Source organism: Mauremys reevesii, linkage group 1 (assembly GCF_016161935.1).
Source record: "Mauremys reevesii isolate NIE-2019 linkage group 1, ASM1616193v1, whole genome shotgun sequence".
Lineage (NCBI taxonomy): Eukaryota > Metazoa > Chordata > Testudines > Geoemydidae > Mauremys > Mauremys reevesii.
Window position 1 is genome coordinate 202,282,783 of NC_052623.1, and position 144,179 is coordinate 202,426,961.

A 144,179-nucleotide genomic window follows, 5' to 3' on the forward strand; every position below is an offset into this window, starting at 1 on the left:
CAGCCCCGCAGAGGTCCCGGCCTCGCTCTCTAATGTCCATTCTCCTCTTGCTTTCATGGCGCTTCTTGGACCATGGAGTAGCCTCATGAAAACATCCCAGCTGTGGGCACAGGCACCAGCACCGATTCCCCAAGCCAAAGTCCCCTTTGCAATCCAGGGAACCAGCCTGGGTTGTCTGGAGCGCAGGGTGTGGCCCATGGTGACTGCAGACACTGCCCCTGCTGCACGGCGACTCCTGGGACCCCTGTAGCCCATCAGCACTCGGCTCTCCCGCATTCTGCTGAGCGGCTGAGATCTGGGGGAACAGAAACCCTTTGTGAGAGATGGAAAATCTCCTCCCAGGAACACTCTGTCAATGGCTGCCAGACACCGTCCCTGTGAAACCCCAAATGTGCAGCCCCTCGGATTCCCACAGGGGAGATCTCAGCTCATTCATTTGTTACCTGGCTCCTGGGCTCTGGGGCTCTGGAATGCGGTGTGGTCTAGGGGGTGGAGCTGGATTTGTTGACAGTGAATGAGAGGGGCTTGTGCTGAAGGACCCTGGGTCAATCCCCACCAATTCCTGTGATGTCTACATGTGGCCATGATTTTACTTACCTCTCAATGTAGGTTATTTAGCCCATTCCTGGACACACGTGTTACATCTGCTGCTGGCCACCCCTGAGATGTAGGTCCTTCATCCACACAAGGACATGGCACATCAAAGTCAATCCAGCAGCTCCCATCCGGTCTTCACCTCCGCAATGGACGGCGAGCTCTAACCTGACCAGAGAAAGACAGGGTGGTGTTCTTCAGGGGAATCTGCTGGAGCTCCTGCATCCCCTGCTCCACCTCACACCCCGACACGCTAAGGGTTTTCCAAAGATACCACTAATCTCGGATAAACAAAGCAGCTGAGATGAGGTCAGTGTGGGTGGATTTACTGAGCAGACTGGTTCTAATGGAAGAACAGATTTCTTCCCTGCTCTAGGGAGATTCCCATAGGAAAAGTCTCGGATGGTTGGGGTGGAGGCAATGCAAACCCTCAGCAGGAAATCAGGACTCGGGGAGTTAAGGGGTGTCTCTGTCCTGCTGGAGGGAACAGATCTGGAGACCAGGAAGAGCACTAGTGGCATTGTAGGAAAGCCAGTGACTTCTACCTGTGAAGGTGGCTAAAGCTTCTGGCAGACACTAGAGTCCCGGATCCTTACACCTCCTTTGGGGATCCCTTTCCTAGGAATAAAATAAGGACACCACACAGAGAATGACATTTGAATCCCAGGTCTGGGATCCAGGGAAAAGGGATGATCTCAGCCAGGCTATGTACCAGGAACCTGATTTTGGTCCCAAGAGCCACAATTACCCAGAGGAGGTTTTCTTCCCCATTTGCTTTCAGGTTATTTACTCACAGGATTCATTTGTCTGCTTTGCCGGGTCTCCACTCTCTGCAGCTGTTCATTGGTTTTAGTAACAGTCTTTCAGTTTTTGCTTCTGTTTCCATTTCTTACAGTGTAGCATCTGCTCAGCACTTTTTAAAAAAATAAAACAATTCAAAACAAAATCCTGATCCTATATTGAAGAGGAAGGTTCCTGAGAATTTGGCTGCAGAACTTTAGTGTCTGCATATTTCAGTCCCTATTATTTATTCAGGTGCAGGTCTGATGCCATCTGCACCCCCAAGAATGCCCATATGATGCAGGGGGGGTCTTAGAATACCTGTTAAAAGAGAAGAAGAGAGTAGATTAAAAGGTGGGGAAATCAACCAATGCATCAGCACGTCTCTGCATCATTAAAGCACCAGGCATGGGAGCGAAACAGGTTAAAAATCCCCATGGTTCTTTCCCACTAGACAGACGTCCAGAAAGAAAAAGGCCTTCAGCCAATTATTTCCTTACACTCGGAAGGGGTGAAATTCAGCCCTGTGCAGACAGCCAGGGCAAGGTCTGTGCATCACAGCGGGGTTAAGTGGCACTTCACTGCCCAGGTGCTGGGAGACTTCGGTGGCAGTTTTCCTCCTGGATTGGAACAGCCGGTTGGAATCCTGTGAGGTACAGAGCAGAGAGAGGTTTGGGCCACAACGTTCACCTCAGAGGCTGAGCTTCTGCAGACTTTTGGGATGTTCCCATCTGAGGAGGAGGATTTTGGCCAGCCCCAGCTCAGAGCTTTCAGTCACTTCAACCAGTGATTCTCTGGCACAGTTGATCTAAAGCAGCTGAACTTTTCAGGCCTTGCCCCCATCTCGGACCCCCCTCCCACCTCGCATTGCCCCCTAACAGCCCTCTCCCTTCTCTCGATCCCTGCCAAGCCCAAATACAGAGCCTAGCCCACGCTCCTCCTCTCTTAGACCCTTTCCTCACACGACCCTCCCCTACCTTTGAGAGGCTGATCCCTGTGCCCTTTACCCAGCTCCTGGAGAAATCATGGCTCCTCAGGACAACCTGGGAGTGGATGGTTCCAACCTCTGTGTGGGGTGCGTGGTTTTCCGTCTAAGCATCACTGAGAGCCAGCACGTCTCGATTTCACAGGATGAGTGAAGTCTAGGAAGCGCTGCTCTTCTTGAGGAATTCCAACTTCGCCCCATTTATGAATGGCTTCCACTTTATTTGGATCAATGGTAACATCTTCTGGGGAGAGGATGTACCCCGAAAAACTCTGTGGAGAGTTGGCTGGAGGTTCCGCTTTTCCAATTCTGCATTGAGACCATGCTGCCGAAACCTCTCCAGGTTTGGATGTGCTGCGCGTGCTGCTCTGGGTTCTCCAAAAAGAGATGTCTGTCACCCGAATAGATGACACTGTCCCCAAATACATCACTGATTAAGTGTTTCAAGGTCAGGGGACCGTTAGTTAGCTCAACTAGCATATCAGACCGTTAAAATGTCCATCGTGTGTTTTGAAATCTGTCTTCCATTTGTCCCTTGCCCAAACGAGCGTTAGATTGGAAATCCTTGCAGATGAAGGTTGATGAAAACCTTTGCAGATTTCCTGTGAGCCAACAATTGTGGGATTCACAGCAGAGGGTAATGGTTTCAAATGATCACTTTGTTCAGGAGCTGATTGTCTAAAGAGAGGCGTTGCAGAGTCCCACATTTCTTCTTCCCAAAAAGGGCCTGCTCTTAGGACTGGTTTTCATGACTGTACGCAGGGAGATCCACTAATTCTGGTCCCAACAATGCGTAAATACAGGGAAAAGCAACTTTCAGCCAAGGTGGTAGGTCAACAGGGCAGTCATAGTCCCGGTCCAGAGGTAACGAGTCCACATTTCTTTCCACGGTATCCATGTAACCTTGGTATTTATCAGGAACACCACCATTAATCAAACCCTAACCCCTCCCCTTGACCCTCCCAAGCCCTACCCGTTAACCCCTTAGTCCCTCCCACCTGTCACCGGAAGTCCCGCCCCATGGGGGGGTTTAACTCTGGGGTCAAGGTGGCCACATGACTGGAAGCAAGGTGTGTCATGTGACCCCTCTAAGAACTCCTTCCACCACTCTCTACCAATCAGGATGGGTTTCATCCCAGAAGGACCACCCTGAGAGGAGATTTGACCAGTCAGGGTGAGTTCCGAGGTGGGGTGACCCATCCAGAAGTGGGTCGTGTGACCCCTCTAAGAACTCCTCCCACCGCCATCTACCAATTAGGATGGGTTTGACCCGATAGGACTGCCCTAAGAGGAGATTTTGACCAATCAGGGAGAATTCTGGGGCAGGGTGACCCGTCCGGAAGTGGGCCGTATGACCCCACTAAGAACTCCTCCCAAGGCCCTCTGCCAATCAGAGTGCAGCACCATTACCCCATAAGTCCCAGCACCGGACAGATGAGGCCATCTCTTACCAGGGACACATGGTTTAGAAATCGTGGGAAGGCTGCTGAGAGGAAACCTGGACTCCTTCACCACCCCCGTGAGAACTTCAGACTCTGTCTTAGCCCCGAGGGTCTTTGACCATCCGCGGAGAAAGCGCTACATCAGCGACAGTGCCGAGGAGGAGGAGGGAGCGACTGAGGGGAGCCCTTCGGCCCAGCCATTGATGGATAAACCGGAACCAGAACCCCAAACCCAACTGCTTGTGAGACACCCCAATGAGCATGGTGGCCTCTCTTTGTCCACCCCCTTAGAGGTGGAGTGCGATTGAGGCTCAGGGGTGTCACCGGTGGAGAAGGTGAACAGAAAAGACGTCACACAGGTAAATGAATGGTTAAGAAGCAATCGCTTCTTAATGGGTAAGGAACCGAGGGTTGTGTAAATCTAAAAACAAGCAGTGGGCTGCTTACACTGTTTCTGTTATGAAAATCAACAGCTCAATGATGCCTTCCTACATGGCCTGGAAACCCTGGACAGCGTTGCATGAAGCAGGGAAGATAACCGGGCCCACCTTGGTTTTGCTCAACGCCGATACAAATTGTTGAAGAGGACTCTGAGGATGATGGCCATGAGGGGTTTCGGAGGAGGCTTGGCATAGAACTAACTGGGCCAGTGCCACGTCGTGAGCGTAAAAAAGTCACGCGGACTATTGTATGTGTTGCTGTTTATGCTGCCCTTAAGCACTGCCTGAGGGAAAAGCTTTGTGAAGAATGCGAGGGCCGTGTCATAGATTTGCCAGGCCAACGGCCCATGACTGGGTGACTTGGTCTTTAGTGGATATAAACCACAAGTTCTGGGGCCTATGTGCTGAGCTGGGTTTGGAAAGATGATTAAACACCATTATTGCCAGAGGTTCTGCTGTGCAATGTCTGTGCCTAAGCCAAGAACATTCAGCGCAAGGGGGAACCTTGATCAATGCTGTGCAATTGAGTGGAGCCCCTGACTGTGTTTTAAAGAAAATAACCTGCTTACAGCTGGAGTGGAAAAATTGGAGGCACCTTCTGGTTCATTTTCTTTAAAACACAGTCAGGGTCTCCACTCACTTGCACAGCATTTCTCCAGTTATGGCAATCATGTGAACAAGGACGTGTGTATCACGAATTGGTTTTTTGCTATAAAACCTGTTGAAAAATCTCTATTCAGGGGGATGACAGTTCGCTGCGCCCCCCCCCCTCCGCATGCTCGTAATAAAGGGGCCTCGGGCGATTCTGATCCAAACACAACGCGGGGTCGTTTTTCCACGACACGGCGTGATATTGGCCATCTAGTCCGCACAAAAAGTTACAGATCCCTGCTTAAGGAAAAGACTATTTGTAAGAAATCCAAAAGGATTCAGCTAGAGGGGACAAACACATGATAGAAAACTTGGTAGCTGTAAATTTAAAAAACAAACCCTATTGAAAAGGGCTTTGTGACTATCCGTGTTTCTGTTCCAAGGCCTTTGGCCCTTAAATGAGCTAAAAGTTTTAATGAAGCATCTTGGCTTGGTTTCAAGGAGCTGTATGTCTTTTAAATCAAAAATCAATTGTGTGTGAGAACCTAGCGCTTGGGGGTTTTGTGTGTAAAAGTGACCCATTTACAGCAAAAAGCTGAAATGTATGTTGTGGGTGGGTGGGGGGAATCCTAAGAAATGTGCTTACAGTAAAACAAACAGGCTGTTCAGACCTGTGTTTGAGTACAATAGAGTTGACTTATCCTGTTGAACTGAGTGGGTTTAACCCCCCCCCCCCACTGAATAGCCAGGGTGACTGCGATTACTTACCCTTGGTGCCATAGGGTTAAATTTGATGTGGGTGGGTGGGTGGTTGTGGATGGTGAGTTCTGATTAATATGAAATGAAATAAAACTTCAGGAATTCACAGATGCTATTGGACAGTTTCAATATGACCCCAGGAGTTGGTGGAACACTATTGGACAGATTAAATATGGCCCTGGAGTTGGTCGAATGCTCTGGGTTGTTCTTTCTAGAAAACACCCCCACCCCAAACTTTAAGCATGAAAGAAACATGTTTAAAAAAAAAACCTCAAGCCCCAAGACATTCATTGATCTCTGCAAAGGGCCCCCCGCTTGGAAATGGGGACTGCTCAATACTCTAAGATGGCCCCACAGAAACATTTATTTTAACTTACAAGAAAAAAGAAAAAAAAAGCCCTGTTGTGCAGACAGCTTGGTCCCCCCACCCCAGATCACCACAGGGGGTGCTGCGGGAGGGGTGCCTAAAGTCCTTAAGGATCTATTAATTCAGAGCTGTGGGGATTAAATTAAGCTGCTAGCTACTATGCTGAAGTCTGTTTGAAACAATGGGCTAAGATGGTATAAAAACCTCAGGTCTGTTGGAGACTGTTCTTTTCAACAGAAACTTTCTTCAAAAGCTGCTGGACGGCAGACAGAGGTATGGCTGGCTGGCTTCAACTCTGAAACTATATATTGTATAATGCCACTCTTTGCCCAGGCTGTCTTAGGAAAATAATGGTGCCTATCTTCATTGCAGCGTGATCTGCTTAGCATGGACCCAGTAACTTTAAGCTGCAGTTCACCACCAGGCCAAGGTAAAAACCATTTTAACTATAGTAGTGCTTAATATTGTTTTCAAAACCTTTAGTTATTACACAGTTTGTATAGGGATTTGGTGGTAATAGTCACTAACATTTTTGCTTGTTCTTTAACCGGAAGGCCCAAACACACATGGTGGGAACAGGACAAGCATGTGCCTGCAACACTGGATCCCTTAGTGAAAGGGAACTTTTTTGCAACTGGCTTTTAAAAGCATGGCGGGGAGGGGTGTTATTGAAAAGTATATGGAGGCAAACTTGGTTTGGTGTGTTTCTAAAGCTGCTGATTTGTGTGTGCGGGGGTCTGGGCAAGGCATAGGTGTAGGGTGTAAAAGTACTTGGTTTGTTTCAAACCAACAGGAGTTTTTTCCTGTGCAAAATGTGGTTTAAAATGGATTTTAAAAGCAGTTTGGTTTTTATTCTGCAAAATGAGATGTATTTTAAAAAATGTTTTTGAGGTTTTTGTTGTTATTTGTTTGTTTGTTGTTTTTTGGTTTATGTTTTAAGTGGTAGAAATAAACTCAAAACCTGTTTGTTGCACAGCCTGAACTGGATGATTTGCTTTAAAGCTGTGACTTGTTAAAGAGAAAAAAACCCCTAATGAATATTTAGTTTTGAAGTTTACAAGAGGGTTTCCTGTGTTTTATAATAATGCTGTTTGCTCCACAGTACGGTGGAAACATGAGAGATCCCTAGAGCAGAGGGAAAACAAGCTCAGAAGAAAAGGGAACGAGACAGCTGAAAGGGAAAATTCACCAGCATCAGTGACTGATGGATGGATGATGCCCAGTGAATATATTTTGCTTATTGGTTGGGTTGTTCTATGAGGTTTTGTATTTGAAGTGAATAAATACATGGGTGCGGGTGAGAAAGATGGTAAAGTTCAGTTTTGTAAAATGGTTCCCCCCACGCCCCATAGGCCTGGGCAACTTTTCTGACAATGCTTAGTCAGCGCTACAAGGACACCTCCTCCAGAACCGCCAAAGAGCCAGGAATCTGCTTGGAGACCTTTAACAATGCAAAACAGCACAAGAGTGCAGATGAAGCACCCGGGCAGTCCCAACCTCATATCCGTCAAACCCAAGGGCAAAACAAGACTCTGGTAAACAACAACCACAACTCCAGTTCCTCAGCGGCCACTGCCACCGGAAACCCTGAATAAACACCCACATTCACAAACCCGGAGCATGCGCTCGAGGGGCTCTGAACGTGCGCAGAACCACACACATTCACAAACCCGGAGCATGCGCTCGAGGGGCTCTGAACGTGCGCAGAACCACACACATTCACAAACCCGGAGCATGCGCTCGAGGGGCTCTGAACGTGCGCAGAACCACCCACATTCACAAACCCGGAGCATGCGCTCGAGGGGCTCTGAACGTGCGCAGAACCACACACATTCACAAACCCGGAGCATGCGCTCGAGGGGCTCTGAACGTGCGCAGAACCACACACATTCACAAACCCGGAACTCACGCTCAAGGGGCTCTGAACATGCGCAGAACCACATACATTCACAAACCCGGAGCGCGAGCTCGAGGGGCTCTGAACATGCGCAGAACCACATACATTCACAAACCCGGAGCATGCACTCTAGGGGTTGTGAATAAAACACCAAGGACTGACAAACCATTCTCCCAAAACCATAAGCTCGTCACCGCTCCCCTATATTCTAGTATTTGGGAACAGTTTGATGGTTCATTCGGAAAACTGATGGACGCTGTGTCCCCGGGGGGGCGGGGGCTAAAAGAACGGCATTCTAAAGAGAGTTGGGAAAAATCTGACGCTTTGCTCAGAACACTGGTGACCTCTGTATCCTCAGGGAGCCTAACGACCGACCGCAACTCGCTTACTGGATGCTGAAATGAGTCTGTTCTTCAAAGAACCAACTGAGCCGAATACTAAAAGGCTAAACCTTACAGCGCCGAGCTTCAAAGGTGCCTAATGTAGGTGAAGCCGAGCGATGCGGAGAAAGTGAAAATCAGTCTGTTTCTACCAGAACAGGGACTGAATGTAACTGCAACCCCCCAGAAACACCAAAGAGCTCAGAGCCTGTTGCTCAGCAGATGTTGGATAACGCGAAGAAGCGTTCTAAGAAAAATGCATTTGTACTGCTAAAGAAGCTGGGCCAGGCTACAAATCTCTCTTCCTGGAACGATAAAGGGGTTTTGTGTACAAAGGCTCTGTGGTTAATGGTTCTAACATGCTTGACTTAGTCCGGGCCGTGACCCAGACGGGCTCTGTTCCTAGCAGATATGGACTTTAAAGATGGGATGTGTTTATGAATGTCATGGTGGAACGGAACATACCACCTTCCGTCATGGGCACTGCGGCCAAGAGAGCTCTATGGAACGTCTCATGACCTCGACCGTCACTTAATCCAGAGGTAACAGTAAGCCGGTACGGGCCAGTACGGAGTACCAGCCAGAGTCAGTACGCCGTGCCAGACCGCACCGGCTTCCTCGGCGGGGATTGAAAGGGCTCAGAGCTCCGGCAGCTGTAGGGAGCCCAGAGTCCTTTAAATTCCCCCCGCAGCTCCAGGAGCCGGGCTGGGGCTGGGATTTAAAGGGCTCACAGCAGCAGGGCCGCCCAGAGCATTCCGGAGGCCCGGGGTCTTCGGCAGTGGGGTGCAGCCAGGTCTTCGGGGCACTTCAGCCGAATTACCGCCGAAGACCTGGCTGCATTTCGGTGGCGGGTCCCACTTCGGCGGTAATTCGCCAGTGGGGGGTCCTTCTGCCCCGGAGCGGAAGGACCCCCCACCGGCGAAGACCGGGAGCGGAAGAAGCTCCTGGGCCCTGCCCTGCAAGAGTTTTCCGAGCCCCCCCGGAGCGAGTGAAGGACCCTGCTCCAGAGGCCCCGAAAAACTCTCGTGGGGGCCCCTGTGGGGCCCAGGGCAAATTGCCCCTCTTGCCGCCCCCCCCCGGCGGCCCTGCACAGCAGGGGTGAAAGTAACTTCCAGGACTTACCGGTACTGCTGGAGCCCTGAGGGGGCGTGGCCTCAACCGGAAGAGGCAGGGCCTCAAGATTTAAAGGTCCTGGAGCATCGGCTGTTGCTGGGAGCCCCAGGGCCATTAAATCAACCCTGGGCTCAGGGGCAAATTAAAGGGCCCAGGGCTCAGGCTGCCGCGGAGCCCCGAGCCCTTTAAATTCCCCCGCAGCTCTGGCAGCCGGGTTTGGGTGTGGATTTAAAGGGCCCGGAGCTCCCACGGCTGCAGGGAGCCAGAGCATTGGCCGGGCTGGGTCCAGGATTTGAAGGTCCCGGAGCTCCTGCCGCTGCAGGGAGCACCGAGCTTTTTAATTCCGAGCCCCAGCCTGGCTGCCGGAGCTGCGGTGGGAGGGGAGGAGGGATTTAAAGGGCTCTGGGCTTCCCGTAGCTGCGGGAGCTCCGAGCCCTTTAAATCCTGGACCCAGCCCAGCTGCCAGAGCTGCAGGGGAAAATTAAAGGGCTCTGGGCTCCCTGCAGCTGCTGGAGCTCTGAGCCGTTCAAATCCCTGCCGAGGAAGATGGTGCGGTCCGGCACGGCGTATTGGCTCTTCCTGGTACGCCGTACTGGACTGTAATGGCTTATTTTTATCTCTGCTTCAGAGATCCCACGGCTGCAGGGAGCCCAGAGACCTTTAATTTCCCCCCGCAGCTCCGGAAGCCAGGCTGGGGCCAGGATTTAAAGGGCTCAGAGCTCCCACGGCTACAGGGAGCCCAGAGCCTTTTAAATTCCCCCACAGCTCTGGCAGCCGGGTTCGGAAGTGGATTTAAAGGGCCCGGAGCTCCCACGGCTGTAGGGAGCCAGAGCATGTCCAGGCTGGGGCCGGGATTCGAAGGGCCCAGAGCTCCTGCCGCTGCGGGGAGCACCGAGCTTTTTAATTCCCAGCCCCAGCCTGTCTGCCGGAACTGCGGTGGGAGGGGAGGAGGGATTTAAAGGGCTCTGGGCTCCTCGCAGCTGCCGGAGCTCTGAGCCCTTTAAATCCCCACTGAGGAAGCTGGTGCGGTCCGGCACAGTGTACTGGCTCTTGCCGCTACGCCGTACTGGCCCGTACCGGCTTACTTTCACCTCTGGCTCAGAACTCCTACAGCTGCGAGGAGCCCAGAGCTATTTAAATTCCCCCCGCAGCTCCAGGAGCTGGGCTGGGGCGGGAATTAAAGGGCTCAGAGCTCCTGCAGTTGCTGGGAACCCAGAGCCCATTAAATCTCCCCCCCTGCAGCTCCAGCAGCTGGGCTGGGGCCGGGATTTAATGGGCTCACAGCAGGGGTGAAAGTAACTTCCAGGATTTACTGGTACTGCTGGAATCCTAAGGGGGCGTGGCCTAAACCAGAAGAGGCGGGGCCTCAAGATTTAAAGGTCCTGGAGCATTGGCTGCAGCTGGGAGCCCCAGGGCCTTTAAATCAACCCTGGGCTCAGGGGCAAATTAAAGGGCCCAGGGCTCAGGCCACCATAGAGCCCCGAGCCCTTTAAATTCCCCCCACAGCTCCAGCAGCCGGATTCGGGTGTGGATTTAAAGGGCCCAGAGCTCCCATGACTGCGGGGAGCACCGAGCCCTTTAAATCTGGCCCCAGCCCGGCTGCCAGAGCTGCGGGGGAAAATTAAAGGGCTCTCGGCTCCCTGCAGCCGCCAGAGCTCTGAGCCGTTCAAATCCCTGCTGAGGAAGCCGGTGCGGTCCGGCACGGCATATTGGCTCTTCCTGGTATGCTGTACTGGACCATAATGGCTTATTTTCATCTCTGCTTCAGAGATCCCACGGCTGCGGGGAGCCCAGAGCCCTTTAAATACCCCCCACAGCTCCAGAAGCCAGGCTGGGGCTGGGAATTAAAGGGCTCAGAGCTCCCGCGGCTACAGGGAGCCCAGAGCTCTTTAAATTCCCCCACTCTGGCAGCCGGGTTCAGGTGTGGATTTAAAGGGCATGGAGCTCCCACGGCTGCAGGGAGCCAGAGCATTGCCAGGCTGGGGCTGGGAATTAAAGGGCTCAGAGCTCTGGCAGTTGCTGGGAACCCAGAGCCCATTAAATCTCGCCCCCGCGCCCTCCCCGCAGCTCCAGCAGCTGGGCTGGGGCCAGGATTTAATGGGCTCAGCGCTCCCCGTGGCTGCGTAGATCCCAGAGCCCTTTAATTCCCCCCCCCCGCGCAGCTCCAGCACCCAGGCTGGGGCAGGGAATTAAAGGGCTGAGAGCTCTCCGCAGCGGCAGGAGCTCCAAGCCCTTTAAATCCCTGGCTCCAGCCAGGTAAGGCTCAGGCTCCCCACAGCCATGGGAGCTCCAGGCCCATTAAATCCATGCTTGAACCCGGCTGCCAGAGCTGCGGGGGGGAATTTAAAGGCCCTGGGGCTCCCAGCCACAGCCGATACTCCGGGATCTTTAAATCTTGAGAGGCCACACCCCCTCAGGACTCCGGCAGTACTGGTAAGTCCTGGAAGTTACTTTCACCCCTGACTTAATCATTCCTTTACCTGTGTTCACCTTGTGCGCCGGTGACTCCCCCGAGCTGCAATCGCATTCCACCTCTAAGGGGGTGAACAAAGAGAGGCCACCATGCTCGTTGGGGTGTCTCACAAGCAGTTGGGTTTTGGGTTCGGGTTCCGGCATATCCATCAACGGCTGGGCCAAAGGGCTCCCCTCGGTCGCTCCCTCCTCCTCCTCGGCACTGTCGCTGATGTAGCGCTTTCTCCGCGGATGGTCAAAGACCCTCGGGGCGAAGACAGAGTCTGAAGTTCTCACGGGGGTGGTGAAGGAGTCCAGGTTTCCTCTCAGCAGCCTTCCCACGATTTCTAAACCATGTGTCCTTGGCGAGAGATGGCCTCGTCCATCCGGCGCTGGGACTTATGAGGTGATGGTGCTGCACTCTGATTGGTAGAGGGCCCTGGGAGGAGTTCTTAGTGGGATCATATGGCCCTCTCCCAGACAGGTCACCCTGCCCCAGAACTCGCCCTGATTGGTCAGAATCCCCTCTTGGGGTGGTCCTGTCAGGACAAAACCGATCCTAATTGGTTGAGGGCAGTGAGAGGAGTTCTTAGAGGGGTCACAAGACACACGTCGGGATGGGTCACCCTCCCACCCCAGAGCTCGCCCTGATTGGTCAAATCTCCTCTTGGGGTGGTCCTTCCGGGAGGAAACCCATCCTGATTGGCAGAGGGTGGTGGGAGGAGTTCTTAGAGGGGTCACATGACACACCTGGCTTCCAGTCATGTGGCCGCCTTGACCACGAAGTAATACCCCCATGGGGCGGGACTTCCGGAGACAGGTGGGAGGGACTAAGGGGTCATGGGGCGGGGTTAGGGTTTGATTAATGGTGGGGCCTGTCTACTGCTGCCGGGTGTTGAGTATTTGCAGGCAGAACGGGAGCCAGTGTCCATGTCCAGGCCGGAGGTCGAAGCCGGGTGGTCAGAAGTATGAGGCAAAGTCCATATCCACGCAAAGGTCGAATCCGTGTAGTCAAAATCGGAGGGGTTGGGGAAGATCAGGAGGAGGAGGAGGAGGCAGGGCTGGAGCGGGTGGGTGGAGGGCCTGGAGCGAGGCTAGAGAAAGGCAAGGAGAATACTGAGCCGGGGTTCAGAACCCAAATCTGGAGACAAGAAGGGTCACACCAAAGTCATAGCCAGAGACCAGAGCCAAGAGTCCAGCCAGAGTCAACAGCGAGAAACCGGAGGGCAGGGCAGGGCAGGGGGTACATGCGGGCGGGAATGAGGATGACTTACTGGAGCCTGGAGATCCCTCATCGGGGGACTCCCTTCCTAGCAATAACAGAAGGACAGCGGGATGACAAAAGATGTCTCTGAGCCTGGGGACCAAGCCAAGGGGAGCTCCCATCCAGGCTGTGTGCCAGGACCCCGTCACCCTCCCTGTTCATTTCACACTCACAGACGCCCTGGCCGGAGGGGAGAATAAAAGGCAGAAGCAAAGGTGCCCCTGGGGGAAAGGCTCTAGGACGGGACCCAGTCCACTTCCCAGATCTACACCCAGGATTGTGTGACCAGGCCCACAGCCCTTCCTCTGCGTCTCAGTTCCCACCTGCCGGACGGGGAGGCTCCTCCTCTGCCCCAGGGTGTTCGGGGGGAGTTTCATTCCTGGCTGGGAAGGGTTCAGAGACCAGGTGGGTGGATTGGGCACCGGCTGGGGGATGGTCGGACATTCGCTGCGTCAGGGGTGACAGAGGCCATGGGAGGGTCTGAGCAGTGACGACAGGGGAGGGGCTCCATGTCAGGCCACCCCTCCCAGACTGCAATGGCTATTGAGCATAACCCCTGGCTCTGCGGATGCTCTCACTTCTGGGCCAGCCCCACAGCCTGATTCTTCCCAACCAGTAGCTGGCCTGGCCCCAGCCCCAGCGGTCGGGGTGGGGCAGGGTGTCCAGAGCGAGGTGCTCGGCCTTGGTTTCTCTCAGTGCTGCGGGAGGCTCTATGGCCAGCAACATTTCCTCCCCACGTCTGAGGGACGGATTCCCCTGCCCAACCCCCGAGACGAAATCCTCTCTCTTCTCTAGTGACTTCCATCCCCTCTCCCACCATTGTGGAATGAACTCCTGCCCTCACTCCTCTCAGTCCCCCCGCGAGAACTGTTCTACCTCCCAACCCAGCGGGAATCCAGCTCCGCTCCCCAGAGTCCCATCAGCCACCCTCGCCCCCTCCAGCTGGGGGCTGGGAGGCTTTGGGCAGTAGTGCCAGGGGGTGAGAGGAAGTGGACACCTTTCCACAAGGGATCCCCATGTCCTTAACGTGATGCCATGGACAGTGGCTCTGGTGAATGGGGCACTTAAGCAGCCTCTGCTGACTGACTCCTCCAGTTCTCCCAGAGCAGGTGGGGGCTGGGATAACATGATACCAGAGCTCTAGGAACCAGCCTGAGGCCCCGAGGGGGATGAAAGGCTCACAGAGGTGGCTAGGAGAGTTGGCAGCCCCTAGCATGAGCAATGGCAGCGTGTCGTGCTGATGTGACGCCTGTTAGGAAATAGCCTTGCTGGGGAGCTGGGTCTGCCCTGCTTTGAGCTGCTCAGGGGACAAGCTGGCACCGACCAATGGCACCTGCCTGGGGTCACCCTCTCCTTGCTCCCTGGTCAGCGCATGGGGATGGGATGGGAGTGATTTTCAATGGCCTGGAGGTGAAAGGCCCTGGGGGTCTCTCCCCAGGTGACCCCTCTTTGATTACCTCGTCCTCTAGCAGCTGGCCGGCTTCCCCCAAGATGGAATAGGTCAGCACCAGGCCAGCCTGGCTGACGCGGAGGAGGGGGTGGTGGATGGCCAGCAGGCCCGCCTGGAGGAAACTGCTCTTCTGGTCTTCGCTGAATATTTCTCCAAAGACCTAAAACCAAAAGAACCAGAGCCCTTACAGTGGCCCAGAACCAGGCTCCAAATCCCTCAAGTGTCTCACAAGGTGGAGAAGAGTCCTGGGGCAGCCAACCTTTGGGGTCCCATGGACCAGGAACCCCCGTCAGTAGGAGGCTGCAGGCACTGAGGCCTCCAATAGCTCTTATGGAGCAGGATTCACCGCAGGTGCCATGAGATGCTGGGAATGTGTCTGCGCGCTCTGGAACCCAGCTCACACAGACAGCCCAGGATCCCTGCTGCTCCCAGCAGCGATAGCTCCTGCAGCTCACCCGCTAGAGGTTCGGGGTCTTTTAGATCTGGTTCATTCCCACACCTCACCCCACGGACAATCCCAGGAGCCTCACATACTCTGTGGAAATAAGGAGCAGGCTCTTGCCCTGTGTCCATGACACACTCACTGCAGGGGGAGTCAGCTCCACACCTGAGCTGCTGCAATGCACCGGCGGAGAGTCCTTACCTCTCCCACCCTGGCCAGGTTTCTATACCCCAGGCGCTCGGGGTCATGGAGCCTGTCCCGGCACCACAGGTCTGGGGCCTCACTGGTGTTGAGCCCTGGGAGAGAGAGACACACCCATTGGGGAGGTTTGGCCTTCCGCTTTCAGTGCCTGTTTCCTTCTGGGTGCACACTGGCCAGGCTCCTCCTGGCATCCGCGGCCCAATGGAATCGCAGGGTCCATGCCAGGCGGGATATACCAGAAGGGGGATTTGTTTCAGCCATCACAGTAATCATGTGACCCTTATTGTCACTGTGCTCTGGGAGTGGGTGCCTGTTCATGGGGGTGTCTAATACTGAGAACCCCCCACCCCCACTGAAGTCAGGCTCTGGCCCTGGCTACCCGACTGGTGACACCCTACAAGCTTTGTGTCCGTCCCCTGTGGTGCCTGCTCCTGCCCCCATGATGGGCTCTTTCCCTCCATGTGTCTCAATAGCTCCGTTCCTGTCCCCTCATGAGCTGGCTGCCCCGTACGGGGGTGGGCTGATTTCCCTGGGCTGGGGGACAGAGCTGGGTTCGGAGCTAAAGCAGCCAATTTCCCTGGCACTTTCACACTCATCTCCCTAATTCAGAGAGAGGGGGAGAGAAAGAGTCCCATCTAAGCTGGGGTCGGTCTCAGAGGAGGGGGCTTCTTTCTGTAGGGTCCCATTGCCCAGCAGAGGGAGTCTCAAAGGAGGGGCCTTGTTTCTATTGGGGTTCCTCTTCCCCGCTACAGCGGGTCTAAGCAGAGAGGCCTTAGTTCTAGAGGCGTCCCAATGGCCAGCTGGAGCTAGTCTCCCAGAGGCTCGTTTCCATGGGGTCCCATTGCCCAGCTGGATTTCTTACCCCTCTTCTGAAGCAGGAGCCAGTAAAGCCAATATACGCCACCCCTGGCATGCCGACTGATGTCACTGGCTGGGTGGGATATCCAGAGACCCAGCTGCAGCACAAATTCACCTGCCTTGGAGAAGGTGGAGGAGGTCTGGTGGAAGGAGGAGGAGAGGGGAATCCATCACCATTCTCCCTTCAGCTCCCCAGCGCCCCTGGACCTGAGCTCTGCTCCCACCCCTCTGTAGGAGGCGCTGGGGGACAGGAGCGACAGCCTTCTTCCTCTCTGCGCCCAAGGGAGCTCGGAGCAAAGAGAGCAGGGCAAGGGCCCTCGCTGAGCACTCGCTGCCTCGTGGCTCCAGAAAAACAAGGGCCCTGAGGCCAGGCACGACCCTGCCAGCCAGTGGCCTATGGAACGCAGTCCCTTACGGACCCGGGGGGACCAATTAGCCAGGGGATGAGGAACTTGACTCTGCAGGACGCTGGGGTCAGAGGTCACTTACGTCAAATCCAGGCAGGGAGGTGGCAAACTGGAGCAGGGCCGCGCTGGTCTGGACGGCCCTGGCTCTCTCCTGGGTGTTGTTTGCCAGGAGAGAGCGATGGATGTGCTGCGGGAGAAGGAGGCAGGGGAGGGTCAGCGGGCAGGCGTACATGCTCTACAAACCAGCCTCTTCCCCTCCCCAAGGGGCTGAGACTTTGTGCTCAGGGTGGAGTAGCCGAGCCCTGGTGGCAGAGCTTGAAAAGGGGGTTCAGTCTCTCAGGCCCCAGCCAGGCCTGGTGCTCTCTGTTAGTGCTTAATGCAACCGCGCAGAGCTCTGGCTGACAGTCCCAGCTCCTTCCCCCTGCACTGGCAGCTCTGGGAACGTGTGGCCGGCTGGCTCCAAACTGGGAGGACACAATGGAAACGTGGCTCTTCTAGTCTCTCCTTTGCTGCCCTCCCACAGGGCTCAGGGGCAATTCCACCCCAGACCGTCCATTCTACTCACCTCCAGGAGGTGCTGCAGCTTCTCCACGGTGGGGGTCTCTGTTAGGCGGCCCCTGAGGATGGTGTCCAGGCTCCGCGAATAGCGGTTGTGCAGAGCCTGCAAGAAGAGGGAGCACCCGTCAGTCATGGGACATGGGGCTACACCAGTCAGGGGACAATTAGGAGGATTCTCCAGGAGCCCTGGCAAGACTCAAAAGGAACATCCTGGCCTCTCCCATTCACATCACTCTAGGGACACTTAGCAAGAGTTCATGGCCGGATGCCTGCTGCCTCGTCAATCCCTGCTCTTCGCAGTTCTCTGTGCAGGGCCTGGTACCCAGCAGAGTATGGACCAGCCAAACTGCAATGGGTGGAAGGTAGGATCCCCGGGAGAGTCCAGGCAGGAGATCAGAGAATGAGGAGAGGAGGGAAGGCTGGGATCAGCCATGGAGGGGTAACGCAATCCCCTCTGAACCCCTGATCCATGAACAGCACATCAGGATCAAGGCACATGCCCTGGACCCCACACCCAAACCAGCTCCAGGGCTCAGGACCTCCATGGGGTTGGACAGGGAAAGCTGCCCCCTTCCCAAAACCAGTGTCTCCCTGCGCAGACAGGGGTTGGAACTTGGACAGTGTCTGCGAGGACCTTGGCCTGTGGGGGACAAATGTCCCCACTTTGGGGTGCCAGATAACAGAGGAGATGTGTCCCCCCATTGGGGGTGAGGGATTCTCTGGTGCAAGACCCCCTGCCTGGGTGGGGACGGAACAAGGAGCAGGACAGACTGGGTGGCAGCGGAGCTGGGCGATTTTTGTACCTCAGCTCTGCTCTGCAGGTGCTGCTGGATCACCAAGATGATGTCTTCCTCAGGGCACAAATCCTGCTCCTCCTCCTCCTCCTCCTCCTTGCACTCCTCCTCTTCCTCCTCCTCAGGCCATGACACCTGGGCACTGGGGGTGTCTGCACCAGGGAGGGAAGGAGAAAGTTTAATCCCTTCTGCTGCTGGGGGGATGCAGTGGACAGAGAAGGCTCCATGTTTCCCCTTTCTCTGTAAGGAGCCCCATGGCGGCAAGGGCCCCACCCTGCCCCTCCCAGAGACGCCCTCAGCCCCATCAGCCTCAGGGCCCCGTGGCAGTCAGCCCCCCCCCCACATGGTCAGGGGAGGCTGGAGCTCCCCGACTCCGCCCAGCATCCCCTGCCTTGGGGCGTGGCTGTGCCACCCCCACTGGTGTTAGTGGGGCTCATGTGGGTCAGTCCCGGCGCCTTGGCGAGCCCATGGGCACAGGGTGTTACTAGTCCCTCACCGCCCCAGTCCTCCTCCCTTTCCCCTGGGTCTCCCCTCACCTCCAAAGAAGGAGCCTTCAAAGACAGGGCTGCCAGACCCCACGGAGGAGCTGCTGGCCCCGCAGGAGTACGCGGAGCTGGTGGTGTTTGTCGCGCCGCAGTCGCTCAACTCCTGTTCTGCGCTGGCAGGAGGCTCCTCTATGGCCAGGGTAGGGCTGCCGGGAGGCACCTCCGGGGCCAGGGTGGGGCTGCCGGGAGGCTCCGCAGTCGCTAGGGTGGGGCTGGCGCAGGGCCCCTCAGCTGTCATGGTGGTTGGCGGCTCCTGCTGGGCCCTGGGGCGCAGCTCCTGGCTCCTTGGCTTCCTGCAAAGGAAGCCCCAGAGCTGCTGTCCCCGGCTCCTGCCCTCCCCTGGCTCTCTGCTCCACAGCTGAACCCGGGGCCACCTCCGTTTCGGCCCAGAAGGTGCCTCAGGGTCAGCTAGAGGAGCTGCTGTCTTCCGCCTCCTCCAGCAGGCGAAGCAGCTCCTCCCTTTCCCCTGGCCACGAGCCTCTTCCCCGCCCGCGGGGACAGAGGGGCCGCTCTCCGCCTGGGCAGGCTGACTGATGTCTTCTTCTGGCTGTGGAGCCACCTGCCCGGCCTTCCTCCTGAGCATCTGCCTGATTCACTCCATCCTGGAACTGAGTGGGGAGCAGCCATGAGTCTGGCTTCAAAGCAGCCTCTCATTAACGAGCCTGCCTGCTCCCCTGCCCACCTCCCCTCTGCTGAGGCAATTTCTCCTCCCGACACATCCCACCCCAGGGCACAGGAACCCTTAACCTGGGGAACAAACCCTGACAAGGGACGGGCTGGGAGCCCTAGTGGTGGGATATTCCCACCACACGGTGGATGGTTCTGGAGAACTCCACTTACTTACTCTAGATCAGATGGAGCAGGATGGCAGATGCTCAGGGTTGCTCCTCCCTTCACCCTCCTCGATCTCCGCACCCAGGTGGCTGGCAACGGGTGCCGCTCAATGCCCTGCCAGCAGGGCAAGGGGTAGCAACCAGCGATCGAAACTGGCTGTGAAAACAATACAATGCCACTAGCGGAACGCTCCTGGGCCACCTCCATTTGGGCCCAGAAGGTGCCTCAGGGTCACCTAGGGGAGCTGGGGGCTTCCTCCTCCTCCACAAAGCCAGAGTTGGGAAGTGCCAGCAGGACTCGATTCCCAGTCTCCCTGGCTCCGAGTGGGACCTGTTGTAGTGACTGACGGATTTGCTCCTTGTCCCCCATCCAAAGCCAATAACACATCTCTGGGTTGGCAGTCATGAGTTAAACCTTCTCAGGACCCCTCTGTCTCCTGCAGCCCTCAGCTGTTCCTTGGATTGCGGTGGCTTGGACGGTAACAGGAGTGGATATTGTTACTGGCTTACTGGGTGGTTCTAGCCAATGAGGGTCTCAGTCTAGCCTCAGAGGCCCACACCCCCAGACACTACAGGTCAGGGTGGATTGATTTCATTCCAAATGTTTTGTAGTTGTATTTTTGAGTTATTTTCCTAATGAGAGATTGATTCTCATGAAATTCTTAGTGGTGGCCGATGACAGAACACAGAGCAATGGTCTCAAGTTGCACTGTGGAAGGCTTAGCTTGGATATTAGTTCACTAGGAGGGTGGTGAAGCCCTGGAATGGGTTCCCTAGGGAGGTGGTGGAATCTCCATCCTTACAAGTTTTTAAAGGTCAGCTTGACAAAGCCCTGGCTGGGATGATGAAGTTGGGGTTGGTCCTGCTTTGAGCAGGGGGGTTGGACTAGATACCTCCTGAGGTCTCTTCCAGCCCTAGTCTTCTATGATGCTAGGAATAGGGATCCATTCAAACATGTTGACTTGTTGGTTTTGCAGGATACAGAAAAACAAAAAGGTTGACTGAACCATTTGTTTTCATTTCAAACAAACTGAGGTAAAGAAGTATCTCTAGTTCGTGCACTGAACTGATTGTTCCTGCTCATAATGTCCTTCCAGATTTTAGAAGTAGTAGCTCACATCTCCTCCTCTCTAGCGTTTATTCATATATTACAAGAGGAAAAGATGCCTTCATCCTTTTTCAACTCCCAATCAGTTTCTTACATTTGAATGAAGTAGCTGCATCAACTGGAATGAAGAAAATATTCTTTCTGCACCTGCAGAAGAGGCTAGTGCTGCCAAAATCTGGCTGAGTGTTTCAATAACTTCTGGACCTCCGGGTACTTAGGCAATGACTTCCAACAGTTCAGTGTGTTGACTTCCTCTGACACTTGGCAGCAAACATGGACTTCTTCATGTAGGTATTTATTTAAATTACTTTAATAGGCTGGAGCAACTAGAGGCCTTAACATCACTTGTCATCGTTTCAAATTTTATACTTGATAGGTTTTAAAAAAAACTTTCAATATACATTTCAAAAACCCAGTTTCAATTTAAAAAAAATCTCTTTCGGGGGGGGGGGGGGAAGGGTTGTGAAAAAGCCATTGATTGGTCTTGCCCTTGATTTTAGAAGAACTACTTCATCTGAGAGAATCAGAAACTGCTTGTATTCTAGTCAAGGAGAGGAGGCAGCAAAATTCATCCCAGCAGTAATTTGTTGGGCCTTATTTGCTCAGTCTCAAACAAACAAGTGTGCAAAACTCTAGCTAGTCTCTTTTATGTAGGCCCAGCTAAGAGGTGGTAGGAGGGGCAGGAATGCTGTCTCCGTCCCGGATCCAGTAGCAATTGCACAGGATATTGCCACAAAACCTACATTTTACTGCCAAACTCTCTAAGCCATTCCTCTCCTGCACTTCCTGGTTTCTAAGTTTCAAATCCACAAAACCTTCCCCTTGACAGTCACTGCCCAGGTGGTGCAGCAGGCAGAGGAACCTGAGCAGTAACATTGTGACACCAGAGGTAACTCAGCCACCTGTCGCTCCCTGACTCCACTAACCCGGAGCATAAACCCGAAGCCTGAGCCCTGCCTTGGGCATCGCTCCCACGGAAACCTGCAGGCTCATTTACTGACTTATGCAAATCACCTGTGGAGACATACCACTGACTGGCTGAATTCACTCTCAAGTCACAATGCCCTTCAGCTTACAGCACTAATGGAAGGGGCACAGGGTGGAAATCAGGCTTTTCTGGTGGCCCGATTTCCAATTGAGAAGAAGGGACAAGAGGGAAGGAGGAAAAGGGAAGCAAAATGGTCACATTCCAATCCAAACGCCCCCAGCGAGTCACAGATTAATTCCAAGCCCAGAGGAAACCACTGTCGTCTGACTTGCTGTTTCACTTCGGCCATAGAATGTGCCTCAAAATAATTCCCATAGGAATTAGAGCAGATATTTTAGTAAAACACACGAGCTTGATTTTAAAAGAAGCCAGTTGTGGAAAATCCAGCACAACCCTCAGTCAATTGCTCCAAACTCTGAGGTTAAAAATGCTCCTCGCCTTCTTTCCAATGTGTATTGGTCTAGCTTCATCTTCCAGCCATTGTCTGCTTAGAACCTTTATCTGGTAAAGGGAAGATGGAGACTTGCTGCCCCACATCCCTGTCCTGCCTGGCTGTTGGCAAGGGAGCTCTGTGAGGTCACAAACGCCTCATTCATAGAATCATAGACTATCAGGGTTGGAAGGGACCTCAGGAGGTATCTAGTCCAACCCCCTGCTCAAAGCAGGACCAATTCCCAACTAATTGTCTTGTCTCAATGGGCTGAGTTCCTGCCAAAGGCCTTTGTGAAGTCACTGCCGCACCCACCTTTCCCTGGCAGGCCTGATGTCTGCCCCTGGCCAACCCAGCTGGATGTTTGAGCTGCACCCCAGATCACCCCACTTGCTCAATATTGATTCTGGGGAGCAAGCAGGCCACCCAGTAAAACAGCAGAGTCTGTTCCACACCCCACACTGAGTTTTTCATAGAGGCATCAGTTGTGAAACAATTCAGTCTCCTAATGTGGCCTCTATTTCACGGGCTATGAAATTTCACACTCTTAGCACCCTATTAAGCCCAATTGCTTGTAATTCACTAAAAGGCACCTTCCCAACCAGTTATGATGGTAGGACACCAGGAAACAGAGACTCCACCTCTCCCCTGGGTAATTTGTTCCAGTGGCTAGTCTCCCTCATTGTCAATTTCCAATGTAATTTTGACAATCTCTGATAAGGGCCAAATTTATGACAATCTTTTAAATAATTTAAATAGAAGAGAAAAAATAACATTCAGTAGAACATGTTCACTGCCAAGTTTTTCAGACAGTCGCACCACTGATGTGATAGTTAAGGCCCTGGAAGCAAAGTTAGCTGAAATGCTAACCCAGCTTTGGGCAGCAGTAAAGGTGCAGAAAATATTGTCTTCCTTTCAGTTTATTCAAATCGTTCAGTTCAATCGACTAGTTTGTTGAAATTCAAGAAAGCCATTGGGAATTCACAAAACAGGCAAACTTGTTTTCCTCCCTCACTCTAGGGATGAACACTAGGGGATAGATCTACTGGTACATCAATCTAGAAACTTGTGGAGACAAGAATGTATCATTTCACTTCACTAACCACACATCAAATTGCCTTTGTTTAAGAAATCTGTTAGTTTGAAATGCAAAACATTTTGATACAACTTCTTTCTTATGCTTCTCTTTCTAGCTCTGGCATGACCTTGCTCTGTGCGACCAAAGAGAGGTCACTTCTTTTCTCTTTCCCTCGGTATCATGGGGGATGGAGAAAATTCTCTCAGTCCTAGCAGGAGAGAGATTGAGCAAGTCAGGCGTGTTAGGGCCCTCATGCTCTAAAGGACAATGGGCGATTGTTGTTTGGGGCAAGAATCCCGACGGATTTGTTACTTGTCCCCCAACCAAAGCCAATAACACATTCTGTATTTTCAGTCATGAGTTAGACCTTCTCAGCACCCCTCTGTCTCCCGCAGCTCTCAGGTGTTCCTTGGATTAGAGAGGCCTGGATGCTAAGAGAACTGGAATTATTTTACTGGCTTCCTGGGTGTTACTAGCCCATGAGGGTCTCAGTCTGGCCCCCAAGGCCCACACCCCCAGACACTAAAGATCAGGAGGGGTTGATTTCACTCAAAGTTTTTCGTATTTCCATTTTTGAATTATTTTCCTAATGAAAGATTGATTCTCACGAAATCTTAGAGCTGGCAGATGACAGAACAAGGAGCAATGCTCTCAAGTTGCAGGGTGGAAGGCTCGGATATTAGCAAAAACTTTTTCCCTAGGAGGGTGGTGATGCCTTTGAATCTGCTAGGATAGAGTCCCCTATCTTGTACTTAGAGCCTATATTTTTTCTTACCTTCTACACAGATGACAATGTCTTTGAAACAAATCCACTAGGGAATGAAAAACACACGCACAGAATCTCCTGCACACCAACGTCTCTTGGTCCTGAGTGAGAGACCGCGAGCTGGAGTCTTGCTGCAGCAAGGCTACAGGGCTCTCTGAGGTTCCCCCTGCCCCGCATCCCTGTCCTGCCTGGCTGTTGGCAAGGGAGCTCTGTGAGGTCACAGATGCCTCATCATCTTTACCCAATAGGCTGAGTTCCTGCCAAAGGCCTTTGTGAAGTCACTGCCACACCCACCTTTCCCTGGCAGGCCTGATGTCTGCCCCTGGCCAGCCCAGCTGGATGTTTGAGCTGCACCCCGGATCACCCCACTTGCTCAATATTGATTCTGGGGAGCAAGCAGGCCACCCAGTAAAACAGCAGGGTCTGTTCCACACCCCACACTGAGTTTTTCATAGAGGTTATGACACAATTCGATCTCCTAATCTGGCCTCTATTTCACAGGCTATGAAATTTCACACACTTTACACCATATGAAGCCCAATTGCTTGTAAGTCACTAAAAGGCACCTTCCCAACCAGTTATGATGGTAGGACACCAGGAAACAGAGACTCCGCCTCTCCCCTGGGTAATTTGTTCCAGTGGCTAGTCTCCCTCACTGTCAAAAATGTGTGCCTAGGTCTCATTTGAATTTCTCTGGCTTCAGCTGGCAGCTGTTGGTTCTTGTAGTGCCTTTTTTGGCTAGATCAAATTAGCCCTGCCCCATGAAATGCAATCTTCCTGTCCTGCTGGACCCCCCAGCCAGGAGAACCCAGTAGGGGCCTCCTAGCAGTTTCTCTACCCGGCTGGTGACAGAACGTCCTCTCCGTGGGGATATCATTAGATCCGCATTTACTCCATTTCATCCCTTACAGTTTATCAGTATGTGAGTGTTAATGATTCTCCAGTTACAGTGACTGTCACTGACAATAAAGGGCAGGGAATTCTCTCATTCCCCCTCCTCAAGGAACTGGGCTGCAACGCCTAGAAGACGGTTTGTGTGACCCAGGTACCAGGGAGGCGGGGTTACAAGGAGCCCTGTTTGCACAAGCGCCCCAGTAGCTTTCCCCTCCCTGCCCTTTTTGAGCCACGCGCCAAGCCCCAGCCAGCAGCGCTCAGCTTTGGGAACGCGCCGCGCGTGCCCGCAAACAAGCAAGCCCGGTGGGGGTCGGGTCGCTGCTCTCCTCTGATTGGCTGGAGTGGTAGCCAGTCAAGAGGCTGGGAGCAGTAGGCCAATCGGCGGGCGCTGGTCATTCTGCCCAATGAGAACCCGAGGAGCGGCGGTTGGAAAGAGCGGCCGGCGCTGCGGCGCGGGTACAAGGCTCGGGCCGCCTGCAGCAGGTAAGGTGGTGGACGCCCCTCCCCCCTCCGGGTCCGGCGCTGCAGCTGGGCCGCCGCGAAGCTGCCCGGGTCTCGTGACGCAGCCGTTTCCCCGAGTTACCTGAATTCGCATTGGGCGCCTCCGTGTAGACGCGCGCTGGGGTGGGACTGGTTCTGTCGGCTCAGCGGGTGCTCGCGGGTGGGCTGCAGGAGCGGCGCTGGCGGGGCGGCCCCTGTGGGACCTCGGGCCTGGCAGTGAGCACGTCCCCCCGGTTACAGCACCCGAGGCAGGAGGTGCCTGGGAGGGACACCCCGCTGCTGCTGCAACAACCGGGGGAGGGGCGGCGCCGCCGCCGCTCGGGTGTGTAGCGAGCCCCCTGGGGGACTTGCTGGCCACACCACCCCTTGTACCCGCGCTAGGCCGGCGGTGCGCGGGGCATATGCGCTACCTACCACTGCAAGGTAGAGGTCACTGGGGAGAGCCAGGGGCAAGGCCCAGCAGAGCCAGGGGCAAGGCCCAGCAGAGCCAGGGGCAGACCCCAGGTCTCCTGAGGCCCAGTCCTGTGTTCAAGCCACCAGGCTGCGCTGCCTCTTTTAATTTCACCTTTAACTAAATCGGTGCAGCTCTGTGTGTAGACAAGCCCTGGGTTTAGCTAAATCAGTTCAAAGCGGACCCAAGCCGGTGCTAAACTGGTTGAGGTTCACCTTTGCTGTGGGCTTGCAGTGGTTTAACAGGACTGATTTAAAATTAATTTTGTTAAACCAGTACAGTTTCTTTCCTATAAAGAAGACCAGGGATGAGCTGGAGTTTGCATCAAACTAATATACAATTTACTCCTATTTCAAACTCAGCTGGTGCAAACCCTGGCTTGCCCCCCTTGTCTGTTGTTTCAGGATCAGTGCTGGAGCAGCTACAGTGATGGCTGCATCAGGGCTATTCCTAAGCAGACAAGGCCTGCAGACTTGTGGTGTCTCCACTAGTGAGTTTAGGTAATGGCTGTACTGTAAGAAACTTACACTGGAAGCCGCACTCCTTGTAGTCTCCTATTTCTCTGCCTCCCAACTTTCTCTACGTATTTTTCCTTTGGCCTGAAACTCTCATTCACAGTTTAAGCCCAAAGATATGTGAGTTTGATTTTTTTTTTTTAACTTCCCTTTCAGTTTGGAGGAGGCAGAAATGTTACAGAACCGTGGGGGTGGAGGGAAGGACACAAAATGTTTGTTTTTAATATTTTTATTTTAACCCTCAAAGATGCGCTCTGGAGCTCAGAATTCAAACTTGTCCTCCAGAGTCCTCAGTGGTGATTACAGTCTTTGACATGTCTGAAGTAAAATGTTGCATTAGACATGGCAGTTGCCTATTGTAATTCTTTAGGATGCTACTTGCTGTGGCAGACAATCCAGGAAGTCTGCAGCTCAGATTTTCTCAGGATCTTCCAAGTGCAATTCTGCTTTGAAAATTGACTGTAAAAATGGCATCATGAGGTTCCATGTTTAATGACTCTCAGTGACTCCAGATAAAATGCTCATTTTATAAGCAACACCTTGAAATGTCTAATTACAACTCCTGCAAATTTATATTGGGGATTTAAAAACAAAGATGGGTTCTTCCTGATTATCGCAGAGCCAAAATGTTCTTTAATCAGAATTTTGGCAATTTTAAGTTTAGTATCCGTGATCAAAGCCACAAATCTGTTAATCAGTGAACCAGAAGACAATCTAGCTTTTCCATAATTATACTGGCTTTCCAGGGCTAACAACGCAATACACTTCAGTCAGTTAAGTAAATAGATTTGATTCTGAATACACAAGTAGAGCAGATCTGTTGAATAAGTAGGTGGCATTTTTACAGTATCTTTACTGAGTAGAACTGTACTTCAGATGGAGCTTTGTCTCAAATTATCTGAAAATAATTATACTTTTAAAAGTTACTTTTTTCTTTCTTGGGATATTGTAAAGAAGACTTTTCAGTACTTTGTTAATCTTTCGTGTTATGGGGGTTAAAGCAAGTTAATTTTTTTCTTCACGTTTTCCTTTGACTATGTGTGATGCTTTTTACGACTGGGAGAAGACATGGAAACAAGGAAATTAGATGGAAGTTTCTTTAAAACTGCCCTGAATAAAGATGAAATTGAAAACAGTCTCAGTGAAATTAGTAATCTTAAAATGACTGAGAGAGAGAATGGCAAATACAATAAAAATAATGAAGTCAAATGTGAAAGCCTTTGTCCAGCTCCTCAGAACATTTGGTGTCTTGGTCTGCAAACTCCAAGAACTCCTGCTCCAGGGATCCTAAAACTGTTGCCATCTCAATCATCTGAATTTGTGGGAGAAGAAGATTACTCTTCAAAAAAAATTCCCAAATTAGGAGAATGGAGTATAACAACTTTTAAAGACAATATTATTCCCACAGGGAGAGAACTTCCTCGTACCCCATTATGCACAAATCAACAAGGGAAATTGTTACTAAAAGCTTTAAAGGACGATACAGTATTGAATGAGAGACATTCAACAGGTGTAGTTGGACCTAGCCATTCAGAATGTGAAACACTTAAGTTACAGACTGATGGTGATGTGCTGGAGAAACTTTTGACGGAGGAGACTTCTGTAAACACTTGTGCCTCAAATGCATGGGTTTACACTAGGAAAAAAGATTCCATTTGCCAATGTATGCAGCAGCCTGATGACAACCACATCATCTCTGGCAATACAGAAAATGGCGAGGAGGTGGCACCACCTCTAGTTGAGGATGAGGTAAGATGTCTTCTTTCAGTTACTTTAGAGCTGTTATTGTGTCTTGTGCAAATAATGGTCTTATAAAATTATTTACCTGCAGTTTTAACTCTGTCATAAACATGCAACTTGGGGGAGTGGGAAGAATCCAGTAGTTCTGCAGACATGTGGGCATGTCTGTTGAAAACACTATTAAAGAGTTTGCTTTCCGGTGACCTATGAAGTTTGACAATGTAACACTGAAACCCTACCAGTAATCTTAGAGTTGATTTGCAAAGACTATCAGTGCCAGTGGTCAGTTGTTTTCCTTTGTCTATAAATAAAAACCTGGTGGGAGAAGATGAGATGTACTAATTCTAAAATCTTGAAGCACGTGGGGCCAGATGATCTAAATAGGCACTTAGTGGGATTTTCAGAAGCTTCTAAGTGCATTAGTTGTCTAACTCCCACTGATTTGTTAAGCAACCTGCTTAAGAACTTTTGAAAATCTCATGTAAAATACCTTTGAAAATCTGGTCCATAGTGACTAGAAACAATCTATCAATTGATTAACTTTGTTTAGTGAATCAGTTTTAAACTTACTTGCTTATACATTTTCTATTTAACACATATAAGGTAGTTTTTATTTAACTAATAAAACAATTTTAAAATGCTGTTTACTTGCATTTAACTGAATTTTAATTGAATTCCAATTTCTAGTCTACAAGCAGTTTGACAGAAACTACTAGTGGAAAAAAAATCTACAAAGGAAATGCATTATTCACCATTTTTAATGTTTAAAAATTGTTAATTAAACTGAATAAATGAATGTTGTGCTATAATTGTTTAAATAAAATGTATATAAATGTAAAGTAGCTTCCTGGTTAGCAGTAAGTGACAAATTTAGAGAGCTATATTTAGTTGCAAATCAATATCTTTTAATGGTTATCATACAATGAGAATGAACTTCTTCTTCAAGAAAACAACCAAAAAGTACAGATGCACAACTAAATTAAAATTTCATTATTTGAACCACTGTGATTGAAATAATCAGACTGGACCGATTCAAATCTCTTGGTAATGGTGGTGGTTTTGTTTTAGTACTTGTGCCATCCAATCCCTGGTGAGAGGTGGAACCACTATGCAGTACACATCTTCTGGATTTGTGAGATGTTTTACTATTAATACTCAGTATTGTTGAATATCACTAAAATCTTTAGCACCCATACTTTGAAAATAAGGTTATTTTGATTATCTTCCTTACCCCAGCTCTAACATCCAGTATTTCTAGAGCAGTTTATATTCTCTCAAACTTCTAGACTAAATGATCAGTGCTGTATACCATTTTAAAGGTGGGATTACATGATCTCAGATGGGATACACTGTGTTTACCAAGCTCAAGATTCTGAACACTAAAATCAGGCCAGACTTGAAGAGGGGCTGAGGAAAAGGCATAGTGGTATTTGAATATTAAGTTTGTGAGACAGCAGAGCAAGATTTTTAAAGGGACAATGGCAACTTGAAAACTGTCCAAAAATATTGTACTACTAGAGTAATAAGTGACACACTTAAAAGTTGTTAATGAAAAGCTAGCAACAGTGTTTGTACATCTGACAGCACGTTGTATAGTTTCACTTTTCTTTTGTAGTCATTTTTAAACCCTTGTTGAAAATATACTTAAACATAAATATGGAAGCTGAAAAAAACCTTTTAAAAAAGTAAAAATCAAAATAAGATTTAAAAAAAACAAAACTCAGCATATATCCTATGTTAGGAACTAGATTGTGTGTGTGGTGTGGTGTGGTGGGTTTTTTTTTTTATTTTTTTTTATTTTTTGAAAGCAGTCAGGTTGATAGTATTCCTTTTATAAAAGCAAGACCTGGATCTTGACCAAGTTTAACTTTCAATTCATAGTATTAAAGTGTGCTTTAATCCAAAAGCAAGTTGGTTTCAGTAGGAAACTGGCATATTTGAATTTAAAGTTCTCAAGGTTTGTAGGATTGAAATAGAGTTGTAAACGTCTCATAGTCCATTGTAACCAAGTATTACACTCTTAAATTACTAGATTTATCCTTTTAGTACAAACTATGCGGCTTTACAGTTACTAGCCTGTTAAGTGACTGTTAGGATTTGTCACTCTCTCATAGTGTTATAGCTAGGAATAGGAAGAGACTTTATTTTATTTTAAATAAAATACTGTACATACTTGTTCATAAGCCAAATGTTGGTGGTAAAGTGCTGCATCAAAGAGTGGGGGTCGGCTTATAAACGGGTCTACACCAAAGTTTGATGATTTTAAACTCTATGGAATCATTGAATTGAATATCTAATACATTGTTGTTTTGTTTACCTGGAGTGTCTGCAGGCATGGAGCCCCTCAGCAACCTGTGGACGCAGTTCCCTGTTCCCAGCCAATGGGAGCTAAGGGGCTCCATGCCTGCAGACACTCCAAGTAAACAAAGCGTCCCAACCCACTAGCGGCTTACCCTGGCAGGCCGGGAGCCAAAGTTTACCAACCCCTGAAATATAGGCTCGGTTTATGAAAGGGTCATACAGTTTTTGCTATTTTTACCTAACCATCTTGGGTGTGGGAAGGTCGGCTTATAAACGAATGGGCTAATGAAAGAGTATAAACGGTACTTTAAATTGTTTGAAGTCCACACCACAGTTCTTCAGGAGTTTGTTGCATGTTGAGATTCTGATCCTGCATTCAGCTTGCACAGGCAGATCTTTGTGCCCATGCGGAGGTATAATTACTTAAATAGGGCTTTTTGTGGGCAAATCCTTACATCTGCACGGTGCCCCATTGAAATCAGTAGGGTGTAAGTATCTGCCTTCATGAATCCAGTTGCAGGATGGGGCCTATAGCTGTTGTTTAGAAAGTGCATGCTATTTTTACAAATGCTCTAAAACTGTTTGCAAAGCCCATGGTAACTTCCCAGATTGTCTTTAGACAGGAGCTCTGCCGCCTTTTAAAAACAAAAATTAAGAATGGTAAACCTCCTAAAGAGAGAATAATTCACTAGGAAAAAGTGATGTTTCCCAGGAATAAACATACTACTAAGGCAGGGGTGGGCAAACTACGGCTCGCGGGCTGCATCCGGCCTGCCAGCCATTTTAATTCAGTCCTTGAGCTCCCACTGGGGAGCAGGGTCTGGGGCTTGCCCTGCTCCGGCACTCCAGAAGGGAAGCAAGGTCAGGGGCTGCTCCATGTGGCTCCTGGAAGCAGCAGCATGGTCCCACTCCAGCACTCCAGAAGAGGAGCAGGGTCAGGGGCCACTCCATTCAGCTCCTGGAAGCAGTGGCCTGGCCCCCCCTTTGGTGCTCCAGCTGGGAAATAAGGTCAGGGCTGTGCCACAGGGCTCCCAGAAGCAGCAGCATGGTCCCGCTCCAGCACCCCAGAAGAGGAGCAGGGTCAGGGGCCACTCCATGCAGCTCCTGGAAGCAGTGGCCTGGTCTCTTTTCCCCCCCCCCCCCCCTCGGCGCTCCAGCTGGGAAACAGGATTGGGGCTGTGCCACGAGGCTCCCAGAAGCAGCAGCATGGCCTCCCCTTTGGCTCCTATGTGTAGGGGCTTCCGCTCTGCACACTGTTCCCACCTCAACCGCCGCACCTGCAGCTCCCTTTGGCCCGGGAACCGCAGCCAAGGGAAGCTGAAGGGGTGGTGCCTGCGGACAGGGCAGTGTGTAGAGCCACCTGGTTGCGCTGCCGCTTAGGAGCTGGAGAAGGGACATGCCTCTGCTTCGGGGAGCTGTTTAAGGTACGCGCCACCTGGAGTCTGCACCTCTGAGCCTTGCCCCAGTCCTGATCCACCTCCTGCTCTCCGAACCCCTCAGTCCCAGCCCGGAGCACCCTCCTACACGCCAAACACCTCATCTGCACCCTTAGCCCTCCCCCCGCACTCCGCTCCACAGCCCGGAGCCCCCTCCCCCACCCTGAACTCATTTCTGGCCCCACCCCAAGCCCACACCCCAACCTCAATTTTGTGAGCATTCATGGCCCACCATACAATTTCTGTTCCCAGCTGTGACCCTTGGGCTAAAAATCTGCCCACCCCTGTACTAAGGCATTTATAGCCAGTATCTGCTTTCCACAGCCCATTTTGACTAAGGGCTTGTCTACTCGTAAACCGCTGCAGCTGCACTGCTGTAGCACTTCAATGAAGGTAAAACCTATGTCAGTGGGAGGGGTTCTCCCATTGGCATAGGTATTCCTCTCCACCTCCCAGAGAGGCGGTAGTTAGGTTGACGGGCGAATTCTCCCATCAACCTAGTGCTGTCTCTTCCAGGGTAAGGTTGGTTTAACTGCATCACTTAGGGATACACCAGCCTAATTTCTTAGTATAGACCAGGCCTTAGGTAGACAGGATGGAGCCACTCAGTGTGATAAAACACCTTTATGTTGGATCCCTGTATATTAAGAACCTGTTCCTGAATTCTATCAATCTGTTCAACAGCCATGCAAAGAAGCTTATATTCTTTATGTATTCTATGAAGATTTTGTTTATGATTTACTAATGGTAAACATCTCTGGGTGTGCCCTTTACAGCAAGAATTACAAGAAATAGTTGAACCTCTGCAAGGTTCTCCAGTACCAAAGTGTTTCACTACTACAACAAACAGGACAAGACTAAGTCAGATACCAGTTCAAGGCAAGTACTGGTTTTATTGTATGTATAGTTCTTTCTGTTTAGACACGCTTGTCCATTGTTTGCTAATGCGTGTGTTCCTACATTGTATCACAGTTCTTGTGCAAATTTAGGATGTGGGTGAAGTCCTCAGACTTTAGTAGTGCGATAACTTTCATTTAATTTTTAATAGCTTGTAGCTATGAAAATAAGCACTAACTTTAGACTATTTTAAAACGCAGGTTACATATGCAACTCTGGGTGAATGAGAGCACTAAAATTGCCTTTCTTGTTACTGTCATCAGTATACCTTGTTAGAACAAATATTAATACAAAACAACTAGAACCAGAACAAACTCAAAACAAAACTAAGCTAAATCAAATCAGTTGACCAAGCGCTGGACTAAGTAAATTACCTTCATTCTCCTTTGCCATTCAGAGGCCTTGTATCTGAATCTCTGTGAGGAAAAATGCTATCATGCAGTCCCCATTTTCTGATTTAAGCTTTTTTTATTTAATGAACCACGCTTCCACAGAAGAGATGCCAACTGTGCAGTGTCCCACCAAATCTAATGGGGATATATGCAAACCCATGTATTTCCACATCCTTGTAACACTTTATATAATAGAAGTTGAAGAATAGATAACAGGAATTCTGTCTTCTCTTCTTTCCTAATCCCTTCTTGCCAGTTTCTTCACAATATATTTTGTTGCTGTCCAGCCTTGTTTAAAATGATTTACAGGTCTTCAAACACTTCCCAAGGAGACACATCCACAGTTTAATAGATTTTATTAGAAGCATTTTCCTGTTTGCAGTCTTTCTACCTATCCTTCATTCCATTTATCACACTAGAGTACAGCTAACTGTTAAACTTGAAGTTCTGCTTTCTCTCACCCTTAAAAAGTTATGACAGACTGAAAATATTTCTGGCCTTGTGGCTTATTGGCCTAAAGCTCTCTAATGATTGTTCTTTGCAGTTTCTAAAAGAGGTGCCTGAGACAGGCAACACACTTTTGATTGTGATTCTAAAGATAGATTAGCAGAATATTTTCACTTAAAATTCCCATTGCTTTCCCCCCACCCCCTCCCCGAGTGCCATCCTCTGTTGCACCTGATAAGTGATTAGGAAAGAAGGCTTTGCTTTGCTTTGAAATATTGTATTATGGAATAGAAAGCAGACAGCTCCCTTCCTGTTTTTACCATGCTAATAAGTGACTTTTTGCTCATCTACTAATTGTCAGAGCTGTTTAAGAGCTAAATCTTATTCCTACTGAAGTTGATGTTACTAACTCCCATTCAAGACAGTGGCACCGCATCTGACCTGAGATTTGAGGCATATGCAGATACTTGGCAGTAGTGAGCCTCCATGTCAACTTCTGGTTCTTTGAGAACTGTTTTTTTGTATGTGACTAGGGTTGAGTGAGATGAATATATCAATGATGGTTAACAGAATAAAAGGCTACCAATGCACTAAAGAAGATATGGAATTTCTTCGACACATGAAAAACCAAGAACAAGCACAGAAATTGAAGGTAAGATTGTCTGTCTGTCTGTCTGTCTATTTTGGTCTCCATCTTAGAATGTAAGGATCTGTTTAGTTGTCATTTTTTTTCTAAATAAACTAGGTAGAGAGCACATGGAACTATTGATCACTTTGTAATAGTACATGGTTTTTAATCAGAAACCAGATTCTAAACCTGTGGTATCACTTTGCTGCCACACGGTTGTGCTCCTTTGAGTGATTGCACATATGCATTCCACTCTTGGTGTGCTCCCCTGCCCAGTCACCGGGAATTTTTCCCTTCGGGTAGCTCAAGTGCCATCTGCTGCCCCTGCGTTGTTTGTTTTGTTGTGTTTTTTGTAGGGAGAGGTGAATACAGTTTTAAAAATAAAGCAGTAGTGAGGGTCAGATTAGAGGATTGAATTAGAATATGGGGCCTTCCCATGGTTCAAAGCCAGTCCAAGTTGTTACCATCTAATAGCAGTTTGTAATTGGTATGAAATAAGTTTGGTCTCTAGCTAGTGGACAGGTAGCTCACAAGACCATGTGTCCTGGTACTAATTTTACTCTTGGGGGAATTCTGCACCACTGTGCAATGCAGAATTTGTGCAGAATTTCATGTTTTTCCCACAGAATTGGGGCTGCAGTGCTACTGGCCGGCCCGGTGGGGATGGAGCCTCTGCACGCTCTGGCTGACCGGCTTGATTCTTGTGGGCCTGGGAGACCTGGCTCTGGCAAAGGGTGAAGAAGGCCAGGGCCAAACCCTGTCCCCTAGTGGGACAGAGTTTACGGGTCAGAACCTGTACCTGGGCTCTGGGAGGGAGGAGGGTATGTGTCTGGGCCGGCAGCCCCACACAGCCCTCTCCAGCATCCCCCAACGGGGATTGGATTTGTGACGGGTTGGCTCACAGAAACCCCATTGGGGTTGCCAACTGATATGCCAAGACTACTTCTGCCCTTGCTTTCCCTGCCCTCCCAGCTTGGGACTTCAGTGCCCTGCCTGGTTTGAGCCAGACCTGCTGGCCTGATGCAAACCCAGACCCAGGTCTGAACCACGTCCCCTAACAGCTGTAGGCTTAATTGGAGCAGGTTAAGAAGTGTTCCTGTGTTTAACACTCAGATAAGTTATTAATGGTTCCCAATCCTGCTAGAAAGTATAACAAGTGGGGTTCCGCAGGGGGTCTGTTTTGGGACTGGCTCTGTTCAATATCTTGATCAACGACTTAGATATTGGCATAGAAAGTACACTTATTAAGTTTGCAGATGAGACTAAACTGAGAGGGATTGCAACTGCTTTGGAGGATAGGGTCATAATTGAAAATGATCTGGACAAATTGGAGAAATGGTCTGAGGTAAACAGGATGAAGTTTAACAAAGACAAATGCAAAGTGCTCAACTTAAGAAGGAACAATCAGTTTCTCACACACAGAATGGGAAGAGACTGTCTAGGAAGGAGTACGGCAGAAAGGGATCTAGGGGTTATAGTGGACCACAAGCTAAATATGAATCAACAGTGTGATGCTGTTGCAAAAAAAGCAAACATGATTCTGGGATGCATTAACAGGTGTGTTGTGAGCAAGACACGAGAAGTCATTCTTCCGCTCTACTCTGCGCTGGTTAGGCCTCAACTGGAGTATTGTGTCCAGTTCTGGGCACCGCATTACAAGAAAGATGTGGAGAAATTGGAGAGGGTCCAGAGAAGAGCAACAAGAATGATTAAAGGTCTTGAGAACATGACCTATGAAGGAAGGCTGAAAGAATTGGGTTTGTTTCTTTTGGAAAAGAGAAGACTGAGAGAGGACATGATAGCAGTTTTCAGGTATCTAAAAGGGTGTCATAAGGAGGAGGGAGAAAACTTGTTCACCTTAGCCTCTAAGGATAGAACAAGAAGCAATGGGCTTAAACTGCAGAAAGGGCGGTTTAGGTTGGACATTAGGAAAAAGTTCCTAACTGTCAGGGTGGTTAAACACTGGAATAAACTGCCTAGGGAGGTTGTGGAATCTCCATCTCTGGAGATATTTAAGAGTAGGTTAGATAAATGTCTATCAGGGATGGTCTAGACAGTATTTGGTCTTGTCACAAGGGCAGGGGACTGGACTCGATTACCTCTCGAGGTCCCTTCCAGTCCTAGAATCTATGCTTTACTAAGGCTTCTTAGAAATCAAGCAAGTACACAGCCGATTATTCATAACTTCGAACACAACAATGACACATGCATACAAATAGGATGAATAGATTCAGTAGATCATAACCTTTACAGAGATACATTACATGGCATATGTAGCATAAAACATATTCCAGTTATGTCATTTATACATTCATAAGCATATTTCCATAAAGTCACAGGGTTGTCATAGGGGTTTCATTAAGCCTCTACTCCTGAGGGAATCACTTTTTGTCATCTGCATTGTTGACATACTTGCTGACAGGCATTTGAAATACATGACCAAAATAATTGAAACTGGTGTGATTATATTGTTACTTTGACAAATAAAATTTGCAGAATATTTTAAAATATTGTGCACAATTTTTAAGTTTTTGGCACATAATTCTCCTAGGAGTATGATTTGCACCCTTGTTAGTAGTCTCGGAAAAGAGGCTAAAGATTAAATGTGCACCCTTTTATCCCACATGCTGTGTCAGAACTGAAGCAAATTAGGGTAATTGGGAAAGCTTGCACTGCTGGTGCTTCATCTGTAATGGAGGTCTCCAGATCTGTCAGTCTGGTGAGAGAATAAGTTTTGTGAAAGAGCATAAACAACTAACTGGTTATAAACTGCTTGATCAATGTCTGCAGGATTGAGGTTATAGTAAGAGTATGAACCTATTGACTTAGTATGGTTGTAACTAGGGACTGTGTTTTCTGGAAATAGCTATTATTGCTGCGTTTTTTCCAAAATGACTCTTCATTTCTAGAATCAGAGATCAGAGGGAGGTGGGGAATGCAGGGTCACCACTTCACCACCTTCCAGATTTCTGCTTGGAGACACCTGGCTCATCCCCAAGGCACAAGGCCAAGCCTGGGGTAGATCTGACACGTGGGTGGGGCATACAGGGTCATGTGCCCACCCCCCGATTTCTGCCTAGAGACACCTAACGCATCCCCAGGGCAGAGGCTGGGGGCTTGCTGCTGTTGAGCCTTCTTACTGCCAACTTTTCCCTCGCCTCCCAGCATAGAGCTGGCTCTAGGTTTTCAGTGCCCAGCCTCTGTCCACCACCTCTCCTGCACAGCTGACTTCTACTCCCTTCCCCCAGCACGCAGCTGGTCTGGCTCCAGCCCTCAGTGTCCAGTGTCTGTCTCCCACCTCCCCAGCACACAGCTGGCCTGGCTCTAGCACTCAGTGCTCAGAATCTGTCTCCCACTTCCTCTGCACAGCTGGCTGTAGCCCTTCGTATTGCAACACAAAACAATATTTTTTGTATGAATATAATGCATATCCAAAATTTCCAAAACATACATCATATTTTAATTGCTGGAAAACCCTGGCCCTAGTCATAACTCTAATAGTGAGCTTTTTGCACACAATCACACAGACTATTCACTGTAACATTTGGGTTTAAATAATTAAAATAATATGGAATACCTTGCCAACTAATTTTCTACTGAAATCACTTGAGAAACTAATGGCCTGAAAAGCTGCAAGGCTGGAATAGAATTCAAAGGGTCATTTTGTCTGTAACCAAACAGTATAGTGTTTGTACAGTAACACTAAAATAAAGCTTGTAATTTACATGACTTAATAAAAATGGATATTGGTCATACTAGGTGAGAGAGGCTGATGAAGAATAACTATAAATGTGTATAACAGAATAAGCAGTCATGTGCAATACCGACTAGTGAGGAACCAGCTCCAGTAGTTTCTGATTTTAATTTCACATGGTAGTTTGGGTTTTGGTTTTTTTAATGAATCACAAATGTTTCTAGAAAAAGAGGTTGCTCTATTTTTGCATGCTCCAGATTTTTAAAAATTAATTTTTCATGAACCAGAAATGCTTTGTACTTTTATATAGTACTAAAAGACTGTGTGTGTGTGAGATACTAAGATGAAAACTTCTTTTACAGGCAAAATATTTACATCTACAAAAGGAACTAACCAGCATGGTTCAGACAAAGGAGCTGCTATTAGCACAGCGAGAGAAAGTGCAAGAAGAGATTGTACAAATGGTAACTGGCCCGCAACGTATAAACTACAATGCAAGATTAATGCTGCCAATTTTTTTGTTTCCTTTCTTCAGTTCAAGTAATAGTTTTTTATATCAACTCCTCATTTAAAGTTGTCCCTGTTTCGTTGTTATGTTGCTGATCAATTAGGGAACATGCTCATTTAAAGTTGCGCAATGCTCTCTTAGAACGTTGTTTGGCAGCTGCCTGCTTTGTCCGCTGCTTGCAGGAAGAGCAGCCCATTGCAGCTAGCTGGTGGGGGCTTGGAACCAGGGTGGACCGGCAGCCCCCGTATCAGCTCCCAGCTCCCCTAAATTCCCTGTGCTGCAGCCGCCCAGCAGGTTATCAATCGGCATTTCAACTGTCCCTCCCCCCACTCCCATGTGCTGCTCCTGCCTTCTGCCTGGAGCTGCTCCCAGGAGTTTAAGCTTGCTGTGTAGGGGAAGGGGAAAGAGGGGGGGCTAACGTCAGGGTGTCCCCCTCCCCCCTACTCCTGCATAGAGCAGGGTGGGGACAGGACATGGCTCAGGATGAAGAGAGCTTGCTGGCTATAGTTGCTATGTCTACTTCCTGATTGATTGATTTTTTTAAGACAATGTACTTAGAGTGAGGTACTTAAAGGGGCAATGCGCCTCTCTCTCTCTCTCTCTGCCATGCTGTCCCCCCTCCCTCCATTCGTGCTGCCTTGGAGAGTATGAGGCTACATTAACAAAAATGTGTTAACTCTTGAGGGCTCAGCTGAGTGCTAGTTCATCATTTAGCAGTAATGCATTCCCTGGGAAATATCCCTCCCTCTTCCACCATCTGACTCCACCACCTCAACCAAGCTTCACAATCATTTCTGTGTACAGTATTAAATTGTTTGTTTAAAACGTGTGTGTAAAATACAGCTTTTTGTCTGGTGAAAAACATTTCCCTGGAACCTCCTCCTCTCTCTCCGCCCGCCGCCCCTTTACATTAATTCTTTATGGGTAAATACCATCATTTCATTTAAAGTCGCATTTTTCAGAAACATAACTGCAATGTTAAGTGAGGAGTTACTATAGATAAGCCTTGTGGTTTAATGTTTTGTATTCCCAGGGTATCTTCCTATGTCTGCAGGGGGTGGGAGTTTCTTGTGGTACTGAACAGCAACCTATAGAAAACAAGCAACAGCACTGACAGTTCTCTAAAGAGTGGTTATGATTCAGGGACCCTAAAAGGAGTTGTGGCTACGAGTGCGGGTCGCTTAAAGGATATGAAAATCTTTTGGGTAGGTGTGTTGTGATCTTTGTATTTCATAAGTTATGCAGCATCATGCTGGATCAGAACTTAGATATGGGAGGTCTTCAAGAAATACCTGGATGATGCAGGAAGTAGTGTTACTGATTCAGAAGTGACCCTCTTCGTCTGAATTGGTTGCTATTGAACCAATTAAAAAGCATGGTGCTAGTGACCTTTATGCTGGTGGAGATGCTGCTTTTCAGATAAGACATAATAACAAAACCTGACCGTTTTGTGGTCATTAAAAATCTCCTGACTCTCTTTCCTCCAGTAGGAGTATTAGTTTAGTGTCCTGACCAAGTTCTAAATTTAGTAACTTTTCCTAAAGTTCCTCTAAACAGTTAAGGAGTGCTGTTGTTAAACTGGTGCTATGTTCCACTCCAGAGGTAGGCAAGGAGATATACAGCCTTCGCCTATAAGCTTTAGCCAATTAACATCTATAAAGCATTTTGTGTGGTTAAAAAAAAAAAAAAAAAAAGTCATGTTAATTCCTTGTTCCTAAATGCATCTTTGTAAATCAGGTAAGATTGTGTACAGTAATACAAAACATCTGTTTGAGTTTACCTAAGCGATTATGAAACAAGCCTACATAATGGCTTGGATTAGACCTATTAGTATGAGTTTTCATGGAGTGTTTTACTCTACCAGTATCTTTTAACCAAGAATAAATATATATATATATATATAACCTGTTGACTTGTGCAATAACTTTTTTTTTTTTTTTTGCTGTTCATGAAACACTGGCTTTCTGCCTTCACTTCAGAAAACATCTTGTAATAGAACAGTCCAACTTGGAAGAGCCTTCCTGGGTAAGAAAATGGATCCTGCCGCTCTCGAAGCATTGCCACCAAAAGCTGTACTTGGACAGCTGAATCCTGTGAAACTGCAGCATGTTCAACAGCAAGAGAAGGCTGAACTTCAGGCACTTACAAAAGAGCTAAAGAAGTTAAAACATTCCATTGCCCAACTGCCTCAGAAACAGGGAATAAGGTAGAGGAAACCAACAAGTTTAGAGAATTTTTTGGAGGGGGGGGGTGTAGAATCTTTTTCTAATTTATACGCTTAACTGCAACTTTGTGCTGTAAAAACACACCATGACTAGCGTAGAACTGTGGTATAATGGTAGACTGAAACTTAAGCTACAGCTTCCCTTTCCTGTGGGGGACAGCCCCCCACCCAATTTGAGGACTGGGAACCTTAAGAACCCTAAGAACGGCCATAGTAGGTCAGATTAAAGGTCCATCTAGCCCAGTATCCAGTCTTCTGACGATGGCCAATGCCAGGTGTCCCAGAGGGAACAAACAGAACAAGTAATGATCAAGTGATCCATCCCCTGTCACTCATTCCCAGCTTCTGGCAAACAGAGGCTAGGGACACCATCCCTGCCCATTCTGGCTGATGGACCTATCCTCCAGGAACTTATCTAGTTCTTTTTTGAACTCTGTTGGTCATGGCCTTCTCAAAATCCTCTGTCAGAGAGTTCCACAGATTGACTGACTGTGCATTGTGTGCAGAAATAGACAAATTATGCAAAAGGAACTATCTCCATATGGAATTGATGTCTGAATGCTGCATTCCAGTGAAGTCTGAACAGTCCTAACATCGTGTCTGTTCAGTGGTTGGGGGTGGAGTTTAGCAGCGGTTAGTGTCTGCTTTATACTGGAAGATAGGAAATGTCACCAGGCTATATTTGTTTGGTTTTTTAAAAGTGTTTCTTTTTCTGTCACAAATACAAAACGTTAGAGGCCAAACTGTAGTGCAAGGAAGTTGCTGCATAAACTCCCGTTGATTTCACCGTGCCTGTCTCAGAAGAAGTTGCCCAGTTATGGAGCCCTAATTTCACATAACTGCATGCTCAGTTAATGTGCATATTCAAGCAGTCCTCCCAAGGCTCTGCTCAAGAGTTGAATGGCATTGCATTTACTTAAACTTTTGCCAGTAACTCAAGTAGCCATTGGTTGGACTGATCTGAGTTCCATGCCCAGTGCTAATTGGAATTACACTTGCTATCTAAAAGTGAACATGATCTTTATGCATAACTCCCATTGACAGTGGTGGCAAGCATATTGAGGGGCAAGCATGCAGGGTCTGGCTGAGCATATTGACTGCACTAAATGGCCTTTGAACCTTATCTAAGAAGCAGTTTGCCTGTTCTTATAGCTGCTGGTTAAGCTGCATTGATTTTGTTGTGGCTTAAAACCACTGATATTTTTGGATCAACCCCAAAAAACTCATTCCCTTCTTTAAAGGGTTTAGCCGTAAGCTCATGTACAATACAAATTCTTAAATGAACTAAATCATTCCCTTTTCATCCTTGTCCTCCTGCATGTCAACACCAATTAATTTAGAAGGCTGTAATTCCATAAAGGGGTTATGATAATCAGAAATAGGGCGCATAGTAGGAAATGTTAATATGTTTGTCTTCCAGGCTGGAAAGAGAGTCTTATAAACAACGGATACAGGAAGCGAAACACAGAGTACAGAAAGCACAAGTAAGTTATCTTACTGCCTATAGCCCATCTTCCTAGTAAGTCCCTTGTCTTTCTAGATCACTGTGTGCAAAGAAATAGAATCTGGGCTACAAGTCCAGTGTATGGAACAATTTTGGGTGTAAGATGATGAGGGGGCAGTGGGAGTGCAGAAACAAGTGGGTTTATGAAGAAAAGATGAGGCTTGGTCCACAGAAAATGGGTGACTGTACTTAGCGGGGGCAAGGATTGAAGACCTGTTTCTGCACTCTTTCAAAGCTTGCAGGTTAAGACTACAGCGTTTTGTAAGGGATGAGGGTAAAACTGCTTAATACAGGTAGAGGCTGTGCAAGTCTTCTACACAGCTTTCAAGAATGTTCTGGTTAAAAAATAAATCTGATCATATTTGGGTAGCTCAGACCAAGCTGCAGCACCTACAATTGCTAGTTTGTGGGGGAGCCTCAACCTAGAATTGTAGAGGAAAGCTTTGAGGCTGACAGTGGTGACAAGAACAACTAAGTTATGGATTGTTCTGGACTGGTAGCAAATTTGGTTGAAATTTTTCTTCTGCGTGGAAAAAATCTTTTCACTCTTCTCTACAGTTGAGTCATCTAGTGGTGCAGATCATTTGTGCTTACAATTTGCTTTTCAGTGACTGCAGAAGGTACCAAGAAAACTGTGTCTACAGCGTGGATATTTGAAATTCCAATAATGGCTGGGTGCTCCTTTTGGTATTTAATCTGTAGAAATGCTGGTACATTTCTGCCCCACACCATTCCCACGAGCTGCTGTAGTCTGTCAATGGGATTATCCACCTAGAGTGTACTTAAACTGCTACATTTTTTTTAATTTTCTACCAGGAAGATGTGGAGAATCTGAAGTGCAAAGTTGAAGCAGCACAGTCAAAACTAGTAGAAGTTCAGGTCAGTCAGGCATAAGGGTGCAATGGTAGGGTGGAGGTGAGGTTGTGGAGTAGTAAACAGGCATAGCATGCTATAACCATTGGAAGTCAAAGTCTGTTCTAATGAGTCAGTGGCCTACACTACAAGGTGAATGCTATGCACATACATTTTTTTTAGGGTGAACTCACCCTAACTCTGGGTGCTCAGATACCAGTGTGGTGGGTGAAGTAATAGTAACTATATAGTCTGAGCTTTTCTATTATTCTGCTGCGCGCACACACTTTCTCTTCCCCCCCCCCCCCCAGTCACTTGGCAGGCTATTCCCTTGGGACTTTTTCATTGACCCTAAACCAGATGTATATTGATAAACCTTAGCTTGACAATGTAGTGTGATGTTAACTTTCAGGATGATTGCTTTGGAATGGCAGCAGGCTCATTATCCTTCTACCTACACTCCCCATCTGGCTCATTAAGTAAGGGATTGGGGCTAGGTTGAAAGCACTGAAGTGCACATACAATTACTAATATTAGCATCCTGGACCAGTTTGCATGATGTTATGATAGAGAAAACCCTCCAATCGACTGTCAAATTACCTTGGTTACCAGTGCTTAACTATGAGTCATATCTGCTGCCCCGGAGAAGTCTCTGAAATACCCAAAGAGGGCTACATCTGCTAGTCTTTACTTTTATTTTAGCTAATCTGTATGTATTCTCCTTTTTAGGCACACCTGTGTAATACAAGAGTTGAAATAGAGAAGTGGCACAGTTTGAAAGAGAAGACAACTGTTTCTCAGCCACGAGAGAATGCCCAAGATTCTGTCAATGATTATCTTAAGAGAAGACTTAACAGAATCTTGCGAAGAACAGATCTCTTTTTAGAAAGGGAAAAAATAATTGAAAGACTTAATCTTTTGCAATGAGACCCCCTTGCAAAAATCTGATCGCTAGGTCAAAGAGGCTTTTAGGGCTGCTGCTGTACATACAGATCTCTCCCCATTGGGCACCTGAGTTGTCCAAATTCTATAACCTGTCTGTGTTGAAAGTGTGAACAGATCTGCAGTATTAACAGTTAAGATGCAGCCAGAATCATGAAGATAAAATTTGGGGTTAATGGCTATTTGGAGTCCTCTATGTGAAAGTTGAGTTTTAAATGACACTGTAAATACAAGTTTTTTCTGTGGTACTATTTTCAAGTAAGGAGACTAAGGTGTTCAAACCACTGGATCTGAAACAGTTAATCAGTCATCTAGGAGGAGGAATTAAATCCCTTAGGAATTTTGCACACTGGAAGGAGTTAATCCTGGTGTCACTTTGTATCTAAAATTAACTATAAAATATATTTTAGTGATTAGTACCTAGGAATTAAGATGGGCAGTGCTTTGTCATCACTCCTCATGTACAATGGTGGGGGCAGTGGAAGCCTTTCCCTAAACTGTTTTTGATTACTTGTTTTAAAGCAGGTGCTAATAAGTTACTGATGCCCTAGAGCCAGATGTCTAGTTACATTCAGCATATTAAAATAAGTTTTTACAAAATGCACAGCTAATGGAAATAGTTTCTATTAGTGAGAGTGAGTTTGTCTTAAATGTGTTCCCTGACACAGAATTACCTAAACTGGCATCAGCCCCCTCTTGTTAAATATATCGTGGAAGAATTAGCTTCACCAAAAAGTAAATACATGTTGTCACACAAGGGTAGATACTATACTAGCATCCTACAAAGAATGGAGGAAAGAGCAACTTAGAGGCATAGGCCAGAAAGTGTAATAGACTCCCAGCTTTGGTTTAACAGAGCTAAAAATGACTCCACCCTACACAAGCAGTATGCAAGCCATTCAAGTATTAGAGTCAAGAAAGACAAGGGTACACACTACTATATCAGTCTAGATTTTTCTTATGAGTTCTACATAATCATTCCTGAGCATGAGACATATGTACAATTTATTCAAAATACATAAAAATCTCACTATTTATACAATCTAAAGTCTAGCAATATATACAAATACAGAGTAACTACAGTACAGGCTGAGGTAAGAAAGTACATTCTGGGAGAACAGCCGTTTTCATAGTCAATTACAGTGATTTTTTGTATCTATTATTGCTATAGAATAAAAAACCCCTCAATGTACCTCTGGTTTTACTGTACATGGGACAATGCCACATGTAGTTATGCATCTTACATTCAGTTAAAATCTACAATACAGGCCATTAGCTCAAGTTTGATGCTGAACTGTATGTTAGGCACGTGATCCTGGCATGGTAAAAATGACTAAATTAAACATGTTTAATTTGAGCAGATGTACATTAGCAACATTTTATCTTGCAACATCAACATTTCATGCAAGAGGCAGAGAGTAAAAATGGCAAAATCAACTTAAACTTAGCTTTTGTAAACCTGGAAAGAAGTATAAAATATTTTGGCTTTTTTTTTTTTTTTAAGACAAACAGTAACAGCTTCATCAACTGTGTTTTATAAACAAACTTACTGCATTGGAGGGATTTTGCTTCTAGATGTTTTTCTACTGAAATTCTGATCTGCCTTAAGACATAAGTGCCTTTGAATAAATTCCCTTGTATTTATGTGCTATGGCTGGGGTATAGACAGATGTTAGACCCCACTTTCCTATGGCAGCTGGTTAAAGCAAATCTTTACCTTTTTCCCTGCACCACTCAAGTTATTGTGAAATAAGCTCCGCTAAGCCTTTTCTTTAAAAAAGGGTCATAATTTCTTTTGGCTAAAGCTTTGATCTCAATTTTGACAATTCACTTGTTAAATTTATTTCAAAGCACTGATGTGCGCAGATTGCCCATAGGTAGCACTACAATTTTTTTTAATCCAGAATAAGTTTGTCAGATGCATTTAAGAGCTAGAGTCTCCAAACTTTAAACAAATACATTTAGGAAAATACCACAGATAGAACAATCACCAGCTGTGGGAATTTTAACAAATATTTATGTAATCTTTTCATTAAATAATGGACTAGTACAAATAAGTAATAGGGCTAGTAATTGAAACTTTTATTGGAAGGCAGAGGCTTGTAGGCCACTGAGACTTAAAATATTCACATTTAGAGGCCAATCCTACAAAACTTTTATTCTCATCAGTAGAACCAGTCACATGAGTAAGAGTTTGCAGGATCAGGCCTTAAAACACAGTGCACATAATTCCAAATGGTTACTATCACAAACGTGATTAGTCTTAGTACCTCAGTAACAGGAGAAAAATAAGTTATGTATCACATTTTTGTAAAAACTCAAAATCAAGGGAAAAGGCAGAGTAAAGCTTTCCAATTTGCAGTAAGAATGAAGTAAGATGCTACGAAATACAATTTTCTAACATTTGGGCTTGGCAGTCACCTTTACCAGCATTAGTTTATATCTATATTTAGTAGTTGTACATCCAATTATACAGGCCTTGGACAAAAAACGAGGCTCATTTGAATCAAAAGAAAAGTCCATAAAACTGGGCTACTGTGTATGTAAGGATGTCACCTTTATAAACTTTTTCAGTAGCCTCCCAACAGTGCCATTATACTATTAAAAAAAATAAAGCTATTTAAAGAAGTTTTTCACTACTCACCATTATTTGTTTAATCAAAACAAGGTATGCGTTGTTTCTACAAGATAAATGTCTAAGTGATTAAAACAATTTGGTGGTGGTGTATTTTTTTAAACAGCATCCAGAGACGTTTTAATTTTCATTTGACAAGATTAAACTAAGCTATGGAGCTTTCTATCTCATCTACATGTAGGTAGAAGTAGACTAAGCTCTTTCAGAAGACCATTTCTCTTAATATGAAATTCAGCACAGCTTTAATTCTAAAATAAAAATACTGCAGGGACAGTTGAAACAATCAAGTATATGATGAATCCAATGGGTTACATAGTAGCTTTTAAACTGTTCCACACTTTAAAATAAATCTCAATTTGTTAAGACTTGGTAATTTTTACCCTTCATTCTAGAGATGAGCAGTCACGTTTACAAGTCCAGAGGACCAAATTTTCAAATGCACCTGTGCCAAAATGTACCCGCAACTACCCTGAAGTGTAGTGTTTGTGTAAATAAACTTATGTCTATGCACAAACTCCAACTTTCATGCAGTCATCATTTTATTCATGTGATTATGCTGGCCATTTTTGTGCATAAGCTTGAAAACCTATCCCTTAATCTTACAAGCTCTCAGCAGTACTTGCCTACTGATTTAAACCAGTAGGCAAGTTCTTTTTTTTTAAAAAAAAAGTCACTCTTTTAGACCTGCAATTTCCTCAAAGAATGACCAAGTTTTCAGCCTCATTGCAGAGGTAATTGGGAACCTCAGAGGATTCAAATTAGGATAATTCAGTAGTCTCACTTACTAGGGATAAATTCCCAAGTAACAATTGTTAAGGACACTGATCACACTGTAGTCTCTGTTTAGAAAAGAGTCTGACCACACAATGAATTAGTACAGAGAAATTATCCCTAGAAAAGAGAGGGGTGAGGTTCTATGGCCTGCAATGTGCAGGAGGTCAGACTAGGTGATCTTGATGGTCCCTTCTGACCTTAAAGTCCACGAGACTTGAGAAGATGTTGCAAAGGTAACTTACATTACAAAGCTAACAGATGTTGGGGTTTAGTTTTTTTTTAAAGGAAGCTAAGAACAGTAGAAAAATTGTTTCCTCCAAAGTAGCTCGCCTTACAGATTTCTAGCAACTCTGGATTGCCGATCCCACAAAGAAAAGGTGGAACACTGGTACTCATTCAAGCCTGATCCTGCTTCCGATGAAGTCAGTGGGAGTTTGTCCTAGAGTTCAGTTACAGCAGGAGCAGTCCCAGAAATATCAAGAGAGTTTTTGAAGGTCTCTTTGGGGAAGCTAGATGTTGGGTACAATCCCTCAGCTGCATCTCTTATACGTGGACTTCAGAAATGTTAAAGCTTGGTATTTCAGGAACAGTACCTTCAGCAAGGTCTAAATTATTGGCTCTCAGGCTATAGCAATGTATCATTCCTCTCCATGCAGCGTGACTATCAATTGCTGAAGTTCATCTTAGGGAACTCCTCTCTCTCATGTACAGTAGTAAACTGGGTGTCCATGGTTTCTGAACAGCAACAAATAAATCATATGTATATACCCTCAAAGAAATGGCAGGATTGTTAGTTTCCTAGACCTCCGATATCACATCACATTTTTGTTCAACTCCATGTTACTACAACTTACAATACAAAAAAAATTCAATGTGATTCAAAAGTGATTTTAATATAGTCACCTTCAAAGAATTTTGTTTTAAGAATTCACATTTGCCACCCCCTAGCTCATTCATAACTTACCTCAGTTCTCCTCAACTTCCTGTGAAATGTGGCATGCTCTGTGGTACCTGGTACACCAATTCAACTGAGGAACCCGGTCCAGGCATCCCCTTTGGTGTATCATACAGTGCATGTGCAGATGATGAGCTATCTGTCCTAGCTAAGAGTTTATTGCAAGTTCCCACTATGGGAGGGGCCTGGTTCCCTGTAGCCTTGAAAGTAGAAATAGAAGAGACACCAAGAGGTGCGGTGGAATGACCTGACATGTCCATGATTATTGGGGTTGCATATTCTGGTCCAGTGACAGGCAATGGTTCAGCGTAAGCATGATAAACTTCTTGTACAGGTGAGTTGTAAGGATCCACATCAGCATAGCTTGCTTCTTTTTCCTCTTCTGGTTTAAAGGTTGATCTCTGATGAAGTGTGCCAACGATTCCCCCTACCAGTGGTTGAGCATACTCTGTGCAATGTCCCAAAAAAGAAAATTTTACAGACAGGAAAATTTTAAACTCTAATATGGTGGCATTGTATTAAAAGGAGAAGCCCTCATTAGGAACATTGGAATTATCACACTGCATCAAGCCAATGGTCCATCTGGCCAATATCTTGTCTCTACCAGTGCCAGATATTTCAGAGGAAGATGCAAGAAACCCTGCAGTAGACAATTATTACAGTCTGAGCTGATACCACCTATAGTTAAGCTTGACACAGACTTCATATTATAAGAGCCCGATTTTACTTGCTTTGTAACTGCCAAACTTCAATTGCTTGGGCTGAAAATTTCTCATACTGGGTGTCTGCCCAGCAGGTCTAAGATTCAGTGAAAACTGTTTAGCTGTTTCCAATACGCAGATGTCAAGGATGTGGTTTTTGCTCTCCCATGAAAAATCAGAGTTTATACATGCTCAGTAGAGTTATGTTAGTTTGACAGGTCACTTGAGGTGTACACAAGGAGCCTCGGGGTGAGAGAGACTGGCATGAGAAGCCCTGGGACTGGCTAGGGGAGAAGCCAACAGGTGGAGAAGAGACTAAGATCAGGAGATGGGAAGACAGGACAGGGACAAATTGGAGGGGACACAGGCAGAAGGGTCTGTGCCCACTAGAGCACACTCTACAGAACCTGGAATTAAACCCAGGATCCCCAAATCTCTACATTGCTCTGATGTCAGCAAATAGCTGTGAAAGCCAGTGGACAAGTGTCTCACTCATTCCCCTCTAGGGCTGGTCTACAAAGAGGAGAGAACCTACTACTGCTCTCAGTCACTCTTAGCTCAAGTAGCAGAGGTCTGTGATGTGGAGGTAGGGGTTCCAACCCTGCTGTTAAAGGGGTCAATATGATTCCATAAGATGGAATTTGTTTTTTCAGTTTGCCTATTTAAAAATGTAGAGCAGGTCTACACTTAAAACACTGCAGTACCATGGTGCTGCTTTAGTGAAGATGCTACTACTCTGACAGGAGGGCTTCTCCCATCAGTGTAGTTAATCCACTTCTGCAAGAGGCAGTAGCTATGTTGAGGAGAGAAGTCCTCCCATCAACAGCATTGTCTATGCCAGCAATTAGGTTGGTATAACTGCATCGCACAGGGGTGTGTATTTTTCACAGCTCTAAGTTATACTGATATAAGTTTATAGTGTAGACCTGGCCTTAGGAAGTTACACACAAAACTAAGTTGAGAGAGAATATTAAGGTTGCAAAATCAAATACTCAAAAATTAGTATATGCCAGAATTAAGGTTGCTTCTCATAACTATGAGAAGACAGAACAGGTAGGGAGGAAAGCAGGAATATACCAAAGTAAAGCCATGTACTCTCTCCAGCACAAGCAATAGGAGATGAGGGGTAAAACCAGATTTCAGCTATAGAAAATGCATGCAATATAAATCATTTCACACATAAAGCCAAAATACACAGTCCACAACAAAAAACAGGTACCTGCAGACTCAGTCTGTAAGATAGTTGGGACTTCTCTTGGTCTCAGGTGACTAACTTCACTGTTGCTATAGCGAACAGGGGTTTCTTCATGCTCTGCTGACTTGGCAGGAAGAAACTGCTTCATGCCTTTCCACCACCCTTCAAGATTTTAGAAATAAAAGAAGTAAGAACTTACAACAATGCATAATAAAAAGTCAGTGGTAATTCATTCACGTAAGTTACTAAAGATGCTAAAAGTATCACATACCTTTCTTAGCCTCTGTGAAAACGGCTTGCCTTTCCTCCCTCCTCCCCCCGCCAGAAATGACAGGTCACAAAATTAGTTATCACTATTCACAGAACACCTGGAGCTTATAGGATATTTTACCAGACAACCATAAAATTACATTTAATATGTTATTGATGTCCAACAAATCTGTCTGACAAAAGGCTGGAGGCTCAGTAATAAGGCTTCCACTCAATTTTTGACTGATACCATTTCCAAAGCAACAGGGACAGAATGAAGAATCTAGCCCTGAATTTCTGTGTTACCACCCGTTGCTGGTCCTACTTTACAGAGGTAAGCAGTTCAGTAAATGAATTATTTTTAGGCTCAAAATACAGCATGGAAAATATTCCAGAGGTCATCTGGACAGTTTTAAACACAAACTTCTTGTGTTGAACAACAGTGAGCATTCTTGTGAATAAGGAGCCCCATGTATTAGCACCTCTAGGCTATAGATTTTAACTCCACCCTCCACCTTTCCCCCGCCCCTCAAAACAAGGTGGGTGTTTGTGTGTCACAGGAGTGTGTGTTAAACTGCGGATTTTCACAAGGTGAAAAATCACAAGAAGCTAATCAGATTAGTATTATAGGCATGGAAGGCTGAGAAAATCTCACACACTTAAAAGAGCAATGGTGAAATAGAAAAGAAAGTTGACAAGCACACTAAAGTGCTTTCAATACTAAAAAAGCCTACAAAAGTTCATCAATTTTCAGAACTCACAGGATATCTGATTACTATATATGCAAAATTTATTGCTCAAAATGAGATTTCTTGTTTGTTTAAATGGAAAGATTCCAACCTTTCCTGTATAGAATTTCAAGAGAGTATTCCAAGATTCTGAGTGGAGATCTAATAGCATATGTTGGAAAAAAAAATGAGTCTTCCTATTTTTGAAGCCAACGTACAGAAAGAAAAGTTAGAAGTCTGAATGGAAAAGGAATTCAGTACCACTGTGTTACAACAAGCTGGTAGAGATGAAGTTACAGATATTGTTTAAAACACATGCTTTAAAACACTGATGCTCATTAAGGCTGGCACTGAGTGCAGAGATTTTGCCACCGTTTTGTTACCTGCGCGATCCCAGTAAGGTATGTCATATGTTCCTTCAGCTTTTTTCTTTCTGGAGAAAAAAATAAAAAGTTGGACACATTTAACTACCATATTCAAATGCAAAAACACATGAATACTGATTTAGCAAACATTTTCCTTCAGAAGAAAAATCCTGACAAGTTATAGCACTGAAATGTTTACAGACTAGTAATGATTTCTATTATAAATCCTGATAGCTGGTGGTAGTTGGAGGATATGAAGCTGCAGCTTACCAATTTCAGCCTCCTGCAAGCTCCTCCTAACCTGGACAACATGAAAGGAGACTGCTGGGTCATGTACTAGGGTGGATCCCTCTGAGTTGACTGGGGAGTGAATGCCTTGACTATGCCCTTGGCTGTAGCTGGTGCTCAAGTTTCAAAATATAATTCCCAACCAACTAGCGTCTCCTAAAATTTCAGGAAAAGAACTCAATAGAATAGAGCAAACCTTCATAATGCTAGCCAATAAAATATGGTATCTTCAGAATGCAGAACATTTCCTCTTCATACATGAATAAACTTCTGAACGAATAAATCCATTCTGGAAATGGTTTAACTACAGTTTCCATACTTACATATGCCGTGTATTTCATATCTACATGCTAAATTAAAATACTTTACATGAGCGCTGATCATCTATTCATTTACCGGTTTCTCCAGTGCCATGCACACACTAAGATCAGAATGAGAGTAGTGAAGACCATCACCAATACTGGAACTAGGACTGCTGCCAATGCCACATCTGAAATCCATTAAACAAAAGCGGTGTCAGACAGAATAACCTTTTGCACATCCATTTTTAGTTCATAAGTTCTTTAAAGAAGACACCACAATTTTCTATATATTTGTACAGTGCCTAGCACAATGGGGTCCTGGCCTTTAGGCGCTACCTTAAATGTAAATGTTAAATAATAATAGATTTAACACCCAATTTTTCCACATATCTGTACAATCAGTAGTTTTTCCAAGCTAGTGTATCAGAGTCAGAACATTTCTGATTATTTGTATATATAAAAACAGTTCAAATTATAATTTGCCTGAATATCAACCTAAAGAAATTAGAACAGCACAGGAACACGCACTTCTGAACTTACAATACTTAAAATTGACTTGAAGGTGTTAATGACATTTAAACAGTGTTCATATACCATTTGGCAGCAGCCTACTCTTTGGACTACTGTCCCAACCACCCTTCATCACTGCCTGCACAGGTTGCCTGTGTGTTGTGTGAAGAAGTACTTGCTTTTGGTTTAAACCTGATGCCTATTAATTTCATTGGGTGACCGCTAGTTCTTGTGTTATGTGAAGGATTAAATACTTCCCTATTCATTTTCTCCACACCATTCATGATTTTGTAGACCTCTATCATATCCTCCTAGGTCATCTCTTTTCTAAGCTGAACTGTCCCAGTCTTTTTAAGTATCAGAGGGGTAGCCGTGTTAGTCTGTATCCACAAAAACAGCGAGGAGTCCGGTGGCACCTTAAAGACTAACAGATTTATTTGGGCATAAGCCAACTTCAGATCCAGTCTTTTTAATCTTTCACAAAGAGGCTGTTCCGAAGGATTTGCGTATCTGAGGCCACAATGTAGCTATAAATTGTTACCCATCATATGGGTCTCTACTATAGTAATATAAATATTTAAAAGGAAAAAGTTCAAGTGATAGGATTTGTTACAGCAGGTACAAGTTCAGAGCACCATAAAGGGCAGAGAGTAAATCCAAAATAATTTACATTTAGATAAACTATGTTGGCGTAAGAGAGACAAGGTAGGAGAGGTAATATCTTTTATTGGACCAACTTCTGTTGAGACAAGCTTGCGAGCTACACAGAGGAACAGCTCTGTGATGCTTGAAAGTTTATCTCACCAAAAGAAGTTGGCCCCCAAAAAAGGTAACACTTCACACACCTTGTCTCTAATATCCTGGGACCAACAACACTGCAAACAGTGAAAGATATGTTAGCATAAGACCTATTACTACAGTTCTCAAACACTATCACCACTTAAGTGTTGATACCTTTGGTTACAGTTGGAGTCACAGTGGTGTTTTTGATCTCAGGAGTGGAGGTTGTTTTATCAGTCTGCAGGGAGAAGTCGTTGTTACTTTGTGGTGGTGGTGGTGGCGGCGGCGGCATGGTAAGTTTTGGAGCCCGACCTGTAGAAACATATTTAGGAAAAACGTTTTCCCAATCCTGGTGCTGGTTTAAGTTTAACAAGCTCCCTACAGAGGAAAGGGAAATGTGGCCAGTTTACCAAAGAACTCGTTCATTTTGTTCAGTCAGAAAAGGACATGAGCCCATGAGAAGAAAAAGCCAATTGCTAGTATCATTGATACAAGGAGCTTACTCGTGAAGCACCTCAAGCAGGTATTTTCCAAGTCACATAAGTCCCAGAATATTTTGAGTGTCAATTAAACTAGAAATTATTAGTCCAGCGGACGTTACAGGAAGATGAGATTTTTCTGATCCCAAAAATATTATTTTAGAGAAAAGCTTTGTCATGATTTCTTATGGAAAACAAGGCCAAAAGTTAAATTAAGTGATAGCTACAAACATATTCCAGTGTTTTACAGTGACTGAGGCATTTTTAATAGTCTTACCTATACTAAACTGACATCCTAGCAGTTCCACTTTCATTGCAATTTTCTGATGCCATTTTAACGGGTTAACCCTAACAAAACGTGCAATAATAGGTGGAATGAAGTTATTGCGAACTTCTTGATAATACTCAGTGTTTCCTTGAAATATCTAAAAAAAAAAAAAAAAATTCAAACTGAATTATTAGCTCCTACAATGTATGCTATACCAATTCATTGCTAACTATGCCCTATAACTTCAATTAACCAAATAAGCAGTGCAAGGCATTGTGCAATTAGGACTGATTACCTGTTTCCCAGAACAGTGCTGCTGACCAAGCTTCTCAAAGAGAAAGGGTGACTAATTGTAGTGAAGTATGAATCAAAACCTCAACATCTTACCTCCAAATTAGACAAGTAGAAATAAGGGTACGTCCAGACTACCCGCCGTATCGGCAGGTAGCGATCGATTTATTGTGGATCAATATTTCGCGTCTCATCTAGATGCGATACATCGATCACCGAACGCGCTCCCCGTTGACTCCAGAACTCCACCGGAACGAGCGGCAGTAGCGGAGTCGATGGGGGAGCCGCGGACGTCAATCCTGTGCCGTGAGGATGGGAGGTAAGTCGGAATAAGATACTTCGACTTCAGCTACTATATTCCCGTAGCTGAAGTTGCGTATCTCCCCCCGCCGCCCCACACACACTGTAGACCAGGCCTAAAACTTTAGTGCCCGTCATCTACCTCCTTTCCAGTATCTTTGTCTCAGAATAAAATCTGCCAGCTATCATGACATTACTCCATTGTCATCTTACATATAATGCCTATAGCAAGAGTCTAATCTTACTGATAGATAATTATGCATCTTATATCCATCAGTCTTGTACTTATACCTCAAATATGGCAGGCAGATGCATCAACAGAATGCCAGAAAACTGCTGATGCCTTTATATTTTAGGTTGTCATGCGTATGGATAAAACCTCTATTAAATGGAATTCAAAACCCGCTCAAGTATGTAATCAACATTACACTCTAGTGCTTGTATGGTTGCAGCCTACAGAGGTTGTAAATCTTGATATGAAAACAAAAGGGACTCTGGAATTTTGAAAAACTCACAAAAAGACCTTTAGCAACAATTCCTTATATTTGTTCAAGGTAAAAATTGTGAATTTTTTTTGTCATGGAACTTTTCGGGCCACGAATTATTTTCACATAGCAAATCAAACAAATGCCAGCCATTACATACACTTCTACCCCGATATAACATGAATTTGGATATAACGTGGTAAAGCAGACCTCCGGCGGGGGAGGGGGGGCTGCGCACTCCGGCGGATCAAAGCAAGTTCAATATAACGCAGTTTCACCTATAACGCGGTAAGATTTTTTGGCTCCCGAGGACAGCGTTATATCGAGGTCGAGGTGTAGTTACTATCTGACCACCATCACTTAGCCTGACACACACTAATGACTTAGAAAGACTACTTTGAATGTGTGATGGAAAAAGAGAAACCAAATTCAGTGTTCTCTGAAGGTACTGAACATGATCAGACAACTTTGACCGGAAACTCAGGGGCATGGGTTGGTTGGTCCAAACTATAAGGGGGGATGAGATCCCAATAGAAAGTTACTTCCCTCCTTCCTTTGCAGTGTAAGCAGAAGGAGGCCTTGAAAAATACTAGTAACTAGACCCTCCTTGGTGGGGGGAGAAGGGGGAATCAAATACCTGAGAGCCAAGGTCTATTTGAGCCTGCAATTCCCTGTTGGTATATTAATGGGATACTTCCCTCATATATGGCAATTTCAACTGAAGCAGTCTATCATAAGCAACCCTGAGAGAGCAAGCTTGATGACTAGGGTTGACAACACAGCTACTGAGTAATCCTGGGAATGGAGGCAACTTCCTCATATTGTCCAGAAGTATCTAAAACCAAGACATGGAAACAATACTTTCCATAAGCCCGCTAGCGTCCCTACAGACACACTTTGTCCTATTCTTTTTAGAGGATCTACTGACCCAGCTTGTTACGATCATTTAGATCAAGGGTAGAGTTTCAAACTTGATCTGCTATTCGATTGGCAGCCAGCAGAGTTATCTGGACACAAACATACTGTGTTCTTATCAACCTGGGTTAGCCAGAAGGTGCACTCTGCACCAGCTGTGCTTTCTTTAGTGCCCGAATGAAGAGTGAATTACAACAATCTGCTCTAAGTTTATCAGTGTGGCCAAGTCTGCGTCTGGCAGGATAGGATGTATTCTGATCAGCTGACAGTGGAAGAAAGTTTTTCTAGATGCTCTTTCTAGGATCAGTCCAGGACAACTACGTGGAGCGTTATTTTGATGGAGTAGGGCAAGTGTCCCCTATAGCTCTTCAAAGTGTATTCTATCCACAAGCATAATCTCTGTCTTTCCCAGAAGCCAAGCTCATCAAGGTTCTGAGATAGCTAGAGGATGACATGGTTTGCATTTGAATCAAGGGAAATGTATCTATGTATTGTTTGCATTTTCTTTCTGCCAGCATTAGAGACAGGTGTTAGATAAGCCCAAGTTGAGAACCTCAATGCACAAGGGCCTTGGTTACTGCAGCGTTTGTCTGTCACAACCTTCTAGATGCAGCCCCAACCTCATGACTGGTATTTTTCATAATCCTCTATTAATCCAAAGGGTGGGAAGGAAAAGATAATGCTAGATCATCACATGGACTTTTAGCTCCATCTACAGGAAAAAGGCAGCAAAGACAGCTAATTTCCTATTGAAAGTCAAAACACCTGCCCTTTTACCACCAATACATCAAGAAAGAAAACAAAAATTCCTACTGGTTCCTCCATTCTTACTTTAATTAAGATTAGTTATACAGTATCACAAGTTTATCTACTGTAAATTGGATACGATTAACATAAGATCTCTAGTTCAGGAACTTGTATGTCACTGAATATTTATGTAAAAGAATGGAGTGCAGTTTGCAGTGGATTAAAAAGTGCTTGAATAGAAGTCATTGCCAGCCTCCCACCGCAAGAGCACTTACCCCAAACTTCCTCATTCGCGCATTGCTCAGATATGCATATGCTGATACAATCTTTGCTTTTATACAAAAATCTAATTCCAGAGAAAAAATTATGGTACTGGTACAGTCATCTTATAAGGCACATTAGAGTCTTGTACACATATTCTGGTCAACTGCAAGTTTTGTACTTCTTTACATAGGACAGAATAGAGTCTAGGTAAAGCCAAATCCCCTATAAAGTATAGCATTGTATTCTCTGCTAGACTATGGATCAATGCAAACTCTTTGAGATAGGGACGGTCTTTTTGTTGTGTAACTAATAGGATGAGGTCCTGGTCTGTGGAGGGAACTCCTCTGCCAGTGGTTCTCAAATGAGTTTTTACTGTGGCCAAATGTGTGGCCAAAGCATATTCCCAGTGGCCACAGTTTTGAATGTTAAAATATTATACTAGTGATAATCTAGTCATGTGGTTATCTGAAAGTATCATGTAAATAAACAATACATCTTTTCAGTGTAAAAACTAATATGTACTATTAACAATACCACAAAAGTTACATAGCTTTTATTAACTATATTACTGTCAATTACTAACAATTTTTTAAAAAGTTTTAAACAAAATCTCATTTTTTGTAGCCAAATAGTTGTAAATATGAACTTTTTTTAATTTCAAAAGGTTCTTGAAAGGGAACTGATCATGACTCCTCTCTTCCGGCACAAGTCAGAGTACAGCCTCCGGGTTTTTGTCAGTACGCTTGTTTCTCTATTTGCTCTTCACAAAGTGAAGTGCCCTGAAAGCACACTTATGTATAACAGTTGTTGGAAACATGGTTCGCATCACTACAGCCACATGCACAGGTTCTTTGAAGTGATCTGAATGCTTTGCACATCAAAATTTCTCAGCTTTGTCACACAGGGATCACAGAGAGGGCGCTTCAGTTGTTCATTCACGGAGGCAGCAGCCCTACTACACTACAATGAAATGCTGCTGGGCCCACCGTGGGCTTTGGCAGCTGCTGCAGGGAGTAGAGTAGGTGGTCGCAGCAGGGAGTTTGGGAAAAGGGCGCCAAGACCCTAAATGTTGTGCTGGCCATATTTTAGAATCACTGTCCTAGGCACTACAGGAATACAGATAGTACATGAACAATGATGTAGTGAACAACAGTGAGAGACCAGTGCAGGTTTCTTTTTTAAATGCACACTGTGATGTATGCGATGGTGGAGTTATGACTGCACACTAGGATAGCACGTAGATGATATTATAGGGATAGGCAATATCAGAAATGTCTAAGATGCTTCCACCGCAGAAAAGTAATGTGTTAAAAAACATTCAAAGAATTCCTCCTACTTCAGTAGATTCAGACCAATATCAGTGATTGTTATAGCACCATAAAGGAAGTGCAGCTACAAATACTGTGTAGAACACTTCTAGTTTTGGGTCCAAACAAGCAAGAATCTGAGCTGAAATTCTAATTTCATAATTTACTTCATATATAAGATTATAGATATCACATACCTCCATAACTAACACTACGTTAAAACTAGGACAGTTGATTAATGGCAGTTACCGTATATACTCGATCATAAACCAGTTCGTTTATAAGCCGACTCCCCTCCCCTCCTCCAAGATGGATAAGTAAAAATGGAAAATTTTTATAACCCGTTCATAAGCCGACCCTATAATTCGGGTCAACAAACTTTGGCTCCCGGGCCATCAGGATAAGCCACTGGTGGGCTGAGACGGTTTGTTTACCTCAAGCATCTGCAGGCACGGAGGTAAACCTAAGTAAACAAAGTGTCCTGGCGCATCAGCCGCGTACCCTGACAGGACGGGACAGCAACTGGTGGGGAAATTTTTTTGGGGGGGAGGGAGGGGGAAGAGAAGCTGGGAGTCAGGGGAGTAACCCCAGTGACCCCACCCCCCACAATCCCACCCCTAGCTGGGGACCCCCACACTCTCCCCATCCCATCCCTTCTCACCTTATCTGGGGAGGGCCAGGGGAGGATGTCTCTGGCCTGGCTGGAGCTGCTCCAGTGGGCTCGGTGGCGCAGCCGCAGCCTGCTCTGGGGGGCGGGGCCGAGCGGCAGGGCTGCAGCCTGCCAGCCCCGGAGCTGCAGCTGCTTTGGAGGCTGGGGGGAGAGCAGCCTGGCCAGAAGCAGAGAGACTCTGGCCCCGCCTCTTCCCTTCTGGCTCTGCTGGCTGTGCTGCCTCTCCTTGCTCCCTCTGTTGGGGGGAGGGACTGTGTCCCACCTCTCCCCCTCTATACCCATTCATAAGCCGACTCCCTTCTCTGGTGCTTCCCTTTTTTACTAAAAAAAATGTGGCTTATGAATGAGTATATACGGTAACTCATGTGATTAACTCAAGAAAATTAATCATGATTAATCGCAGTTTTAATCGCACTATTAAACAATAGAATACCAATCGAAATTTATTAAATATTTTTGGATGATCAATATACTGATTTCAATTACAACACAGTGCTCACTTTATATTATTTTAATTACAAATATATGCACTGTAAAAATGATAAACAATATAAATAGTATTTTTCAGTTCACCTCATACAATACCGTAATGCAATCTCTTTATTGTGAAAGTGCAACTTACAAATGTAGATTTTTTTTTATGTAACTGCACTCAAAAACAAAATAATGTAAAACTTTAGAGCCTACAAGGCCACTCAGTCCTACTTCTTGTTCAGCCAATCTCTCAGACAAACAAGTTTGTTTACATTTATGGGAGATAATGCTGCCAACTTCTTATTTACAATGTCATCTGAAAGTGAGAACAGGCGTTTGGCATGGCACTTTTGTAGCCAGCATTGCAAGGTATTTACGTGCCAGATATGCTAAACATCTGCGTGCCCCTTCATGCTTTGGCCACCATTCCAGAAGACCTACTTTTTGATGATGACGCTCATTAAAAAAATGTGTTAATTAAATTTGTGACTGCACTTCTTGGGGGAGAATAGTATGTCTCCTGCTCTGTTTTACCTGCATTCTGCCATATACTTCATGTTATAGCAGTCTTGGGACACTTTCACAGCAGATTTGACAAAACGCAAAGAAGGTATCAATGTAAAATTTTTAAAGATGGCTACAGCACTTCACCCAAGGTTTAAGAATCGGAAGTGCCTTCCAAAATCTGAGAGGGATGAGGTGTGGAGAATGCTTTCAGAAGTCTTAAAAAAGCAACATTCCAATGCAGAAACTACAGAACTCGAACCACCAAAAAAGAAAATCAACCTTCTGCTGGTGTGTAAGCGAGTGGACTCACCCCTGCGGTGCCTCCTGCTGGTCTCTGTTGGGAATTAGCTCTCCAACCATCAGAGCGCCCTCTGCAGGCCTGTGATCCACCTTACCACTGGCCCCGTGTCCCTCCCAGGACCCCGGTGCCCCTTTCTCTGGGGTGCTGCCCCTTTGGCAGTAACCCCCAATCTCAGGGTTTCCTCTCCCAGGGGAACCCCCACCCCCTATCCCCACCTTGCCTCAGTCTTGGCTACTGCCAGTCATTGTCTAGCCCCCATTCACTGGGGCAGACTGCAGTGTATCAGCCACTCATCACAGGCAAAGGGGTTTGGACCTGCTGCCTCTGCCTACTCGTGGGCTGCCCCTTTGCAACCCCAGTACCCAGTTGGCCTTACCCTGGGCCTGCAGCCTGTGGGGTTTCCAGGCCAGAGCTCCCCCAGCTCCTCTTGCCTTCCCCCAGCCCTGCTCCACCTTAGGTACCCAGGTATGTTCCCTAGCAGCCAGGCCCTTCTCCCTCTAAAGGCAGAGAGAGAGAGAGAGTATTTGCTCCTGGCTTTCCTGGCTTTTATAGGGCCAGCTGGGTCTGTTTGGGGCATGGCCACAGCTGAGGCTGGTTTCCCCCAATCAGCCCAGCTTTTCCCCTGCCACAGCCCTCTCAAAGGGCTGTTTTAAGCCCTTCCAGGCAGGAGCGGGTGACCACCCCTCTACATGCTCGCATCTAACTCAGATGATGAAAATTAACATGCACCGATCCGTTCTCCTCTGGATTGTTAATGAGCAGAACCCGTCATCAGCATGGACGCATGTCCTCTGGAATGGTGGCTGAAGCATGAAGGGCAGCAGTGGCTCCAGGCACCAGCGCTCCAAGCATGTGCCTGGGGCGGCAAGCCGCGGGGGGCGCCCTGCTCGTCCCTGCAAGGGTGGCAGTCAGGCAGCCTTCGGCAGCTTGCCTGCAAGAGGTCCGCCGGTCCCGCGGCAATTCAACAGCAGGTACACCAAATCCGCGGGACCGGGGCCCTCCCGCAGGCAAGCCACTGAAGGCTGCCTGACTGCCATGATTGGGGCGGCAAAAAAGCTAGAGCCGCCCCTGATGAAGGGACATATGAATCTTTACCGCATCTGGCACGTAAATAACTTGCGACACAGGCTACAACAGTGCTATGCGAACCCCTGTTCTCATTTTCAGCTGACACTGTAAATAAGAAGCGGGCAGCATTATCTCCCGTAAATGTAAACACATTTGTTTGTCTTAACGATTGGATGAACAAGAAGTAGGACTGACTGGACTTGTAGGCTCTATGCTCCCTACAATTATTGTTATTTATTATTTGTATTATTATAGCATCTAGTCCAGCCACGGCAAGGAGCCCATTGTGTTAGGTGCTGTACAAAAACCAAAAAATACACTATGTCTGCCTCCACTCTTGTTTTAGAACTACATCCGTGCAATTATGATGTGTGTGTGTTATGCTTTTAGTTTAGCAGTACATACTTGGGGATTAAAGTACATTTTCTCAAATTTGAAAATACTGACCAACTTTCTTTCTAATTTGTACTTTTACTTTCTGAAGGGACAGAAAGTAGTTTCATTCACTAAAATAAACAACATTAGTACATGGATAGCATACTGTAACAGAGGTGTAGGGGTGTGTGTGTGTGTGTGTGTGCGCGCGCGCGCGCAAAGTTAAAGACGTTCTCAGTATACCACGCACCAGGCTCCAGAGTTTTATCAAAACAGTCTTCAGAATGATAAGTGCATGAACTAGACACTGAAGCCTGCAAATATATTATGGGCCTCATTTGCTCAGAGAGTATGTTGGTAAAGGGAATCTATTCTGTTTATTTTAAAATAATTGAACAGTAGGGTATTTAACTTCTGACAGTGTACTCTGTGCTGTACAATTCAGAGGAAGTCCCCATCCCAAAATGCTTATAATCTAAACAGACAGATCACAAGAAGATGGCTTTAATTTAGGACTATTTTCTTTTTTAATAGTGGGCTGACAGTTCTTGCTGACATACGGTAGCATTTATGGGCCCCACAGAAGGAGAGCTCTTTCAGGAGAGAGACATATGAGTGGGCTGATGCCCAATGCACAAAGATCTGTTCTCCTAACTGCTCACTTGTATTCTTGTTTGTGCTATATGCCAGTTACTATTGCTAGGATAATGTGATAGCAGCAATAGAAAAGAATGCTTTCTTCAATTTTCTAGACTGTTTAATATCATAATGCTAATCAATAAACACTACTGAATGGAGCAAGATTGGTCTGCAACTGGCTAAACAGTTCTTTGCTCTTGGATTAAGAGACCCAATTGCAAAAGGTGGTTTGTCTGTTTTTTAAAATATGCCTAACAGTGTCCAAAATTTCCTAATGTGTATAAGGGTTCTGTGAACCCAATTTAACATCTTATTAGGCACAGATTTTCAGGCATGTGCGCAGCATTTTCTGAAAATTAATCTCCTTTAAGCTCCCTCAAACTGGGCACCCAAGAATGGAAGCAACTAAAATCATTAGTTGCTTTTGATAATGTTAGCCAGCGTCTTCAGTAAGATCAACAATGAACAGTATTGCTGCTCATTCACTGCTTCTTTCTATTTAGGTCAAATTTATGGTACCAAGCACTGAAGTAGTCTCTCAATCAGATTTGTCTTAAACTCGGTTTGTTTGTTTTTTTAACATGAAAACACATGTAAGGGAAGCAAAGGGTTTTTTTTAGATAAAAATAGATTTCCATCTTTTTTGTATTCCTATCTGCCCCTGCTGTTTTCCTCTCCCCTTCAGAAAGCAAATAAGCCACAACAGGTTAGCTTTTATCTTTCACTTCTCATTAATCACCACTTCAAATACTTCCTTCTGATTTTTTCAAAATAAAAGGTTAGAAGCAGTAGCAGAAACATAATCGTAAAAAGCCCTGGTTGCATCACCATTTTCTTCTCACAATTTTCCTTATAACTTGCAAGAGTTACAAAACTACTAGCAAGAGTTGCAACAGTGCTCAACTCTTGACTTTTTAAACTTATTTTTAACAATGTAAATTGGAATAAAACCTCCAGATGCGTGTACTATGCATATATTTAAGAATCAAAGGGAGAACATCCGCATAGAAGGGGCTACTGAAAATCACAGCTGTATAGAAGGTGATCTAGGAGCAGAGGGGAGTATACTACAGTATAACTATAGATTCCTTTTTTATTCCAATTATTTAAATATACTTTTTCCATCACAACTGGCAGGTTTTGGTTAAGTACATTTCTACAAATGTATTTTTAAATATTTCTTCTTTTATTTAAGACTTTATTTTATTAACTACAATGGATTTTCAAGCTACACATTGTATTCCACTTCAGGAATTTGCAGGTGGTCACTATACTGGAGACAAAAATACACAGTTCAAATACACTGTAGAAAAGGCTTATATCTAAATATAAAAATAGAAAACCTTTCTATTCTCAGGCAGGAGAATGATCCAATTTAACATCTTTGACATGAAGTCTAATTATCAGGCTAAAGAGCGAAGATTTTACCTTAAAGGCCAGAAGAGGGCAGTCAAAGCTAGAATTAAAATGAATGGCTAATTATGTTTCTTAGACTGCCCAAAGCTAACTCACAGTTCTTAGTCAGTTTTCCTGTGTAGCTTCAGCAGGCAGGACCAGTCCTGTCAGTCACCAGGGAGTGTCTTACTCCCCTCTCCAGAAGACTTCCCAGTGTGACTGTTTCCAAGGCTCAGAGGTATCCTAAGAATTCTGACACAAAATAAAAGTAACGAAGACACCTTTTCCTATGTTTCAACTGTCAACAGAAGACTTCCCATCACAATATGGGTTAGAATTGCAAGATGAAAGGTAATAAGAAAGGCCATCACATTAGCAATTGCAATCTTGTCCCGTTTCTCAACCAGGTGTCCCACTTTGAATCCATTCCTGGTTTACCTCCAGGCTAATGATAAGAGCTCTTCTTGGGAACAATTTGCGATAGCGTGAAGGTGAACATGGGAGAGAAGGAATAAGAATCTTTGAAGTGGGTGCACATTCACGCTCTTCAAATCCAGGATAACTCTGATCCCTTGTTACTGCAAAGGATGAAGAAGAATGTGGAATTGGTCTGTGAGTATCCTCTCCAGTTTTGTACTAGTTCAATGACCGGCAAGTGGGACAGCAACCTCCCAAATCATCTGGATATACTTTATCAGACATTGAAAAGAAGAAAAGGGAGTTGGAGGGAGGAGGCAAGAATCAGCTTCAAGGGACTTGAATTCTATTACAGAAACTTTACCAACTACTTCTGTCACCCACTGATCCAAGGAGGTGGCAGGCTACTGGCTGACACTGAAGAAGCATGACTCCACAGGGTTCCCCCCTCGGATGGGTACAGGAGAGAATGGAAGCAAAGTATTTTTGTTGTTCAGGGTGGATATCTGGAGAAAATATTTCTGGGAGTTTTAGTGCAGGATCTATTCCAACACCCTTTCCATCAAGTTACTGTCTCATCAGCAGAAGTTAGATGAGGAAAAACCTCAAAAGGACTGTTTGTTCCTAACTGGAGGTTTGTAAATCTTTCTTCTGGTATCTTGCCAATGGCAGGATTTTCTCATCCTATGACTTCTAGGACTGCTTTGTCTAAGCATTCAAAGCACTCAAAAATAAAGTGCTCAGTAAAGAAACCATCACGTCTTCGGATGTCTGCCTTCCATTGTACAGTCCCCAAATGCCTTATTATTGTGCTCCTGGGTAGCCACAAAGCAAATGGAAGAAGGCACAAATCTGATACTAAAGCTGCTCCTAGAGAGCCATTTTATGTAGTAGTTGATTTCAGGTCCTTAGGCCCAGCCAGGTATTTTCTGAGGGGAACCCCATACAGGCCAAAATGGCACAAGCAAAACATGTAGCAGCGGTAGAAGAGAAGACGCTTAAGTCCTGCAGATGTAGCCACAGCACCAGGAGGACTCTTGCCTGTGATCACTGAGCAATTTAGGTAGAACATTGCCTTCTAAAAGGATGACTGATTCTCATAGTTAGCGATGGCTGAGTAAACACTTTGTGAGGGTAGCAGTCTGACTTCAACTCTGAGGCTCTGTTAAATTTGAGCCATTTCAGAGTGCTGATTAAACTGTTTGGTAGGCCTCACTCTGCTTTTAAATATTTTCCAGGACTGGATCAAGAGCTCTACTTTGGAAACTTAAAGAAAGTACATCTTTGTTGACTGTCCTGTGTTTAACCCTGAAACCATGTGAGTATCAATACACAAGAGTGGAGATTTGGCAGGAGAGAAAATGAAGAGAGAAGAGAAGCCATTCCTGGGATTCTTCCTTTGAATCCAAACCTGAGGCAGGCAAGTTGTCTGGAAGAAGAAATTCTCGGATGAGTGAGTCCTTAGGTGAACTCAGTACATGCCTCTTTCTTGTCTTTGGCGTCTCACCACCAGAGCTATAGATTTAATCCTTTATACAGAAGGATCAGTGAGATTGGTTAGCTCCAATTTCTCTCAGCCATATTCTGGTGGAGGCTAGGCACGGTAGGACGAAGAATTCCTTTGCTTCCTCTCATAGGTTGCAGGAACACTTTCACCTCCTCCAAGAGAAAGGAAGCAGAAGGGGTCAATGTCACCTTATTTGAAATTCCCTCTGAATGATATATTTGACCTTTGCTGGCCTGCTCCTGAAAAAAAGTCCATTTGGTGTCCAGCAGGGAAGAGGAGGCTCTCAGGACCAGCTCAGATGGTAGGCTATCCTACACTAGCCATACTGATGATTGAGATGGAGGATGATGACAGAATAGTTTGGTTGCCTGAGACTGGCAGCAACCATTGGATAAATTCTGCAGAAGGTTATCTCTAGGGTAACTAGGGAGTTTAAAATCAGCAATGGTGAGCTACTTACCCCCGGGCTGGCTGAAAGCACTGGCGGCTGTTTGGGGTGTGACTGTTCAGTGATGGACAGGATTTTCTGCTCTGGAGCAGAGTTCAGCTAAGCAGCCCCTAATCTGCCAGTGGCATCCAGGAGACTGTCTGAAGAAGCCTTAGGTTCAGGAAGAGACATCTGGAGCAGCACTGGAGCTGGTTACTGGCATGTCTGCAGATGTACAACTAAACCTGGTAACTAGGACACCATTATTTATAGTGGTGCTGCTCTCACTACTGTTGAACCCTCTTGATTAGGCCTTCCTGTTTGGCTACTGCTGGGAACTCAGGTTGCCAGGTTCCTCATTTCAGCTGAGCAACTGGAATGTCACTTCTGGTGGTACCGGAAGGAAGGCTACAAGATTGCACTCACTGGGAAGGGCTCCTCCTAGATACGGAAAGAACAGGATCTCTCTGCCGAGAATGTCTGCAGGGGATCTGCCCATCTAAGGCCTCTATCTCTGGCTCTGCTTGAAGCCAGGAGGGTTGGGGAGACCACAAGATACTGAACACTGGAACAGAGATGTTCCCAGCTAGGAGAAACAAAGGAATTCTAGCGTGGCTTCTGAGTTATTCCTCTAAGTGCTTGCTATGTTCTCATGTTAGGAGGCAGAGGGAACCAGGAAATTTTCTAGAAGGGTGAACGAAGCTCCTTTCGGCCGATTGACAAGTCTGGTCCTACCTCCTGAAGCTGCAGAGCCCAGAAGAAGCAAGTGTTGGAATGGTAAGCCTGGATATGAGAAAAAAACAAATGAATATGTCTAACTTTTGGTTTTAAAAAGTTTGGCCACCGTCTCCTCTAACATTTCTTGGAATCTTATTTAATTACATGAACATTTTGGGAAAGACAAAAAAAAAGAGCAATCCCACTCAAAGTATAATACCAGTAATACAAAGAGACAAAGTAGGACAATCTCATTATGAAATACTCCTAAGCCTGATATTACAGTTATTAGTGTAATTTTAAAGAGTATTCTTAACAGAGTAGCAATGTGACAGTCTGTTGGTTGTTCAACTGCATGAGATAGCATCTTTTTTCCAAGAAAAGTATTGGCATGTTCAGCCAAATGATCAGACTTCCCACATATAGTTGGATTCTTTATAATTTTGTCTGTATATGGAAAAAAGCACGGCAAATTAACATAATTTAAAATTAAAAAAAAACTGTACTCACATTAGGGTCTAGAAAAGTCACTTTATTGGATTCTAGACACTGCATGAAACCCATCAGGTAACATATATTGTGCCTACAAATTTGCAGCAAAATAAACCAAATACTCATTTCAGTGAGGTCAGCAGGAATTTTGCCATTATTTTAACAGAATCCGAATTTAGACCACTGGGAAGAATTAAGTAGAGATTATTAGTCTTATCCAATTTTCGTTACCTATAGCCATTCAAGTGATACCTTTAAAGTTTTTTTTTTAAGTGCAGGATATGCCATGTGTTTAATAATCTTACATTTTCAATACAGATTTATTGTGAAATTACATATCACAATAACTCATTCTCAATGAGAACTTTTAAAAATGAAATGTTTACTATGGAATTTAATTGGTTAAATGCCATGAGGAAAAAAAGATTATGTGCTAATATTTTTGTGAAAATAGTGGGAGATGAACAGAAACAGCGTAGAGAAAGGAGAAATCCAAATACTACTCTATGTTCACAAGGGAAAGAAAATCTCTGGTCTATGTTACTACATATGAAGAAAAATGTATTTTGGGAAAAGTCTAGATATTCTGAAGGGAATACAATTATAGGAAGGCAATCTAAAGCTCATAATGGGAATTTTCTAATAGAGATCTTTTCTCCCTATATCGCTTCTGTAATTCAGATCTTTACTGGATATTTGTATATTTTCTACATCTCATGAATGTTATTTGTATGAATTCAGATTTAATTTTGCTTATATGCTATTCTTGGGCCAAGGATCAAAACTGTAATTTAACATGCTGTGAAGAAAAATCACTTGGTAATTTTCCTCATTATTCCTGACCATATATACATTATCTAAACACTCATCTATGACTATATCTAGAAAGTCTGTACTAAATTTTACCTTATCCTGATCAACACCAGGTTCTCTGTATACTGTCCATTTCTGTGCATCATCACTGTATAGAATTCGGTAGGCAGAGATGTAATAGTAGTACTCTGCTATGGTGGATCCAGTAGTTATAATGCCTGTGAATATGAAGGTTTCCATTTACATAGATGCCAAATGTCTCTCTTTGAAAATGTTTATGTCAATGTTTTCATACAATGATTTATAATATGAAGCATATACCCAGGATATGGTAACTTTAAGTAGAGGAATCAAGCATATGATCTCCTCTGTGTCAGTTAATATTTTAAAGGGTTTCCTCTTAAACCATCAGGATCTATAACTTCCACATCCGCTGACTGTCTCCTTATAATTATTTTAAGTTACTTTTCTGAAAATGTCCTTAACATTTTTTTTCTTTGCATTTCTTGATGGGGTGTCAGGCTGCTGCATTTGGCCTTGTGTTCTGGATTTACAAAGACAAAACCAAAGCCCCCCTGGTTCTGGATTCACAGGCTATATATAAGCAGCATTGAAAGACCACAAGCTCTCTTAGGCAGGTACTTACAGTATTATAATAGTCTAAAAAAGGTTTTTTTATAGAAAGCATTAATACAAGCATGAGATTAAAGGAAAAGTCTAAGATCAAAACTGTGAATCACAGCCAGAAAGAAGATGGAAAGAAGAAGAAAAGTTTGTTGTATGGAAGTTGATAAACCAGTACTGCCACAGGCAGAGAGACAATTAGACGGGATTACAAAGACCATCCCTGAAAGGGCTGTGGGACTGAACTGACCACTTAAAAGGGGATGGTTTAGGATTGTCTTCTTGAAGTATAGGTGTTAGAGAACATAACCACTCCACCTAAAACTAATTCATTTTTGGCATGAGGCAGATTGCAAACACACACAATAAGGAAAAGGTGAAACAACTTTGAAGAATTAATGCAGAAGAGGAAATAGAGGTGAATGCAACCTGTCATGCAGTGGTTGCCCTACAGTTGGGTTTACATGAGAGGGACATCCCCAGACTCTGACAAAGACAGACACCACAAGCCAGTATTCCAACTCTCTGCTACTTCACACACAACACATGCTGCCATCCACTGAAGCACATGGCCACGATTTGACCTAAAGATCTTAGCTTGTGTGTTCTGGACAGAGCAAATGTAGTGTACCTCCAAGCAGGGGCGGCTCTAGCTAGCAGCCAGCAAGCGGGCACCCACCGCGGCGCCCTTTCTTCCCCAGGGGGCAGGCTGGGCCGGTGGACCTGCCGCAGTCGACCTAAAGATCTTAGCTTGTGTGTTCTGGACAGAGCAAATGTAGTGTACCTCCAAGGAACACACCCACTTCCACAAATAGAAAGCAATGTGTCCATGGTGGAATTGAGAAAAATAGCAGATACAGCTCTCTCTCTAGATTAATATTTACTACAGGTACTAAGGTACAAGCAGCCTTTCTGAACAAAATTAGGGAAGAGCTCTTCTCAGAGATGGGTGGCTGATTTAATCAACATGAATTAATCCTTTTTCTCCCAGGAAACACTAAGAACAGATGGAACAACAGCAACAGAAAAAAGCCAGCTATATTATATACACAAGGGGAGGCCCCGTGATCACAACTGCAAAGTCATGAGAAACCTTTGAATTAAGGCACAATGAGTGTCAGGGGTTCCATTTCCCAGCACGCACTAATTGTTATCCCAATGTAAGATTGTTTGATAGTTATCAATCCCTTCATGCAACGGTTCCCACCTAACTGCTCCAAACTCCATTGCTGTTCAATATGCGGTGAAACTGCAAAAACTTATTGTATTACTGAATTAATAGTTATTGAGCACCAGCTGTGACACACATCCCACTCATCAAAGCTTCAATCCAGGAAAGCACTATGCACTTGCTTAACTTTATGACATGAGTAGTCCGCCTGACTATTCATAAAAGTTAAGCTTGCACATATCTGCTGTGCTAGATCACAACCCAAATATCTTAGTGAAAATATGGAGGAAATTTCTGGTGGTTTTTTCCTGCTTTGTAAACAGATTAAAAATAAATTAGTGTTGCCATTCCTGTCATCTATATTTAAAAAATTAAATATTTTTGAAGCACACAGAGATGAATTCGATGAGTCACATGAATGTTGAAAGAGCACATGCACAGACATTAGTAACATGCACAGAACATGCAAGAATAAAAGATGGTTACTTTCTCCTTCTGTGGTCACATGCTTCACTCTATTAAAATGAAAAGTGTATGTTCACTGCAAGGTCTGTCCAAAGAAAGGGCAGCTTGCCTTTTAAACAATGTATACAGTGTGGGGAATGCACTCAAAACCATGCAGTCATAAATGGGTGTACAACATGAGGACGTTATACTTTTGCGATTCCTGGACCTTACAGCTCTACTCAGCTCTACGGATGAATATATTCAACCAGGATCAGAGTTGGGATATCTATCACAGTCTGTTCTCTATCAGTGACAAGGAAAACTGAGAAGAGATCTGCCAGATTGGATTACACTTAATGATAGGCTGACTGTACATAAATGTAGCATTTATACTGAAGTATACCTTTCTTGTATCAATAATTATTACAAAATACATCTGCTTTCTTTGATCACACATAGGCACTGGAACAAGACAGGCTTTCACATCTCTTCACAAGAAGTGACCACTTAGGGAAAAATTCCCTGAAAGCATATGAAGTTTGAAATGCAAATGTGTGTCATAATGTGAGATGCAGTACAGACATAATATTAAGCCCTCGCTACTTAATTGGAGATGAGAAACCTTTTAAGTGCTGTTTCTCCATACATGAGGTAGTGATGGATCATATAAATAATGAATATAAAATAAAATGTACAAAGATCCCCAACTGCACAGGCAAAATACACAAAGTGGATTTAGTAGATTTACTGATATTTCAGTCTTCTAAAAGCTCCTTCAAGATGTCAAGGCTACCATAAAAAAGATGGAGAAAAATTGTCCTCTCTGGCCATGGAGGGTTCAAACTACAGTATAGCAGATTTAGATTAAATCTCAGGAAAAAATGTCCTAACTGTAAGAGCAGCAGGACAATGGAACAAACTGCTTAGGGAAGTCATGGAATCTCCTTCACTGGAGGTTTTCAAAAAGAGGCTGGATTATCAGTTGTTTTAGATGGTTTAGACACAGCAAGGGGTTAGAGTTGATGACCCTTGTGGTCCCTTCTAACTCTATGGTTCTATGATTCTGTCTCTTCTATTTTGTATGCAAGATGAAGTGGGCACAAGAGTGATGGGCAACGGAATCAGAGTTAATGCTGTTTAACTATGCATTGCCTTTTATTTCTCTTTTTTTAATCAATGCATCAATTTTGAATTTCCAGATTAATTTACCAGGTATCTTCCCACCCAAACAAACTAAACTTTGTGATAAAAGGTCTTTAAAGATAGAAAACTGCAACACCGACAAAGGAATTCCCTTAAGGAGAGCATATGAACATACTAAAATCCAACTTGGCTGGTTTTGGTAGCTCAAAAAAAAAAAAAGTGAATTTATCATCTTGAGTAATCAAATGAGGTAACTCTGGTCTGCAACACTGATATGGGTTCCAAGAGATGAAACAATAAGAATGTGTCAATAAAAAGGCATCATAATGCAAATGGGATAGAAAATGTTTTTAGAACATAACTATTTCTATAGTGCCATAATATGCAGGAATTTGGCAAGGTCCTCGTCTCAGACATCTTTCTAATCTTAATACAACAATTAGGGAAAAGTGACAATGGGCCATACGGTATGAAGAAAAGGGAAATAGTTGTTGGGAGAACAGCTAGAAAGGACAATGATTCAGTGTGGTGATTTTCCTGGGTTTTTTTTGTTCTGTTTACATACTTTTAATATAATGAGGCATGAGTGACAGCAGCTAGAGTTCAGGTTAATGGGAGATGGCAAGGTGACACTCGTCAGTTTTGAACTAGAAGGATATCACTTTATGCACAGGAAAATGGAAGAGATGATGAGATGACAGATGGGAATGCACAAGGCCAGTAAAGGGCTTTCAACGCACACACAAGAAAGCATCAGAACAACATGAGGCATGAGTCTTGGAATCCATCATTTTTTAAATTAAGAACGATTATAAGCAGAAGCATGACCCTTCAGTTTTTGTAGTTATAGTGTCAAGGAAAAACCTTATCACATGAAGGTCACTTGATATAAAATCTAACTACATAATCAGAAAAGGGGTCTAGGAAAAGAATGCAGACTAACAGATACCACTTTAGATCTTGTTAAACAAACAAAAAAAGGAAGATTAAGATGTGGCTACCACTAAAAGACTGAAGTCAGCGGTCAAAAATTAGTTTGTAAGTATTATGTAAAATTGGAACGCCTCCTTTGGGTGATCCTCTTCAAAGAATGCAAACTGCTATATTAAAGAGAATTAACTGAGAATTGACATGGATATATGAAAGCCAGAAAAGCCTTGTGGATCCAAAAGGACAATCAGCAGAAACAGGACAAGGCTGAAAAAACAATATAAAGGTGGGAATCAGTTACACAAAACCACCCCCCTAGAGTAAAGCCTAACTTGTCCACCTGTAATTCTAGAATTTCTTGGGTATGCTAAATTAGGGACCATGGAAATATCATTGCTCTGATTACAGTCAGAAGCCAACTGAACTTCATATATAACCCCAGATTAAAACTGCATCAGTTATTAACCTACCCTATTCCTATCTTTCCAAATACAATTTTAAAAGCCATCTCAGATCTGCTTACCTGTTATTCTCTTTTCTTTATTCAGGTCTATTTGTAACCACTGATACACATCAGTGGTAAAAGCAGCCCAAGGAGGTCCAGGCCTTTTCAATCTGGCTCTTTCAGGAGTCCAGATGTGTGCCTGGCCTGTTTGGTCAGGCCACTCTAGACTTGATGATGCAGTAATCTGAGAATCAGGGATTACTCCAGATTCCATTCCCAGTGTCCCATAGCAACCTGAACGACATAAGAGATGAAGACTCAGATGCAAAATCCAAAGTTACACAATCAAAATTTCTTGCTCTGAATTCTCCCTTATTAAATTAAAGTTATATTGTGTAATATATTGTTTTTTGCAAGTCTGATATTTAATTTTATACCAAGGCAAACTATCTACCTCAGTGTCTAAAAATTCAAAGTTAATTCAAATTGGAAAACTATAAACAAAGGGTAATGATAAAAAGCAACATATTCAGTTACAGATGAGTTGTCCAGTGCAGAGGATCTCAAACTGTGGTCCGCAAGTTCCATTCAGGTGGTCCGCGGATAGTTCCCGCTAAGGTGCGCGCCTGGGCAGCTGCACACAAGAGAATAAGGGCCACCCACCTAATTAGTGGAGCCGTGCAGGAGTAGCTCCACTAATTAGGTGCCTGGACCTTGGAGAAGATGCACATACAAGGGGATGTGGTGACCTTGGGGGGGGGGAACAGGAGGTAGATGGGAGGGGGAAGTTGGGTGAGAAGAGGTGATGGGGGGAATTTGGGATGTGCAGGGCTGCGGAGGCCAGAGAAAGAGGCGACTTCCCCCAGCTCCAGGGCTGTGGCTGCCAGGGAGAGACGGCCCTCCTTCCCAGCCCCATCTCTGTGGCTGGGGAGAGACCTCCTTCCTTCCCAGCCCTAGCTCGGGGGCTGGCACAGCAGGGGAGAGAGGGCACATCCATCACATTAGAAAGGTAAGACTACTGATATTAAAATATGAGTTTTGTGCTTTTATTTGTAGAACAAAAAAAAGTTAATTATTATTAAGTTTTTTTTTTTAATATAACGCTTTTATCCAAAGCACTTTACGGTACAAACAACATTTGGAAAGATCATTACGTGGTCTGCTGAGACCCTCAGCAATTTTCAAGTGGTCCACGAAAAAAAAGTTTGAGAACCCCTGGTCTACTTGGCTGCTGAGTAACATTAGTCTGACATTAATCACTTAATTAATGGAGTTAGATCGGGGGTAAATAGTACATCAATAAAATTTACAGAGGAAACTAAAGTTGGAGGTGTTACAAATATCAATGAAGACAAAGAAATAATAAAAAAAGTGACCTACAGAAAAGTTATATTCAGTTTGGAAAACATCAGCTAATGTAGCTTGGAGAAAATAATCTGGAAGAGATATTGGAAGGAAGGGTAAAACATGGAAAGCAGTAATGGTCTGAAAGGTACAAGCCTGATTATACTGGACAGCAATTGAATGAGAGTTTTCAATGCAATGCACCAACAAAAAGGATCAATGGAATTTGTGGCTTTATGTGCAGAGGCATACACATTGGCATAGCAAGGATGTGACAGTTTCTTGGTAAGGCTCTGGCAAGAAAGAATCTGGATTGGCATGTTACATTCAGTTCTGGGCATCAAAATACCAGAAAGATAAGAACACAGAAGAATAGAAATTAAGGGGCTTGAGAATTATATATTTTTTAAAACTCAGTTAACACTCAGCAAGAGGCAACAAATTAGCTTTAAGGATGAAGTAAAACAGAACAGAGAAATAGAATGTAAAAAACTGCTACAAATATAGAATGATGAGCAAATACTGATGTTTCCACTTTTCAGAATACACTTAGATAATTTTATTCTTATATTGTAAACTATATTAAGAAAGCAACAAAAAGATAAAAGAATGTCTCTTTTTGTAACAGGACAAAAAAACCTTCTTGAATATTGACATATGGGGAAAGATTTAAAGGGCAAAATAATTATAACTTGGCTAAATAATAACTTTAGAGGCTGGAGGGAACACATTTTTAAATGCCTGAAACCTAGCAATGGAGAGGTTTCATTTAGGACTGCGTAAGTTGAAATATGACTCGGAGCAACTGAATTAAATTAAAGGATCTCATTAAATTAGACAAAGCATCGATACCAACCATACTCATCACTTATTTGTATACTCAAAGTCCTCAAACTCTGACCAATCCTCACAATAATCCAAAGATCTAAAAGGTACTATTTGATTAACACAATAAAAATAAAAGTCAGTTGCAAGCACAACAGGCCTATTTTTTAAAAATGTGTCCCACTCTAAGTTTATATCAAAAATCAATATGCGGTTCATAGATAATATGCTTACCACTAGTCTTAAACGTGAAGAGACTTGCAGATAATAGTCCTCTGCAAAAAACAAAAAGAAAGCTATTTTTGTGGCTGCCACTGGAACATTTAAGACAAATTGTTCTCAATTTTATTTTCCCCCTACTACTGCATCCCATCAGGAACCTATTCATGCCCAAATACTTTTACTTATTGAAGTAGCACCTGTTACCACCACTATGGATAATGGTTTCAGCACTGTCAGTATGAACACCTTTGCTTCAGGCTGAAACCTGGCCTAGCAGGTACCACCTAGTTTAAAAGATTTCAGATGTAAACTAGAAGTATAAAAAGTGCAGCTAATGATATATCTAGAAGAAGAGCAAATTAAAAACATTTGGCTATCTAAACGCTGAAGCTGAACAAGAAAACAATGGTCAGCTCCCTCCACCCAAACCCTCTCTCATTTACTGGGGTTTTGTAAGACCAGAAGGCTCTAAATCAAGAGGACCACCACGTTACTCACAATTTGCATTGTGCAATATCCTTCTTCCAAGTACCAAATGTCCAGGCATGACTACACTTGAAATATCAACAGATCAAACTGAACTAAGCTCTGTTCTATGAGATCTGATATTTCAATGAGCACTGCAGCACAGATGCTTCAAATTTAGACAAGTACCAGTAGCCCAGTTCAGTTTGTGATCTTCTAACAATATATAATCCTTTAATACTCAAAATCCTGCAGACTCCATAACACAGTATGTTGGTGCTTCAGAAGAAAACATGACTATGAATCCATTAAAAAAAAATCTATTTCACTGCTCATTCACGTCCTGTCTAAACTAACTTTTTCTAAAAAATTCCCACTGTGACCAACACTGGTTCAGCTCCATTGGTATTTGCGATGTTGGGAGCCCTAGAGCAGAACAGACACTGGCATTTACACCATACCAATTGGACTTGCTCTGAAGACGTTTACATGATACAGTATTCAAAATGCCCGGAGCAGCCAGTAGTCTCTCTACATTAGGGCTCCAAACACTGCTGTCATCAAACAGGGCTGAACAGTGGGTTAGCAATGGCAGAAAATTTTCAGAAAATTTCCCAAATGTTGATGGGGGTCTCAAAACAGACAATGATCTACAAGTCCAAACACACACCACAATGGGTTTCAGGTTGGTCTGAGCAGTCAGCCTTGAAAAACAGGTTTCAAGTAACCAGACAACAGCCACCTGCTCTTTCCTCAGTGTATCTATCGGCCATAGGACATGCTATGGGATCAGCTGTTGAGATTCAAACTGAAGTTTTACACTGCAATAGGTAAGAATTTAAAAAAAAAAAAAAAACCTTCCCTGGCTATTTATTTTTTTTAAATGGAAGAGGAAAAAAAATTACCCCACTGTAAGAAAACTGAACAAAGAATTACAAAAAATGATATTGTTTTATTATATACATGAATGACAACAAACTACAAAGTAGCAGTCAAGACTAGCATATATTCAATCAAATTATTATTTAAAAGAAAAACTATTAGGAGTTTATGGCCGTTCGTATATTTTTGAAGGTAGATTCCCTAGTTTTGCAATGAAGTCTTAATGTTCACTTATGGCCTAGATTTTACAATAATTTGGACAGGAAATCATACACCACAAAAATGAGTACAGCATAAGAACCTACTTAGAACAGAATCTACCATTCCTATGGATGGGTAACTCCACTAGTTTAAAGTTTTCCCTTGATACAACTGATGATCACAGATTGATTTACATCTCCTATTACCAAGAGGTAAGCATTAAATATATGAAAACAACAGAGCAAATATACTTACACTTTTGAGGTGACATTGTTAGCCAAAGAGCTTTCATAATATGGAATGCCTTTGCTGATTACAACATTGATTTGGCCACCCAGAATATTGGACACAACTCCTGCATGCACACCAGCCATGCAAAGTGACGAGGACTTTGAAGAAAATAGAAAATAATGTTCACATTTTTTCCGAAGTGTTTCAGAATTTTTATGCCATAAAGAAACTGCTATTATTTAATTGTCTCCCCACTACCCACAGGCACCATTCATTTTTGAATGTATAAAACATGAAATGCATTTTTCTGTTTTCTAAAAGAGAAGTGTAATGGAAGTGTATGGAATACAACATTATGCTTGAATAAGGTCTTCAGCTGGAACTTACATACTGAGGTGATGCAAGTGATTTTCAGTTTATTTTCCTGAGAATCTTTTAGGTAAGACTAGGTAAGGAGAATAGACATATCTACATATGCTAAAAGCCAGGTAGGAAAAAACTGGTTACTGTAACCTGTTTCTCTTAACAGAAAGTGCAGGAAGGGTATAGTTGCTCATTATACAATTCTGAGGAGCTACATACTTATTTGTTGACAGAGCACCACTCATCACGTTATCTCATCTCTGAGAACAGACAGCACAGAATACACTTTTTAGCACTTAAACACACACAACTTAGATGTTTTTATACACATTACTAGAGAAAACACTAGATAATCAGCTATTTTTGTTGCCAGAGTACAATGTAGTCCACACAATCAATCTCCATTCTGTGAGGAAGAGCTAAAATATGACTGCTGTTTATTGAGATCCATTACAGTGTCATGAAATCAGAGGATGCCATTAAGAAGTCAGATTCCTCTCTAGGAAGCTGAATATTACAGACTTGAGACAGCCAGCCAACAGAAATAAAATGGGAAGTAATGAAGATTATTCTAGTGATCCACATTTCTCAACAGATATCAAAATGTAAGAGCGTGGAGTGCTTAACCACTTCTTGGATACAGCAACATCTGGAGCTCCAGCCATGAAGCAGCTGAGCAAAATCAGCAGCATGTCACATTAGTAAGTATCTACTCCCAGAGCCAAGGAAATAGAGCTGACAGAAAAACATATGCAGCAGATTTTTATCAAAAAGTGCAGAATTTAATCAAACTTAAAATGAATATACTGTACTGTCTAAATTTACTTACATCGCTATATCCATGAGGAATAGTGCCAGAAATATCAGCAAAAGGAATCACACATCCAGCTGGACAATACTTACTGGAAGAAAAGGAGATATGAAGTCAATATATGCATGCCATTACACTTCAGTTTAAAAAGAGCAAGCAGCACATTGTAATTTTAAAGTTTTGCATCTCAAACCATGAACAGACAATTTACCATTTGGTAGGACTGTAATACTGTACTGTAATGTGGTCTAAAACTACCACCTATCAATAGGTCATAATTTGGGACAGCCATCAAGTAGATAGATTTGAGACTCTATCAAGTCAGAAACAGAGACAAGGTGGATGAGGTAATATTGTTTATTGGACCAACTTCTGTTGGTGAGAGAGAGACAAGGATTTGAGCTTACACAGAGCTCTTCTTCAGGTCTGGGACATGTACTCAGAGCATCACAGCTAAATACAAGGTAGAACAGATTGTTTAGCATAAGTAGAGAACATATTTCAAGGGGCCTTTCAAGGTGAAGTGGTCCCTTAAAAATGGCCCCTTGAAAAATGTTAACTACTTATGCTAAGCAATCTGTTCTATCTTGTATTTTAACTGTCACACTCAGTATGTTTCCCATACCTGAAGTGAAGCTCTGCATAAGCTTGAAAGCTTGTCTCTCTCACCAACTGAAGTTGGTCCAATAAAAAAGATATAACCTCACCCACCGTCTCTCTCTAATATTCTGGGACTAAAATGGCTACAACACCACTGCATATAAATCAGAAATATATATTCAGGAAAAGATTTAGAACAGTAAAAACCAGGCATTTGAGAGGAATGTCATGAAAGTATGTGCTTTAACTACATTTTTAATAAGTAAATCCCTATGTCTGGTATCATGGCTGGTGTGCATACATCAATTATCTGTAAATTCTGAAGTTTTCAAATCAGAATCCAGAACTCTAGCATTAGTGTTTTTTTATTTTATAAACTTTTAAACTGTGTGTGTATGTGTGTGTGTGTGTGTATATATATATATATATATATATATATATATATTAATATTATAAACTTTTAAACTGTGTGTGTATATGTATGTGTGTGTGTGTATACACACACTACACACACACACACAGTTTAAAAGTTTAAAATATTAATATATATAAGTGAATAAATATATGTTATATTTTAAAATGGTATCTCTGGAAAGTGTACATTACAGAATATCTTCATATAGTGCTTTAATCATAAGAAACTGGTTGACTTCAGCTAATGCTTTTAGAGCATAGAAAGCAGGAGGCAAGATAGTTGTGCTTCTGATGAAAGCACATGTTCACCTTCTAGTGCCAGTTTCTATCACAAAATAAGAAAAAGCAAATACTTGAGGAAGAAAGTTGGAATACACTATTCAGCAAAGTGCTTAAACACTTGCTCAAGTCCCAGTAAAGTCAATGGGACTTGAGCAAGTGTTTAAGCACTTTGCTAAATAGGGGCAAACTGTTGATTTGGATTGCAAAGATCAAATCTTGAAAGAGTGGTGGTGCCATGAGTTTACAGGCCTTCCAAAATGTAACCCAAATTCATTTATTGGCTTTACAATACTTTGTAGCTTTAAATGATGCACTTATTTGGGAAAAACATGTATCCTGATGTCCAGCCTTGTCTACCATTTACCTGAAAGAACACAACTGTCTATTACGTCCCAGTAGAACCTCATTAATTCACACTAATTGTGAGACCAATGGCAAATTAATGTTACAAATTAGTAAATGAATAAATAATAGAAAATCAAGGGCTAATGCATCACAAAATATGCTTTTATCATCTGACAAGTGTATGTTAGATTTAAGTTGTGACAGATATGGCAACCACACACAGTATCTTTAGGGATTGTATTCTATTCCAGGGGGGAGAGTTACCACAGTTTCTCCAGGAACTAAAAAAATAGTGTCTGTGTGTGTGGGGTAGTGGTGGGGGGAGTGATTATGGTGGTCATTGGGACTGTAAACAGTGACATGAGTATTAAAGGTAATACTTCTGCACATTTTGTAATTTATTTTGTAAAAGCAATGAATTCTTGGTAACATGAGCCCTCATTAGCACTATTAATTTTGGCTGGAAAGTGAGGACACTGCTGGTTTTTCTGTGTATTCATTTAGTGCAAATTAGAGAGGTTCTACTGCATACTAAAATGATTATCTTCATTTTTGGAAACTACAAGGTCAGAACTTACGATGTTGTCATTTAATCATTTAAATTTCACCATCCAAAGGACTCTGTTTGAAACAAAGTGGCAAAGTGGAAGATGATGTATGTAACAGAATGAATAAAACCACAGTAAAATAACCGTAGTGATGGGGCGGGGGGGAAGACAAGCAGAGCAGTCTTACTTGAATTCTGGTTCAGAAAAGTGACTTGCATTGTCTAAACAGGTTATTAGGTCTGGAAAGAAAAAAAATATTAAGTCAAGAAGAAGATAAAGACAACAATTTTAGCCAACTTTTTAAAAAGTACATGAAGCCCATCAAATTGAATCTCTCAGACTCATCAGTTGTGTGTGGTTCAACCAAAAAAGTCTTTGAATGAAAATGTATTTGTTAAACAACATACTAATTTGTGAATCTTTTATGGTACAGTAGAACCTTGATAATTTGTACTAATGACTTGGAAATCCCCTGAGAATTTAGCATGTAAACATTACAAAATTGATCTTGTTAATTTATTTTGCATAGTTTAATTTTAATTATTACTGGTAATGCTTCACAGAATGCCTGTAAGTGCACTGTAGTATATTTTAAAAAGTCAGAAATTCTTATACTCTGCTTACAAGAGGAAACTGAATAGAGAGGATGAAATTAGTTCTGGGTTTTAACATATGACAGTCTTGCACAAGTGGAGCAGGATAAAGTACAGAACACAGGAGGGCTTTTCCCACATTATCAGAGTGACAGCTAAAATCTGACATGTTTATCCACTATGTCAATCTGAACTGTCAAGTTTAAATACACATACATTTATGCAAGTCAAATTAGAGAAAACATAACATTTCAGAACGAAAAGAAGACCTCATCCACTTTTTTGTAGTATTAACTCTAACAACAAGGCTCTCAAACTGTGGCCTGCAGAACACTTGCTAGTGGTTCACAGAGAACTGGAGGATCATGTGTAGCTCTACACCCATGTCTATTGGTGTCTAGGCTGAACACAAGTAGCAAATGTAAAGAAAGAGGAAGAACATGTATAGCCGCCTCCATTGCAGGCCATGGCACCATAAGAGCATGGAAGGGGAACAAAGATGCTGTTTGCACAAAAACTGACAAGAAGCCACTAGCTGGGCCCTAGCCATAAGATTCCTTGGAGGGAGCAAGGAAACAGGATATGATGCAGGGGTAAGGTAAGGAGCAGCAGATCAGACAGAAAGATTACTGTGGCACCTTATAGACTAACAGATGTATTGGAGCATAAGTCATGCGTCTGACAAAGTGGGTATTCACCCACGAAAGCTCATGCTCCAACATGTCTGTTAGTCTATAAGGTGCCACAGGACTCTTTGTTGCTTTTTACAGATCCTGCCCAACATGGCTACCCCTCTGATACTTGACAGAAAGACTGGAACTGATAGATGTGTGTGAAAACAGAAAGGTAGAAAAATGCAACAGTTACCACAGGAATTATAGGAGACTGGGAATGGGATCAGAATTCCATGGTATTGCCACTCTATCAAGAGGTGATCTACACTAAAAATCTTCATCCAGCATCTTGGTTGTTATACTCCAAAAAATGTATTTAGTCTTTTATCTAAAGCAGCTGTTTCATCTGTTTCATTGCTTAACCCACTCTGAACAGTAACTTAGTGTATCCAGGGGGAAGGACAGTTGAGAAGTGTGAAGATGACATCTCAAAGAGTGTGCATTTTTAGATATCCACTGCTCATGTTGAGAACACAGAAAAATAAGTTTGTACTTATTATACAGCTTTAATTTTAATCACTACACAGAATAATTAACTGAATCTGACAAATACCTGATTTGTCAGTGGTTGAATATGAGGCAAGAAAACCACGCCCAGAAAAGTGTGTCCCGCTCATGAACTGTACTGTGACTTCATTACTTTTTGACTCAATTAAACTGTCCATCTGAAAGCCCAGACCACAGTATTTACCTAGGAAGAAAAAAAAAACTCATTAAAAAAATCTGTTTATGTTCAGTGTAAGCTCACATAAAGTTTTCTAATTACATTGAGGCTAAAGTGAACTGATTGTAAGTGAAGAACATGCTCAGTATTTGAGATGGACAGAGAGTACAGACATCATATGCATTTCAATTGTTGATTCAATCAGGGATACCTATGAACATGAGCTTAAACAGCAGAACAATTAAATAGGACTATTAGAGAACCCTAGAAATATACGGGTAGAAGGGATCTCAAGAGATCATCCAGCCCCCTGCACTGAGGCAGGACGAAGTAAACCTAGACCATCTCTGACAGGTGTTTCTCCCACCTGTTCTTAAAAACCTTCAATGATGAGGATTCCACAACTTCCCTTGGTAACGTATTCCAGGACTTAACTATCGTTGTAGCTAGAAAGTTTTTTTTAATATCTAACCGACATCTCCATTGCTGCAGATTAAGTCCATTACTTCTTGTCTACCTTCAGTGGACATGGAGAAAAACCGATCACCATCTTCTTTATAACAGCCCTTCAGACATTTGAAGATCTATCATATCGCCCTCAGTCTTCTCTTCTCACAACTAAACATAGCCAGGTTTTTTTAAACATTTCCTCAGGTCACATTTTCTAAACCTTTTACCACTGTTAAATGGGAAACAACAACAACATGACAGATTGCATGAGAATTAAGTCCCAGTAGCAGCAAGACTAAAACAACAGGTTCCTATACTATTAAGAACTGGAGAGCACACAACAGGTTTAAATATTGTCTGGTTTTAGCCCTGGGAAAGCATTTATTGGCAGCAAAGTCCGACGTTTACTATAGACACAGACTCCTGGTTAACACTGTATACCCTAGGCTTGGAAGGATTAGATTTTTATTAGTAAAATGTCAGTAAAAGTCAAATTACCAAACATACACAAAGTGATGAAAAAATATTTCCATCAATCATCAAAATGTACAGCTAGGCAAAGCAAGAAAAATGCTGCATAAACACTTATTAGAATTTGATTTAAGGATATTTACTTTGTATATTTTGACATGTGATGTTGACAATTTGTGTTTCGATAGTTATACAGCTTCTAACTTTTTGAATCTAAACATCTATGGTAATTAAATAGATATTGTCTGACATCCTTCTCCCCCTATAATTTCCCACAAGTGTGAAAATTTAAATAGATAGATAGATATCTAGCAAAGTTATAAAAAATAAAATAAAAACTGAATTCTGCCAAGCCTATGTATACTGCAAGACCAGCCATGAACCTAGAAAAAGGGCTTGAAAAATTTCCCCAGTACCTACTAGCTCAAATTCTGCAAAGCCTACTAGATAAGGTGAAAAATACATGTGCTTGCATGATTCCATCTGCAAACTTGATCAGAAATGATTTTATATATGTTTTTTCTAAGTGATTTATACCAATATTAAACAGAACTGGGCTGAGAACTAATCTCTTTAGGGCTCCACTAGAAACTCTTCCCCCACTCTGAGGATGAATCCATGAAATACTGCATTTTGAGATGACAAGTTATCCAGTTTTTAATTCATTTAATGTTCACTAAAATCATCTTGAACAGTATCTGAAGCATTCAGACATTTTCTTCCAACATTTTTTATTTAAAGGACATAAAGCAGACACCAAGGATACAACATGCCACTCACATTACATCATACTAGTTATATTAAATGCATAGAGCCATGAAGTTAGAAGAAGTCCAGAAGAAAGTTTCTTTTAAGCAAGTTTTTATATTTAATAGCAAGAGCTACCTAATCCATATCTGGGTACTAATTAATAGTTGGAATGAGCTGATGTCCCACAGTGAGCATCTCGGGCTATCAGCTCTTCCTAATGGACCATTAATCCCCAGATAATGCCCCCTCTGTAGTTTGGCTTAATATACACTTTACATTACATCTCCAAAATCTACTCCTAAGAGAATTCTGTGCCTAAAAATTCAGAGAAAAAAAAGTCTGCACATAATATTTTAAAATGCTGCAAAATTCTTCAAATTTGGTCAATCAATAAATAAACGTGGAAGCTCCAGCATGGCTGCACGGAGGTGGGAGATCACCCTGCAGCCTTCCCCACACTCCCGGACAGGGACTTGGCAGTGAGGCTGCACCTGACCCTGACACAGTGCAAGGGCTGGCCCTGTCCCAGAAACACCCCAGGGCCCTGCCCCTCTGCACCAGGTGCACAAGACATGGTTATACAGGCTCAGCCCAACAGGATCCAAGTGTGGAGGGGCTTAGTGGGGGGCGGGGATCCAGGTGTGGGGTGAGAGATTTCTGTGAGGGACAATCTGCGTGCAGGCAGCTCAGTGAGGGATCTGGATGCACAGGGACTCGTTGAGGGTTTTGGGTGCAGGGACAATGGGACTCTTCAGGGGGGTCCAAGGTGAAGGTGGCTGGGGCTTGTCGGGGTGGTCTGGGTGTGAGGTCTGGATGCTGGGGAGTGGGACTTGGTGAGTTGAGGTCCGGATGCAGCTAGTTCGGGCTCAGTGGGGTGGGAGGCTCAGGGAGGATTCTCTCCATCAGATATTTAAGGTATGCCACAAGTTTTGTGGAGATCTTTGGATGCAAGGAGGAGATGTTCTGCAAAATTATCACAGATCCACAAATTCTAGTAGAGAAATGGAATTTCTGACTGGAATTTCCACTGTGGTTTGAGTTTGAAGACTTTTGTAAAAATAACTTTCTTTCAGGTAATGCAAGCCCCCAGTATTTGCTGACCAGCTGTAATTTTACCTTGTTAATGGAAAGATCCACAGTATAAGTTTATTGTCATTGTGCAGAGATTAACTAACAGTTGATCACAATAAACAATATTGTGTACCTTTTAATAATTACAAAATAAGAATGCACGTGGAACTCACATGGGCCTAATTTGCAGGAAGATGTATTTGTAAAACATTTATTTTCATTTAGTGGTATACAGCACTCATATACTGGATTGAACACTATTATGAAGAAGTGCTAACAAAGCTAACTTCCCATGATAAGCATGATTTTCAAAAACTTTCCCACCCACCCCTACATCCACCAAAAATAAGTCAACACACATGACATTTCACATTCCATATCTCATTATAGGATAGAATATTTTTGGAGCAAGATAAATGAAGAGTTTTCGGAGATATGCAGTTTTTAAAGTTTCCCTCTGATTCACTTTTCTAAGGCTTTCCTGTTACATTTTGGCTTGTCATGTTTCTGACCATATAAAAACTTAAGAATTGCCTCTCCCCTTGTGGGCTTCAGGATTAGTTGCTCCAAGAAGCAGTCATTAATAGTGTCTAGAAATTTTATTTCTACATCCCATCCTGAGGTGACATGTATCTAGTCAATATGGGAATAGTTGAAATCCCCCATTATTATTGGGTTTTCTGTTTTTGTAGCCTCTCTAATATCCCTGAGCATTTTATGATCACAGGCACCATTCTGGTCAGGAGTATATTCTTACTGCTATAGTCTTATTATCCACACATGGAGTTTTTGTCCATAGAAATTCTATGGTAAAGTTTGATTTTATGCTTTCTTTCACATATTGTGCACAATCCTACCAGCGCAACTTATTCTGTCATTCTTATATATTTTGTGCCCTGGTATTATCGTGTCCCATTGATTATCATAGTTTCACCAAGTTTCTGTTATGCCAATTATATCAATATCCTGATTTAACACCGGCACTCGAGTTCACCCATCTTAGTATTTAGACTTCTAGCATTTGTATACATACACTTACATAGATATTAACAGTGTTATGAGAATGCAAAGACTATTGCATTAAACATAAACACACTTAAAACCATATTATATACATGTCTATATTTCAAAAATATGTGCATCTTTTAAAATATGCATAATACATGCAAAGTGTGAATGGCCCAGATATAGATTGCTGGGAGTAACCCAAACTTGAAGGGGGTGAAAAAAGGAAAGGCATAGGAGGCTAAATGGCAATAGGAGATATCAAGCCACATGAAGATGAAAGGTTGTCTAGGAAGAATGAAAGGCTTGTAAGGTTCACCAAGTCCTTCTTGAGCTTCCAAATTGTGCAGGGACTCCTTTCATTGAATAATGCTATTTTTTTTAATATAAGAAAATTCCCTAGCAAATAGTTTTTCAAACTTAACTTTCAGTTAACAAACTAACACTTCAGCTAAACAACACTTGAGAATTTTGTAGTTTTCCAAAAAAACACAAACACTGAAAGCCTGGAAATTCCAAATGAATGATTCAATTTACCAAAAAAATCCCAAACCAAAACAAAAAAACACCTGGAAGTACACAAAATACATTCAGGGTCACAAACATCCATAACTCTGATTCCATAGTTCCTTACGACAACTTTATCCATCTTCATCTCTTTCATGACCCCCAAAAAGTTATTAAGAGGTAAGGGTATTCAACACACACACATGGATGGAGAAGATTGCCTCAGAGTTTAGGGTTGTTCTCAGATGACACTTCAGAGTTAAGATTCTTTGACTGATCTTAATTTTGCAATAAATAAATAAAACCCAAAATCCAAGGCTTGCAAAGCTAAAATTTAACTTGGAATTTCCTGAATGTTTTTTAGGGGCTAGAGGGGAAGAGGAAAAATCTTGAACATTCTCCTACAAGTTTTTTGGCAGAACGGAGATTCCTTCCACCTTAACTCTATATTATTTTTTTTTTACCTGAGATAATTGCCTAGAGACAAAATCAAGAGACAGGGTCAAAATGGGAGTCAGTTGTCTAATATCGCCACTATCTGTTGTTTCAAATATGTAAATTCAAGAAATTCTGTTAGCCATGGCTGCAATTTGTAGCATCCTTATTAGTTCCATGAATTAATCTGCTAGTAGCAGAAAAAGAGACATACTGCTTAACGTATTATACTCACACCAGCTGGATACAGCTGAAAGACGAAAGAAAAGAAACAAATGAAGTAGAACATTTACTTAAGTCACTTAACTCACTTTTACAAGTGAGTAACAGACTGATCAGGCCTGGACGTTTCTTGCCATTTAAGGACCTCAGTGCTTTGTTATTTTAGAGTGAGTCTGGCTCAAGGGCTCAGAGCACATACTTATTTTCACACAGTCATCTAGGTAACAACAGTAAGACAAGTCGGCTTGAAAAAAGCCAGCATTCCACAAGTGCCTTTACAGCAAGATTTGGTTCAGCCACTTCAATATTCTTGGATTATACAAAAACAAAAACATCATTGCTGAAAGAAATATCTGTAGAAGAAAGTGTAAAACAGCCAAAATACATCTGCATAGAAAATCCGGAGACTCCTTTTCTTTGGATTATTACTCTTAAATTTTATACGGTTAGATTTTTACTTCTACCCTCCCTTTCCTTCTAACAGAAAACCATACAGCACAGCGACAAGTTAACTCTTCCATAACAGTGCTTTTAGGACAGTGCTATCATTAGCAAATTGACTGCATTCTACTCCATTTTCTTCTGATATTGTGAAGAGCAGATAGCATCACAGTAAGAAAAATTTTGCATGATTTTCTTGCTCTGGGAATAGGAGAAAATATATGATAGCTCTATTACACTAAATTCACTCCTTCCCCCTATTTGAGACCCTTGTATACAGTACACATCTCATTCCTTTTCATCATTTATTACACGATGGTCTTCACTGTACTAGGCACTGCACACATACACACAGGTAGACAAGATCCCAGCCTGCTTAGAACTCAATGTAATTGTAACAATCCTCTGGCATTTTGGGAAGAATTATTGTGTGTATTATATTAAATACACATTAGTTCATGGTCAGTACAGTTTACTAAGAAGTATTTCTGAAAGCAAACAAATAGTAGGGAATGAATATTTTTCAAGTTCTACCCCACACAACAGCATTCAAACATTAAAAAACAAAGGGACATAAAAGCTCCTACCTATCTCTGTCCTGGTGGGTCCAATTCCATTGTAGACTCGCAAGTAATTAAAATGGCAAGCACCTGAATCTTCAATATCAAAATCACCAAATTTGAGCTGCACTCTCTGTCCAGATTTTACACGAATCTCCCACTCACACACCGTGCTGTTGGGATACATCTGTGGGTAGTTTATTGAAGTAAGAGTTCCACTTTCCGGGCCCAGAACAGTGTGTCCACAACCATCACCTTAAAAAAAGAAAAGTTTTATCACAAGTAAATTATTTATATAGCATGTGCCTTTAAAGGGTCATTAGTAGTCAACCTGGTCTTTAGGAATGACAGACTTTTGAAAGGAAAGTTTTACTAACTACATTGTGATAAGGCTCAGAAGCAAAATAGGCAATGGTGAAACTATAATTATGACAAAATAGTATGTCATAATATAGTATGACCCACTGAACTTTACCCAGTGGCTAAATTCCTGAGCACATCTGACTGGGGAGCTGCAACAACTTTCCCCGATAGGTAAGATTACTCTGTGATGGTTTTATTTATTTATTTTTTAAAACATAGCACAAACAGTGGGATAGGTGTTTCTTCAGGTGTATGGATACACACACAAAAATGATTTTAACAAAAAGGGGAGAGGAAATCCAGCCCTATTGTAATTGTGATCTTAAATAGGAAGACATCAGTTTAATTGCTGATTCTGAATTCTTAGCATTTTGGCAATAGGAGCAGAAGCGCAACATGATCTTTTGGGGGAGTGGAGAGCAAAACAAATCCCTGGAAATAGCTGAAGAGACGTGTGATCATAAACTGTTTAATTTTAAGATGGTGACTGTATTTGGTGGCAAGTAAAATATATTTGTATTAATCCTACCGGCTCTTTAGGGCAAGGACTGCAATTTCTATGTTTCTGTAGTGCCTAGGGGGCCTCTGAAGCACCACCACTGTATAAATGTAAAAAAATACTATCACTTACTACATAATAAATAAATAATACAATGATAAGGAAGATCTATGAATCTGTGAATAGAAAATCAAATGTGATTGTAAATTTACAAGCATAAATCAAATGTATTAGCATAACATCCATAACAAGGGCAAACTAACTAATAAGCCTAAGAATATTTAGTCAATAGCAGAATATGAACGGCAGTCAATTTAAGATACAATTAGCATTTGTAAACTGCTTTGAACATGAGAGTGCTACATAAGTAGCAATAAGGACTCAATGAACATTGTTCCCAAGATGGAAGGAAGTAGTTCTGACTGTAAGACTTCAATCCAGCTAAATTGTAACATTTGGAATAAAACCACCTCCTGCAAACTGGAATATCTGTGTTAGCACTTGAAGCAAAGGAGCCAACCCACTGAAGTCAGCTGTATTAAGTTACTGTGTTAGGGTTTGCACTACTCTTGTAGAGCATGACCCTGTGAGGTGTAGAGCACTTCCAGAGGGGCCCTTTGGAAGTGTTCAGCAGCTCACAAGATCACACTCAAAGTACAAGTATTAGCCTTTATTTTACACATTCAAATTAGAACAGTAGGGGTGCAGGCACAAATCCAATTCAACATTCTGTTTAAAAGTACTCTTCCCCCCCATACACACTATATTCATTTAACCCCTCACTTTTTTCTTAACAGAAGACATCAAACAGAAGACATCAAAAGTACTCTTCCCCCCCATACACACTATATTCATTTAACCCCTCACTTTTTTCTTAACAGAAGACATCATCATTATTAGAAAGTATGATCAGGTACCACATTCTAGCACTCCATAACAATCAACGTTACTCTTGGAGAGAGCTTTTTGATACAACAGGTATCAGCTTTCACGGTATGCCACTGTTTTATACTAACCTTCTACTCTGTGTCCTACGGTTAAAAAACAATCCATGCTAAAAAGTCTAAGGACTATGTAATGACTACACAAATGAAAAAAAGACTCCTCCTAAAACAGACAGTGCCTTTTGCTAGAACGACTGTAGCAGCAAGTTGACTGCACTGAAAAGACCGCAAAAAAATAATAATATTTGGTGACTTAAACCCGCAGAGACCCTTCATTTTAAAAAACTGTTTTCTTTGCACTCCCAAGGACATCAAAAAGGCAAGATAAGTGCATGTTTTAAAATCCCAGCTGCTGGGGAGCTAGTATACAGATTAGCATTCCAAACAGAAAGGAGTTATAAGTCGCCTCTGCTAGTAGTCTTAAAACAATAGCGTATATTTTCTTTTGGAAAAAAGTTAACATGTTTAAAACTGATTTCAGTGTAGTCACAGGTTCTGTAATAAAAGCACTCATTTGACAATGCTTTGCTTTATCTTATTTTTAGCATTTTGTTTGAAAATTGTTTGTTGCGTCATTAGTTGACATTATATACCATAAACACTGTTGTTTCCATTTTGGTAATGGGTCAGTAATTATGTTGTCTCTAACTAAATTCCCGCTTGATAAAGTCTTTTTCATTTACTACCCTAATAGGCATTGATGTATAGTAGTAAACAGTTGCCTCATTTTACCATGGAGGTGGCTTAAGCGGTCAGTATGTATACTTTGTATATCGTTTGTTTGTAAAAGGATTTTTCAGGATCTCAATAAAAGTAAGACTGTGTGAATGCAAGATTTACTATTAAGAAACTTTATAGCAAATAGACTAAAGACAGCCCTTAATTGTCAAAATCCTTACTGTTCAGAATATTTTTGAAACTCAGGAAAAAATATTCCAATTCCTTTGCTAGTAATGAGCAAAGTCATCAGATTTCCTGGTTTTCTGCTGAGAAGTGAAGACAAAATGTATATTGTTCAAAAGCATGAAACTCAGTGGATTAAAATAACTATAATAAATACCTAGCTCTTTAGCCAATCCATATTGATCATATTTCAGACCTATAGTTAACATTTCAAAACCCTGGGCATAAAAAAAATAATTTTCAGCATAATGGCAGCTGATTTCAGGTTGTATTCTAATTAAGGCAATGAACAATTCAGCTAATTCTCTATACTTCCTACCTGCATTTTTCCTGTTCTGTCATGTGGACTAGTGATTGCTTAGTTATTTATATATTCAAAATAATACATAGATACTATGTCACCATAATTACCCAAACACCCAGCACCGACTTTGAACAGGGAGGACAAAATTATTAGGTTGACCTTTAAAATATATCAGTTAAAACATGTTAACATGCATTTTTTAAACACAACCTTTTTAAAAAATGCAGGTTAAAATGTTTTAGCAGTTTTACCCTGTCAAAGCATGGAAAGTTCAGCCTTGTTTCACACTGGCCTGAAGTAACCTCTTCCTATTTACTGGTAGAGGACCTGCTGGGAATATAGGATTATGAATTTAAGTCTACATTTTGCTTCAGAGTCTCTGAAAATTAAGTGAACCAAAACCATTCTCAGGCCTTGCATACTCTACTAAGTTGTACCACTTTAACTATGCTGGTATAAAGCACTACAATGCCGCTAGTGTGGATGCAGTTATACTGATATGAAGGTGCTTTATACCTGTACAAATATTGCCACATGGGAATTGGAATAACTATATCAGTATAAGTCACCTTCATACCAGTATAACTGAGTCCACCTAAGGGCTTGTACCAGTATAATTATGTTGGTTAGGGGGTGGGGAATTTTTTATTTTTTTAAGCTATACCACTCTAACCCGTGTAGACCAGGCCTTCGTTGCTTTACAGACTCTAGACAAGAGTAGAAATAGTAGGAGATCTTCAAGGCATTCTTGGAAGGTCTAAATTATGCCACCTGGCACGTGCAGCCCAAACTAGGATCATTGTGTCAAAGTCAAATTTCTCTGGTGGCTCACACTGGTCACATATTTTATATCTGTCTTTTTGTTAGGTGTCTCATTTGGTCTAGCAATATGGGAATGTCAGATTTTTATGCCTGAAGAATTTACTGATTGCTGCTGCATGTCTAGTACCCAATGCACAGTTTGCCAAAGTCAGCATTATCATTCGGGAACTAGTTAGATTATTTGTATTTGCTTCCACTGAGATTTGCGAAACAAGGGAATCGTTTTGCTTTATCGGTTCTGAGAGTAGTTGAACCTCACCTGCATAAAAAGTGTGTCACTATTTCTAAGTTATATAACATTGTTGATCATTTGCAGACAGACAGACATCTTTGATCAAGGGGAAAAGTTCTACAGCCATCAGCCACTTCTTCAAGAAAGAGGAAACACTCACTGCAAATGTTCTTTGCATTCCAGGCACATATCTACAATGACATCTGTTTTATTGATCTGAAGGTCATTATCAAACTCAATTATCATTCTGGTGAGCTGGACACAAGGACATTACATTGGATTACTAGAGTTCAGACAGGGAATCTTAACGTCCAGTCCACATAACACATTTTTCTTGAATGAGCTGACAAGTTCTATTGTCTTTAATAAGAAGTGGCATCTCTGACATTTGAAAAGATCATCCAGAAAATGTGCACAGGCCAAGTGACTGAACGAGTAATCTGCAACACAATTAAACTTTTCAACTTCTCAAAGAAATTTGTGAAATTAATACAAAGTAATTGTAAAACCATAACCACCACATGGTGCATGGGGCCCAACACAAAATATAAAAAGCCTGCTAAGTCCCAGCAAATTAGAGGAGTGTACTCATGTGGAACAGGGTATTTAACTAAAGACCACCCGTGGAAGCAATCTGTAATTTAGAGATCTCCATTACACAGTTAACCTACTCTAATTTTCTTCTGAGACCTTTTTTGGAGAACAAAGTGAACTGCTATCAAAATCCTTTTAAAAATCTGAAACTTCACACAAGAAAATCCTCTTCCCATTCCTAACATGGAGAAGGGAACAGCATGAAACCAGATCTATAGACACTTTGATTATTGTCTGCAAAGTGCACAGGATGCAAAATGTAAAAATTCACATTCATATTTTGATATGCATTTTAAATACATATAGTGTATGTTAGGAGAGAGAATTTAACTGTTAGGCTTCTTGACGAGAGTGTGTGTGCATAAAGTACTATATTCTGAAAGCAAATAATGGGAATTCAAGGGAGAATATGAAAAATTAACTCTCTCTTAACTGATTGGAATGATGGCAGCACCAGAGTTCTTAGATGAATCTAAGCAAAGAAAGGAATTTCAAGCTGCTCATTTTAACTCTGAATATGCAACCCTCTACTTTGATGGGCTACCATAATCCCTTTTGCTCTGATAAGATGCTCTGCACAGAATTCTTCTGCTGTTTAAATGCAGCAAAGATGCTGTGTCAGCTTCTCATTCCTTTCAACTGAGGCAAATATGTCTCCAAATACATGGGGATGACAAGGGACACGTGACTAGGGGTCCAGCTATGAAGTCAGCCAGAACATATCTGAGACTCTACCACAGTCCAGTCAGTCCCAGCAACCAAGTACAGACAAGCCTGATGCAGGGGAAGGAACCTCAGATCAGTATGGCGTAGTTTTTCCAGAGGTGGTTCACAGCAGAGGCAACGCGTGGGGAGAATTTATTTCCCATTACTGTTCTGTCACCTCCGACTTAACAGGACACAGCTACTGACTTTTCATTAGTTTACTCATACTGAAAGACGTAGCAGTAGAACAAAGAGAGGTAGAGTTGTTATCTGGTTTTCATTGTCCTGTAGAGTTAGGCAAAGGGGTCACACGGAGCAGTTTATGTACACAGGGATGGCACCTGAATCCTCCTCAGAGATCTTGAAGAAACTTTCATGGAGGTACTCCACAATCCTCTCCTGAAGGTTTCTAGGGATGTCAGACTTATAACTTCCTCTGAAGTCGGACACTTTCCCATGCCACTCTCTCTGCCTTTGTTACCCTCAGGAGTGAGATATGAGCTAAAATCACCGCCTCCTGTGGAAAATTGTGCCAATATTCAGTACCATTGCCCTATACTCATAGTTTCATGCAACTACACAATTCCCTCTGCATTACTCATATACCCGGCGGGTCACACTCACCCTGGCTGGTGCTTAGTGGCGCTATGCACAAACACTCCGAAGCAGACGTGTCAATGAGCAGGTCATTTAAAACTTTAGGGGAGCAAGGGAAGGGAGCTATGAATCTTAACTTTTGCTTTCCATTGTGTATATACTGACAATAGTACCTGTGTGTGTTTTATCTGCCATTGCTGCCTTAAGGGAGTCTTGCGCCACATCCACTGAATGTCTGAGTCAGAAAAGGAAGAGAAAGAAGAGGACTTGGGATGACATGTTCAATGAAATCCTGCAAGCCAATGCTGCATCAAACCATAAGCACAGGGTCTGGAGGGTGAACACTGCAGACAGCCTGGAGAAGGAAAGAGTGGAAAGGAGAAAGACCAAGAAGTTCCAGCAGGAAAAGGAGAGGGAGATGCACCAGGACATAATGGGGCTTCTCCAGCAGCAAAAAAATGCTGCAGACTCTTGTGGACCTACAGGTTCAACAATCCCAGGCTCGCCTGTCTTTGCAGTCTATGGAGAACTCCACTGCAGCACCTCCCTACACCTCTTCACACCATATTCCATGTGGTATCAGGGACCACTGCACTCCCCCTACCACTTCACCCCAGGGGTCATTAAGGACAACCACAGCTTCACACGCACTGACCTGTGAAAGCCATGCCTGGTGTACGTGTAGCTAAAATGGACACGAATGTTCTTTCCCCTTAATAAATTAAAAGAATGGAATTTATGAAGTTTTTGATGCCTTTGCTTTAAAACTGTACAGATATTTCTTTTCACTGATTTTGTTACAGAATAAAATTATAATACCTGAAATATAATTCATCTTTATTAGCTCGCGCCATATGCTACAGAATGCCAACCATTTCTGAAAGCAACCAATTACTTGTTACTGTACAATATGACAACTCGCAGGATCAGTGACAGACAAAATTAATAGGTGCACTGATAGTGTTATATTCATAGATGTTCACCAAGCACCACCAATTCCTAACAAGCAGCAAAACAGCGAGGCCAACGTACAGCACAGTACACCACAACATGTTACTGTGGCTCACTGTAAAAAGAATCTATGCTCCCCAACACCACACATACCGACAAACAGATTAATACTGGACAAGCCCCCGCTCCCCTCAATAAATTGTATTCTGTCCAAACACAGAGTCCTTTGTTGGTATAATAGAAGATGAAGGTTTTCCTCCTGGACCAGATCCTAGTCCAAGCAGGGAGAAAGCAATGGTGTGAGGAGCAGTGAAGCCCCAACCAACCTGACGACTAGCAACAGCAAGGGCCCTGCTTTCCACCTTAGCAGAGGGTTCTTGCATGGGTGTGACCCCTTGCCACTGCCACTCACCCAAGCAAAAGGCTCTATAGAAGTCCTTTCTGTCACCCTAGTAGATCCCTACTGGGTAGCCGCAGTAAGTAGCCACACACAGTCTGTTACCTGGCTTGTTGGGAACCCTACAGAGTGGATACAAATAAATTATTTAAATTTTGTTTTAAAAAAACAGACTTTATTTCAATTGAATACAGGTTTATTTTAAAAAAATGATATAATTAAATTTGAAATGCCCACAATTTATGTTAAGGCTTAAACTTACTATCATCTATTAAAATAATTTAAATTAAATAATTAATATTAAGCAGTACATTTGCTAACCAGTTTTAAAGAAGTCAAACCACTGAACTAGTGGAAGTCGCTAGTTAAGCACCTGGAGCCAGAGTTTACTAAAATGCTAAACCAGCTTTTGACAACAGTAGCCTCTTCTGCAGATGCAGACAGGATATTTTCTTCATTTGAGTTTTTTAAACTAGTTCAGTTCAATGCCTAGTTCATTCAAACTTGAGAAACCAATTGGAAATTGAAAAAGCAGGAAAGTTTGTTTCCCTCTTTCATGATATGAATAAAAACTGGGTGTGAGAGGATGAGATCTACTAATTCTGAAATCTTGAAGGATGTGGTGAGCAGAAACAACCAGTTTTAATTCGCTGACTACTGATAATACTTTAATAAATCAGTTAGTTTTAAATACAAAACATGTTTTGATCAACCTTATTTATCTAGCACATGTAAGGTAGTTTTCTTTAGCTAATAATAAATTTTAAAATGCTGTTTTTGCACATTTTTTATTAAATTAAAATTTTTATCCAAATTCCACTTCACACAAATTACAACTAAAACATTTATGGTCTAGTAAATAAGAAATGCATCATTCTCTACTTTTTAACATAACAACAATGAAAAATTAAGAATTTGAATAAACGTATGCAAAGCTAAGTAAGTGTTTAAATGTATAGGTATAATGTAACCTCCTTGTCAGCAAAAAGTAGTACCAAATTTAGTAGAAAGGCTACCTTTAGTTGCAAATCAACATTTTGTAATGTTTACCAAACAACAAGAATCAATCTTTCTTTATAAAAACAAAGAAGTACAAATGCAAAACAAGATTAAAAATCTGACTATTTAATTCAAGGTTTCCTGCTACATTATTTAAATCAATCTACACTGGACACATACATTACTCTACTCCAAGGGGAAGTACTCCTCTACTGCCCACTTCTCCAGGAAGCTTGAGGGTATCCCCCAGTGGCAGCCAGCCCACTCACACTGGCTGATTAACAGCAGCAGCAGCCACAGGAGCTCCTCTGTAACACAACACCAGTGGCATCAGTTGAGCTGTCTCTCTGCAGGCTTGGGATGACATTGCTGCATTGCTTTTAACTTAAGTGCTCAAATTTGGATGGTCATCTTTTCAACCATAGGGGCTAGAAACTTATTTTTTCTTTTACAGCCAAGATTAGACCATTCTGAAGTCAATGACGCATCCTGGGAAGATTCAAACTCATCATGAATATTTAAATAAGTGGATTTTTCACACCCTGGTTATAAGTAGTAAAGGGAAATAATTCTTCATGTGTTTGATTTTGAAATTTCAAAATAGCTTATATCCAAATATATATTTTTGAAGTTTGGCATTTTTGGTAGTTATGGTAATTTAGAAGAAAACATTAAGGGGGGGAAAGGGAGCTAAATTTCAAAGAGGTACATTTTAAGATGTTTCATCTCCAAGAGTTAAAGATTTTATTGAAAAAAAAAATAGAAAGAAAATTCAATTATACTCAACCATTTGTGTGTCAAATTTGGAGTCTAAATTCAAATTAAAAAAACCAATGGGAGTTTATTCCTGCTTTAAGTGTAAATTACAACACAACCTTAAATATGGAGACACTACAGATACCTCCATTACACATCAACCAAACTGTACGAGTTGCAGAGAAGGCCCTTACCCTAACAATCTAAATAAATTCCAAGCTACTGGAATTCAGAAGCTTCTGAATTTCTATGTTGAAAAAAAGTAAGCATTGTCCTTCTCTCACTTGGTTGTTTTGTTACCGGACAGCCAAAGTAACTTAGGTTTAACTGATGAATAGGCCACACTAGTACAAGACAATAGCTGAACATCTGTTAAGTGCAGAAGTTCCCAAGATGAGGTCCACGGAGAGCTGGCTGATTACGTGATGCTGGCGCGCTCTCTCATTTCCAGCTGCTAAACGGCATTAAAAGCAGCTAAAAAATACATTAGATACTTTCCCAATATTACTTTTCCATGTAAGCAACTGCTATCATTGCCCCAAGGATGTTATATAATCACAAGAGCAAAGGGAGTTGGTCTGCACAACTGTGAATAGAATAAGTGGTGATCCAAGAGACAATCTGTATTAAAATATGGTCCTCACTACAAAGTAGTTTGAGAAATTGTGTGTTGGATTGCTCACTAATTCCTCATTATCTATTGCTATTATGTTTATAACATGTCAAACAGCAGACTGTTTTACAAATGTATGATAGCAGACCAGAATGTCCATAAGACACAAAAAATGGTATGTTAATTTTTGATTGTTACTGAGAATGTGGAAGAAACTGTTAAATGAGAGCAGAGCTCAAACACAGCCAAGAACACACAAGAGCTTTCTAGCAATTGGTAACATTTCTTATTTGTGGAATGAGATTATTATGCTCTTGAGTATTTTATAACTGCTGTCATACTGATTAAAACGTGGTTAATCTATAGTGTACATTCTTCCATGTTGAATGAAAAACATTACAAGATGGCATGCATATTTTACCTTTTGTTTCTTCAAATAAGATTATATTGCAAAACACACTGGGAAACTATCAAACCTTGTTCAAATTATTATAGGTGGGGCTGGCAGCACAACCCATTATTAAGGTTGCCCAGCACTTCCCACTATAAAAAACTCTGTTTTCAGTTGCTTATAACTTTACCAAACGGTAACCCTTTAAGCTGAAATATTTTGTTGTGGGTATTTGCCTCAGGCTGAATTTTTTTTGGAAAACTTCAGCCAAAACTTTTTTGCCATTTCGGAGAATGAGACTAATGGGTTGGACTAGATGACCTCCCGGGGGTCCCTTCCAACCCTGATAGTCTATGACTGTATGATATGTTTTTTGCTCATGTTAAACAATTCTTGAGACATTTCCTTTCAGAAATTCTACCAGCTCCATACTTTGGAGCAGCAACTTGAAATTTGCCAAGGGGTGACCACTCTGTCCAGAATGTACCTTTTGCCATTCCCATGAAAATCCACCCAAAGGTGGATAAGTTACTGTCTTTGAAAAATCCCAATTTTCACACGGTCAGTCAAGACTTGCCAGAGCTTCACAGCTAAATTCCTTGAAGATTCCATCTGCCATGGGTATGCCCCAGCCTGGGCCTAAGAAGGACTTTCCCTGTAACTCCAGCTTTGGACTGCTGGGGGCAGAGCCAAAGCCAGGCATCAGAACTCAAGAGCAGGGAAACCTGTGTCTCCTGTGCTCCCAATGACTCCCTTGCTGGGTCCAGGCAGCAGGGAAGAGGAAGCTGCCTGATTCAACTGTAGACAGGACAAGAGCCAGACCTTGGGGAGTAAACTGGGCCTAGGAGCTGGAGGGGGAGGACAGGAGGAATGGGGAGACAGGGACTAGAGGTTGGCCCGGGGGAAAAGAAAGAAACTGGGAACAGCTAGGTAAAGAAAGCTAGGGTGGGAAAGGGAACGAGGTATGGGAAAGGGGAGATAGACATGATGAGAGGCCAGGTGTATGCGAAGAACTGGGAGAAGGAACTGGTGGGGGTGCGAGCGGGGAAAACAAGACACTAAGATTAGATAAGGGAGACTGGGAGCCAGTGGGGTTGGGGGCACCAGAGGAGAAGGAGAGGCACAGATAGGTAGAGGAGCCACAAAATGCCAGAGGGTAGTGGAGACTGGGCTCAGGGAGGAAACGGGAGACTGAGACTGCGATGGGGAGTCCAAACTAAGGGGCTGGGATTGGCTAGGCAAGGAGACTGCAATGGGGAGGCAAAGCCTGAGGAGTGAGACTGACTAGGTGAGGAGAATGGAACTGGGGGGGGGGGGGAGGGAGAGGAAACAGGAATGGAATGGGGGAGGTATAGAAAAAGTCAAGTTTGGGGGGAATGGCAGAAGAGTCTGTACCCAATAGAGCACACTTCTCTCCACAGCTGTAATGGAACTAAAAATTCCTGATTCTCACCATTCTTCTGCTGTCAGCAAATATCCATGAAACTCAATGGCAAAGTGTCTCATTCTGGTCTAGTGCTGGTCTCCACATAGAAGATGACAAATTATTATTGCTATCCGCTCAAGCGGCAGAGGACCATGAGTGGATCTAAAGATTCAGGACGTGAGTGTCAATATGATGGCACATGATGGAATTTGTTTTTTCAGGGTTAGCTTTATTTTTAACCTAGGAAATTACAGGTACAAAAAATGTTAAAAGAACATTACTAAGCTTGCAAAGTCAAGCACTCAAAAGTTGAGTGAGCAACCTGTGCAACCTTAAATCAGCCCCCTTGTGCATATACATAATGATAGTCTTTAACAACATGATCACGTACTATTTTTTCTATAGGACCCCTGTCTCATTTTGTGCTCAGGATGTACCTGCACTGGGGATGAATCCGGACAGTGTAATGAAGAAGGCTGTTGTCTGCAGGACTCCTGCCTCTTTGTTGAATGAGTCAGAAGGTGTGTAGTGAATGAGGCAGAGGACTGCAGGGACAGAAAGGATGGTCTCATGGTTAAGGCAGTGGGTCACTGTTTGTGTGTTCTTCATTTTATGCATGCCTGACTTGAGACCCTGGGGCCTGATTAGCAGAAGCATTCACATCTGCAAATGAAGTCAATGGAAGCTGTGCTCTGAATGTATAAAATGCTATATAACACTAAATACTCTGAAAAATCAGATCCTAGTATCTCAAATTGGGGAAACTTTTAATCTTACTCCTCTGGGCCATCATAGCACCCACTCACCTCACAGGGATGCTGTGAAGATAATATTTTTCAAGCACTTTGATATTATAGTTATGACCACCATAGAAAAGCCCTTGAGGAAATTAATCATGCTATCTTCAGAGCAGAGTTTGTGCAGATTAGAAAACCTAGGGCCACATACTGAACAAGGACACCAAAAAATAGTGAACAGTTTCTCATAAAGTGAGCACTGTCCATTCTAAACAATGAATGAGGCACAAGTCCTTTGAAAAAAATAGTAAGAGCATGTAATTAAAGACTGCATCATAATGCATACGCACAAGGGGCTGAATTAAGATTACATAGGCATTTCCTGACTTTTTTGTGCTAGTCTTTGCAATCTCAATAATGTTCTTTTAAACATTTTGTGCGTTTTGCATATAATAGTTTCTCATGTGTTTTGCATAGAATTTGTCATGGATTACATAGGGAGGAAGTGTTTTATCTTACTCTGGGACTCTAACAAAATAGGACTATTATAGCTTTTAATAAAACAGGCTCTTCACCCTCCACCCCTGGAAACAGACTGATGTTAATCTTTGCCCAAAAAACCTGAAGAATATTTTTCGCAAAGGAACAACATAACACATATCTCACTTTTCTACAACGTCCTGACAATCACTCATATTGAACAGCACTGAATTCAGCAACACTGGGGCCACAAAACTTTAGAACAATCTCCCCTTTTAAACAAAATTTGCCATTTAATCTAGTTCTCACCTCTTTCCCTCCTCATTCAGGAGAAATGTGAGATTTCAAAGGACACCGTCAACTTGAAAGCTAGTGTACGTTTTCATGGATGGACATCTTAAAGAGTTTGTCTTGTGGATCAACAGCTTTCCCATTCACAATGTGGCATTCCTGTGGCTACTATGGCAATTGCTTTCTACTAGTGTTACGCTACTTCCCATGTAAAAGTATTTTTAATTTCTTTTCATGCAGTTAACTGGAAACAAGGTGGAAAGGCCGAACTGTGTGGTTACTATGCTCTGTGGACTACTGTTTGTGCAACCTCTGATACAGGTCAAAAAATGAGTTAAATGTAGATTAACACTACTACAGTCTTTGAGTCCCCCTGTAGTTTACAATTAAAAAAATGTTTTCTTCTCCTGTGTTACCATCTGAAAGACACGCAAAACCAGAGAAAACTGTGCACAGTCTGCATCACTATTTCTAATGGACAGTCAGAAGCAAAGCAAACTGAAAAATATTTTTCCTCAGATCTCTTATTTACAATCTTAGGTACAGAATGGAGATTTTTAAGATGGTAATGATTCCCTTCAGCCATTTTTTTCTAGCATAAAATCAAAGTAATAGTTAATCTTACACTCCTGGTTCTTTCACCATTGTCAAAAGACCAAATGTTGCCTTGTAAATTTCAGCACACATAAGTGTGCAGTGAGTTATTTCACGAAAAAAGGAGACTCCTCATCAACTTTCCTAAAAGAATTGTGCATTTTATGGCTATTCTGCCAAAGATGTCCCTTTTGCCCTTGTACACATTATGTTACATATCTCTAGCGTCTAACTCTGGTTTTATAAATTAACCACTCTTAACTCCTGCCTTCTAGCTGATCCCAGTTTGCACACATTGTGGAAAGAAAAAAACCTGCAAGTCGTTGTCAATACACTGAAGATCCCACAGAAACCACATTTCAAATATACATACCACCCCAACATTAGTATTGCCCTTTTACCCACCAGCTCCTGAACTTGCATTTTCCAATGTTTCTTGAAATCACCTCAGAAATACAGTAACATGCAATTCAGAAAAAGAACATACCAGGAAATCAGACACAACAATATGATGCAAATATAGGAGCCAACAGATTCCTGCTCCCCAAATCCTGGAAGGCATCTCCCTATACTTTCATGTACCATCCTCCTACATGCATCCAGCTTGTGTGAAAGCCTCCCACCTCAACTTTGGGCTGAAGCAACGTTAAAATGATACAACCAATGCCAAATTCCTCCCACATTAGGACAGGTGTGGAGGCATTTCCCCACCTCCCTCGCTAATCTTGGGGGAACAACTCAGTGACTGATGGGTAATGGGGGTGCTACATGTCCTCGGATAGCGATGATCACTACTCTCACGGAACCTGAGATTAGGAAGAAGGAGCACCAGGCTTCCCCTCTTCTCCATCCGCACTACACAGGGCTGTGTGGGGTGACAAATCTCTCACCAGACCCCCCCTCGAGTAGCGATGAGGACCCCAGAGCAGGGGTTACAGACACTGGACACCTCTTTCCCCCTTTATTTGCAGAAGCGGGGATGGGGGCAGCCCTGGGGTTTGGGACAGGGTGGGCACGTCAAACACAGAGGGGGGGGCACAAGCTCTCGCCTGGCCAGTTACCCCTCCAGATGCCCCGGGGATTTGCGGGCTGCTCACAAGACACCGCCCCTGGTTCACCCGTTACCCCGGGGGCGGAGGGTAAACACCCGGCTCCGGGCGCTGAGGACTCCGGGGGGGAGGCTCCCTGCCTCTCACCCCCCCGCGGCAAACCCACCCCCCGGCGGGGGGGGGGAGTCTGTCACTCCCGCGCTCACACGCACCTTTCTGCGCCCCGGCGCCCCGCAGCAGCAGCAGCAGCAGCAGCAGGAGCAGCGCGGCGGCCGCCGGCCGGGTCCCCGCGGGGAGCGGGCGCTGCGGGCTCACCATGCCCCGCGGCGTCTCCAGCGCGCCCGCCCGCCGCCCCGTGCATCCCGCGGGCCGCGCCGCTCCCCTGCCCCGCGGCCGGCGACGGGACCAGCCAGCGGCGCCGCCCCCGGGCTCAGCCCCTCCTGCCGCCGCCGCCGCCGAGCCCGCGCACCGCCCCCTGCCAGGGGCGCAACCGCTTCCGGGTCTGCGGCTCCGACCCCGGCCGCCCCCTCCTGCCCGCCCCTGAGTCTGGGGCTGCGGCGCTCCCCGGTCCCCCCTCTGCACACACACACGCAGCGGGGGCGGGGAAGGCGCCACGGAAAAGTAAACACCCCTCCCCCCCAAACGTGGTGTTCATAAAAAAAAAACTAACCTAAACCACAAAACACACACACACACCCCCACATCCACCAGGGATCCCCCCAGACAGACCCACAACCTTCCACCCCGCAAACATGAACAGACCAGAAAGATACTAACGTGTGCCCCCCCTCCCCCGCCAACACACCCCAGTGCAGAAATACATCACAGCCGGAAGGCAACGTAGGAAAGCAAACCCAGACAATATGCCAGCAAGAGACTTGGCTTCAGTCAATTTGTCACTGTGAACCCCATTAAAGTAGCTGCGCCCATATAGTTGCTGCTCCTGCTCTTTCTCTATGTTGTCCTTGAGAAGCCCCAAAACATCTACCTGGGTCACAAAACCTCAAATCACCTTCTGATCAGATCTCCACCAGACCTAGACAGGCAAAGGTACACACCTTACTGCTCCAAGAGCTCATAATACATGCCCTAAATTAAAAAATGTGCATGACTCAGGGTAGCCTAACTTGATTCAAAGGCCTCTGGGGCCAAACACTCCTATGGAATAAAAAGTCTCCTCCATCTACACTCATATATATTCTCTGTGCCTTACACATGCCCTTTAAATTTCCTATATTGTGACAAAGAATATTTCTAACTTTTTCCCCTGAAAAATATGAATGTGTGGCCACATAAACATCTGCATCACAAGAGAACTGGACTCAGCATTGCAAATCCCAAGTGTTCGAAAATCACAAGTCATGATTCAAAAATCATGATTGGCTTAGGAATCATGATGTATTAAATTGTCCATTCTTTTTATTTGCCTTCTGGTTTTTGAGCCTTTAGGGTTCATGTTTATAAGCGTTGTTCTGCAACTACAAGGGCTACAAACTTACCTTTAAAAAAAAAGGGAAGCTGAGAGTTTGACCTAATCATGTGACTCCAGGAGCTGGAGCTTTAGGAAAAACACAAAAGATCATGAGAAATGTAATAGTTGACAACACACTGGATTTCATTCCCCAAAATGGGGGAAAAAATTTATTTGGAGAAAATGCACCCTCAAAGTACTCCATGGGATTAAAAAATATCATGATTGATAAGAAACTGCTCAACATGTGCACTTTGATTTGCATATCCCTCAATGGAAGAAAAAATAAATTTGATGTTTTTGACACCACTGTTTTTGTTTTGCCTATAGGCAGCACCTCTTCATCCAAGAAATTCATCCAGTTAGAGAGTGTCAGGGAGTGACCCAACTTCTACTGGTAATGCTCAGCTTTCAAAAAGGAGTGTATCAAAACTATCAGTGCAGCATTTTTTTTCAATTTTTTCTTACATGTTCCATTACACATAATCTTACTAGATCTGATTAATACTAGATCTGATTAATATCTGATTAATATAGCCTAGATAAACCTACCATAAGGTGGATGCATAACTGGTTGGAAAAGCAAACTCAAAAAGTAGTTATCAATGGATCATAATCAAGCTATTGAGTGGGGTCCCGCAGGATCAGTCCTGGGTCTGATTCTGTTCAATATCATCATAAATTATTTGGATAATGGCACAGAATGTACACTGATAAAATTTGCAGATGATAGGAAGCTGGGAGAGATTGCAAGCACTTTGGAGGACAGGATTAGAATTCAAAATGATCTTGACAAACTAGAGAAATAGTCTGAAATAAATAGGATGAAATTCAATAAGGAAAAATGTGAAGTACTATACTTAAGAAGGAATAATCATTGCACAAATACAAAATGGGAAATGACTGCCTAGGAAGAAGTATTGCAGAAAAGGATCTGGGGGTTATAGATGATCACAAACTAAATAGGAGTCAACAATGTAATATGATCATTCTGGGATGTATTAGCAAGAGTGTTGTAAGCAAATCACAAGAAGTAATTCTTCCACTCTATTCAGCACTAAGGCCTCAACTGGAGCACTGTGTCCAGTTCTGGGCAGCACACTTTGGGAAAGATGTGCACAAATTGGAGAAAGTCCAGAGGAGAGCAACAAAAATGATTAAAGGTCTAGAAAACACAACCTATGAGGAAAGATTGAAAAAATTGGGTTTGTTTAGTCTGGAGAAGAGAAGATGGGGTAGGGGGGGACATGATAACAGTCTTCAGGCATGTAAAATGCCTGTTACAGTATAAAGAGGAGGGTGATAAATTTTTCTCCTTAACCACTGAGGACAGGACAAGAAGTAATGGGCTTAAATTGCATCAAGGGAGATTTAAGTTAGATATTATGACAAATGTCCTGCCAGGGTAGTTAAGCACGGGAACAAATTTCCCAGGCAGATTGTGGAATCCCCATCATTGGAGTTAGACAATTACCTGTTAGGGATTATCTAGATCAGTGCTTCTCAAAGCCGGTCCGCTGCTTGTTCAGGGAAAGCCCCTGGCAGGCCAGGCTGGTTTGTTTACCTGCCGCATCCGCAGGTTCAGCCAATTGCGGCTCCCACTGGCTGCGGTTCGCCGCTTCAGGCCAATGTGGGCTGCGGGAAGGGCGACAGAGACAGAGTTTGCAGACAGAGGATGGAGGAAAGCAAGCTTTGGACTCAATCTGGTACTGTGGGTATACTTTAAACTCTGACAAATGAAACTGAGACAAAACACATGACCCAGCCAGATCCAGGTGCCAATCACCTGGGTATCAGCCTAGGGTAAACTACAAACTTTTGTGGCCCTGAAGCAAAGGTGTGGGGAGTGTCCAGAGTAGACTAGCCTTTACAATTGTGTTAAGTGCCTTGTATTAATTAGAAATGTCTAGTGTAGATATGTCCTATGTTGCCTCCAAGTTTCAGTTTCAAGTTCACATGTTGGGCATGGCTTGGAAAACTGCATTTGTCTCCTCCCAGAGCAGCTTGCTAAGTCATCAGATCTTGTGCTAACGCTGACTGCAAATGCTATATAGAAGCATCTTGGCACATAATAGTTATTCCAGAGCTGGCTATGATCTATCTGTGGGGGGTTACATCCAGGATTGGGTGTAGAGTGCCAGAGCTTCCGGAGGCAGGCATGAGGATGCTGCAGGAAAGCTGTTCAGGAGCACCGTCCTAGACTGACTTCTGTACTTGTGCTTTCTGTTTCATTCTCTTCCCTTCCTATCAGGGTCTGGGGAGATTGAGAGGAAACAAGAATCATCCTCAAATTCCTCAACTCAGAACCTTTCCCTCCTCAGAGCCCCATTAGCCAAGATTTCTGCCACTCTCTCCTCCCATCCATCAACCTCCTCAGACGGGGCTTCTGGAGCCCAGCATTCTAAAGAGTGGCCGTTCTACTGCCATGGAGCCTTCTGATTCCATGTTTCCTCTCTTCTCCTGTTAAAGGACCAATGCAGGTACTGGCCATAGTGTCCTGGCCAAACTCCAACTCATATGGTTCCATTCTTACTCCCTACGTTTTAATTTGAAAAGTATTCTTATGCATTTCCTGTCAAACTGTTATAGTTACTGCATTCCAGCCAAAGGGTAGCTACTGGCTACGTTACAGTGGTAAATGAAGCGATTCCACAGATGCTTTATAGGATGAGCAGACAACAAATGTGAAAAATTGGGACAGGGGGTGGGGAGTAATAGGAGCCTATATAAGAAAAAGACCCAAAAAGCATGACTGTCCCTAGAAAATTGGGACATCTGGTCACCCTAATGCTTTATCTTACCTACCTCACAGAGTTGTTTTGAGAATTAGCTAGCTAATGTTTGTTAAGGGTTTCCTAAGGCAGACTGCATCACATTCACTGGGACACAGTTCCCTTCAGGTGAGTTGCAGTAGTTCAAATCATTGCATTACATTTGTCCATGCAACCTGTGGTTTTCCTTAACTCTCGCTTTTATTATTTGGACAGTATTGTAAATCTGAAGTCTTGGCTTGTTTTTTGGAGGTATATGGCAAGAGACCAAACCAGCTTCAGATATGGTTTACAAAAACAAGTTTTATCTGGGCCATAAACTGCCCAATGCAAAGCCAACATGAGATTCTCTCTGGAAACATGGCTGCATAAAGTCTAGTACACACCAGTGGAAGAAGAAACTATAGGGTCTCTTCTTCCATTGATGTATGAGAGATTTTATATACCACAAAAGTCCAATTAATAAGGCTGTGTTACCTGCATACATTTGGTCTAGTTATTACGTAGTCCTGCCTTGAGTGCAGGGGACTGGACTAGATGACCTCTCAAGGTCCCTTTCAATCCTACACTTCTATGATTCTATGTAACTGTATCAAGGTATGCAGTGCTTAGTTTGGCTCCCTTCCCACCCTCTAGGACACCGTGGGCATGTCTGTAACACCACATATGCACCAAATCTTGCAAGATTTCAACATGGACTCAAGCTAAGTACAAAAAACTGGTGGTGCACACTCTGGAGCTATTTGGCTTCACAAATAATCGGCGAATGGTGGTAGAGGGTCTTTTTGTGTGTGTGCAGAAAACTAAATTTGAGATTAAGTATTTGTTTTCATAGTATTTTGATTATATTTAGGGTTGTCGATTAATCACAGTTAACTCACACGATTAATGAAAAAAATTAACAATTAAAAAAATTAATCACGATTAATTGCACTGTTAAACAATAGAATACAAATTGAAATTTATTAAATATTTTTGGATCTTTTTCTACATTATCAAATATATTGATTTCTATTACAAAACAGAATACAAAGTGTACAGTGCTCACTTTATATTATTTTTATTACAAATATTTGCACTGTAAAAATTATATGCAAACTATAGTATTTTTCAATTCACCTCATACAAGTACTGTAGTGCAATCTCTTTATTGTGACAGTGTAATTTACAAATGTAGCAGAGGGGTAGCCATGTTAGTCTGAATCTGTAAAAAGCGACAAAGAGTCATGTGGCACCTTATAGACTAACGGACGTATTAGAGCATAAGCTTTTGTTGCTTTTTACAAATGTAGATTGTTTTTGTTACATAACTGCACTCAAAAACAAAACAATGTAAAACTTTAGAGCCTACAAGTGCACTCAGTCCTACTTCTTGTTCAGCCAATTGCTAAGACAAACAAATTTGTTTGCATTTACAGGAGATACTGCTGACTGCTTCTTATTTACAATGTCATCTGAAAGTCAGAACAGGTGTTTGCAAGGCAACCTTCTGCTGGTGGCATCTAACTCGGATGATGAAAATGAACATGCATCAGTCCGCTCTGGTTTGGATCGTTATTGAGCAGAACTCGGCATTAGTATGGACGCATGTCTTCTGGAATGGTGATTGAAGCATGAAGGGACATATGAATCTTTAGCACATCTGGCACATAAATATCTTGTGATGCTGGCTACAGCAGTGCCATGCAAATGCCTGTTCTCACTTTCAGGTGACATTGTAAACAAGAAGTGGGCAGCATTATCTCCTGTAAATTGTAACCAAACTTGTTTGTCTGAGTGATTGACTGAAGTAGGACTGAGTGGACTTGTAGGTTCTAAAGTTTTACATTGTTTTATTTTTGAATGCAGTTATTTTTTGTACATAATTCTACATTTGTAAGGTCAACTTTCATTATAAAGAGATTGCACTATAGTACTTGTGTTAGGTGAATTGAAAAATACTATTTCTTTTGTTTTTTTACAGTGCAAATATTTGTAATAAAAATAAATAGAAAGTGAGCACTGTACACTTTGTATTCTGTGTTGTAATTGAAATCAATATATTTGAAAATGTAGAAAACATCCCAAATATTTAAATAAATGGTATTCTATTATTGTTTAACAGGGCGATTAATCGCGATTAATTTTTTTAATCGCTTGACAGCCCTAATTATACTCCTTATTGCAAAGGAAACAGAACAGCAGATGAAATAATGCACATAAAAGCAGGGACAAAAGAAAGATGTACTCCCTAAGGCTGTTTTATATAAGTTTGTGGGATGCAGTGATTACCAAGAAGTTCTGCAACGTATGATGAAACATGAATCAGAAGTCATCTGTTTACGCATTCCTTTGAGCTTCATTCACCGGACATAGAAATTCTGCTTACCCTAGGGCACATAAAGCAGTTACATAATTGTAATAATATCCTTTCTGAATTACAGTGTATTCCCCATCATTAGTGGTAACTACTGAATACTGAAAAATCACAAAGCACCCACTTGGATATATCTATGATTTTATACTGCCACCCAACACCATAGTATCTGAGCATCTTCCACAATCAATATACAATCAATAGCAAAGTCCCTAATGGACTTTATGTAGTCTCTAACACGTCTCCCTTTTTAGAGTTAAAATCTTTGCTTGGGGTATTTTTCAGGGTCATTAGGTTAGGGTTATTTTTTACATTACAGGTTTTTTATTACTTTATTTTAATTTTAGTGTGTTCTTTTGATAGACTGGTGTGTCACTTTCTGAAAGGAAGGGTTTTGCAAGGTTTCCCAAAGACAGTTAAATGCTGGTTTCTCTTAATCTCCCCTGGAAGTTTGTTCCATAGCCAGATCCCCTTGACTGAGAATGTTTTGCCCACAGCTTTCATGTGCTCGTTCTGGGTTTTGTGTTCTGCACTGTCCCACAGGAGCACAACTATCTTGGGTGATTACCGCAATAAATGTTTACCTTTTATTTAAACACAGCAAAATCATTCCAAGGAATTAGAGATAAATCCAAACAGTCTCCTGCTGGCTTCTAGAAGCCTCCTTCTTTAAGTAGATTTAAACACAAACCAGATTTAATTAGAATAACTGCAGAATACCATAAATTGTAACCTTTGAGTGTTGTTCTCAGTAGGAACACTGGTGCTCACATGGACCCCAGCTTAGTCTATATCTAAACATCCTATAGCTAATTAGCCCTACAGTTAGATACCATGGTGACAGATGCTTTAGAAAAAACAAAGACCAATAGACAGATACTGGATTAAAATATTATGCAAAACATATATAAACTATCAGTATTAAGAGGCTAGTTCCCAATAAATATTAAGAAACAAACACAAAGAATGGAACCTTTTCAGAGGTTAAGAGAAAAACCCATTTTTACCAAACATAGTATAAGGATGCTAGCCCATTAAAGAAAAAGAATCAGTGAGCTTTTCTCTGATGGTTCTTTTCCATCACTAACAATTTCCAGAGATAAATGGAATGATTACCTCTGTGTATGGTTCATTTTGTCTGTCTCTCTCTTTTCCCTGGAGAGGATTCTGATGCATAATGCTTCTTCCCCATCATTGACCCTTTAGTTTTCCATGGTTCTTTTATTGTATTTCAGATGCACTTTTCAATGGCTAAATCACTAGGTAATATACTATAGGGAACAGACTTTTATTGGCCGGGGATGCTCTAGATAAGTTGTTAAGATTTTTCTCTCTCTAATTTCTATGATTTACTTGGCTCTTTTACTTGCTTCTGCTTTTCTAGCTGAATGAGAATTTATTTAATGGGAATTCCTTCAGCTTCTGTGAAAGGAAAGAAGTAACAATTTTCAAATAGTTGGTTGCGTCTGACGAAGTGGGTATTCACCCACGAAAGCTTATGCTCCAATACATCTGTTAGTCTATAAGGTGCCACAGGACTCTTTGTCGCTTTTTACAGATCCAGACTAACATGGCTACCCCTCTGATAATCTTCAAATGGACAAATAATAATAATTAAAGTACTGATTTTTTTCAACAACATTTAAGCTTCATGTCCTTACAAACACCCTCACCTTCTCTTTCCCAAGCCTGACACTTCGTATTTTGGACCAGCTGTGGTCTGTGGCAGTGTGGAAGTGACTCCCCTTCAAAGCTAATGGTAGCTCTGCATGCCACTCGAGGGCACAATTTCTCCCTTTGGGTATTAACAGCATGCTTGGTAGGTTATTACAAGAATTGTTCCCAAAAGCAATCACTCTGTTACACTCCTAAAATGTTTTGCTCTATACTCAGGTTTCACATAGTATCTCTTATATGCATTTAATAATTAGTCCATTCACTTTGTTCCTCTTTTTCCAAGATGCACTCCCAGGCTTAGTTGGGCTTTCAGTCAAGAGAATTATGTTATCTACATAATAAGTATATCACATGGTGTCCTAATGTTTAGATTACATCTGCTGCTTCAGTGCAATCAATTTGGGCTAATGGGTTTTGAGCTCTTGACGCCAAAACTAATGGCTCACTGTTGCACATGCAGTGTTGTTGTAGCCGTGTTGGTCCCAGGATATTAGAGAGACAAGGTGGGTGAGGTAATATTTTATATTGGACCAACTTCTGTTGGTGAGAGAGACAAGCTATAACCCACTAACAACCCCCCTCAGCTGCCTTCACCACAATTCATTTCCTCCCTATAACTGGAGGGGTGCTAATGGATTACTTCATCTTGACTGGTCCCTTGAAATCTGTGTTAACTACTTACGCTAAACAATCTGTTCCACCTTGTATTTGACTGTGACACTCTGAGTAACTTTCTCAGACCTTTAGAAGAGCTCTGTGTAAGCTCAAAAGCTTGTCAGTCTCACCAGCAGTCTAGCTGGTCCAATAAAAGATATTACCTCACCGACCTTGTCTCACTATTGCATATTAACTTTACAGTAGAGCCTTTCAGAGACATCTTCTATAAGAATTTGATCCTGCAAGGTATTGAGAACTCTGTCTATGAGCCAGCAAAGACGTAAGTACTGTCTGTGCTTAATTTTAAGCATGTGAGTAAACCATTGACTTCAATGGAATTGCTCACGTGTTTAACTGCAACAAACCATAGCATACTCTAAGCATTTACTAGTATAGTTCAAAGTAGCTACTTTTAGAGCTAATTTTAAATGTTGCATTTAGTTTAATCAAAATGAGTTTTAAAGAATTATTCATTAAGAGTGAAATTCATTTCAGTGCAGACAGCCTGAACAAGCCTCATGTTATTCTTGCAAGGGGATGGAGACACTGATGGAGTAGATAAACAGCTCTGGGAACTGTTATCCACAGAGAAGGCACACACATTGTGGCACTTCATGCTTCCCTACCACTCTAATGATGTGCCTTAATCCCACTCTTGAAGGACCATTTAAAGATAAAAGAGTTGTTTAATATCCATGTCCTGTTCAATTAATAGTCTTTCTGCTGAGAATTACTGAGTGATAAATATACTGGTGTTTTTTGTCAAGTTAACACGTGTCCACTAAGAATTGAACTCAGACCACCAAATTTATTTGATACAAGCCATGAAAAGCCATGTTACTATTAGAACTGGCCAAAATTTTTGGAATGAAAAGTATTTTTAATAAAAAATGGCCCTTTGAGTTTAAAACATTTTTTGTAAAAGTAAATTGACCTTTAAAACTATGGATCATTTTATTACAATTATTAAAGAGCCCTGTATAGAAATGGTTATCAATATTTTGTGTTTACCCAAATCCCTAGTTTTAATAAACAAAATATTTTGCTACAGGGTTTCAAGAACACTTTCAATAAAATGTGAATTACAAATTTCACGAGTCCTGTGAAATGGAAACATTAAAAAAAAAATTAGCTAGCTTTAGACTCTACAAGTCTGGGCTAGACCTGAGGAATTAGTGCTTGATTTTGCAAACACTCACTTCCAGGCTTAGTAATTATAGCTGTTCCAGCTGAAGTACTAAGTGTTTATGGTTCAAGATTGAAGTCTGGTAGTAAGTGTTTGCAGGACCGGGGCTTAGAGTTGAAAGACTCTCATATCTCGTAACCAGTCACCTGAGTCTTATTTGATCTTTCCACTTTTTGTTATGATTTTCAGTAAGGGCTTCCTCTTAATTTTTTTCTTTGTTCTGTATTTTCTGCATATTGTGTTGATATTTTTTTAAAAGAAAAGAAATCCCAAGTGCAAAGCTGGCTCTGATTAAAAGCCTTTTGAAATGGAAAATGGGTATTGACTGTACATTACTCACATCAGTAGGTACAATTAATCTCATCCTCAGAAACTCATTTACCAGATCTCTAGGAGAACTTTTTCAAAGATGAATTTTTAATTAATTTTAGATAGGAGTTTCACAATTATATAACGTGCATATTTATTTTAGCATCTGGAGATACTTGGTTCATAATATTTTGAGTTTGCTGAATAAAGAATGAATGATTTTAAATTTAGTTTTGGTTTAGTTTGGCAACATCTGTTAAGTTTACTTTACCTTACAATTATGATCAGGGAAAAACTTGTGGCATAAATCCCAAGAACAATTTCTTTTTATATGCAGAAAATATTTTCTACTGCACTGCAAATGTGAAATGTAAAGAAAATGCTGGAAAATGACAAGTAAAAATATGGTTTGTGTTTATGTAAGCAGTGTAACCTAACTTGGAGAAGGAAAACACTCAGGAGGATTTCAGACTGTCCTTCCACCCTGGAAGCAGCTCATGTTTGTTGTATCAATGCCCAGCACTAGAGAGATGCTTCTATGTCAGTAGGTTACAGCAAAGATCAAGTGGAAGTCTATGTTGTTACTGTGGGCCTGATGCTGCAAAGAGCAAAACATATGTTTGGAGGTGAGCACCCTACACTCCCATGGGTGAGGTGAATCCTCTGTTTCAATCGGAGTTGCAGGAACAAAGTGGCATTACTATAGTCTCAATTAAACAAGGCACTTAAACACGTCTAATTTTAACACATTCTTTAGTCCCATTGAAATCAATGGGACTAAAGAACATGGTTATATTTCAGCACATGCTTAAGTACTTTGTTGAATCAGGGCCTCTGAGTCTACTGCCTTGATTCTATCCTCTCCTTTCTTGCTACTCTCTCTCTTTCTCATTCCCTACATTCTTTTCCATTCTTGACTGTACCCTCATTTCCTTTCCCCCCTCCCTTAGATTTTCACCTTCTTTCATGCTATTCCTCTGCTTGGAACGGTCTCCCACTTCTTGTGCACCAAGAGTCCCTCACACCTTCAAAACCCTTTTGTTACATATACCTTTGCAATGTTGATTCCTTTGCTCTCCCCACCCTGGATCATATCTTCACCCTGTTCTTGCCCTTGAATTGTTATCTCACCCATTGTATTAATCTGAATTTGCCTCTGATCTGACAAACACTTATTCCCTTGTGAAGTCCCATTGACTCCAATAGAACTACACATAGGAATATTTGTAGTATTCAGACTTTAGTTAATAATCTCTCCAGGACAGGGACCACTTTAATTTTTTTTAACATGCTTGTAAAGTGCTGATCACATTTGCTGATGTTATAGAAATAATCAACATAGCTGGTTCTATGTGCTTAGTTTTTTTTTAACTTAAGTGCTTAATATTATCAGCCGTTGTTTTCAAAATTTGAAAAAATCCTGTAAATACATCAAGGACATATGACCAGTTATGCCAAGCTGTGTAATTTGAGTGCAATGCTTGTCTATAGCTTTAACAAGGAGCCAGAGATGAAGGTGCAAACTTGAGGTGAGATAGGGTTTGAGAATCCAAAAAACTGGCAATTTGCTGCATAAAAATACAGTACCTAGAATCTAGGTACTGATCCAATAGACACAGCTCCAAATAGAATTTTGTATTTGATAAATATAGATATTCTCTAACGATATCAGTTTTTGCACATGAGGTAAGGAATCTCAGTAGCAAAGAAGTTCCACTCTACAAAAGATTCTGTTTTGTCTGTCCTAAAACTGTGACTCAGACCATGAAAAATACTGGTATCAACATTGTCTGTTCCAGATAAAGAACTTGGGCAGGAGCCTAAATGTTTTGTATGGTTGAATGCAATCCTATCATAGCAATGGTCAGAGCTAAGCTGCAAGCACATCACTTAAATGGAAGGCAAAAAGGGTTTTCAGTGAAGAGAGAAAATCAATATGTGAAAATAAAATCAAGGAACACCAGGTCCCTGATGGAAACTGTATGCATCTTTTGCACAGGTTTAAATAATGCACAGTTGCTGAATGGCATTCACAGCTTGATGGCTATTTGGAATTGAAATAGCAGGAATTGTAGATGAAAATTGCACAGTTCCTTATAATTTAATGTAGTCTTTAATTGCAACAACAAGGAATTGGAATTAAAGAAGGAAAATAGAATGACAAAAATCACATATTTTAGAAGCAATTTTGTGCTATGTGAATAATTCTGTATACAAAAATGAAAGAATATGGTAAATTTTACAGACAACTAGAGAACTAACTGGACTGTTCTTCATAAACTCCTAGCTGTATACTTTAGGTCAAACTGTGCCAGCATCCCTCTATGGAGTGCAGTGTTGCCAATGCTCATGATTTTATCATGAATCTCATGATATATGTCCCCAGCTACTGGAGACAAGTGATTGAATGAGAATCTCACCTTTCATTAAAAACAAACCTAAGTTTTTAGCCCTCATAGTTGTGGAAAGAAGCTTGAACGTATGACCTGAGTGCACCTGAACGTCTGAAGACTCCAAAGGTAAACAAAAAGATCCAAAATTCCAAGAAATCAAAATTTAAATTTTTAAATCACATGATTTTTAAACTGGTCTCATGATTACTAAGAGCCTGACTCATGATTTTTAAGCTTGTTATTGGCAGTACTGGGAGTGCTGTATGTCTTGGGGATGGGTTATACAGAGCTGGATCAATTGAGCAGAGAAGATTTGCGCTGTGTGAAGAAGAACTTCCTTTGATTTGTTTTAAACCTGCTGCTTATTAATTTCATTTGGTGGCTCTAGTTCTTATATTATGGGAACAAGTAAATAACTTTTCCTTATTCACTTTCTCCACAACACTCATGATTTTATATACCTCTATCATATCCCCCCTTAGTCTCCTCTTTTCCAAGCTGAAAAGTCCTAGCCTCTTTAATCTCTCCTCATATGGGACCCATTCCAAACCCATAATCATTTTAGTTGCCCTTCTCTGAACCTTTTCTAGTGCCAGAATAACTTTTTTGAGATGAGGAGACCACATCACTGTATGCAGTACCATGGATTTATGTAAGGGCAATAAGATATTCTCCGTCTTATTCTCTATCCCCTTTTTAATGATTCCTAACATCCTGTTTGCTTTTCTGACTGCCGCTGCACATTCTGTGGACATCTTCAGAGAACTATTCATGATGACTCCAAGATCTTTTTCCTGATTAGTTGTTGCTAAATTAGCCCCCATCCTATTGTATGTATAGTTGGGGTTATTTTTCCCAATGTGCATTACTTTACATTTATCCACATTCAATTTCGTTTGCCATTTTGTTGCCCAACCACTTAGTTTTATGAGATCTTTTTGAAGTTCTTCACAGTCTGCTTTGGTCTTAACTATCTTGAGCAGTTTAGTATCATCTGCAAACGTTGCCACCTCACTGTTTACCACTTTCTCCAGATCATTTATGAATAAATTGAATAGGATTGGTCCTAGGACTGACCCTTGGGGAACACCACTAGTTACCCCTCTCCATTCTGAAAATTTATCATTTATTCCTACCCTTTGTTCTCTGTCTTTTAACCAGTTCTCAATCCATGAAAGGATCTTCTCTCTTATCCCATGACAACTTAATTTACGTAAGAGCCTTTGGTGAGGGACCTTGTCAAAGGCTTTCTGGAAATCTAAGTACACTATGTCCACTGGATCCCCCTTGTCCCCATGTTTGTTGACCCCTTCAAAGAACTCTAATAGATTAGTAAGACATGAATTCCCTTTACAGAAACCATGTTGACTTTTGCCCAACAATATATGTTCTTCTATGTGTCTGACAATTTTATTCTTTACTATTGTTTCGATTAATTTGCCCAGTACTAACGTTAGACTTACCGGTCTGTAATTGCTGGGATCACCTCTAGAGCCCTTTTCAAATATTGGCATTACATTAGCTATCTTCCAGTCATTGGGTACAGAAGCTGATTTAAAGGACAGGTTACAAACCATAGTTAATAGTTCCGCAATTTCACATTTGAGTTCTTTCAGAACTCTTGGGTGAATGCCATCTGGTCCCGGTTACTTGTTATTGTTAAGTTTATCAATTAATTCCAAAACCTCCTCTAGTGACATGTCAATCTGTGACAATTCCTCAGATTTGTCACCTACCAAGGACAGCTCAGGTTTGGGAATCTCCCTAACATCCTCAGCCGTGAAGACTGAAGCAAAGAATCCATTTAGTTTCTCCACAGTGACTTTATCGTCTTTAAGCGCTCCTTTTGTATCTCGATCACCTCACTGGTTGTTTAGCAGGCTTCCTGCTTCTGATGTACTTAAAAACATTTTGTTATTACCTTTGGAGTTTTTGGCTAGCTGTTCTTCAAACTCTTTTTTGGCTTTTCTTATTACATTTTTACACTTAATTTCACTCTAGTCACTTTTAATTTCTGTTTAACTAACCTCCTCGCTTTTGCATAGTTCCCCATTTGAAATCAAATGCTGTTGAGGCGTTCTTCCCACCACAGGAATGTTAAATGTTGTTATATTATGGTCACTATTTCCAAGCGGTCCTGTAATAGTTACCTCTTGGACCAGATCCTGCGCTCCACTCAGGACTAAATCAAGAATTGCCTCTCCCTTTGTGGGTTCCTGTACCAACTGCTCCAAGAAGCAGTCATTTAAAGTATCGAGAAATTTTGTCTCTGCATTTCGTCCTGAGGTGACATGTACCCAGTCAATATGGGGATAATTGAAATCCCCCACTATTATTGAGTTCTTTATTTTGATAGCCTCTCTAATCTCCCTTAGCATTTCATCATCACTATCACTGTCCTGGTCAGGTGGTCGATAATAGATCCCTGCTGTTATATTCAACCTGTTCTGTCTTTCGATATATTCTGTACCCCGGAATGATTGTGTCCCATTGATTGTCCCCACTCCACCAGGTTTCTGTGATGCCTATTATATCAATATCCTCCTTTAACACGAGGCACTCTAGTTTACCCATCTTATTATTTAGACTTCTAGCATTTGTGTACAAGCACTTTAAAAACTTGTCACTGTTTGTCTGCCCTTTTTTGATGTGTCACATTATTTTTTATGTGAATGTTTCTCATCTGATCTGGCCCATACATTATCCTCTTCCATCCTCTCCTCCTGACTAAAACCTAGAGGATCTCTATCAATAGACTCTCTTCTAAGAGAAGTCTCTGTCCGATCCACATGCTCCTCTGCAGCAATCGGCTTTCCCCCATCTCTTAGTTTAAAAACTGCTCTGCAACCTTTTTAATGTTAAGTGCCAGCAGTCTGGATCCACGTTGGTTTAGGTGGAGCCCATCCTTCCTGTATAGGGTCCCCTATCCCCAAAGTTTCCCCAGTTCCTAATAAATCTAAACCCCTCCTCTCTACACCATCGTCTCATCCATGCATTGAGACTCTGAAGCTCTGCTGCCTACCTGGCCCTGCACGTGGAACTGGAAGCATTTCTGAGAATGCCACCATAGAGGTCCTGGATTTCAGCCTCTTTCCTAGTAGCCTGAATTTGGCCTCCAGGACGTTTCTCCTACCCTTCCCTATGTCATTGGTACCTACATGTACCACGACCACCGGCTCCTCCCAGCACTACACATAAGTTTATCTAGATGTCTTGAGAGATCCGCAACCTTTGCACCAGGCAGGCAAGTCACCATACGGTTCTCCCGGTCATCACAAACCCAGCTATCAATGTTTCTAATGATCGAATCTCCCATTACTAACACCTGCCTCTTCCTAATGACTGGAGTTCCCTCCCCCGGAGAGGTAACCTCAGTGCGAGAGGATACCCCAACATCATCTGGAAGGAGGGTCCCAACTATGGGAAGTATCAGAGGGGTAGCCGTGTTAGTCTGGATCTGTAAAAGCAGCAAAGAGTCCTGTGGCACCTTATAGACTAACAGATGTATTGGAGCATGAGCTTTCGTGTGTGCAGCCGACGAAGTGGGTATTCACCCACGAAAGCTCATGCTCCAATACATCTGTCTATAAGGTGCCACAGGACTCTTTGCAACTATGGGAAGGTTTCCCTTTGCTCCCATTGACTGCTCTGCTTCCCTGGGCCTTCCCTGAGCCTTTCATCCCCACCAGGCCTGACCATGTGGTTCCACACCCTTTCCATGCCAGCCTGCTTATCCTCAAGATTAGTCAAACCAGGGCAGAGCTCCCAGATTTACTTATGTGCCCTCTCCTTCCCACACACAAAATGGTCAGGATTTGGCCCAAAGCAAATGACTCTATTGTACCACTGCCAACAACTTATCTGTGTACTTCCCTGCATCGACTTTTAATCACAAAACCAGCATTCAATGAGGAGAATTTTCCTTTCCTAACGCATTTGCATTTAAAAAGCGATCTCCACCTGTGTTCACATAATTTATAGCTAGAAATAATAATAAAGAAAAGTAAACTGAAAAAAAAATCACTTGGTTAAATGCTCAGTGTTTTTCCTTTCGATGTGTCAGGTATTGAAGAAAATTGGGGTTCAAGAAGTGAGTTCCCCATGTGTAAAAAGAAGTGAGTCCCCATGTGATCTTTCCTTTCTTTGTTTTGACTGTTTAGACTCTTTGGAGCTGAGACCCTCTATCACTAAATGTTTGCATAGTCTCTAGCACTATATGTTTGTTCAGTCTCTAGCACAATTTATTATATTATGTTATAATATAATATTATAGGAAATAATAAGTGATGCTTTTTTGTTTGTTTCTAAAGTTTAGGAGCCAAATCTTGAAGCCCTTATCTGAGCAAAACGCATTCATTTCAAAAGGAGTTTGGTGGGAGTTAGGAATGCAAGGCATAGCCCTAGAAGAGATAAAATGTGAATATATGCAAGATGTATGCTTGTGGAATGGCTCAGCAGAGAAAGAAACAGTGCAATCAGCATGGGTTTTCCCACAAGGCTCAGTGTTTATAACAAGACAGCAAAATATGCTAACATAATCTGAAGGTAAACAGGAAAACGCCCCAGTTTGCAGTCTAATCCAGTCCTATGATGCCGAGGTGTGGGGTCCAGTTAGATCTAGTCAAAGATAGGGACTTATTTGCAAGAAATTTCTGCTTTCCATTGACTAATTCTGAAAGTCCAGCCTCCCCAAAGTCATTATTTCCCCCTCTCTCTTAAGGCAGCCATTTCTGTAACTCTATAGCAATGGGAGGGGAAAGGTGAACTAGAGTTAGCTCTTTGCTCACCAGGGAGCGCCCCAGTACCCTATCACATAACATTCTCAAATTGTAACAATGGAAGTCAATAAGCAACAAAAGGAATTTTCACTCTGTTCTCCTGAGACACTAGGACCTGCACTGGTATGAAAAACCAACCAGTGTAGTGTTCCTCAAGGTATTTATTGTTTTGGTAACTGATTTATATTCATTAGTATAATATCTGTCCTAATAAAGGGCTGGATGGTCTCCTCTATTATGCAGTGTGAAATGAAGTGAATGTATGGAAATTGCAAGGAAAGGAAGCATTTGAAACAGGAAGAGGGAATGGGTGGTACTCTTTGCACACTGCCCACTCCCATCTCCTATCCCTGTAGCCATTAGTAATGCCCCCCTGCCCCCGCAAAATTATATGCAATTGGGAAGATAATATCAGGTTGAAGGGATGAAGCTGGTGAGAAGATGCTTTATGTGGCAGACTCCCAGGGGGATGGGCCCTAAATTACATGGTAAATTGTGATGGTGGACTGGGAAATTCTCCTGATTGCTCTCCTTGACTGCACACAAACTTGCACTGGTTTAGCTAACTAGGTTTAAAAACACACTTTTATTTAAATTGGTGCATATTTTTGGGTTCACAAAGCCTCAGTTAAATGAAATGCAAAAGAATAGGGGTCTACGTTTAGCAAAAAAAGCAAATGGCAGGAAAGTGTTTAAAGAACCTAGTGGGTGTCCTACTTTATCTCAAGCCTCCTTGTTATGTTGCATTTCAGTCGAGGGTGAAGAGATCCCTATGTTCCCCTTTTCTCACACTGGTGGAACTAATGTTTAGTCACTGAGATCCATGTATTATTATAACACTGAAGGTGCTTGGTTATTTTTCTTAATGCGTATCAGTCCCTCTTAAATAACATAGTGTGACAGCCATCATCTTGTCCAATACCAAGGACCTCCAGAGCTGAAAGCATAATTCTCTACAGCTAGTGCTAAAATGCCAAACTCCCAAGCTGAGGTCTGTAACAAACTCAGGACTTGTCCACAGAGGGAAACTGACCAGCAGAACTATAGCATTCTCATTATACCACTACAGCTACTGGTATAATTCCACATGTGGGTATTCTACTCTGGAATAAAAGTGACTTTATTCTGGTATAATTAAAGTGTAATAAGTTACTGAAGGCATTTTATAAATGCCCATTCGAGGTCAGTGTGAAAACTGGGAGTTTGTAAAAAGACTTATTTGGAAGTGGAGGCCAGCATTATGGGCCTGGTTTTCAGAGGTGCTAAGCACTCACTCTGAGTTCAGTTACAGTCCCGGCTCTCAGCTCTTCTGAGAATCAGGTCCTAAGCACCTAAGGATAGGGCCCATTTGAACTTTTTTTGGGGAGGTATTGTGTGTACTCTTTTCATGGGCATCCACTGAAACGGGGAGGTCTTAGGTGAGTGAGTTTCATGTGGAGGGCTACTATTTTGTCATGGAAGTCATGGAAAATGTGATTTTGAAAAAAATCAGTGAAATCTTGGAAATGGCCGTATGAACGCATTTGACTAGGGCCCCCCCAAACTGAGTGGCTTTGCAATCTGGTGCGTGGGGTTGCAGCAGCACTTAGGTTTGGCCCGTTGTGATGGTAAGCACCCTGCACCCTACTGTAATAATCTTGTACAAAATATGCCTTGTGAAGTATCATTTGAAAACTAATAACTCACGGATCATTTATATGCTTGTATGATGTATATATTCAGTGTTTTTCTGTATTTACATATATATGGGTCTATGCTGTATTCTGATGATTCAGAGATCAAAAGAACATCCTAGCATTTAAATGAATTATAAACACGGGATATAGCTGTATTCATCTCTCTTTGAAATGTATAGCAAATCACCTGTGAATGGCAATTATCTTATGTTAATCTGTGTGAACAATTAACGATGATGCTTAGGAAATGAGGACCTATTGTTCCCCAAGGGACTCCAACCTGTCAAAGAAGGCTTGAGATTGTATAAAAGATGTTTGTGTCCCAATCCATTGTATCTCAGATCTGCTTAAGCTTCACCAGGGGAAGGGAAGTTTGAGTCGCAAGATGAGATCTCAGTTAAGCTGGTACACACTGGCTATTATATTGGACATTGGACTATAACCTATGGACTGAATTCTAAAAGAACTCTTTGCAACTACAAAGCTCACCATCTCTATTATAGATCTGAACCTCAAGAATTGAACTCGATCTGTATGTATATTGATCTTTTAACCATACTCTCTCTCTCTTTTCTTTTTTAATACATTTTAGTTTAGTTAATAAGAATTGGCTGTAAGTGTGCATTTGGGTAAGATCCGGAATATTCAGTAACCTGAGAGGTAACATGTTTGATCCTTTGGGATTGGTAGAACCTTTTCTTTTATATGATGAAATAAGATTTTCAGAAGTCTTCATCATATTTGACTTGGGTACCTGGATGGAGGCCTGAGGCTGAACTACTTGAAGGGAACTGTGTTGTTGGTTTCTGGGCAACCAGTGAGGTAATAAAGAAGACGTTTTGTGCTGGCTTGGTAAATCTAAGTATTGAAAAATCCACCAGCTTTGGGGATTGTCTGCCCCACTCTTTGCAGTTCACCTTAATTGAGCTCAGCTGGCCCCCTCTGGGATCCCAGTCACATGGGGTATGTGTGCAAACCAGGTATGTCAGGGGAGTGGTTAAATAGGTCTAGCCTAAACAAAGGAATGTGTGTTTACCTCACTTCACATATAAGCAGCAAACAGACCCATAAAGCTAAGAAAGGGTGAAGGCGAACCTCATACTAACAAGACGGGGAGAACACAATATGGCATCTACATCCATCAGGAGAGAGAAGCTTGGGCTGGGTTTTACTTTTCAGAAGACTCCATTTAAAAATGTACTGTTCTCTAAAGACAGGGGCTGAATCTTAAGTGATTAGCACCTGAATCACACTGATTGTGTACAATATTACTGTATTATAAAAGCGTATCGAGTGAGGTCTTTTCTGCAAGCTAATGATACATTGGTGATTAATATCATTGCAAAACACATGAATTAACTCTATATAAGGAATTATGACTACTCATTGATATGAGGCTGTACGGTCTGTCCAGACAGGAGGGGATGTCACAGCTATCTCCTATGTACCTGTCTCCTATGTAAATAAAGCCTGGTGGAATGAGAAACAATGGAAGCCCTATTTACATGGGAATCACACAGTGGGGATGGCCAGCGCACAGGAAGAGAAGAACAGAATGACGTCATCATCCTGCCTCATGAAATAAAGTCATTGAGCTTTGGGAGATACAGGCAAGGACAGGAGCCATCTTTGGCCTCCATCACTAGACAGACATAAGAGGCACGAGCTCTTGCAAGCTGAGAAAGATGGGGCCTTCAACCAAGGGGGGCTTGAAGTCTCTACAACTGAATATAGGTGAGAAACCTGCTGAGGCAAAGATCATTCCCATAAGACGACAAGGGAAGCCAGCACCTTGAACTTTTGTGGAAGGTCCTGACTGAGGGAAAGTCAGCCCTGGCTGGGAAGAAGAATGACTGGCGAGAGGAACCATCTTGAACAAAGCCTGTATTTTGCTAGATTAAGTTTAGACTCTTAGAAATGTATATTTTTTGTTTTACTTGTAACTCTTTTTATCTTAATTCCTTATACTTGGACTCACTTAATCCTATGTATATTTTATTATGAATTTTATTTCATTTTTATTAGAAACCAATTCAGTGCAGTGTTTAAAGGGAAGGGTGTAGTTACCCCCTCCTCCCAGTTCAGTTAATAAGCTGTGTTGTGTTTTATGTCTTTAGAAGAACAAATGAACCTCATTATTTCTCTCAGCTGCCCAGAAGAGGGCTGGACACTTCAGAGCACAGAGTTCCAGAGAAATTTGGGACTAGGAGTCTGTTGGGGTCACCCTGCTGGTTGTAACCAAGGCTGATGGAAGCCAGAGTGGGGCTGCAGACATGCTGCTGGGGTCAAAGCTGCTGACCCAGGACTGCCTAGCACACAGACACTCAGGGTGTGACCTCATGTTGGTACGCTGGTTGTAGGGTGACCAGACATCCTGATAAAATCGGGAATGTCCCAATATTTAGGCATTTGTCCCGCGTCCCGACCAATTTATCCTGATAGTTCACGGCACTCAGGTTTTTTTTTTTTTTTGCTCTGCCGGCGATCCCCCCCCCCATGTGTTTCTTCCTCTCATCTGGTCACCCTAGCTGGTTGTGGTTGTGTGTGGGAGGTCTAGGTTGGATATTAGGAAACACTATTTCACTAGTAGGGTGGTGAAGCACTGGAATGGGTTACCTAGGGAGGTGGTGGAATCTCCATCCTTAGAGGTTTTTAAGGCCCAGCTTGACAAAGCCCTGGCTGGGATGATTTAGTTGGTATTGGTCCTGCCTTGAGCAGACGGTTGGACTAGATGACCTCCTGAGGTCTCTTCCAACCCTAATCTTCTATGATTCTAAAGCATTGTGAGGCACCCATAGTTACAGGACAGGTGGTAACATAATCCCACTGATCTGGATTTGCAGCCCAACCAGAATGTGACACACATCTGCCCATCTGTCTCCATGTATGGAGGGCAGATGTGCCAAACCTTAGTGATGCTGTGACCAGGGGCGGCTCTAGACCCCAGCGCGCCAAGCAGGCGCTTGGGGCGGCCGTTTCCCGGGGGGGCGGCATTTGGCTCCGGTTGAGCTCCCGCCGGCATGCCTGCGGCAGGTCCACCGGAGCCCGGAACGAGCGGACCTGCCGCAGGCATGACTGCGGCGGGTCCCGTCTTCCCGCGGCTCCGGTTGAGCTCCCGCAGGCATGACTGCAGCAGGTCCGCTGGTCCCGGGCTCCGGTGGACCTGCCGCAGGCATGCCGGCAGGAGCTCAACCGGAGCCGCGGGAAGAGGGGACCCGCCGCGGGACCGGGAAAGGGCGGCGCAGCGCTCCGCGCTGCTTGGGGCAGCCTACTGTCTAGAGCCGCCCCTGGCTGTGACCCCCATGTGCTGGGTTGCAACATCTGGAGCTGGAGCTGCTGCTGAGGGGTGAATGCAGAGTAGGCTTGCTCTTCACCAAGCCCCCTCTTTTTTAGCACCCCTACTATACTCTTGTGTATATTAATGTAGCAGAAATTACATTATTTGATGACCTTTCTGTGATTTGTCATATTTTCCCTGCACTTCTGTTGTGACATTTACTAAAAATTTCCATGCCAAAATCATATGTAGTCATTCTATTTTGTTTCTCCTCCTCTGTGTAGAATGAAGGAAAATCATTTTTGAAAATAAACATGCATTGATAACGCTATGATATTTTCAGTAACCAGGTTAAAGCAGACTCAACCAGTCCAGTTATATCTCTATCTGGGATATACATGTGTTCAAAGCTTTCGCCAATCATTCACAAGCTATAGTCAACAACACACACTTTATAAATTATATATCATGGGTCCATATCAAAACCCTGGGTCTGACTTCCTGAAGTTTGAGAAACTTTGGATGTGAATCCAAACTTTGTAGTTCAGGCTCCTCTCTAATATATTGATGAGCCTGATTCTGCTCTCATTTACACAGCTTTCATGCTGATGTAACGCCAGTTCAGTGGATTTACTCCTGATGTTTATCCCCTGTGTAATATTGTAATCAGACCCTATCAATGTGTACACACACAAAGGTGCACACATACACAGAGAGAGATACTATGTAACAGTAGCTATGCACTGTAGATCAAATCCTGCAGTTCTAGGAAAATTCCCACTGAAGTCAATGGCAGTTTTGCCTGCATTGGGGCTGCCGGCGTTAGCTCTACAGCTCTAAAATGAAGACATTCTCAGAAGACCTGGTGAACAAAACTATCTACCATTAACCATTATCGTGTATATATAAAAGTAGGGTCCCTGCAGGAGACTAAGGCTTTGTCTACACTGGAAACTGAAAGAGAAAACTTTTGTCATTCAGGGCAGGGTGTGAAAAAAACACACACCCCGAATGACAAAAGTTTTGCCGATGCAAAGCACTGGTATGAACAGTGCTTTGTTGGCAGGAAAGCTCTCCTGCCGATAGGCTACTGCCACTCATTGGGGGTGGATGTTTTTTGTCGGCGGGAGACCTCTCTCCCACCGACAAACAGCGGCTACACTGTACGCCTTTTAGCAGCATGGCTGTAGCGGCACAGCCATGTCGCTAAAAGGTGCGTTGTATAGACAAAAACCTAAGGCATAATTCTCTGCCACTTGCTTCAGGCTGAAAACAAATTTTAGGTCTTGATCACCCTGACCCATCAGTTTCAATGGGCCTGTTCACATGAATAAGGTTTTGCCAGATCAGGCCCTTAGTGGCTACCATGTGAGGAAACAAGCCAGTACAAAAGCTGCTTAGTATTCATTGCAAAGCAAACGTACAATGCTAACACCATTAATCAGCTTGTCCAAGTGACTAAAATGTCAAGCTGATGTAAGAAAGCTTGACTTTAAAAGAAAACACTTCTAACAGATCTAGATGGGTACATAGTGATGGATTAGCTAAATGGAAAATGAAGAATGACTCCAACACAATGTTAGCAGTGGAATGTATGTAAATTTAACAATGTACACAGAAGGACTGTGGAGAAATTAGAAGTATGTGAACCAGTTCTATAAAAATCAGCCCCCACCCACTGGTACTGCAAACCTCAGAACGTGATACTAAGCAGAAAGAATGAGAACACTTGTGTTTTGGCTCAGATAGTCAAATGCAGGTTGCAAGCAGTGCCCTGAAAGTATGTTTTGCTCATTAGCAATAGTGCTAAGTAGCACCTACCCTTTTTCTTTCCTGAGCCACAGATGGAAACAGAACTTAAAAAGAAAAGAAGAAGAAGGGGGAGGAGGAGAATAGAGTAAGGGCCAATGAAGTAGGTGGAAAGCTGTATAAAGTTATTCCAAATTTTAGGCTAAAATGTTGTGGGAAAACTGAAGAACAATCTGGAAGGGGGTTTGTTAGGTAGGTCTTTCAATGACAGAGACAACATCTATCAGGGAGCAAGGAGAAGGTAGAAGACATCGAATCGTGGAAGTTAGGGATGGAAAAGACCTGTGTCAGCCAGTTTAAATATGCAGGATTGTTCACTACAGTATATATTCTAGTGCTTTATCAGGCTGAAAGCAAGTTCAAAGCTTTGGGTTTCCACGACTTCCGTTGGGAGACATTTCTATAGCATAATACATTTCACTGTCAGGAAGTTTTTCCTGAGATTCAATCTAATTTTTTGATCTATCTTGATTTCTTTCCCTAATGCCTAGTCACACCCCCTTGTACCATAATAAATAATTAATCTCCCTTCTGGGTGTTTACACCCTTTAAATGGTTGTAGACTGTTAGCATGCCCCCTTTAGGTCCTGATTATATCGCCCTAACTCAGAAAATAGCATCTTACAGTGTGAATTAGCCACAATCAAATCAATGGAAATTCTCATGGAGTAAAACAATATCCAGAATGAATAAAGGTGTCAGATCTGGCCCTTAGACATCATTGAGACAAGTATGCTATGGCTTGAATCAGAGAGAGAGAGAGAGAGATAGACCTTTCTTCATTGGGAGGAAAGAACTATTAGTGCTGTGGACTGAGTGAATCAGTCTTTCACCATCACGTGAACTGAAATGATTGTATGTGATGTGTTATCTTAACAGGGGGGAGTATGAGACATCTTGCCATCACAATAAAATAACATCTTTCTGTTGTGCTGTTTTCTTTGCCTTGGGGAAGGATGATGGGGATAGATAGCTTCAGAATTTACTGTAAACTGTTAGTGACTAAGTGTAGTGGGTTTCAGTTCCATTGAATAAAGGGGAACTTTAATGTAGCCCTGCTGCACTTTGGTCAGCTTTGCTCATCCTCTGTGAAACTCAGAAAACTCCATGGGCTTGGCTTGCCTTCAGATGCCTTCATTCCCCTGTCTCAACTTGGCTTAGCTCATCTTACCTTTGGTGGGCGTCAGATGCCCCGGGCTTTGCCTCAGCCCAACCTTGACAAGATTAGAATGCTCCCTGAACTTGGCTGACCCCTTGGTTGGCTTCAGATAGTCTCCTGGGGTTGGCTCATGCATGAGTGTCTCTGCTTGGCTTGTCTGCTTAGTATGGCTTTGGGGGCTGCCTATGTAGTTACAACTCCTGTGCTGCTGGGATGCTGTTGCTATGAATCCTGTAGTTTCTAGTATAAAATAAAGATGGGATAAATTTCCAAACTAGAGTTGGACAAAAAACAAGCTAACAAACCCGAGCGTATCAAAATTGGATTAAGATTGATATGAAATGGCCTCTACCCTAATATTAACTCCACAGAGTATTGCCAGTAGAGTGTGTGGCCAGCTCACCAGCAGTTACACTTTGGACTTCATATTAGAGATGTCTAAAGAAGATGCATTTAAGTTGTACGTAAAGTCCACTCAGTGCTAACCGGACACAGTTAATAATACACCAGAAGGGGTATAAACATTAAACCCTTTAACCATAATTTAAACCTAAACAAATTTTTTACCCCAACAATGAATTTTGTCGAGACAGAATTGTTAAGGATCTTAGGGGTATGACTCTCTATTAGTGACCTATATGGATGGGTGTGAATTGTTTAGTGCTTGGCTTCCATTATCATGCAAATAAATCCTCTAGGCTATACAACAGAAAGGTATTTTTAGGACTGTGAAATTATGTCTTCAAAAATTATACATTATACATTGGGTGGGAAAACTGTGGCCCAGGGGCTGCATCAGGCCCTCCAAAAGTTTTAATCCGGCCCTCGAGCTCCCACCGGGGAGCAAGGTCGGGGGCTTGTGCCGCTCTGCACGGCTCCTGAAAGTGGCATGTCCCCGCCTCCAGCTCCTATGCATAGGGGCAGCCAGGGGGCTCCGCGCACTGTCCCCCCCAAAACGCTGTCCCCACAGCTCCCATTGGCTGGGAAATGTGGCCAATGGGAGCTGCAAGGGCAGTGCCTGAGGATGGGGCAGTGCACAGAGCTGCCTGGCCATGCCTCTGCATAGGACACGGAGGAGGGACATGCCACTGCTTCTGGGAGCTACTTGAGGCAAGTGCCACCCGGAGCCTGCACCCCGACCCCTTCCTGAGCCCCAACCCCTTCCCTAGCCCTGATCCCCCTCCCACCCTCAGAACCCCTCAGTCCCAGCCTGGAGCACCTTCCTGCACCCCCAACCCTTCATCCCCAGCCCCACCCCAGAGCCCGCACCCCAACCAGAGCCCTCACCCCCTCCCGCACCCCAACCCCCAATTTCGTGATCATTTATGGTCCACCATACAGTTTCCATACCCAGATGTGGCCCTAGGGCCAAAAATTTGCCCACCCCTGTTATACATGGTCTTGAATACAAATTATGTAAATCAGCTCCTTTGAGGTCTTCTCAATAGTATATTTGATTTCTTTTGTTCCTTTGGACTAAAATAGCTACAGAACATAATTTCTCAGCTCAAAAATAATCAAACTCAGACATTTTCGGGGGCTGTATTTATTTCTTGCATATTATATTCAAGGCTCTGTGTGTTCAGTGAAAAGCTGGACCTAAATTCTGGAGTTAGATGCTTGGATTCTGTGGCACTGTCATGCACCAAGCTGGAAAGCTTATGGCAGCTTCATTTAAATTTCAAAATGTAGGGTTTTAATTAACTGCGTATTAAATCAAACTATCCAATCAGCACAAGCAGCTCTGGGCTTCTTATCTTGATATCCATTTTAATTCATTTTATGCTGTCCCTACATTTTTCGTGTTCAATGCACCACAGATTTTTTTGCGTTGACAACACATAACCATATTGTAGAAGTTGGTGGTGGAAGCAGAAGGTTTTGGTAGCCAGGCAGAGGCAGTTGGGATGTGTGGCAGCTGTGGAGGTGTGAAAGGCAATTTGGAATTGTGCAATGAGCCTGTTAGCTCTTCCATTAAATCATCAACAGTTAAACACTTATCAGCATTGCTATTTACATGGTGATATTTAAGACCCAGAGTTCACAATCCATCCAGAAGAATAAGGCAGCTAATATCTCAGATGTATTGTTTCAAGCTGTCTAAAAACTCATGAATACTTCACTGCAATAATTATACTTGGCTAGCATTTTCAATACTGTCTTTACAACCAAGAGGGCTAGAAACATAGATCTTTCATAAAACAAAGGTTAGAAGTTCAGCACTATGTCTGCTACCATTATATCTTACAGCCTCTTGTGCACCTTGCCCTTATTTAGCCCAAGTTCTTCAGGGCAGGGACTTTTTGTGACGTTTGCACAGTAGCCGGCACAATGGGGCCCTGATCCTGATCAGGGACTCTGGGCATCCTCTTTGTACGTTAACTAATAATAATAGCTTCTGGAACACAGTTCTACAGCAAATTCTGTTGCCATGGAATCATAGTATATATGGAGCCCTGAAAATATTTTAGTTCAGTATTTTGTACATAATTTTGATCCTAGGAAATCACACACTGGGCCAAGTGCCTTGGGAATTTAGCTTAGATCATTTTGTTTCACATGACTAATCTGCATTAGGAACTGCACGCAAGCACCAAGTGTCTCACAAGCTGTCAGGAAGCATCTGGTGACTTGGCCTATTTCAAGAATTTGGGAATATGGTTTACTGTACCAAATTTCAGATATGTCAGTAATACTTCTGTACAATATTTGACTTAAAAGTGGGTCATTAGGTTCCCCATTTTAACATTTATTTAAGCTGTTCCCTTGTTTTTTATTAATCTCCATTCTTGTTAGTTTATTTACCGATTTGTCTGCATTTTTATGCAGTGTTGTAATACCCTCCTCTTGCCACTTCATGCATTGAATTTGTACTTTGCCTTTGATCAATACCTTTGTAATATGTGTCTCTTGAATGAGAGAGGGCACTTGAGTGATTCTGAGGAAACCCAGAACACTCTGAGGCCTTGCAAACTGAAACTAACCTATGTAATGTAACCCTCTTTAACTAAGGTGACCATATGTCCTCATTTTACTAAGACAGTCCAGGATTTTCATTTGATGTCCTGGTGTCTCTTGAACTTTCAGGACACTTGGTTTTTCATTCCAACACTCAAAATATTCATTTTTACAAATAACTTCAAAATATTTGTTCATGACTTATTATAGAGAATAGAATTTTCTCAATGTTTACCAGGAACAAACCGTCCAGTGGAATGAGTGTCTATTGTGATAAATAGTGTTTGGAGTGAAAAGAAAAGTCAAATGACACCATCAAAGCTGTTTTGTTCAATGCCACACTACATACTCAGAACATAAGCTACTGAAAAAAAGCCTTCATTCCAAGAAGTATGCATGGGCCACTGCTGAGTCAGAAGATGGCAGCACAACACCGGCGTGCAGTTTTAAGCCAAGGGTACTTTTGTGTAAGTATTGTCACCACAGAGTATCCCAGTTTGTAATTTTGAAAATACAGTAACTTTATCTTTCGTGAATGATACTACAACACTACACATGGCCACAGGAAAAGGACCAGAAGATTTCCAGATTTACAGTTAGGAAAACAACAGTCCTATATGACAATTACAAACATTGTTCTCTATTATTCACAAAATCCATAATCAGTGCAGATGAGATGACTGCATCATTTGGTCCAAGCAGACCTCTTAGGAAATTGTCAGTTTATGTAAGATAGCTTTTAGATATGATTAGTCTCTCTGGATTGGCAGATACATAAGCTGAGATTCTAATCTTGCCGAGAGATGGTCCGGAAGTCACAGATGTGATTAAAATCTTTGGAAAGAAAGACGTAACCTGGAGTGGATGGTAATTAGAATGAGTTCACTCTGACCACCAAACCAAGTTTCAGTGGTTGTCTCAAATATTTCACATATTACACAATTCAGCATCTCACTAAGATCTTGGCAGGGTTCCACTGTTCCAGTTAGATTCAAGTTGGAAAAGAGCTTACAGATCAATACCTCTTGTTAGATACTGATAATAGGCTCTTAACTACATTTCTGAGTAAGGGTAGGTCTACACTAAGAGTGGGGGTCGAACTAGGGTACGCAAGTTCAGCTACGTGAATAGCGTAGCTGAATTTGAAGTACCCTAGTTCGAACTACTCACCTGTCCACGCCGCAGAATCGAAGTCCGCAGCTCCAAGGTCGACTCCGCCACCGCCTTTTGCAGTGGTGGAGTACCGGAGTCGACCCCGGCACTTCCGGAATTCGAACTATCGCGTCCAGATTAGATGCGATAGTTCGAACTCCGAGAAGTCGAACTCACCGCGTCGACCCGGCTGGTAAGTGTAGACTAGCCCTAAGATGAGACCAGAACAATCATTTTATTAAATTTTGGATCTCACAAAGATTGAACTGGATTTATATAGATCTATATAGCTAATAGATGGAAGATAACAAAGTGTGTAGTTCTGAATGAAATTTTTCACACTAAAAATAATGGGGAAATAGCTCACTGTTTACTGCATGCTTTCTGACAGTAAAAGTGCTAGTTATGTAGAAAAAATTTTCAGTGCATGGGATTTTCATAATCAAAACAATTTTCTTTAATAGAGCAGGTTTCTTTTTCTAAGCACTTTACAAACATTAATTATTTCTCACAATACCCAGTGAAGGAAAGAAAGTAACATTATCCCCATTTGACAGGTGATGATACTGAATCACAGTGTAAATGGCATGCCCAAATCAGTGGCCAAGCTGGGATTAGAAGTCAGGAGTACCTGGTGCTCAGACTTGTGCTTCAGACCACAGTTCTCTCCCATTTTCATTGGAAATGTGTAGATTGCCTCAAAGCTCTGTGGTCTTCCTTTTTCTCACAGATTAGTTTACTGAGATACAGTCACATTCTTTTTTGCCTATCTCGGTACTTGCATAGCCCCTCATCATCATAGTATAAGAATGTCACCCAAATATTTATGGACTATGAGGGGTTACAAAGGGATCTCATAAAACTCAGTGACTGGGCCACAAAATGACATGAAATTCAGTATTGCTAAATGTAAAGTAGTGCATATTGGAAAACATAATCCCTACTATACATGCAAAATGCTGGGGTCTAAATTAGCTGTTACCCCTCAAGGAAGTTCTTGGAGTCATTGTGGATAGTTCTCTGAAAACATCCACTCAATATGCAGCAGCAGTCAAAAAAGCTAACAGACTGTTAGAAACCACTAGGAAAGGGATAGATAATAAGACAGAAAATATCATAATGCCACTATATAAATCCATGGCATGCCCGCACTTTGAATACTGTGTGCAGTTTTGGTCTTTTTTGAAAAAAGATATATTGGAATTGGAAAAGGTTCAGAGAAGGGCAACAAAAATGATTAAGGGTTTGGAACAGCTTCCATATGAGGAGAGATTGATAGGAATTGTTCATTTTAGAAAAGAGATGACTAAGAGTGAAGGATATGATAGATGTCGATAAAATCATGACTGGTGTGGAGAAAGGGAATAAGGAAGTATTATTTACTCCTTCATGTAACACAAGAACTATGGGTTACCAATGAAATTAATAGGCAACCAGTTTAAAACAAATACAAGGAAGTACTTCCTCACACAACACACAATCAAGCTGTGGAACTAATTGCCAGGAGATGTTGTGAAGGCCAAAAGTATAACCGGGTTAAAAAAAGAATGAGATAAATTTCTGGAGGATAGGACATCACTGGCTATTACCCAAGATAGTCTGGGATGCAACTCCATGCTCTGAGTGTCCCTAAATCTCTGACTGCCAGAGATTGGGACTGGATGATAGGGGATGGATAATTGCCCTGTTCTGTTAATTCTCTCTGAAGCATCTGGCACTGGCCACTGTCAGTAGACAGACTCCTGGGCTAGATGGAGCATTGCTCTGACCCATTCATGTCTGTTCTTATGCCCTTATGACACAACATCTCTGTAAGATTGGAAAATATTATGGGCCTCATTTTACAGATAGGGAAGTGAGGCACAGGGATACTGTGGCATATAGGAAGTTTGTGGCAAAGCCAGGAATTGAACCAGATCTGCTGAGTCCCAGTCCAGCGTCTTAACCCCAAATCCATTCTTTTTAACTCATAAAAATGCATAGGACCAAATTACTGCCTCCCAGTCTTCATAACCCAAGTTAGGAAAGAAAATACAGAAAGATAAGAAAGTATGTTTCTAACTCAAAGTTAGCTCTGTGATAATAGAATATCCTTAAGTTGTTTTTTTGCCTTCACTTAAGTCATAACAGAGAGAGAGATTGAGAGAGAGAGAGAGAGTGTCTAATGGAGACATTTTCCAGACCTAGTTCTGCTTCTCTCTTCACTCCTTCTCTTCTTCAAGATGTCTCTCAGGATAACTCAGTGTCACCTGAATAGATGATATTGGGTAAGACAGACCATATGAGTCACATGCGTACATTTTAAATTGTTGTGAAATCTTAATATTAGGCAAAAACACATGGCTCCCTTAGGTCTGCTTCTCAGGCTACCTTGGAAAGGAAGCTGTTTTGAAAGCATTGTCTCTTTAAAACATGTAAATAAACTTGACTAGATCAGTTGTGCAGAGAAATATTTTTATATCCTCTGCTCCCCTCTCCTCCCCTCCCCTCTGTATACAAGCTGATCCTGTTAATTAGCCCTGACTCCAATGGTAACAGAAATGTGCTGATTAAGTGATTGTTTCTGTTATCAGAGTTTCATGCTGTGCTGGGAGTTATTTGCTTTTATTTCAGGAACAGCCTCAGAATTTAGCCACAGTGCAAAGTATCAAAACATTTTTTGAAACAAAATATGTATTAAGGTAAATATAATCCTTTAGCAGCTAGGGAAGTGGGATGAAATGAACAAAGGGCTGCATAATTGAACACTGATGAGAGTGAGCATCAATTCAAATCTGTTTCACTACTGTAAATTGATTTGCAGACAACTCCAAATATGCCACTAGATTGCCATTCATTCCGCTTTGAAAGTCAGGGAAGTGCACATTCCCTGGAAATCATCCTAGTGAAGCAGAAGTGGCACACATTTCTCAAGGGCGTAACTAGAGCCCTGTTCTTGAAACTTCAGCTAGGAGTTGAGGGTTCTCAGCATCTTCCAGAAGATTCCCAGCACCTTGGCCCTAGGTAGAATTCACTTCATTTAATACAAGAAAATACATTAAAAAAAATCCTTTTAGCTATTCTGAAGATTTAGGATGAGCAGCAAGACTGATATTTATACCATAAGAATGGCTCTTTCGTAATTAATCCAGATGGGACCTAATTAAGACTTGAATATATCCTTAGGGGCCAAACTTCCACAGTCAATACAGTGACTGTTCACTTGAGTGTTATTTACTTTTTTCCCCTCTTGAAGAGTTCTTTTCTTGTAGCTGTTCACTAACATCTCAAATTTTACAGGAAATTTGACTGTCTTACATATCCCCGTCTAAGAGGATTTTGACTCTGCATACTGAAAAGTACAAAGTTCAGACATACTCAGCTGCAGATGAGATCATCCTCACCAGTTCTCTGCAGCTGATCATAATAAAAACATCACCTCCCATGTGACCAGCCCTTGCCAATTAGGAGCAATGATGTCATCTCTGGTGGGATACTGGGAGACATGTAGCTAGTATTAAAATGCAAATATTTCTCCTGGTCTCCTTGTAACCTTTAATTTCCTTTAGCGGAAGGACTGGAAGATTGGCCAGAGTTTAAAGAGTTTAAGGAAATAAACACTGTTCTAATATTAGATTTTAAAATGGCAATCACCTTAATATCACAGATAGTAATTTGCCACTTGAGATGAACTTGTCTGACCAATGTGATAATGAAGGTCAATTTTTACTATTTAGGAGAGTATGTACCTTTAAATGCGGGGTGGGGGGTGGGGAAGTTACTATTAGCATCTGTTTCTCCGAGTTGCAAATGTTCTGATCCAATGCCCACAGAAGGCAATGGAAAAACTCCATTTACTTTAATGGGCAGTAGATCAAGCCCTTAATGTTTAGGCAGGACATCTGCAAAGCAAGAATTTTATCCTCCCAGGCAGGAATGCAGTTTCTGAGGAATATCATGGACTGCTGTGGTGGCCGCAGGCAAGAACAGAAAATAAGTTTCTATAATGAGAATAAAAGGAGACGGGGGTTAAAAGTGTATAGAACATCACATTTAAAAAAAGGGACAACGACTTGCCCAGAATTTAGTTCGTTACAGTCTTCCCCATCCAAGAATAAAAGCACCATTACATTATATGACTGTCTACCATGATCCAGGAGGTAAGAAAAGCTGTTATTCACAAAATAATGAATTCAGCTACCTCAAGGAACATCAGATAATCATTAATATACCTGACCAGGCCTCAGCGTTTGCTTGAGAGAGTGTACAGTAGGGGATGTTACACAATCTGATCTCACTCAGCTGGACTTCACAACTGAGCAGAGAGGTGCATAAAAAGGCAGATACCTCAGGCCTCAAGTTTGCTAAGGAAGAGGCAGTGATCGATGCCTAAACAAACAAGCTGTCACAACCAGAATGGAATCAGTGCCACTGAAAACAAGACTTCCAGCCCCCTCCTAGAAAAGAAGTCTTCTTTGCTTTAGAAACCTTCAAGGAAATTATGCTGTCTCTCTGAACGTGCAGGATTACTTCAGAGACAAGATCCAAGAAAGATGCCTTTTGAAGATACCCCAGTCAACTCCAGAGATCCTCTGTGGCAAGTGTTTATGTTAAATAACTTTCTTGTTATACATAGTCAAGTGAGCTTCAATGAAAAGACATCTGTCTACTTTAACAGCTGGAGAGGAACTGCTAGTGTTTCAGAATAATTAGTTCAATTGGAAATGATTGCTCAGGTAGCAGCTTGAGTTCACACAAAAATATCCAGTAGATCTAAGATGTGCATTAGCAACTGACATTTTGAATAACTTCCATAAAGACACCTGAGAACCGCAATGGTTAGGGTGACCAGATGTCCCGATTTTATAGGGACAGTCCCAATTTTTGGGTCTTTTTCTTATATAGGCTCCTATTATTCCCCACCCCCATCCCGATTTTTCACATTTGCTGTCTGGTCACCCTAGCAATGATTCTGTTGTGTTCCACTGGGGAGACAGAGCTGGAGGAAGTGGGCTTCAGGATCTGACTAACATATGTCTGGGTTGCACCATACATATGACAGAAAGAGCAAATTGGACCTACTTTTTAAGATAAAAAGGCCTCAGTCCTCAGCTGTGGCTGAGACATGTACAACTCAACATCAGGAGAAGGTGATAGATGTGTGTGTAAAGTGTCCTTTAAGGCACCTTTGCACTCCCCTGATCACGTATACAGTGGCAGTCCCATGGGGTATGACCGACTGACTGGAGGGCTGTGCTAACTTGTGCTCACTGCTGGAGCCAATATGGCAGCCAGGGAGTGTCAGGGCCTGGGGAAGGCAAGGCCACACTTCTTACATAAGTAGCCAAGAAGTGGCCATATTGGAGTGATCCCACCATGGCTGGCTATGTTGGCCTCAGCCTCACTTTGTGTTAGTGGTGCAGCATACACCAGCAACAGCACAAGGTCCAAAGTGTGTGCATTCTTCCCCATAGGAAATATATTCCAGCAGAAATAGAGGCTTTCCTTTTATACATAGACAAGGCAAGTAAGTAAACTGTATTTCTATTAATACTTTTAATTGTTTTTATGTAATGATAATTTGCTTTAGAGTTACTGTATGGCTCTGATTGCTTCTGTATACTGATAATTTGCCTTCAGTTGCCTTGGTATATGCCGATTTGTCTTACAGTACCTATATGTCTTGGACTGCTTTGTGTACCAATAACTTGCTATACATAATTCTGATAGAAAATGGCTTACTTGAGTTTTGTCTTTGTTCGTTGTTGTTATTATCTGAGTGTTTGCTTAAACTAGAATCAAACTTATGTATCACTGAATAGCGGGACTAATTCCCTGAGCTGTTATACTTTTAATAGTTGGGTCTATCAGACTCTTGTGGTTCCCTTATATGTTTTTTTTTCTTATTGCAAGTCTCTCTTTCCCCCTATTCACTGTCCTTAAGGAATCCAAAGAAGAACCCATCAAACTAAAGATCAATTCCACTAAGAGACCACAGGCCAAGTGCTGGGTGTTCACAAGAAAAGTGTTGCATGGAGCAAGTTGAGGAGAGCGGCCTACTGGAAATAACATGCCAGTCTTAAAATAAGTTATAATAACTTACACAACTGGTAACACATGATATTTCCAAGGTGAATCCTTCAGAGACCATCTGGACTCTTTCACTTTCCAGGCTGAGAAGGGGCTAAGCTGGATTTTTTGAAAGATACAAGGTTTGGGGACAGGAGGTCTGGGTAATTCCATCTGTCTCTGGGAAGGATAGGTGCCCAGGCTCATTGATATAAAACCCAATGCCAGAAAGATTCTACTGGAATGACCACAGCTGCACAGAAAGATAGGTAAAGATACTACTCTCTATAGTGTTCAGTTCTGAGGAAGACCTCAGTTCTATTCCTCATTTTAATCTCTTGCTCTCTTGGCCAGTAAGGGATACCTTGTCTTTTTCAGCAATGCCTTGTCTATCTGATAATGCAGTGGTACTCGCATGCTGTGCAAGGAGGGTCTTTGTTCCCCCGATCTCTTCCTTGGGTAAAAGGATGTTGGCTATGATGCTGAACTTCTTGGGTGGGAGTAGACCCCTCCAGGATATAGCATAGACATGGGTGACCCTCTCCCCTTAGGGGGTAATAATAAAATAACAACAACAACAACAACAACAACAACAAATAAATAATAATAATTAATAAGCCTTTTAATAAAAAGAGCCAGACTTGGCAAACAGCATTTAGGTTCCTTTTATTTATTTATTTTTGGTAAATTCTGAAATAAAAAGGGCTTTAAAATATTTTCTCACAGATAAGGCTTTAATCAAGTTACTCTGGTGAAATTGTAGGCAGAGAAAAAGCGCATGGGTGAGAATGGTTGGTTTCCACAGTCAGCCTTAGCCCTGGTCTACACTATGAGTTTAGGTCGAATTTAGCAGCATTAGGTCGATTTAACCCTGCACCCGTCCACATGACCAGGCCTGTTTTGTCGACTTAAAGGGCTCTTAAAATCGATTTCTGTACTCCTCCCCGACCAGGGGATTAGCGCTGAAATCGAACTTGCTGGTCGTATTTGGGGTAGTGTGGAAGCAATTTGACGGTATTGGCCTCCGGGAGCTATCCCAGAGTGCTCCATTGTGAATGCTCTGGACAGCACTCTCAACTCAGATGCACTGGCCGGGTAGACAGGAAAAGCCCCATGAACTTTTGAATTTCATTTCCTGTTTTTGGCCAGCGTGGCGAGCTGATCAGCACAGATGACCATGCAGAGCTCATCAGCACAGGTGATCATGAAGTCCCAGAATCGCAAAAGAGCTCCAGCACGGACCGAACGGGAGGTACAGGATCTGATCGCTGTATGGGGAGATGAATCTGTGCTATCCAAACTCCATTACAAAAGATGAATGCCAATATATTTGCCAAAATCTCCAAGAGCATGATGGACAGAGGCTACAACAGGGACACACAGCAGTGCCGTGTGAAAATTAAGGAGCACAGGCAAGGCTATCAAAAAACAAAGGAGGCAAATGGTCGCTCTGGGTCAGAGCCCCATACATGCCACTTCTATGATGAGCTGCATGGCGTTCTGGGGTGGGCCCTACCACTACCCCACCACTGTCCATGGACACCTGCAATGGGGGAGTCTCACGTAACACGGATGAGGATTTTGTGGATGAGGAAGATGATGAGGAGGAGGAGGTTGAGGATAGCGCATGCCCAGCTGTGCTCTTCTAATCACCCTGGTGTCTGGCTGCACGTAATCAGCTGCCAGGTGATTTGCCTCAACCTCCCACCCCACCGTAAATGTCTCCTCCTTACTCTCACAGATATTGTGGAGCACACAGCAAGCAGCAATAACAATGGGAATATTAGTTTTGCTGAGGACTAACCTTGTCAGTAAACTGCACCAGCGAGCTTTTAAACATCCAAAAGCACATTATACCACAATTCTGCACTTGCTCAGCCTATAGTTGAGCTGCTCCTTACTACTGTTCAAAAAGACCAGAGTTCCTAAAGATGCAAGCGTCATGCACTTTTCCTGGCCATCCCACTTTGATGTCAGTGAAACGGCCCTTGTGATCCACCAATGCTTGCAGCACCATTGAAAAGTACCCCTTTCGGTTTATGTACTTGTTGGCTTGGTGCTCCGGTGCCAAGATAGGGATATAGGTTCTGTCTATTGCCCCACTACTGTTAGGGAATCCCATTGCAGCAAAGCCATCTACTATGACCTGCACATTTCCCAGAGTCACTACCCTTGATAGCAGCAGTTCAGTGATTGTGTTGGCTACTTGGATCACAGCACCTCCCACAGTAGATTTACCCACTCTAAATTGATTCCTGAGTGACCGGTAGCTGTCTGGCGTTGCAAGCTTCCATAGGGCTATTGCCACTCGCTTCTCAGCTGTGAGGGCTGCTCTCATCTTCGTATTCTTGTGCTTCAGGGCAGGGGAAAGCAAGTCACAAAGTTCCATGAAAATGCCCTTACGCATGCGAAAGTTTTGCAGCCACTGGGAATCATCCCAGACCTGCAACACTGTGCGGTCCCACCAGTCTGTGTTTGTTTTCCAGGCCCAGAATCGGCGTTCCACGGCATGAACCTCCCTCATTACCACCATGATGTCCAAACTGCCAGGGCCGGTGCTTTGAGAGAACTCTGTGTCCATGTCCTCATCACTAGCGTGATCTCGCTGTCATTGCCTCCTCACCTGCTTTTGCAGGTTCTGCACATACTGCAGGATAATGCGCGAGGTGTTTACAATGCTCACAACAGCAGCAGTGACGGTGAGCTGAGCGGGTTCCATATTTGCCGTGGTATGGCGTCTGCAGGAGAGCAGACTTGCAACGGAAGCGGTGGATGACGACAGATGCCACAAGAATAGATACTTATACAGAATGACGAGAGGACCTGCAAGGTGGATTCATGGCACCAGAAGAGCAGGAGAGCAGAGTTGCAGCGGAAGCAGTGGAGGACAACTGTTAGCACCGCGCACATTTCCCGAGGAAGAACACACATACTCGGGAGCACATGACAGACAATATGGAGAAATTCGCTATTGAGACAAGAGCAGCAGAGCAGAGTTGCAGTGGAAGTGGTGTATGACAACAGTTAACAGTCCTACTGCACTGTCTGCTGACAGCAGCACCCAGGACACAACAGCAGTGATGTCGGTGAGCTGAGCTGAGTGGCCTGCATGTTTGCCATGGTATGGCATCTGCATGGAAAAAAGGCGTGAAATGATTGTCTGATGTTGCTTTCACGGAGGGAGGGGCAAATGATGACATGTACCCCAAACCACCCGCGGCAATGTTTTTGTTCCATCAGGCATTGGGAGCTTACCCCAGAATTCCAATGGGCGGCGGAGACTGCGGGAACTGTGGGATAGCTACCCACAGTGCACTGCTCCTTAAGTCGAAGCTAGCCATGGTAGTGAGGATGCACTTTGCCGACTTAATGCGCTTAGTGTGGACATACGCAATTGGCTGTATAAAATCGATTTCTAAAAGTCGACTTCTATAAAATCAACCTAATTTCGTAGTGTAGACATACCCTTAGGGCAGGTCTATACTTACCTGCTGGGTCGACGCGTAGCGTTCGACTTCTCGGCGTTCAAACTATCGCGTCTAATCTAGACGCGATAGTTCGAACTCCGAACGTGCTCCCGTCAACTCTGGAACTCCACCACCGCGAACGGCAGTGGCGGAGTCGACGGGGGAGCCACGGACTTCGATCCCACGGCGTCTGGACGGGTGAGTACTTCGAACTAAGGTAGTTCGACTTCAGCTACGCTATTCGCGTAGCTGAAGTCGCGTACCTTAGTTCGACTCCCCACCCTAGTGTAGACCAGGCCTTAGTGAACAGTCATTCAGACTAGGTAATAAAATGCCACATAGAAAACTTAGAGCCTTTCTGTGTTTACAGGCTGACCAGTATTGTTTCTGTCTCTTACTGCAGCTGCTATATGATGTATCATATTTGTTTGAGTTCAGCTGTAAATTCTCCTGGTGCGAGGAACCTGTCCTCATGTGTTTTCTAAGACTGTGGATATTAATGGCTTTATAAGTAACAATAATAATTGGCTTGCATCCGAAGAAGTGGGTATTCACCCACGAAAGCTCATGCTGCAAAACATCTGTTAGTCTATAAGGTGCCACAGGATTCTTTGCTGCTAATAATAATTGAAGGCTTTTGCTAGTGAAAAACAAGTACTTGAATTTAAGTGCAAAATAAGTAAACTATTTAGTAGCGAAATGACGGAGAGCAGATAAATGTAAAAGATAGAAAGGGATCTTCACTTGGTTATAACCAGTTAGCAAATGTAAGAAAAGAAATAATGTAACATTTTTGTTGAGAGGATATCCTAGGGCAATGCTGCCCTCAACTGGTGGAAAACCCACAATGCTCCAATGGTATATTAATACCTGGAAATCCTCTGTGAGCCATGATAAATGAACAAAAGTTCTAATAGTTTCAAGAACTTTAATCTTTTATTCTTATTTTGATTTAGGTGTGTATATAAATTTAGGTATATATACACACACTAAAATCAAAATAAGAATAAAAGTTTAAAGTTCTTGTAACGCTCTCTCTCTCATTTTTTCCCTGAAAGCCCTTATTCTTCAACTGAAGATTGTGGTAATCAACTATGTTCCTCAGGCACAATAAAAGTCACGCCAATAAGAGAAAAACTTGTCTGTGGGGAAGACAGAACTCTCTCTAGTCTGAAACTGTGCAATGAACTTCCCCAGGAGCTAAGAACCATCACAAACCTCTACTTTCCACTCCAAGTGCAAGGCAACATTTCTATGACCCTGCCTTATCTTACATAAATACGTAACATTTATATTTACATTAAAAAATACCAAAAAAGGACACTTCATGACACACAGTTCTCCTTTTGGGGAGAGGATGAGAGAACAAACAAGATATGATGTGTAGTCTCGTTGCTTAATGCACTAGTAGAAGGCATTCAGATACCACAGTGATGAGAGCTAAATAAAAACCTATATGGAATGGGATAGAACAATTGCTTCAAGCAAATCAGGTAGTTAGATGAATACATTCTGCTTTTATTATATATACAAGCAAATAATTTACACTGTCAATCATTCTGTTTCTTTTTTAAAAAAAGTTTGAAACCAAATTATATTAATTTTTACCCACAAAGTAATTTGCATTTTCTAAATTGTAATTTTTAGATGTCAAGTTGAAGCCTACTCGAAAATTTGTTCCAAAAGGTTCATTTGTGGGACTGGAAAACTCCTACATGTGAGTTTGTTCTTAGCATTCTGCGTTACATTATTTACAGCATAATGTCAAAAGTCAATATTCCCCCACCCAATGGCTCATTGGGCTGATGCAGTTATGGCATGTCAGTTTCACACTCAATAGAATGATGTGGCCAGCATGACACTCATCTGCCTTTGACTGTCCCAACCTGACGAAGCGGGTACCCAGTCTGCAGCTAGGTGAAGTGGAGGTAGCCTTTCAGCATGAGACTCAAACCCAAGCTGTTAAGGATTGTAGCAGAGTGCCTTAACTACTTGGCCACCACATTTCGTCTCATTAGGGGACAAGGGCTCACCACTTAAACACTTGTCCTAAAGAGTTTACAGTTTAAAGGGCTTAAAGCTACAGCTCTGACTCACCACTGAGATCAAGAGGAAACTCAATGAAGTTTGCTTCAATACGAACCTCAGGATTTTATCTTGGATAAATTAACCCCTTCACTTCTGGCTCACATATCCAGGATGCTGGGCAAAAAGTGAACCAGCCAGGCTATTCAATGTGCAAAATATTTCTGCTTGGACATGCTAGTGATCCAGTGGAGCACTGGTACTTCAGAAGAACTCTGCCTCACTCTTTTGCATCATGGAAGCTACAGCAAAGTGGTTAATCGCTATTCCTAATCTCCTGTCCCATAAATACTGACATTTGTAAAATGTCTGTCTAACCTTTCTGACAGGTGGAGTCAGCAGCAACAAGGGGCAGGTTCAATATCCAGGAGTCTCTCTGA

The 144,179-nt window shown here is 42.9% G+C and overlaps 3 protein-coding genes and 2 long non-coding RNA genes across 16 annotated transcripts; 2 read left to right on the top strand and 3 right to left on the bottom strand.

Annotated features, from left to right (window-relative positions):
• Positions 1-12,465: 12,465 nt before the first annotated feature.
• LOC120380999 lies at positions 12,466-18,656 on the bottom strand. Of its 2 annotated transcripts, XR_005587910.1 has the most exons (9): positions 18,310-18,656; positions 17,783-17,925; positions 16,987-17,082; positions 16,504-16,608; positions 16,019-16,154; positions 15,157-15,251; positions 14,521-14,673; positions 12,550-12,893; positions 12,466-12,477 (listed from the first exon to the last, which is right to left on the bottom strand). XR_005587910.1 is itself a non-coding variant. In XM_039499004.1 (8 exons), exons 1-8 carry the CDS (start codon positions 18,554-18,556, stop codon positions 12,651-12,653), a joined length of 1,218 nt encoding a protein of 405 aa, XP_039354938.1. In that variant the 5' UTR covers positions 18,557-18,656; the 3' UTR covers positions 12,542-12,650. The 2 variants fall into 2 exon arrangements, 1 of the variants encoding a protein (XP_039354938.1); XM_039499004.1 differs by lacking the exon at positions 12,466-12,477 and having other exon boundaries at positions 12,542-12,893.
• A 102-nt stretch (positions 18,657-18,758) lies between these two features.
• On the bottom strand, positions 18,759-23,669 carry LOC120396909. The gene is made up of 3 exons (XR_005593527.1): positions 23,531-23,669; positions 19,163-19,308; positions 18,759-18,926 (listed from the first exon to the last, which is right to left on the bottom strand). It is a non-coding gene; the product is annotated as an uncharacterized LOC120396909 (long non-coding RNA).
• Positions 23,670-24,744: 1,075 nt separating this feature from the next.
• Positions 24,745-44,919, top strand: LOC120401628. Of its 5 annotated transcripts, none has more exons than XM_039531776.1 (9): positions 24,745-24,898; positions 26,949-27,631; positions 32,136-32,238; positions 33,629-33,747; positions 37,780-37,881; positions 39,905-40,131; positions 41,570-41,633; positions 42,470-42,532; positions 43,235-44,919. In XM_039531776.1, exons 1-9 carry the CDS (start codon positions 24,820-24,822, stop codon positions 43,430-43,432), a joined length of 1,638 nt encoding a protein of 545 aa, XP_039387710.1. In that variant the 5' UTR covers positions 24,745-24,819; the 3' UTR covers positions 43,433-44,919. The 5 variants fall into 5 exon arrangements, with proteins under 5 accessions (XP_039387710.1, XP_039387726.1, XP_039387737.1 ...); XM_039531792.1 differs by lacking the exon at positions 24,745-24,898 and adding an exon at positions 24,910-25,039; XM_039531803.1 differs by lacking the exon at positions 24,745-24,898 and adding an exon at positions 25,127-25,132.
• A 1,827-nt stretch (positions 44,920-46,746) lies between these two features.
• On the bottom strand, positions 46,747-102,933 carry DCBLD2 (discoidin, CUB and LCCL domain containing 2). Of its 6 annotated transcripts, none has more exons than XM_039531735.1 (16): positions 102,783-102,931; positions 87,951-88,178; positions 81,901-82,038; positions 80,268-80,319; positions 77,910-77,982; positions 76,742-76,875; positions 74,951-74,991; positions 72,626-72,841; positions 67,881-68,005; positions 53,686-53,833; positions 53,104-53,241; positions 51,734-51,827; positions 51,068-51,117; positions 49,732-49,869; positions 47,821-48,259; positions 46,747-47,591 (listed from the first exon to the last, which is right to left on the bottom strand). In XM_039531735.1, exons 1-15 carry the CDS (start codon positions 102,886-102,888, stop codon positions 47,832-47,834), a joined length of 2,109 nt encoding a protein of 702 aa, XP_039387669.1. In that variant the 5' UTR covers positions 102,889-102,931; the 3' UTR covers positions 46,747-47,591; positions 47,821-47,831. The 6 variants fall into 6 exon arrangements, with proteins under 6 accessions (XP_039387669.1, XP_039387687.1, XP_039387702.1 ...); XM_039531753.1 differs by lacking the exon at positions 102,783-102,931 and adding exons at positions 95,250-95,356; positions 96,414-96,430 and having other exon boundaries at positions 46,747-48,259; XM_039531768.1 differs by lacking the exon at positions 47,821-48,259 and having other exon boundaries at positions 102,783-102,933.
• LOC120401657 lies at positions 88,388-94,625 on the top strand. 2 transcript variants are annotated; one of them, XR_005596620.1, is made up of 3 exons: positions 88,388-88,457; positions 92,075-92,240; positions 94,094-94,625. It is a non-coding gene; the product is annotated as an uncharacterized LOC120401657 (long non-coding RNA). The 2 variants fall into 2 exon arrangements; XR_005596619.1 differs by having other exon boundaries at positions 92,075-92,212; positions 94,094-94,622.
• Positions 102,934-144,179: the final 41,246 nt, after the last annotated feature.

Coding starts and splice junctions, on each gene's coding strand:
- LOC120380999 (XM_039499004.1), bottom strand. CDS start 18,556: ATGACAGCTGAGGGGCCCTGCGCCAGCCCCACCCTAGCGACTGCGGAG. Junction 17,926..18,309: donor TGAAGGCTCCTTCTTTGGAG/GTGAGGGGAGAC, acceptor TCCCTGGTGCAG/ACACCCCCAGTGCCCAGGTG. Junction 17,083..17,782: donor ACCTGCAGAGCAGAGCTGAG/GTACAAAAATCG, acceptor CTCTTCTTGCAG/GCTCTGCACAACCGCTATTC.
- LOC120401628 (XM_039531776.1), top strand. CDS start 24,820: ATGAGAACCCGAGGAGCGGCGGTTGGAAAGAGCGGCCGGCGCTGCGGC. Junction 24,899..26,948: donor GCTCGGGCCGCCTGCAGCAG/GTAAGGTGGTGG, acceptor GACTGGGAGAAG/ACATGGAAACAAGGAAATTA. Junction 42,533..43,234: donor CAAAACTAGTAGAAGTTCAG/GTCAGTCAGGCA, acceptor TCTCCTTTTTAG/GCACACCTGTGTAATACAAG.
- DCBLD2 (XM_039531735.1), bottom strand. CDS start 102,888: ATGGTGAGCCCGCAGCGCCCGCTCCCCGCGGGGACCCGGCCGGCGGCC. Junction 68,006..72,625: donor TAAAGAAAAGAGAATAACAG/GTAAGCAGATCT, acceptor TCATATTCACAG/GCATTATAACTACTGGATCC. Junction 49,870..51,067: donor ACCTTACTGGGATCGCGCAG/GTAACAAAACGG, acceptor AAAATCTTGAAG/GGTGGTGGAAAGGCATGAAG.